The 144,179-nt window shown below is 38.5% G+C and overlaps 5 protein-coding genes and 2 long non-coding RNA genes across 22 annotated transcripts; 5 read left to right on the top strand and 2 right to left on the bottom strand.

The window, feature by feature from the left end:
* Positions 1 to 23,884: 23,884 nt before the first annotated feature.
* On the top strand, positions 23,885 to 27,393 carry LOC110735107. 3 transcript variants are annotated; one of them, XR_002514000.1, is made up of 4 exons: positions 23,885 to 24,148; positions 24,283 to 24,404; positions 24,833 to 24,901; positions 26,816 to 27,393. It is a non-coding gene; the product is annotated as an uncharacterized LOC110735107 (long non-coding RNA). The 3 variants fall into 3 exon arrangements; XR_002513998.1 differs by having other exon boundaries at positions 24,283 to 24,901; XR_002513999.1 differs by having other exon boundaries at positions 23,885 to 24,171; positions 24,283 to 24,901.
* Positions 27,394 to 45,148: 17,755 nt separating this feature from the next.
* Positions 45,149 to 48,217, top strand: LOC110735106 (exocyst complex component EXO70E2-like). The gene is made up of 2 exons (XM_021915258.1): positions 45,149 to 45,594; positions 46,005 to 48,217. Exon 2 carries the CDS (start codon positions 46,065 to 46,067, stop codon positions 48,024 to 48,026), a length of 1,962 nt encoding a protein of 653 aa, XP_021770950.1. The 5' UTR covers positions 45,149 to 45,594; positions 46,005 to 46,064; the 3' UTR covers positions 48,027 to 48,217.
* A 12,069-nt stretch (positions 48,218 to 60,286) lies between these two features.
* LOC110735105 lies at positions 60,287 to 65,915 on the bottom strand. Of its 8 annotated transcripts, XR_002513997.1 has the most exons (13): positions 65,588 to 65,886; positions 65,173 to 65,258; positions 64,578 to 64,667; positions 64,394 to 64,464; positions 64,164 to 64,237; positions 63,981 to 64,068; positions 63,839 to 63,884; positions 63,488 to 63,548; positions 63,269 to 63,334; positions 62,283 to 62,556; positions 62,008 to 62,184; positions 61,412 to 61,612; positions 60,287 to 60,468 (listed from the first exon to the last, which is right to left on the bottom strand). It is a non-coding gene; the product is annotated as an uncharacterized LOC110735105 (long non-coding RNA). The 8 variants fall into 8 exon arrangements; XR_002513996.1 differs by adding an exon at positions 60,550 to 60,767 and having other exon boundaries at positions 63,488 to 64,068; positions 65,588 to 65,915; XR_002513995.1 differs by having other exon boundaries at positions 63,488 to 63,884; positions 65,588 to 65,902.
* A 3,792-nt stretch (positions 65,916 to 69,707) lies between these two features.
* On the top strand, positions 69,708 to 78,226 carry LOC110735104 (glycine-rich RNA-binding protein 2, mitochondrial-like). The gene is made up of 5 exons (XM_021915256.1): positions 69,708 to 69,921; positions 71,382 to 71,518; positions 71,686 to 71,754; positions 73,483 to 73,589; positions 77,155 to 78,226. Exons 2-5 carry the CDS (start codon positions 71,383 to 71,385, stop codon positions 77,722 to 77,724), a joined length of 882 nt encoding a protein of 293 aa, XP_021770948.1. The 5' UTR covers positions 69,708 to 69,921; position 71,382; the 3' UTR covers positions 77,725 to 78,226.
* A 500-nt stretch (positions 78,227 to 78,726) lies between these two features.
* On the bottom strand, positions 78,727 to 94,677 carry LOC110735103 (protein RIK-like). 5 transcript variants are annotated; one of them, XM_021915251.1, is made up of 12 exons: positions 94,507 to 94,675; positions 92,706 to 92,925; positions 92,153 to 92,254; positions 91,914 to 91,948; positions 91,737 to 91,812; positions 87,382 to 87,453; positions 87,180 to 87,266; positions 84,889 to 84,982; positions 84,607 to 84,724; positions 83,797 to 84,271; positions 79,532 to 79,808; positions 78,727 to 79,348 (listed from the first exon to the last, which is right to left on the bottom strand). In XM_021915251.1, exons 1-12 carry the CDS (start codon positions 94,635 to 94,637, stop codon positions 79,218 to 79,220), a joined length of 1,818 nt encoding a protein of 605 aa, XP_021770943.1. In that variant the 5' UTR covers positions 94,638 to 94,675; the 3' UTR covers positions 78,727 to 79,217. The 5 variants fall into 5 exon arrangements, with proteins under 5 accessions (XP_021770943.1, XP_021770944.1, XP_021770945.1 ...); XM_021915253.1 differs by lacking the exon at positions 78,727 to 79,348 and having other exon boundaries at positions 79,667 to 80,597; positions 94,507 to 94,677; XM_021915254.1 differs by lacking the exon at positions 78,727 to 79,348 and having other exon boundaries at positions 79,667 to 80,543; positions 94,507 to 94,677.
* A 14,362-nt stretch (positions 94,678 to 109,039) lies between these two features.
* LOC110734903 lies at positions 109,040 to 110,056 on the top strand. Its single transcript, XM_021915031.1, has one exon. It carries the CDS (start codon positions 109,040 to 109,042, stop codon positions 110,054 to 110,056), a length of 1,017 nt encoding a protein of 338 aa, XP_021770723.1.
* Positions 110,057 to 136,322: 26,266 nt separating this feature from the next.
* LOC110735101 (alanine--glyoxylate aminotransferase 2 homolog 1, mitochondrial-like) lies at positions 136,323 to 139,788 on the top strand. Of its 3 annotated transcripts, XR_002513988.1 has the most exons (5): positions 136,323 to 136,876; positions 137,475 to 137,705; positions 138,459 to 138,629; positions 139,285 to 139,369; positions 139,458 to 139,788. XR_002513988.1 is itself a non-coding variant. In XM_021915250.1 (4 exons), exons 1-3 carry the CDS (start codon positions 137,688 to 137,690, stop codon positions 139,345 to 139,347), a joined length of 252 nt encoding a protein of 83 aa, XP_021770942.1. In that variant the 5' UTR covers positions 137,334 to 137,687; the 3' UTR covers positions 139,348 to 139,369; positions 139,458 to 139,788. The 3 variants fall into 3 exon arrangements, 1 of the variants encoding a protein (XP_021770942.1); XR_002513989.1 differs by lacking the exon at positions 139,285 to 139,369; XM_021915250.1 differs by lacking the exon at positions 136,323 to 136,876 and having other exon boundaries at positions 137,334 to 137,705.
* The last annotated feature ends 4,391 nt before the right edge of the window (positions 139,789 to 144,179 follow it).

Genomic DNA, 144,179 nt, shown 5'->3' with positions numbered 1-144,179 from the left:
AGAACGGTGACAAACCCACAAAAACGCCATTAACGAATGAATTTTGGTTTGCCGGAGTGATGAATTTTCACCATTTAGTTTAGGTTGGGGTATTAAGGTGAGGCTGTATAGGTGGTGCTCAGGGGTAGGGAGCAGTGGCAGGGAAGGAGGGTGAGGGGCGGCTGGTGTAAGGAGAAGGAGAGAGAAAGAGGGTTAGGGAGGATGTAGGCACCGGAAAAGGGGAGGGATATGGCGGTGGCTGGCTGGTGGAGATGGTGGTGTGGATGATGGTTATGGTTGTTAATTTTTCTAAATGTTTTTCTGTTTTTCTTTAAAAAAAAAAACTAACCATAGTTAATTTTAATTGACTATTTTATGTTAAAACACCATCATTAATGTCATCTTTAGGAGAAAAAAAGAACAGTAGTGTCATTTCGTATAATCCAAAAAAGGGGGGGTTACCGTTGGTGCGTAGCAATTGTAGGGGATTACCATTAAGAATATCCCCTTATTTTTTTTACAAATTTCGAGCTCAATTTGGTTCCTTAAGTCCTAAACCGACCCTCAAAACCTTACCCCAAACATTTTATCGCGGTTAAAGTGATTAATAGTTAATGACAGGCAAATCGATACATTTACACACAAAACGATGCATCAACATTATTTTTTTTAAGCCAATTCTGAGCTCAATTTGGACCCTTAAGAACTAAACCGACCTCCAAAACCTTAATGGAACATTTTTCGACACAAAAAACAAGAAAAAAAATTTAATTAGCTGACCGGTAGGCCCCATAATTGTTTCTTTGACAAAATCTGTAAGTAGATACCAAAATCTATACTGTTAAATTTTGTAAGGTAGTAAAATAAAAAAAAAATATTGGATAGGTACCAAAAATCAGAGTAGGGTCTTTTAGTTGTACCAAAAGTCAAATTTTCCTAAATATATTTATAATATTTATGGCATAAAACTTACACGAAATTTCAAATAATGAAGTTAATTTACCAAAATACCCTTTTGAAATAAATGTTATAAAATAATTAGGGAACTAATTACCAAAATTACAAAATACTAACTCCATAAGAAAAACCCTAGCCTCCTCTCTCTCTTCTCTCTCCTAAACTCTAGCCTCCATTGTCAATTTTTAAGGGGTTTCCATCGGATTTCACCGGTGGTAAGCCCAATCTTTATTTTCTTTTACGCTTTTTGTTTCTTAGGCTATAATAACGTCTCCCTCGAAATAAAGGGTTTATCTCCTTTGAAAGACAAAGTTTTTTCAATATCCTTTGAAAGACAAGGTTTTTCGGATTCCTTCAAAAGACAAGGTTCTATTTGTGTTTAATTTGGTCTCCGGTTGTGCGGTACTACGATTGATTATGGCTCAAATTCGGGTTACGAATTCAGCACAAGAATTTATCTTTTCACAAAATTGCGAAGCGTCGACAGATCCACTAAAAAATTTGTATGAGGCACGAATCAAGAATGTGCCGAATTGTTATATTTATGTATTTGGATTCTTACCCCTTCCCCGATTAATTCTTGTTTGATTTTGTTAAATTCTTTTTCATTATCATTAATTGTCAATTGTAGATGTCGTATGGCTTTAATTAATGAAATTTAGTGTCCTTTAGGACTTCTTAAAAAAAAAAACCAAAAAATTACGAAATACTACAAATCTCATCGTTCATCGAAAAATCAGTAAATGCGAATGGTTAGATAATCCTAATTTAGCAAGTTAGATCTACCCTGTCTTCACCGCATACGCTCCATCTTTTAGAATTTTCCAAAAAAGTTTGTCTTTCAGCAGCTAAGAACTAGATAAAGGATTTGCCAAAACTAAGGAAATTTCATCATCTAGGAAGTTTTTTTTCTTTATCTTTTCAACATCCCAGGCCACTCCTCTTTCTCTAAATTTGTTTTTTCAACCTCCCACTAGAAGATCCATGTCGCTCGCATGTAACGGGGAGGGCCTGATAGTTTTTCCTTTCTTTAGTAACCATGAGTCAGCTCATACATTAATTTTTGTCTCATTCTCCACACTACAAACCATTCATTAATAAAGACTTTGCTCCCTAAATACTCCTCTAAGAATAGCTTAAATCGATCATAACCTATATAAGTGTTGATAACACTCAAATGTTTGAAATATCGGGCTTTAAGAAACTTACAAACAAGTGTGTCACCTACATTATATTGTAAGTTGCCACACCTATTTTGTGGGAAATTTTGTCAAGAACGAGCTACCCTAAAGATAGGCTATTTTGTGAATGACTATCCATTTTTTTTTTATATTTTTGAGCAACTAACCCTAAGATACCTAAAGTTTGTGTAGCACTACCCACTAACGGATTCTGTCAAATTAAGCTGTTTGTAGGGGCCACACCTACGTTTTCTCACCCAAATAACTCCATTCCCAACTACCTCTGTCCTCTTTCAATAACTTTTCCTCCATTTTTCCATCTCTTCTAACCTTTCACCATTTTTATCTGACCTAAGAGAATCTTAAAGAAGGAAATTTTTTCCCCTTCTCTTTCCTCTCATGGGTTGTCTCTCTCTTTCCTAGTTATTGATTAAAATATAATTTAATTCAAACTCCAAAATCCTAAAAAAAGCAAAACCCCTAATTCAATTCAAACCCTAAAACCTAAAAATTTAAATCCCCAAACTTAATTGAAGCCATAAAGGCCAAATTGAATCCCTAATTATGATAATTGAAGTTAATTAAAACCCCTAAACCAATTAAATATGCCATGATTACAACAATAGCTTAAAACATTACTTAATTTGGTGAGAAATTGTGTTCAATTGCTCGAATTTTTGAATGTTGGATGAGTTTGGGGGTAAGAACAACAGTTTGACTTTAAATAAGTGGGAAGAAAGTTAATTGGGTGGGAAAACATAGGTTTGGGTCCTATAAACGGCTCAATTGGATGAAAACCGTTAGTGGGTAGTTCTAGACAAATTTTATGCATCTTAGGGGTATTTGTTCACAAATAATTAAAAAATAAAATAAAATAAAACAGGTAGTTGTTCACAAAACTACATATCTTTGGTTTTTTTCTGACAAATTTTCCTATTTTGTGAGCAAAACTTGGTTAAATTAAAGCATTTTAGATCCTGCAAACCAAGTGCACCCTTCACCTTAGGTATACATAGGTTATCCTAGCTATACTAATGAAGCTTACTATGTAGACTTGAACCCCACCAAAAGAGTATGAATTTCATGAAACTTTCGAAAGTTGAAAATCACTCATCACATATTCAGGATTAATTTGTGCCACCGTCTGTGAGGAGGGTAGCCCGTCGTTGGGGATCCTATTTCCTCTATGCCCATGGTCATTTAAAAGACTAGGACTTTACACTTTTTAAGGTGTGTTAGGATTTGAATTCCTGACTGTTTGGGGGACCTTGATTTAGAATTGATTCCATCATTACGCTTTTTGGTAAGAAACTAATAGGGAGTCGCCAATGAGTTTTAGGAAAACTCATGAACCTCGTTCATGCCTTTCTTCCAATTAGAGTTCAAGGGATATTTAGCACGAATCATAAGTTTACCCAAGCCCAAATTGGTCTACTTGTACAAGAAATGAGTTTGGGAGCGAGGGTACTAAAATAACGTTCCCTTTAGGGGGGAATCGCTATCCTAGCCCAAGAATAACAATCTCATCACCAAACAATATTTGCAATGCGATTCCTAAAAACAAATTTAGTTTATTTTATTTAAAAACATTAAAAACAAAAGGTCTACATTGCAACGATTGTCATTATTCTTTTTTTTAATCAAGTTCGTGAAAGGAACAAGAAATAAACAATATTCGCCTTGACTTAAGTGATAAAACAACAATTAATTATTCAATTCTAATCTTTAATTAACACAAGAATACTATGTGAAATTAATTAATTAAAGTTTATTTAAAGTGACCAAAAAACACTAATTAATTGATTGAATTTATTTAAACAAGAAAAGAAAAGTGATTTATCTAAGTGCTCAGGAAACTAACTATTCTCCTTTGCTTGCTTAGATATCTGATTTATATGTTTATGGACCTTCTTTCTTCTTCGTACCTCCAAGTACTTCAAATGGATGGATTAGGGTTGAAGAGTATTTAGGAAGAAAGGAGAAAAGTAGTATGATAGTAAGAAAATATGAGAGATTAGGGTTTTAGAATTCTAGGGTTTTTTAATTCTGATTTTCTGTTGTCATTAGGGCTGACGAAGACCCCTATTTATAGGTGTAGGAATCTAGGTTTAGGGTTTTAGAGCTGCGATGTCAGGTGGCGCGCGTAACTCTCAGAGTTGCGATGGAGTGCCAAGCGCAACTCTAAGACTTGCGCACGGCAAGCGCGCACAACTTAGAGAGTTGCGCGCGGTGCTGTTTGCCTTATACGAAAACGCGTTTTTAAAACTTCTATAACTTTTGATTGCAAAGTTAGATTAAGGAAAATAAGATATCATTGGAAAGCTTTGAATTTCTACTTTCCCATTCCGTAAGAATTAGGTTACAATATGTTATGGATCAAAAGATATGGCCATTTGAGTGAAAGGGTATCGGTTTTAAGGCCCGGTTTAGTATTTTGATGATAACTTGTTCATTTTAACTCGGAATTGGGCTTATAATATACCGTTGGAATGCTCTTTGAAAGGAATATCTATCTTTATAGGTCGTCCACGGAAATTAGATACTTGGTTTATCTTTTTGGCTCGGTTTTTTAACAATGTAAGATCCATTTGATCCAATCATTAAATTTAACGCATTAAGGTCCGTTATTAATCAAGATTAAGCATGTATGAACATGTTTTAGGCCTAATAAGTAATCGAAAAAGGATCTATGATAAATCGGTCCCAAATACGGGTTCAACTTACTTCATAATGCATTTCGGTGTCCATAAACACTTCAACTTTAATCTACCATAAGAACGAGTTTTTGTAACATTAACGCACTTTCCATCAGGACAGAAGGCCAAAAGTAGGTGTCTATAGTTAGCCCCCACTTTGATCGAGTCTATAGTAGAAGAGGATCAAAGTAGTCAAGGATACAAATCCGAGACTCATTCTACGAAGTTCCTTAGAGATAAGGAATCTTTTAGTAGTGTTGAGAATGTCGAAACAATTCTTGATTCACTTAATGTTCAAGACAAGTAGCTACTAAGATCAAGGTAATTTGAAATTAGCGCGCTAAAGAATCTAGGTTGACCTTTTGCAAGTATAGAACGCTTTTACAAGTAAAGGTTGTCGTGGGTAATGTCATGTTATGAGAAGGTACCAAGTTTAAGAAGATGAAAAGGGGATGATACCCTCTCAATATGTCATTGGCGGTCTAAAGTCCCTCGATTTGTCATTGGAAGTCTAGTCCATGATTTTAAGAAAGTAAAAGATAATAAATGGGGGGTGTTTCGGCCTTCGTAGCCCAACACTTGAATAAAAGATTGACATACGCTGCCAAATCAAATACTCGATGTCCATAAGATAGAAATACATGTCTCAGGACTGGAGGCACATATCCAAATCCAACGAGAGAGAAGAAAATCGGTAACTCTCTCAGCAGTTTTGTCCACGAGATGAAAACATGCGTCTCAGGACTGGGGGCACGTATTTAAATGGATGCGGCTTCAGTAGGGGCCGCTCTTTATACAGGGGGTGAACGGACACCCTAACTGTCCGGTAAAGCTAGATTGCTTCCTAGCTAACCGTATTTGCTTCCAACAAAGGGCGTCTAACCCCGATAGTTCGGTGTGCCAGTCGACTCGTTTAAGCTAACGCCTTAACAGATGCAGATGTTCTACTATTTTTGACGGGAGGCAGATCACGTTGCTAGTGCAATTTTACGCAACACATACGCTGTACAATTTTACGATGTACGATACGCGATATTTTTGTTATGGACGCCAAAAATACGAAAAACGTGACATTTCTAAAAGGGCGGTACAGGAAAATGCCAAACTTTTTTAAGAAAGCTCTTACGTGAAGCACCACTACGGGATATTTTTAGACGCTTCACGAAAAACATCCAAAACGTATGCTTGGGGCAGGCACAAAGCACGGTGTGCATGCAGGATGATGCAAAAAACTATCAAAGAAGAAAAGAAACTTCTCGATGCAAAGCAATAAAAGGTTTTTGAAGGTTTTAAAAACTTTGCGAGAAAGCTTGTCGAGGCGCGAATTCAACGAGCTAAAACGTTTGGTTTGGAAGAAAAAACAAAAACCAGAAAAATGGTCATTTTGACTGACCAATATCCGCGCGCAACTTTGGGGGTTGTGCAAGGGTGTCGCGCGCAATATTCGAAGTTGCGCGCAGTTATCTCATGCAACTTTGTGATGCGTGCAGAACTTAAACAACGAACAATTCAGAAGAAACATGATTTGTGGCTCATGCTCTTCTTCGTCATTCGCCATTTTCGATCTCTTTCTCTAGAGCTCTATTTTTTCTATCGTTTGAAACTAAGGAAAGTAAATCTTGCTCCTTGTTCATTGTACCAAATTTTGAATTTGGTCAACAAAATGGGGAAAATCGAAAGAAGAACCCTAACTTTTTAAATTGGGGGTATTCGATTCAACTTGTTTTCATGAATTTGTTTATTCTATGTCGATGTGACATGTTTAAGGAATATATTGCAACAAATATCATGTGAAGTGGTCAAGTATTGAGTCGTGTATGAGCATACACAAGCATATATGTTTTTTTCTTCATTTGATTTTCGAATTTGTGCTTGAACTTATTTCTCTTTTTTTTTTCTTTGCTCATATGGACTATACTTGTCAGTTTTAATGTAAATTGAAGTGTAAGAATGACAATTACGCACTAAAATCGGGATCGAAATTTCGAACTTTGATAATGGCATGAAATTGTTCTTGCGGCTCTTGTTTAATTTTGCCATGCGTAAGTTGCAAAATAGGTTTTATCAATGATAACAATAATCGATGGTTATTATTATTCACTTATAAAACTATGATTTCAAGATTTGCGTAAAACTAGTTAGATTAGGAAATTCTTGAAGACATCATCGAACTGGTGTAATTTGGTTATATTTCGAGCTTTTGAGCCCCCATTTTATATTTTCGAGTATCGTAGCCCCCAATATTGGGTGGCTTCGATGACTTGTTTGTTTTTAAGAATTAGACCCTTTCATGTTGCTCGAAATGGGTCTAGAAATACCGTGTTTCGTCTTATTATGATAACAAATATGATCTTTGAAACGATTAAACAAGTGTTTTTAAAATAGTTTTAACAAAGGAAATTTTCTATGTCTAGTAAAATTGGTCGTGCGTTAGAACAAGTAAGAGGAAAAATGAAATGTTGTTCAACTTCTTTCTCTATTCTCGCTACTTTCGAATTCTGTCTTTTAAGCTCAAATTTTGTTACTGATTGAAGCTCGAGAAAGTAGATATTATCCTCTTCGCGAAATTCCAATGTTTTCAATTTTTCATTCGTGCAACAATAGAGAATTTAAAATGAAGACCCCTTAATTTTGAACCTAGGAGTCTTTTATTTACGTTTTTAACTCATGATATTGTTTGTCTTATGTTAATAAAGTGTCTTAATACAATTTTTGTGATGAATGATTGAGTATTAAACTTTCGTATGAGCAGGCATGTTGTATGCATTTGAATTCTATTTTGATACTCATGATTTTGTTTCTTTCTCTCTATACTAGTCATACTCTATAATCTTTAGAGTAAAGTGAAGTATTGAAACAACAATTATGCACTAAGATTAGTTATTGAAATTGAACTTGAAAATGGCTCAAATATGTGATATGTTCATGTTTGTAACTTGTTCTATGGCCAAGTTCAGTTGCAAGCTTAGTTTTCAAATAAACATAATGATTATTGAATCATTGTGATGCATTTGAAAATTTTGAGGCTCGAGATCTACGTAAACTATTTATAGTTTAGGTGATTCTCGAAAGTAGCTCGAATGGCATGAATATCTCATTTTGTTTATTATGGATATTGGAGCCCCCCATGTGTCGGGTTATGCGCATTCTTGCTATTTCTCAAGTCTTGGAGCCCCCAATTTGGGGTAGTTCTAATGACTTGCTATAATTTAGGCCATTCATATCATCATGATGTGGGAATGGACCTACGTATCCCACATTTTGTGTTTTGAGAATATTTTAGGATAATGACCTGGCTTACACATTTTTAGCTAAAGTCATGTTTAAGGAAGCAAGTTAGTTCTTTGCTTGTTTATAAACCAAAAACAATTGTAGTTAAGGTTTAATAATCTTTACCTAATGTCAAAACGTTCGTAGAGATCATTGCGGTGATATTATTTTCGAAGTTGATTTAGAACATCAAATATTTTCTTCGTTCTTATCTATCTTGGATTTTGGTCTTGTAGGTGGTTCGTTTACTATCCCTAAGCCAATATTCGCAGGATGACTATGCGAGAACAAGTTCGAGTTAAGAAGAAGTCAAATCTTAATTCATTCCTTTTGGAAATATTTATGTATATGCATGTATTGTCCAAAAGGTTATGGAAAATCTGAATATTTATTTATTTTGAGAAAATGAAACAAAATTCAAAAAGGGAATTTTGAAAACTATTTTTTGAGAGAGTAGGAAACATGTTATTTCGAACTAGAATTCAAAATTTTGAGAGGGTCCAATAAACTTAATGAAAATTTGTTTTGAAAATAAAGTGAAGCTACTATGTCTAGTACGCAAAATACATAAACATGTTATTTTCGAAACTGGACCCAAAAATAGAAAGAAAGCCTAGCTCGTAATTGAGTGTGACTTTTTTGTCCAAAATTGATGAAGGTAAGTTGTAATTTGCAACTTATTTCAAAAATGATATGAAAATGTGAGCAAAATCTTGTATTTTCAATCTTGTTGTCTCTTTTTTCATATTTGTCATCATTGTCATATTTTTCTAATTGAAAGTGAAGCTCTCTCAATTAAGTATGTAGGCACCGTAGTTTGAAAATGAATATTACCAAACTTAGGTTTGATGGAGTGTTAGAATAATTTGTAAAATCATTCGAATCACTTTTCAAAATATGGTCTTAATTCAAAACAAAAGTTAGGGTAGGGCTATATTTTTGTAGCCCCCAAGTGTAGACTTAGGTGGCTTTTGGAATTCATGTATACATATGCTAGGGAATGTTTCTCATGTTCGAAGCCCCAGGATTTTGTATTTCCAATTTTTGGGATTTTGCATATGCTTATCATGAATGGTTTGATAAGTAGGAAGTAATGTTCTTCCCCTTGTCATTAAAAGTTATTAAGATGGTTCGTAATAAGCTTTGCATGACATTGATTTTGTAACATAATCAGCATGTTCAAATCTATAAATAGAGAAAAGTGGGGATGTCTCAGCTTTTTTGAGCCCCCATTTTGAGGCAAAGAGCAAAATATTTTTACCATTTTTGGAGTTTTTAGTTGCCAATGGGAGGGATCATCCCGACTTACCCCCCAAAAAAGAAATAAACAAAAAAGACAGATTTGCATAAAAAAGGAAGGGGAATCCAACTTTCCCATAGAAGAATAAAGAAAGAGAATTAGACATGTTTTCGAAAGGAGAGGATTATTAACTTAATAGTTGGAATCATCGTGATGATTTGGCAGTGAAGTATATGTGTAATAGTGATAACGATCATTTTTTCATGTAACGATCATGTTCAATCAATGTTCCTTGCTTAGAGAGGATGAATATATCCCACACTGGCGGCCATATAAATTGATCTAAATGGGATGGCTAATACTCAAGAAGTGTAAGTGACACCTAAAGTTGACGTCGAGGCTGTCAATATATCAAATCAATTAACTGTATTCACTCGTCTTTTTTCTAGGCAACATATATAGAACTTGAATCACCTTGGTAATAAATAGCCCTATTATATTAAAAGAAAATAAGATGATTGTTTTTGGAAGTGTTGATCACCTTATTTTTCTTGGCAAAAGATATGGAAAACATCGAATTTAATTTGATTCGATTGCTCTACAAAAATGATGTAATCAAGCCAATGGTTATCAAATCATCCAAATTATTTGATTTTATAATCATTTCTCAACACTTTATGCACTTTTTGGATGGCATAACTATTCAATAGTATGTCCATATATGCAAAGGCCTAAGGTGAGCCATATTTTTGTAAAATGATGATTTTTGTGGTACATGGTTATGGTCTATGATATGTTCATTTTATACAGTATTTTATCCCCGTCCCTTGGTCATAGTTAGGAGTATTTTTGGCTCTTTAGAGCCACTTTTATCACTAATATGCGTTTTCTAGTGTTTTCGTAGTTGTGGTATTATTTTACAGGAAATTGCAGGTTTAGAGCATTTTCCTCGGACTTATTTGAGCCACTACGAGCGTTGGAGTAGGAGCGTACTACTATGACCACATTCCGAAGCCCAAGGCCGCGTTAGAGAAATCAAACCGGTGATTAAGGGCTCAGTGAAGAAAAGAAGAGCTTGAGGCAATGGACCGTGTTTCAAGACTTAAGAGGAAATTCGTTCGGGCCAAGAAAATAGCCCAAAAGAATAGCCCAAGTGAAGGTTCCATTCGCCCGAAGGCTCGCCCGACCGGGAAAGCCCTCGCCCTGAGGCGCGCCCGGCCGGGCGAGGCATATAGGAGAAAAAGAAGCTTCGCCCTGACACACGCCCGACCGGGCGCGAATGAAGCAAAAAGGGTCAAAAAGGCGAGCCCGGCCGAGCGAAGCTCCACCCGATCGGGCGTGTGTTTCTGAAAGAGTTTTATGATTTTTATTTGTTTTATCTTTTTAGCCTAAGTATAAATACGATTTATTTTAGGAAGTTTAGGATTTTTTTACACTATTTTACTTAGTTTTCGGATTTAGTTTAAGCTTTTGTTAATTATCTTACTTTCTCTCTCTACACTCTTGAGATTTATACAATTCACCATTTCCGTTTATTTTGGTAACGATTTCTTCCCTTTTATTTTCAGTAATTTTATTGCTTAGATTAATTATGTCTTGCTTAATTGCTTTGATTAGTTTAGATTTAATCATGTGTGAGTAGTTTAATTCTAGGGTTATGGGGATCCATAAATAATATGAATGGGTAATTTATTATTGTTGATCGTTAATGCTTTGCTAGATTTCCTATTGATTGGATTAATACTATGAAATTAGATTAGGCCTGGTTTAATTGAATGAGTTATGCAATATTGATTCGAGATTCGAGAGATGAGAATTGATGTTTAGGCTTAGTTTCAATAGGCAGGTTAATTTATAAATGGTTAAATCAAGATTCGAGAGATGCGATTTAATACCGGTAGATTAATGCTGTGATTGTAATACGTAGCGAAAGCCCTTTATAATCTGATTAACTGATGCATTGGTAATTGATTGTTGTGTTTTACCCTGGAATATTATTTATTGGTGAACCTATACCCTAGGCCTTTTATTATTGATTTCCTCCCTTAATTTAATTATTTTCCATTAGTTTAATTCTCATTCAAAATAATTTGGTCACTTGATAATTTAGATTATATTAATTGATTAGGAATAAAAAAAACTTGTTTCCCTGTGGATTCGACCCTACTTCCCTATCTATTTTAGTTAGTGGTTTTAGGAATTACTTTTGATTAGGTGATACGACTTTAGCCTGTCAGTCTACCACAAGGAGGGCCTTTCCAAGGTTGTAACGTGGCTACGCTCGGGGTTATATAAAAAAAAATGGATGGCTCAAGTATACTCCCTTAATCCCTTACTTTTGGTTCTTGTCTAATTAAAACCTTTCTAGTTCGTTTCACAACTCCTACATTTGATGCTTTTTTCCTTGCCCTCTCTTTTTTCTTTTTTTTTTCTTTTTTTTTTAAACTTTTGCATTGGATTTTTCCTTTTTGGGTTTAGACTAACTTTGTGTTCCCCTCTTATGTTTCATTCCCCCAATTTTTCATTTGTATCTTTTTGCACCATTCCCATCCCAAGGTTTGGAATAATGTAGGTTGAATAAGTAAGGCTCAATTGATGAGCCTCAAAAGAGTTGCCAAAAATATGGATTTGTTCTAAGGTTAAAAACATGGGATCATCTTCGTAGAGTTTCAAGTTTCCTCCTGTGTTGGTGTAATCATCATATCCCTTCTCAGTAGGCCAAAAGACGGGCCTCCTTTCATTCGATAAATCTTGTAAGCCAAAGCTCATCAAGATTCTTAAAGTGTTGAGCACATACGTATGCCTTTTTTGATATTGCCTGTTTGTATGTATATTTCATTTAATTCGAGCTAATAACAACAAAGTGATTGAAAAGAGAAATAAATAGACGTACTTGAAAATATAAATTTTTATTCATTAATTAATGAGAGTACATAATAAGTAGATTCGACAGCATGAATCTCTTAGTCTATCATAGAGAAATAAAAAGGAAAGAATCAAAACAAGACCTAGGGTGCTACATCTTGAATTGTTGACAACTTCTTGAGATTGCGTCTTCGAGCTTTGTCCGTTTCCAACGTAGGTGAGATCCTCTCTAAAAATCTAGTCCATCTATATATTTCATGGTTTCATTTATCAATTCCCTTTCAATTAATGTTCCCACAGTGTAGACTTTACGAAATGTGTCTAAACCAAGGTATTGTAAATGGCAATTGTATGGTGGAGACATATTGTCTATGAACTTTGGAACAAGTTCATGATCCGGAGGTCTTTGTGAAAGAAGAGCAACCTTTGATCGCCACCTGGAAAATAAGTCAATGAAGCCTTCTTCATCCCCTTGCTTGAGTAATTCAAGATCACGCAAGGTAGTTGTGAGCTCGATGTTATCTCCATATTGGGCTAGAAACGCTTTTATAACGTCCTCCCAAGTGGAAGTTTGTTTTGCATCGAGGTTAAAAAACCATGATCTAGTAGTTGGGTCTAATGAAAGAGGAAAAGTACATGCATATAAGCTATGCTCAACCCCTTTCAATGCCATAATTCTAAATCTCATTAAGTGAGTCTTAGGATTGTCTGTAACCTTAAAGGTTGGTAAATCCATGGTCAAGAACTTTTCTGGGAGATTCTTTCCACTAGGAGGTGGTGCAAGCTCATAATTGAAGAAATTAGTCCCTTAGCTAGCTCGAAGGACAAGTTTCTCCAAGGCCTCTACTCTTTCGGCTCTTGTTTTTTCTAGCAGAATTTTTTCTTTTTCTTTTTCTGCTTATATTTTAGCTTTTTCTGCTTTTCTATGAGCCTTAATTTGGGCTTCTTCTTCTCGTAGGGCCTTTAGGTTTGAGAGTTTCTCTCTAAGTTTCTCCAATGCTGCTTTGTCACCCATGATTGGACTATTATGCAAATGTGGAATATGATCTAGTAATGTGTATCACGAGATATTGAGCACGTTCACTTAAAACCTTTTTTGCCAAGCATTCAAATAATGAACAAAAGCCAAAAATGTTTTTTTTATCCTTCTAATACGATATCACTTTAAGCAAGTTTGTTGATGGAAAATGTCAATAAATTCACGAACAATTATTAATGGAATGTCATGATTTGTGCTGACTTCAACAAGGTAATCATCTAAAGATTTTACTTTAGGTGATCTGTTTTCGAAAAAGGTAGAAGAGAAAGAAAAGGAAAGTTGGATTGAAAATGCTCATCAAATTTTTAGAAATATTAACCAACCTTAATACACTCCTCAAAATGATCAATATACTAGAATGTGGTATTTGTTGATCATTTAGATTACATTAAAGATCTTTATTTTTTAGATTCTCATATTTCTCATATGTAAAGGATAATTACTAAAAGTTTAAATAAAATGGTTGCCTTTAAACGTTAAACTTAAGAAATAATTAAATCATTTTTCTCGGATTTATCATTCGTTATTCTCTCTCTCTCTCTCTCTCTTTTCGGTTATTGAGAATTATAATTTTTTATTAGTTTCTCTTTTTGTATCATACTCTTTTTTTTTTTGAACGATTTCTTGATTTTTTTTTTCGCACTATTTCTCATTTTTTTGTGAGGCAATCATCCTAAGTAAGGTTCTCGGGATTTTCTTTTTAAACCATAGAAGAGGTAAATAAATTATACTCTTAAATCAAGGCTGATTAATTACAACTAAAAGATGACGACCACGAAAATAGGCACGTTTAAGAATAGGAATATTGATGACATCCTATTAAGGGATGCGAACTTCTAATGACGAACCTTATAAAAAGTAATGTCATTAGTTCGATTAAAAAGTACGTATACGAATCATCATAATCGAAAACAGTATCGCGCGCAATTTTCTGTCTTGCACTAACATGGAGAGTGCAACTTCGAGAGTAACGCCTGCCAAATGCGTTTTTTTTTTTTTTTTTTAGAAACACAAAAATAAAAGAACGATAAAAGACATGTTTTTTGGATTTTTCTTTTAAAAAAAAAGACGAACAAAGTAAAAGCAACTAAGTTAGACAACCTTGTTAGCCAAAGAGATATTATTAGCACCTACTTAACGATTAACCTTGAAGCGGTAATATCGTTCTCTCCGTATAACATTGCTCATAATGAGTCAAAATTAACATTGAACAGTGGGCGCGCTCAAGAACCAGAGTTGCGCGGAAGAGCCGCACGCAACGTCTGGACTTGTGCTTGGAGGGCGCGCACAACTTTGACAGTTTGCGCGCGCCACCGGGCAAGTTCGACATTTTAATTTATTTTTTTTTTGTGTTTTTTTTTTCAATCGAAAACGATTTCTTATTTTTTATCAAAATGATTATCTTTTCTTTTTTTTTTTTTTTTTTTTTGTCAAACCACATTTTTTTGAATTTTTTAATATCTCTAGGTAACAAGTTGGAATTAATTAGATTAGACGCAAAGCATATAAGCACATTTTCATGTAGTCACATAAGCACATAAAAGGGATCGTCAAAGCATACAATGCCATTCTATGGTCAAGGCTTGGGTGTCCAAAGGTACCATATCTTAAGAACGATGCACGAATCAATCACTTAACGTGTTGACCCATGTCATGATTCTCCCAACATTTTGTTGGCGATATGGGTGTGGGATGATTTTTATTGATTTCGAGATAAAACCTTAGTGTTCGCGACCCCTAGTCAACGAGCCAATCCCCAATGGTTAAAGTGTGCTATGATTATGCATGATGCAATGTTGCTTATTTAACTTTTACTCTTGTAAAAAGGAAGATATTATGCGTTCAAGTCTCGCTCTTTAACTAGAGATTATCCAAGTTAGCCTTTGTTACAACTCATAGGTAACCTAAGTTGGAAACCTTGAACCGTAACCAAAAAGCTAATCTTGTAACCTCTAAGTCCCCAATTGAGTCGCCACTGTGAGGAGGGTAGCCCGTCATTGGGGATCCCATTTCCTCTATGACCATGGCCCTTTAAAAGCCTAGGAATTTACACTTTTGAAGGTGTGTTAGGATTTGAATTCCTGACTGTTCGGGGGACCTTGAATTAGAATTGATTCTATCATTACGCTTTTTTGTAAGAAACTAATAGGGAGTCGCCAATGATTTTTAGGAAAACTCATAAACCTCGTTCATGCCTTTCTCCCAATTAGAGTTTAAGGGACATTTAACACGAATCATAAGTTTACTCATTCCCAAATTGGTCTACTTGTACCATAAATGAGTTTGCGAGCGAGGGTACTAAAATAATATTCCCTTTAAGGGGGAATCGCTATCGATCCTAGACCAAATGCGGCCTCTACTAGCTCTTCCTTTTTCACAATCTCATCACCAAAAAATATATGTAATGAGATTCCTAATAACTAAGTTAGTTGATTTTATTAACAAACAATAATCACAAAAAGTCTACATTGCAACAATGTCGTTATTCTTTTTTTTAAAATCAAGTTCGTGAAAGGAAAACAATATTCGCCTTGACTTAAGTGATAAAACAACAATTAATTATTCAATTCTAGTCTTTAATTAACGCAAGAATACTATGTGAAATTAATTAATTAAAGTTTATTTAAAGTGATCAAACAACTCTAATTAATTGATTGAATTTATTTAAACAAGAAAAGAAAAGTGATTTATCTAAGTGCTTAGGAAACTAACTATTCTCCTTTTCTTGCTTAGATCTCAATTTTATATGTTTATGGACCTTCTTTCTTCTTTGTACCTCCAAGGACATCAAATGGATGGATTAGGGTTGAAGAGTATTTAGGAAGAAAGGAAAAAAGTAGTATGATAGTAAGAGAATTTGAGAGATTAGGGTTTTAGAATTCTAGGGTTTTTTAATTCTGATTTTCAGTTGTCATTAGGGATAACAAAGACCCCTATTTATAAGCGTAGGAATCTAGGCTTAGGGTTTGAGAGCCGCGGCGTCAGGTGGCGTGGCAACTCTCAGAGTCACGCTGGAGTGCCGAGCGTAATTCTAAGACTTGCGCGCGGTGCGGTTTGCCTTATACGAAACGCGTTTTTATAACTTCCATAACTTTTGATTGCAAAGTTCAATTAAGGAAAATAAGATATCATTGGAAAGCTCCAAATGTCTACTCTCTAATTTTGTTAGAATTAGGTTAAAGTCTATTATGGATCAAAAGATATGAACGTTTGAGTGCAATGGTGTTGGTTTTAAGGCTCGGTTTAGTATTTTGATGATAACTTCTTTGTTTTAACTCGAAATTGGGCTTATAATATACGGTTGAAAATCTCTTTAAATGGATATCTCTATGTATAGTCCTTTCATGGAAATTGGATAGTTGTTTTATCTTTTTGGCTCGGTTTTTCAACAATGTGAGATCCATTTGATCCAATCATTACATTTGACGCATTTAGGTCCGTTATTAATCAAGATTAAGCATGTATGAACATGTTTTAGGCCTAATTAGTAATCGAAAAAGGCTCTAAGATAAATTGGTCTCAAATACAGGTTTATCTTACTTCATAATGTATTTAGGAGTCCATAAACACTTCAACTTTGATCTAGCATGAAGAACGAGTTTTTGTAACATCATCGCACTTCCCATCGGGACAAGAGGCCAAAAGTAGGTGTCTACACCGTCTTAATGAGTACTTCTTTTCTAGAAATTGAGAGAAATTTCTCTTTCCATCCATTAAGATACTTCCATATCCTCTTCTTCAAACTTGCAATAATTGTCTTTTAAAACTTTTCAATGATAGTCAGAAGGCCTATATTCTTCTTGTAATAATCGTAGCACTTTATCTTTTTGATAAGTACTAATTTATACACATTTTAGGTGCATATCTACTATGAATTTCTTATAGATTTAGAGGTCTTATGTGCATATTTACATTATCAATTTGCTTAGGTTGTGCTCTACTACTCTCTGTTTGTGTGTTTTGATGAATTTCAGATGATTTAGATACAAATGTTGTGGCTTTCTAATCTTTTGTATAATAATCATGGAGTATGAAGAAAGATTGCTCAAGGATCTCAACTCATGTCTTTGAGGCGAAATTGGGATAGAATGAAAGACTTGACGAATATGAGTCACGTCCACTATTTTGATAATAACTTTTGATGTACAAATGATAATTGAGTGATTCTAATTGCATTGGAAATTAGACTTCAAGATATTTCCAATGATATATTACAACCCCAAACAGGATCTCAAGGTATGACTGTTTAAGAAGAGCTACGCACACAACAACAAAGCACGGACATGTCTCATGCTAGCACGTCCATGCCCCGACGAGTGAACTAAGGCACGTCCGTGGATTTAGCCCTTAATTATCCTAATATTATAGATTTATTATAAATACTCCTTGGCTTTATTATTTCATTAACAATCAGTTTAGAAACCTAGTTTTCTCTCTAGTTTTATTTTATTCAATTCAATTATTATATTTTCTTCTTCTCTTTCTTTTATGTTTGTTTTATTTTATTTTATTATGTTAGAGTAGATTGTTATTCTAGGGTTAGGTAAGTTGAACCCTAGCCATGATTGATGCTTGAATTATTCTTTTAAATCAATTAATTATTTATATTGGTCATGCTTAATTGATTGTGCTTATTCCAATACTAGGTTAGAGATAATTAGTATGGTTATTATTCCTTTGTTTTAATCGCAACGAGAGTTAGGTTTTAACAGATTTAAATAAATCAATTAAGTGTTTGAAGTTCATCACAAGAGTAGTTGAATGGATGATTAGGAATTTAGAGTAATGTGCTTAATGTCTTTAATTTGCATGATTCCACGAGAGTAGGCTTGATTGTGATTAGGGAATCCATTGATAACTCGACAAAGACTTTTGGTACTATCTAAGTATTACTTTTCCTTGTGAACATATAATTGATTGATTAGGGTAGGAATCTGTCTTGTATTGATTACGCTAGTGGTGATACTTAACTCTAGATGTTTTTATTATTTTAATTTCTTTCGCTTATAGTATAATAACTTCAACCCCTTGTCAAAAAAAATAATAAAAATAAAATAAATAACTTCAACCCTATTTTTTATTGCCTCAACTTGTTATAATTCATAGCCACCTGATATTGATACTACCTTCTCTGTAGGATCGACCCTAACTTACTCTATTACATATTAGGAGGATTAATTAGCTTTGTACTATTTTTTTAAGGTGTGCGACCACTTATCACTTTTACATCCGTTTCATAATAATTACAATATTTCCTAATTTGGTAAGGATCCAAGACTACTTTATTATATTTCTTTCTCATTAACCCCACTTGCATAAAAATTTTATTATTTCTCTATTCTAACCCCATTTAAGGTGAGTATGATGGAAGTGGGTTGGTTGAAAAAATAAAAAATTATGAAAAAACAAAAGTGAGTATAAGTAAGGAGGAGAGAGAATATGAAAAATGTTAAAAATTGATATGAGGGGACCATTAGTGAGGAGGAATTCGAAAATAGTAAAAATTGTTAAAAGTTTTCAAAAAAGGAAATGTAGCAAGTAATAAAATACGGTCGAAGAGGGAAAGTGGAGCAAGTAATAAAATATAGAGGGAGTATTGAGTATCCCTAAAACAATGACAGAGTAACTCCTACAACATTAACAAAGTAACCTCTATATTATTAATCAAGTAGCCCTTATAACTCTAACTGAGTAATCCTATGGTGGTTGACCATACCATCGTGTGGCCAATTACATATAAAAGTTAGTGATTCTCATTTCCCAAGGAATTTCCACTTCCTACTTTTTTACTTTTATTTAAATGTTAATCAAACAACTACTGTACATACAAGTACATTTCGCATGAATATGTAGTTCTGCCTTTATTGAAGTGCAACCAAACAAGGTCCTTTATATTATAAAATTCATCCTATGTTTCCTACATTATAAATTTTCTAAAATTTATTGCAAGACCTACTATATTTTTTTTTAAAGTAAAGGAGAAGGACCAACCTTCACGAGTTTTTTTGTTCAGTATTAGCGAGTCAGACACTTTGAAAGCGAAGGGAAAAAGGGTAAGGGATCCCCACCCTCAAAGTGTCTCTGATGGGAATTGACCCATAACCTCAAGGTTGGAAGGTACTTCCTTCGTATTTTATCACTTGCTCCTTGTTCCTTTAGCGACTGTATTTTATTACTTACTTCATTTCCTTTTTTGGAAACTTTTCACAATATTTTACTAATTTATTCTCTCCTAGTGGACCCCCCCCCAACTATCATACTTTAATATTGAGTAAAGTAAAATACAAGATGTTTTGGGTTTTTTGGAGCCCCTCAGGAGAGTTACAATTCCAAGAATGGTTGTCGACCGTCTGTACCTGCAAAACCACGTAAACTCCGGTTGGGTGGAGTTCCGCCTCCGACGATCAAGTTAGAACGTGTCCAGATGTATAAAAGTGCGGAGGGTAAAGGTTTTTCTCTCAGATTCCGAGAGAATTCTGTAATTAATATTGCTCGGGTTTTTTGTGTATATTTCTGAATGTTGCAATAAATGAGGATTTTCCTCTATTTATAGTGTTTGGGGATCAGTTCCCCTTTCATGGATTAAAGTGCCACGTGTCGCCATACCAGAACCCTTCTGAGGCTGACACGAGTCAGCATGCTATTGGGCCACTTGGACCAGGTATTTTTACCTTAAACATTTGCCCCTCACAGGTGTGACATGGCTTGCCACGTGGCACCTATGACAGGCGTCATGATCTGAGAAGGTGACGTTTTGCCTCTTTCTCTCTCTTTCTTTCTTTTTTTTTCTTTTTTTTTTGAATTTGAATTTGGAAGGTGACGGTTCGCCTTCTGGGGTTCTTCTCTATAAGTAGAGGTCCCCCCCTTCATTTTCAACACTTATTCCTTTTGAGAATTTTTTCTGAGAAACGAGCTTTGAGACCGGCTGCTATTTCTTGCATAACCTTCTCTTTTCTTCACTCAACCAGCTACCGTCTGAGTGCTTTTCATTCAAAACTGATTAAAACCGCCTGAGGGTCTTTTGACATTCTCCTAGCTTTCAATACACCCACAGCCAGTGAACCGTCTAGGGTATCTTCAAGCAAAACTTCAGAGAAACGTCTGAGCTTTTCAACAACTTTCCATTGATCTTCAAGAGGGTACATCCGGGCAACCGTCTGGGTATCCAGCAAGCAACAAAGAGATTTTCGGCTGCTGATCCAGATAGCTAACCTCCCCCATACTCAAAACATCTTCGAGGTACCGTCTCTACCCCTTGCAACTTTTTTGAGTTTTTCCAGTTTTATAGCCTGTAAAAAATAATGGACTCGCCCAATACACATACACGGCACAGCCTAAGACAGTTGTTAGCCGGTCACCGGATAAGGCTGCGTCTAGGACTGGGGATGCCGTCTGGGGGTGTTTGGACCACCCTTACTCTTCCACAAATCCGACCGTCACTGTTCATGTGTAGGACAGAATGGCTCGGACGAGACGGATGGTTGTAGACCCCAACTACCGATCAGACGGCTCAGCCAAAGCTCCGGATGACCTTGTACATTATGACCATCCGGGTGTACCTAGCACACCTAATAATGACATTTTAGAAGAGTCCGAGGATATAGGCGGTGAGGAGACCGTCTAACAGTCAGACTCTAAAGAGTCTTCCTTAGAACCGTATGCCCCCCAAGGGGATGAGGAGGAGTATAAATGGCCCTCAATCAATAATCCAACAGAGGCGCACATGTCCGCCAGGGATGTTGTCACTCTGAACGCCACCTTCCCCGGATTTATAAAGAAGTGCCCGGTTATGGATGGATGGGAGATTGTAGTACCGCCTGTGAAGGCAACCGTTGTCTGGGATGACGACCTTGATCATGTCAACGACTATTTCGGCTTCTATGAGGCGGCATTCAAAGCCGGCCTCCGGTTCCCCCTCCACAATGCAATAAAAGGCCTCTTAAAAGGCTACGACCTTGGCGTTTGGCAGTTAACACCCAACTCCTAGGTCAACATATTAGGATATATAGCCGCTTGCGAGATGTAGGACATAACGCCTAGCTGGGAGGCGTTTGCCCATATGCACTACCTTAGTCGTGCCCCCGGCGGCTAGAATGCGTGGTATACATTGACCACGCACCCGGAGTACATGATGACGTTGGAGAAGCCGTCTAAATGGAGTAGCTGGAAAAGCAAGTTTTACTTGGTTTCTTCTCCATCTTTGCGTCTGAACCACCGGCTGCGTCGATACAATAAGAACCCAGCTCTCCTTGAGAAGAAATGCGCCCTTCCCCGCGTCCCGGAAGAGTCCTGGATGCAAATAATGGAGACGGGATTCTTCAAGAGAACCTCCATGCCTTTGGATGATGGGACTAAAATCATTGTCCCCAAGAACTGGGTCCATCATCCGGACTGGCTAAAGGCAAGGCGTTCCTTTCCGCCTATGGCCTTAGCACAATGTTTAGCAGACGTATGTTGACTAATAACCGGCACTTTATGCCGTCTATATCATTCTTGAATGGCATTTGACTTTGATTTTCTTTTTTGCAGAGAAAGGATTAGAAATGGTGCCTCCAGAGAAGACACTTGCTAAATCTGCTGCTCATTTCTGGAAGGATCAGTTAGAGAAAAAAAGGCCCAACTGGTGGCCAAAGACGGCGGGGTAAGCTCCGGCTGTAACTTTTATTACCGTATGTATTGCTTTGATGTGTATTTTTTTTCCCCGTACGTAGGTTCGGCTGACAATCATTTGGCTATTAGCCACTTTTTATGAATTTTACCGGTTGGGTTGATTTTGCTTTTATTTGATATTTGTTTTAATTTTTGCAATTTTTTAGTATGCTCGTACAAATCTTTTTCTTTTTGCCAAGTGACTCATCACATGCGGTATGTTGGATGCATTGGCTTATTTGCCCCTGGACGGTTGTTTGCTTGGTAGTTACCCCACCCTAAGCGGGCAGCCGTCCAATCAAGCATCCGGAAGTGTAACAGACGGTCATTGACCATATTTAAAGAAGTATAATTATTCTCTAAGTTGGATTAGCAGACGGTGCCGGCTAGGGCAAACCTAGATTATTCGCTTAATCGGCTGCGAGTTACCCTTTGGGTAACTGTCGTCGCCGTTTGTTAGGAAGCAGGCGGCCATTGGTCAGGTGTTGGTATCATAACCAGGTTATGAATTAGCTGCTAGGGTTTTAACCTTGCTTAATTTTTACTTGTAATCGGCTGTAGTGCCTTTGGGCAAAGACCGGTTATATCTTATCAAGACATCAGTTACCGTCTGCGTTGCTTTGGAACAACGACCGGCTGTATCTAGATCTCTATTGATTAATCAAACGGCCGTGAGTTATCTTTAACCTAGTCAGTTGGTTAAAGCCACTTGAGTTATGATTTATAGAATAATGTACCACCTAAATGGGAGATACTCTCTTCGACGAATTCACCCAAATGGGCGTCGCCGATTGCTTGCCCATGTTGGAGTAGGTGGTTGGTTGTATAAATGAAATCCAGCCATTAGCCTCAAAAATAGCCCGATTGTGCATTGCACAGGCGGGACTTTGTACATAGATCAATGATTGTGAAAATAAAGCATCATTTGATTAACATACTCTATTTACAAAGATTTACAAGCCTTTAGAAGAAGTACTTCTTCAAGTTATCTACATTCCAAGTTCTGGCTAGCTGCCTGCCATCTAGAGTTTCCAGACGGTAGGTGCCGCCTCTAACTTCTTCAAAAATCAGGTAAGGGCCTTCCCAATTAGGGGTCAGCTTCCCTTGCTCATTGACCCTACCGGTTGCCTCCATCTTTCGTAACACAAAATCCCCCACTTTTAAGGGTCGTTTGTGCACTCTTCTATTGTAGGCTCTCGTCATTCTCATACGGTAAATCTCATGACGCAAGGCGGCATTGCCCCTGCGCTTCGGGAGTGAATCCAATGCTAGATGCATGGCCTCCCAATTAGCCTCTTCATCATAGAGCATGATTCGAAGAGTTGGCTCATAATGTTCTATAGGCCAGACGGCTTCAGTGCCATATGTCATGAGAAACGGGGTTTTACCTGTTGCCCCCTTTTCAGTTGTTCTGATGGCCCATAAGACATGAGGCAACTCATCTGCCCATAGAACTCCAACCCTCTTAATTTTCTTTTCGATGTCGTTTGAGATGAGTTTGTTGAAGGCTTCAACTTGGCCGTTTGCTTGAGGACGGCCGACTGATGCAATACAATGTGAGATCCCTTGATCTCCTAACCAGCTCTTGAGAGTAGGCATCTCAAAATGATGGCAATTGTCAAAGACCATAGACATAGGTACCCCAAACCGGGTGATAATGTTCCTTCAAATGAAGGAGATGACATCCTTTGTTTTTATGCCCTTCACCGCCTCTGCCTCAACCCATTTGGTGGAGTAATCTACAACAACTAGGATGTACCTCCGTTTGCCTATAGTAGGCGTATATGGACCCAGAATATCCATGCCCCATTTTGCAAATGGAACCGGGCTGTAGATAACCGTCAGATCAGTGGCCGGACGGTGTATGAGTTTGCCAAATTTTTGACACTTAACACACTTCTTCACCATTTCCATGGAGTGTGCCTCAAGAGTGGGCCAAAAGTAGCCTGCCTTAAGAGTGGGCCAAGTTTTGAGATTCTTCCTCAGATGTGAACAGGTTAGTTTTACATTGAAATTTGTTGCTTTCCTTTTGGTGTACTTGTTCAGTTTTGACTTGGTCTATTGATATTCTTGTCTTTTTGCATGAGCAACTTATGTTTTTCTTAAGTGCTTTTTTGTTAAAGCTGTGTGAAAGGCCTATGATGACTAGTGGTATTTTTGAGCTCTTGTCAATATGTGCCTATGAAAAAACTATTATCCCAGTTCTGAGGCCTCATCCCAGCTTTTGTGTTTTCTTGAAACCTTGCCATGGGCGTAGGTTCAGCTGTGCTGTGTAAGGATACTAATACATTAGAGGTTTTTATACTTGTAAATATAAAATGCGCATTTCCATTCCCATGTATTTTATTAGAGCTTCAGTCACTGGTTTGAGAGAAACTTATTACAATATCCCTCTCTATTTCCCAGATTGAATCCTGATCCATGTGCGGACCTTTCTGTACTTGGATATTTGCTACTCTTTCTCTTAAGCGTGCTAAGGATGGCAGCGCTTTCTCTCGCTGGTTTTTTCTCCCTATATCTAAACCTAGGTTTTACTTTTTTTTTATTTTTAATTCATGTTTTTCTGCTATTAGTGTTGTTTAACCCTAATTTTTTTCAGGCTTGTGTATTCGATACATCGCTGTTTGATTTCGTTGTAGACTTCTGATTTTTAGTTGTTTATTTTTGTTTTGTGATTATAACCAGAGTATTCCTCACGTTTTATTATGTAGATTTGTATTTTGCTTGCTTAAACCTGTTTGATTTTCTTCCTGCTTTAAGAATGGTGAATTTATTCTTGCTTCTAAGCTGAATGAGCGATTGTTGAATGTTTAGTGGTGTTTATTTAGCTATGACTGATAATATTTGGTGGTAAGTTGGTAATTATTGAAAAGTTAATGATTATAATTGGCAATGAGGAATAGATATGGTGTTAATTTTATGTGAAAAGTTAATGTTTTGATCTTGATTAATTTAGGACATTGAGACATTGGTGGATGAGGTTCAGGAAGCTAGACGAATCAGATTGAATCATCAGCTATGCAAGGTGTGTCAATACATAATTTTATTGTACTTTTAGTAAAAGTCTTTCGGTAAAAGATCATGGTTATATCACCTTATATTTATAAAAACTTCAAGGACACCTCAAATTATCTTTTGATTTATCTTATTGGTCTGTCAAAAGCACTGTGTTTGTAATTTGCAAGTGACATAGCTCATGCAGATGTTTTGCCTTAATATTTCCTGAATCTTCCTTTCCTGATCTCTTCTTTCCCTATATTTAGCTCCTGACCTTGTATATTAATGAGTGCTTTTCATCCAAAGGTTATGGACATGGAACATGAACTTCGAGCTCTTAGGCTTCAACTTAGAGAGAAATCTATATTCCCGGCTAATCTTCAAAAGAGGTTTATTTATGTTATAACTTTACGTTGAATCTGAATATGGATTATAATACAATTGATTTAATAGATTGAACAAGGAATTCCCTTTCTTCAGCTTAAGAGCTTTGCAACGAGTGGTCTTATAAGCAATTCAAATGATTAGAGAGGAAGGTGAAAATTAGCATTTAAGGTAGTAAGACAAAGCCTTTTCTATTCAATGTGATAACATAGTGAGCAATTATTTCAACTTGGAAGCAAAATCTCAAAAGTGTAGCACAGAGTAACCATCTGTTTGGGTATAATTAGTAAGAATGGTCAGCCTATAGTTACCTTGTGCTCAATATTGGGAAGATTTGGACTTGACTGACCACAATTATCTGATGCTCTGTTGAGAATTGCAAGTAAAGAGGGGTTCCATGGGACGTTGGAGTAGTTATGACAACATACAACATGACAGTGTAATTTGTTCCTAATTTTAATGCTTGTTGTTTTGTTTTTGTACTATTGGCTTTCTATTTAATTGTGAAATTGTTGTGTTGCTCTTTTCTCTTTGGTTATATATAGAGTGGTTTGGTTTTGGAGAGTCTTATTCTCTTCTCTTCATTTTCTTTTGGCTGTAAGTATATGGTGTTTCAGAGGCTACTTTTTTTTCATTATACAGTGTACTTTAACAAATGAACCTTGATTACTGAACCTATATAAAGCTAAATCTGCTAATTCTAGACACCAAAAACTGAATAGATTTCAAACTACCCTACTATGATGCTAGACTTTATAATCATATTGGATTGTACAGTGATACTCAGAATGATGCTTGCTAATGATAATTTAGTTTGAAAAATTCAGACTTTACTATATTTGTTGGTTAGAATGGTTTTTGTTTGGTGCATTTTATATGATTTGACTACTCAAATTACAAATTAGGTTTGTTATTGTTTGTATAGTATGGCATTGAATAGGAAAATCTAATTTGAGTACTGTGTTATCAGGGGGGTTCGTTTTATTAAGCTTTTGTGATGATTTGTTCCTTTGGTTGTTTTTCCGGTTTGGTTTGCTTAGATTCCTTTATTTTTCTGAGACATTAAACTATCCATTCAAATTTCAGAGGAAATAGTTCCCTATTAAGCTTAGTTTTGCCATGACTATAAATAATGCCGAAGGCCAATCTCTATCCCAGGTTGCCCTATATTTAAACACCCCTTGTTTTTCACATGGACGGCTTTATGTTGGTCTATGATTAGAGTTGGCTGCAGGTATGCTTAATAATTTACCTTTGCTTACAGTTCCTACTCTTTTCCCTCTCCCTTCTACTATTAAAAAAGCTGTTTTCTTCAGCCTTAGTTTTCTATATATAACTATATACATTCTCTTTGTGAACACTATACAAATGCTCTCAACTTCAATTCTAGATTGAAGAATCCTCTAATTTTGTAAGCCTTGCTAGCTATTTCTTTGCAATGATTACCCTGATAATATAAAGAGGTCCAATTACTGATGTCATCTATTAAAAGCTAATCTTAGATGTATTTTAAAAAAGATATGTTGCCACTAACACATGCTTTCTTTCCTTCTTACAGAAATAGAGAAAATCGATTTATAAATGATGGATTTAGGAGGGAGTTAGCAAGATTGACGATATAGTGAATTAAAATGCAAAACACGTGACTTATAGGTGCTGTAATACAGAAGTTCATAGGTGAACTTTTAATCAAGTAGACAGATTATTATTCATTCAGATTGGACCATTAGATCACATGTTCTTACAAAGCAAGGATTTCTAACATGGGTTTACAAAGCAAAGCAAGCAGTAGCAGAATAGCAATAGCTGAACAGAAAGCATAACACAAAGTAGCAGAAGCAGAACAATAGTAGTAGAAGCAGTAGCAGAACAGCAATAGCAGTAGCAGAAGCAGAACAGCAGTAGTTATGATATCCTGGCTGTGATAGTTCTTGGAGTTATCGGAGGTGTTCTAGGCAGCTTTTATAATTATCTTGTTGACATGCACTATCGTTCACAACGTTGTTTAATCCCTATTTTGATTATGCTTGTGAATGTAACAGCACCAGGCCCAACAAAACAGCTATATGTTTTTTTTTTCAGTTTTTTAAAGTGTAATATTACAAGTTATTGAACAAAATATATGTGTTTTATGTATATTAGTATTATATATAAGTATTTGGTACAATTTAAGTGAAAAAATTGATAAAAAAAAAATAAAAAAAATTTTATTTTTTTGAAGCACTTTTGGCACCGGTTTTGGAAAAGAACCGGTGCTAAAAGATTTTTTAAAATATTTTTGGAGACTTTTGGCACCGTTTCTAAGATAAAACCGGTGCGAAAAGTTCAGTTTTTGGCACCGGTGCTCCCCCAGAATCGGTGCGAAATGTATGGGATTTTAGCACCCCCAAATCCCCACCGGTTCAAAATCGGTGCTAAATGGGGGGTTTGAACCGGTGGGGATTACGTATTTTCGCCTAGTGAAGCACCAATAGCTGATAAGGTCAGACGAGCTCCCGGTATCAATGAGGATCCGGCCCACTCGTTGGTTGGAAACCTTGCATTCGATGACTATGGGGTTATCATGAGGCCGCCTGACCTTGCCCCGGTCCTTCTCAGAGATGATTACCTCAGGGAAGAAGTCTTTGGATGCCTGGCCCTCATCCACTGAGTTGACCTCCAGCTTCCTGATGTTTTCCTTGGTACCCCGGATGGTAGGACCCCCTCCCACGAAACCGCTTGCTATAGTAAAGATTTGCTCTTCATTAGTGTCAGAGCTTATAGCAAGGTTGTCAGGCTTCTTGGACGGCAGTCCACTGTTTGTTCTGGGGTTACCCTTGGACTTCAAAATGTAGGAGTTCAAAACCCCCTCGCCAGTTAGACGATCTAGTAACCGCCTGAGGCTATAACAGCCATTGGTGTCATGGCCTATATCCTCATGGAAATGGCAGTACTTGCTCTTGTCCCGGCTTTTGTTGGGACTTTTCATTGCAGCCGGTTTCTCAATGGTCAACTGGTCTTTAATCTCCATGAGGATGGAGGAGCAGTCCTTGTTGAACTCGTACTTGGGGACGTACGGCTCCAACTCTTTCTTTTTCTTCTGGGACGGCTGACCAGAATTGTCCGCCACCTAGACTTCTTTTCTTTTCTTGCTCTCTTCTTTTTTAGCCGGCTGAGAAGACCGGCTCTCCTTTTTGTCGGACTTTTTAGGGTCCGACAGCTGCTTGATGGCACAGAGCTCCGTTGCCTGTATGTAGGCTTCGGCTAGCCACCCTTTTTTTGACCAAGTCGACCCGTCTTTCAGACCCTTGAAGAAGTCTGTGTAGGCGACTTCGTCAGACAGCCCCTGAATCTGAATTCTCATCAGATTGAACCGCCTGACATAGGACCTTAGCCCTTCTCTATCTCCCTGCTGGATAGTTCCCAAGTCAAGACTTGTCTTTTTGGCGGGGATATTCATAGAGAAGTTGGACGCGAACAATTATGCAAGCGTCTTGAAATTATTGATGCAACCGGCTGGCAGATTGCCAAACCATCGTTGGGCTATGCCCTTCAACGTCGCCGGGAAGCATCGACACCAGGCGACGTCATCCAACCCCTGTAAGTACATGAGGTTGGTGTAAGCCATTAGGTGGTCTTTCGGGTTGGTGGTACCGTCATAGATACCAACCAACACATTCTTAACCTTGGCCGGCTGAGCCGCCTCGGTTATCTCCCTGGAGAACGCCGACGGCTGTTCCCCAAGGTTTAGTAGCCGGAGCTGTGACAGGATCTAGTCGTATCACCTAATCAAAAGTAATTACCTAAGTCCTCTAACTAAAGTAGATAGGGAAGTAGGGTCGAATCCACAGGGAAACAGTGTTCTTCTATTCCTAATCAACAATTATAATCTAAATTATCAGGTAACCAATTTGTATTTGTATGAATTGAACTAATAATAAAACTAAGAAAATTAATCGAAGGAATAATCAATAATAAAAAGTTCTAGGGTATAGGTTCACCAATAAATAATACTCCAGGGTAAAACATACGATCAATTATCAATGCATAAATTAACCAGATTATAAAGGGTTGTCGCTATGTATTGTAATTACAAAATTAATCTACTGGTATTAAATCTCATCTCTCGAATATCGACCTAACCATTAATAAATTAACATGTCTATTGAAACTAAGCCTAAACATCAATTCTCATCTGTCGAATCTCGAATCAATATTGCAAAACTCATACAATTAAACCAGGCCTAATCTAATTGCATAGCATTAAATCAATCAATAGGAAATTAATCAAACATCAATAATAAAAAATAATAAATTACCCCTTCATATTATTCATGGATCCCCACAACCCTAGAATAGAAATCTACTCTGACATAAATAAATCTAAACTAGACATGATAATCAAAGAATGCATTTAAATAACAAATTAATTAAATTGCGGAAAATAAAGTAAGTAAGAAATCGTACCAAGAATTAACAGAAAATATGGAATTTATTGATCAAAAGGTTTAGAGAGAGAAAGTACTCAAGAACAATAAAAAGCTGAAAATCTAATCTTGGAGAAAATAATACTAGCTAATACTACTGAAAACGTAAAAAGCGTGCTTAATCATTCACTAAAAACCGTATTTATACTCCTACTAAAATAATCTAAACATAAAAATTACAAAAAAGAATAAATAAAAATTCCCTTCGGAAACACGCGCCCGGTCAAGCAAAGGGCCGCCCGGCCGGGCGCGCCTTTTGTGTGTCCTGAAGCTTCCTCGCGCCCGGTCGGGCGCGTATCCGGGCGAAGCGTGCCCGGACCTTCTCCTCTCGCCCGGCCGGGCGCGCCTCAGGGCGAGCGCGCCTTAGGGCGAGGGCACTGCCCACTCGGGCGGATGCTTGGGCTTACTCTTCTTCGTCCTTTGGGCCTTGTTACCTTAGCCCAATTCGTCATCCTTCTGGGATCGAATTGTCCAAGCTCCAAATCTCCTCATTGAGCCCTTAATCACCGGATTAAATCATCAATTACGGTCTTGGGCTTTGAAACACGATCATATAAATACGTTTCAACTCCAATGCTCGCGGTGGCTCCACTAAATGCCGAGAAATGCACCAAATCTGCAATTTCCTGTAAAATAATGCCACAACTACGAAAACACTAGAAAACGCGTATTAGTAATAAAATTGGCTCTAAAGAGCCAAAAATACTCCTAAATATGATCACGGACGGGGATAAAATAACATATAAAATGAATACATCAAGCTGCCAGTCCGTTGGCTGGACCCCCAAAGAAGGTCGGCTGCATGTAGGGTGATCCATATGGGATGTATGGTTGTTGGAGCATATATGGAGCCGGTTGGATGATCTGAGGGCCAGTACGTGCGGACGAGCCGCGTGACTGGCTCTCTCGGTTTGTTTCTGAATACTTCATCGAAGTATTTTGGAAACTGTCTGGGTAAGTCGACGTTGAAGCCGACTCAGACAATTGTTGACTTCTCTTCTGCTGGATTAACATCCGGATATCTAAGTAAGTCTTTTTTTAATATATCCATCTGGATGAACTTGCCGGATGACCTTCCTTTTCCCTGATTCAGGGAAATGGAGCTTTGATAGATCAATCATGGGTCCATCCGTCCCTTTTGGTTTAGGGTGAAGAGTAGGCACACGATCCTTCATGTGCTTCTTCCCTGAGGGAGAAGGCTTATTGGCCGACTGACCCATGTTGGTGCCAGTCGACTTGTTTATTAGGTCCTTGATTTCCCCTTTGAAACTCTTCATGAATTTCAGGAGTTCGTTTCTAGTAACGGGGGCAGAACCCTCCGCCGCCTAGGGTTTCCCAGTCGGCTTGACGGTTGGGTTGCTTGGACCAACTTTGTCTTCACCCCGTTCCCTTGTTTCCTTGGAACGGATGCGTCTTGTTCTAAGTGACCCATCTAGGGCCACATAGGTGTCGACATCGAATTCGTCACCACTATCTTGTTCTGTAAGACCTCTACTCTGGCCAAAAGCTGGTTCTCATTAGCAGGCGATACAAACTGCTGTGAAGCCATCTTAGAAGTACTCTCCCCACACACGGCGCCAAATGTTTCGGGGTTTTTGGAATCCCTCGAGAGAGTTACAATTCCAAGAATAGATGTCAACCGTCTATACCAGCAAAACCACGAAAACTCCAGTTGGGTAGAGTTCTACCTCCGACGATCAAGTTAGAACGTGTCCGGATGTATAAAAGTGCGAAATGTAAAGGTTTTTCTCTCAGATTCCAAGAGAATTTTGCAATTAATATTGTTTCGGGGTTTCTGGAGCCCCTTGGGAGAGTTACAATCCTGAGTATGCGCACCTGACGTCCCTACCTGCAAAACCACAAAACTCTAATTGGGTGGAGTTCCGCCTCCGACGATCAAGTTAGTATGATCCCGAATGGTTAAAAGTGCGGAAAGTAAATGGATTTTTCTCCCTAATTTAGAGAGATTCCGCAATTAATATTGCTCAGTTTCTGGTATATGGATGTTTGTGAATGACCAATAAATGACGAGTTTCCTCTATTTATAGCAGATGAAGATCTGCTCCCCCATTAGGGTTACAATGCCACGTGTCAGCATCCGATTGGATCCCAATGGGCCTTTAAAGGGCTGCCACGTGTCAGCACGATATTAGACCATGTGGCATAAGCGATTTTTACCCGAAACATTTTCCCCTCACAGGTGTGACATGGCTTGCCACATGGCGCCTGTGACACGTGTCACATTCCGGGAAGGTGACGATTTATCTCCTTCCCTCCATTTTTTATTTTTTGAATTCAAATTTTGGATACAAATTTGAATTGGAGGGGGAGGTGACGATTCGCCTTCTGCCCCCCTCCTATAAATTGGAGACCTCCTCTTCTCATTTGATACTTTGCGAATTTTCACAAAAAATACTTGAGAGAAAAATGCTCTGACACCAGCCGCTCATTAGTGCAACTAGCTTCTTCTTCCAGACGCATCCGGTTACTGGTTGAGTACTTCATTGACCCTTTCTAAGGTACCGTCTAACTTGATCAATTTCTTGATTTCAGTAGAGCCACAGCCGATCTTACACCATCTGGAGCACTTTTAAGCGATTTATTTCACCAATTGCATATAATAGACCCACAGCCGATCTTACACCGTCTGGGGCACTTTTAAGAAATTTATTTCACAAATTGCATTCCATAAACCCACAGCCGGAAATATTCCGTCTGAGGGATCTTCAAACAATTGCCTTCGAAAACTTGCATTCAACAGACCCACAGCCGAAAATATTCCACCTGGGTCATCTTCAAACAATTGTCTTCAAAACTTGCATTTCATAGACCCTCAACCGGAAATATTCCGTTTGGGGTATCTTCAGACAACTGTCTACAAAAACTTACATTGCATACACCCTTAGCCGGATATATTCCGTCTAGGGTATCTTCAAACAATTGTCTTCATAAATTGCATTAAATGGACTCACAGCCGGAAATATTCCGCCTAGGTTATTTCTGAGCAATCTTCATAATTTGATTTCTATAGACCCACAGCCGGCCTTGTGCCGTCTGGGGCATCTTCAAACAATTTTTTCTTTTTAGATCTGCAATCATAGGACCCTCAGTCGGGCTTGTGCCGTCTGGGGTATTTTTGTGCAATTTTCCTTCAAATACTACACCTTATGGATCCTCAGCCGGTCGTATACCGTCTGGGGTAACTTGGAGCAATTTTCAAAAAATGCACCCCACGGCTACCGTTTGGGTTATCTTGGAGCAATTTTTCAAAAAGGCACTGGGGTATCTCTGAGTCATCTTTAAAAACTGCTTTCTATAGATACCGCCTAGGGTATCCTTGAGCAATCTTCAAAAATTGCATTTTATTTGATACCGTCTAAAGTATCTTTGAATGATTTTCTACGCAAACGCATAATTGTTTGCTTTGTATTTCAGCTTTCAGAACACAAGCAATCGGAATCTTTCCGTCTGTGGCATCTGCAAGCCACATCTTTACATAACAGTCTTCTACAAACTTCTTCGACACTTCAAGGTACCATCTCTGCCCTTCGTAACTTTGAGTTTTTCCCGGTTGCATAGGTTAGATTAAAATGAACATGCCGATAATTACTTCGGATGCTACAAGGCGGCATCCAAAGCCGACCTCCCGTTTCCCCTCCACAAAACAATCAAAGCCATTCTAAGGGGTTATGACCTTGGCGTCTGGCAGCTCACACCCAACTCTTGGGTGAACATCATTGGAGACGCCTAGCTGGGAGGCGTTCGCGCACATGCACTACCTGAGCCGTGCCCCAAACAGCTGGAATGCGTGGTATACACTGACCACGCATCCGGAATACATGATGACATTGGAGAAGCCCTCCAAATGGACAAGCTGGAAGAGCAAATTTTACTTTGTCTCTTCCCCATCTACAGCTGCAAATCACCGGCAGCGTCATTACAACAAGAACCCAACTCTGTTGGGAAAGAAATGTGCCCTCCCAAGAGTGCCGGCTGAGGCTTGGGATGCCATTATGAGCCGGGACTGTTTAAGAAAACTACACAGCCACTGGATGATGGGACACAAATCATTGTCCCTAAATTCTGGGTCCCTCATCTGGACTAGTTCAGAGACGAGGCGTTCCTTTCCGCCTGTGGTCTCAACACCTTTTGGGACAAAGGTTTACAGCTTACCCAGCGATTTATGACGCTTGTATGGTGTTTGAATGCTCTTAACATTTTTCTTTCTTTACTATTTTGTAGAGAAAGGACTTGAGATGACTCCACCAGAGAAAACGCTGGCTAAGTCAGCCTCCAAAATAAGGAAGGAGCAGCTCGAGCAAAAACGGGCCCAACTTGCAGCCAGAGGCGGTGGGGTAAGCACCGGCGGATATTTAACCGTCTGTATGTCTTGCAAACAGTCTTGATTCTAACTTGTTTCTTTGCTATCTTTTGCAGACGGGGAGCCAGAACGTTCCTCGCTCCTTAAGGCAGATGGTGAGGAGGCCGGAGGAGGAACTCCCTCAGCCGGCTTCACAGAGGCGAAGGGTCTCAAGCGGCCTTGCACCAACATCAGCCGGTATAACACCGGCTCCTGAAAGGCCCACAATCGCAGGCAAAAGTCTGCAAAGCCTAAGTTTAAGCTCGGGGCCGGCTGAGGCCGGATCTAAGGAGCCTGCGGCTCCCACAGGCCGGGTGCTTACTGTTGCATCCGGCTTAAATGCGACTGGGGGTGGTCTCACCCCTCAGCTAGAAAACAAAGGTACGGATTTCCCTTTTGACCCCCCCTGGCCACTTGGGCCTGTTCGAGTCAAGTCCCAAACTTCTCAGTCGAGGGATTCTTCCGGATGCCGGCTGAATATAAGAGTCGCTTATGCCCAACACTTAATAAATATATCTCATGATGCAGATACTGCTTCTCGTTTGCCGGATATGCAAAATTATTCCAAGAGAATGCTAAGGACCCTCACCTGGTTTGAGAAGGTCGCGGTACCGGGTGTCAACCAAGTCAACCTTGACCGCATCACCTCACTGGTGGCTGAGGTAATAATACCAGTTGGGGTACTTTTGGGCAATTTTGCTAATTGCCAAATGTATTATTTTGGGCAATTTCTCTAATTGCCGGTTGTTATATAACTTAACTGACTTCTTTTCCGCCTGACGTTGCAGGTAATGTTGAGGGTTGACAGGATGAAAGCTCCCTTGCGGAAGAAGCAAGAGGAGGTAAGGGATGCCCAGAGACGGGCAGCCGAATTAATTGATGTCTGTCAATATAACTCCCTAATGCTTGAAATCCAAACTAAAACCCAGGAGATGAAACTGGAGGAACTCATTCGGGAGCTTACGTCTGCTGCTGATACAGCCAACCAAAATGCTGCCGACTGGAAACTCCAAGTTGACAAACTCAAGGATGACGTCAAGGCCTTGGGGGAGGCTAACAAGGAGAATGCTGAGCTGAAAAACGAGGTCACCCGGCTGAAAGACGAGCTGGTTAAGACCAAGAAGGAGCATTTAGACCAGCTGTCGGCTGAACAGAACTGGCTGGTCACCGAGAATGAGTGTGACTGTGAAGCACGCATGAAGATGGCATGGTCCATGATCCACCCGGACACCGACTATGCTTTCTTCGACTTGAGGTACAACGCAACAGAGGTATTTGATGCTCAAGTACTCGGGCTTCAGTAGCCGGCGCCCTTCGAGGAGTGGGCCGACATAGGGGATGAGAAAGCAGAGGAAGAAGTGTCGGGTGGGGCAAAAGAAGCCCAACCCTAGCAGACCCAAGATGCCCCTAATGTCGGTCAGGGCCAGCTTCCGGAACAACAGCAGCAGTAGCTCAATTTTTTTAAACTCTTACTTTCATCCGGCCTCCAAGCCGTGTAGTTTTGTATCTCTTCTTCCGGACAAGGTTCCGGCTAACATTTTAACTTGAAATTTTTATATATATATATATACAGACTTTGTCGGTTCACTTTGCTATTTTGTTTAAATTATCGATTTTCTGCAATTTTGCCTAGAATGGATTTTTTTTATGTTGCAATTTGTATTGGTATATGCCGGATGCGTTAGCCCTGTCTGCCCCTGGATGGTTGTTTACTTAAATAGTTACCAACTTGAAGCAAGAAGCCGTCTATGAGCATCTAGATGAACATACAGACGGTGTGTGACCGTTTCAAAACAGAATTGAACCCAAGTCGAATCGGCCGCTGTGCCGGATAAGTCAAACTTAGGATACGCGCTTAACTACTGTACCGCTGTGCCGGTTGGATGACATGCAGGCGGCTTGTGACCGGACGTATGCATATGAAACCAATTTGGATAAATGATAATGTTAATGGAAATGGAAGCTGGTTGTATTGCTTTTTGGCAAAAGCCGGCTGAATACCAATATTAAAATTCACCACCTGTATTGCGTTGGGGTAATAACCGGGTGTATCTTGATTTTGATAGGTCATTCAAACGGCCATGGGTTATCTTTAACCTAACCGGTTAAAGTCGTTTAAGTCTATGACTTGTAAAACAATGTACCACCCGGAAGGGAGATGTTCTCTTCGACGAATTCTCCCAAATGAGCGTTGCCGGATGCCTGCTCATGGTTAAAGCAGGCGGTTTAAAATATGTTGGCCTTTGGCCTTTTGAATAACTAAGTTAGGTACTTAGCCTTCTACTTATTTCGAGCAAACAGGTGCCCGGATGTGCATTGCACATGTGGGACTTTGAAGATGCCCGAGTGTGCATTGCACATGGGACTTAGAAATTGCCCGGTTGTGCATTGCACATGGGACTTCATACAAAAAACAATTGAAATAAAGTACTCTTTTATTAATATACTCTGTTTATAAAACATTTACAAATCCTTAGAAGTAGTACTTTTTCAAGTTGTCTAAATTCCAGGTTCTGGCTAGCTGCCTGTCGTCTGGTGTTTCCAGGCGGTAGGTGTCGCCTCTAACTTCTTCAAAAATCAAGTAGGGGCCCTCCTAATTAGGGGTTAGCTTCCCTTGCTCATTTTCCCTACCAGTTGCCTCCATCTTTCATAGCACAAAGTCCCCCACTTTAAGGGGTCGTTTGTGTACTCTTTTGTTGTAGGCCCTCGTCTTTCTTCGTCATGACGCAAGGCGGCATTGCCCCTGCGCTCCGGGAGTGAGTCCAATGCAAGACGCATGGCCTCCCAATTGCCTCTTCATTATAGATCATGACTCGAAGTGTTGGCTCATAAAGTTCAATTGGCAGGACGGCTTCAGTGCCGTATGTCATGAGAAACGGGGTTCCAACGGTTGCCCCTTTTTCAGTTGTTCTAATGGCCCAAAGGACGTGAGGTAACTCATCCGCCCAAAGACCTCCCGCTCTTTCAATATTCTTTTTTATGTCGTCTGAGATGAGCTTGTTAAAGGCTTCAACTTGACCGTTTGCCTGGGGGCGGCCAACGAATGCAAAACAATATGAGATACCCTGATCTCCCAACCAACTCTTGAGGGTAGGCGTTTCAAACTGAGGACCATTGTCAAAGACCATAGACATAGGAACCCCAAACCGGGTGATGATGTTTCTCCAAATAAAGGAGATGACATCCTTTGTCTTAATGCCCTTAACCGCCTCTCCCTCTACCCACTTGGTGAAGTAATCTACAGCCACTAGAATGTATCTTCTTCCGCCCGATGCAGGCGTATAAGGACCTAAGATGTCCATGCCCGATTTTGCAAATAGAACCGGGCTGTAGATAACCGTCAGATCTGTTGCCGGACGGTGTATGAGCCGGCCAAACCTCTAGCACTTGTCACATTTCTTCACCAATTCCATGGCATCTGCCTCAAGGGTGGGCCAAAAGTAGCCTTGCCGCCTGGCCCTCTTTGCTAGAGTCCTGCCACCTATATGTGATGCACAAAAGCCCGCATGCAGATCCTCTGGCACTTCTTTTCCCCTTTCAGGGGTAACACACTTCAGCAACGGCTGGAGGTAACCCTTTCTGAAGAGTTCCCCCTTATACATTTCGAAGCTTAGGGCTCGCTTTTTCAGTGCTGGCACTTCTGAAGGGGAATCTGTCAAAGTGTCGTCTACCAAATAATCCCGGATGGGATCCATCCAGGTAGAGCTTCGGTCAAGAAATCCAATGGGATTATGTTCAATGCTTCTTTTTTCCATGACTTCCCAAAAGACTGACCTAAGCGTATTTTCTAACCAGTTTAGACAAAGCATCCGCCTGGTTATTTTCTGACCGGGGCAACTGAATTAGATGGAATTCATCAAGTGTCCCAGCCTCATCTTTGACCGCCTGCAGATACTTGATCATTGTCGGATGGGTGGCCTCGTAGTCACCATTGAATTAGCTAACAGTCAATTGAGAATCCAAGCAGGCGTCAACTTTCCTCGCCCCTGCCGCCTTACACATGTGTATACCGGCTAGCAGGGCCTCATAATCAGCTTCATTGTTTGAAGCCTGAAACTTGAATCGTAGTGCATATTTAAATGTATCCCCTTTCGGAGATTTGCAAATTACGCCTGGACCACAGCCGTTCATAGTAGAACTTCCATCTACGAATAACTTCCAAACCTGATCAATATACTCAAGCTGTGCCGGCCTAGTCATTTCAACAATGAAGTCGACAAACGCCTGACCTTTCACTGCCCGCCTAGGTTCGAAAGTTATCTTCAGGCTTTGCATTTCAACGCTTGAGTGGCTGATCAATATAGACAATCATCGGATGAGGCAAAAAGTAGGGTTTCAACCGCTTGATTGCCTTGTAAAGGGCCAGCCCAAAATTTTCAATCATTGGGTACCGGAGCTCAGCATTTCTGAGTATATGGCTGATGAAATACACCGGGAGCCGTTTGTCGTCTCTCTCAGCAAGGAGAACAACATTAAGGGAGTGATCTGAGACGGCTAGGTACATGTAGAGAACCTCCTGAGGGAGGGAACTCACTAACCTTGGCAAAGAGTGCAAGTGTTGCTTTAACCTCTAAAATGCCGCCTCAGCTTCCTCTCCCCATTCAAATCTAGACCTCTTCATGATTGCTTGGAAGAAGTGGAGGCACTTGTCGCCTGACCGGCTAAGGAATCTTCCTAATGCCGCCAGGCAACCGGTAAGTTTCTGGGCTTCCTTGACGGTGCGGGGTGACTTCGTGTCAATCACCACCTGTACTTTTTCCGGATTGGCCTCTATGCCTCTTTGATCAATCAGAAATCCGAGAAACTTCCCAGAATCAACACCAAAGACACACTTTTTGGGATTAAGCATGACCTTGTACCGCCTGAGGGTGGTGAAGGTTTCTCGGAGGTCAGTTAGGTGATCCGCCTGTAGCTTGGATTTTACTATCATGTCATCAATATACGCCTCTAAATTCCTTCCGATTTGATTGATGAAAACAGTGTTAATCATTCGTTGGAAGGTAGCAGGCGCATTCTTCAACCCAAACGGCATCACCGTGTAGCAGTGCAACCCCTAATCAGTGACGAAGGCCATCTTCTCCTGATCCTTCTTCCATAGAGGGATATGATGGAAGCTTGAGTAGGCGTCCATGAAACTCATCAAAGCATGGTCGGCTGTAGAGTCGACTAGTCTGTCGATCTTAGGAAGTGTATAGCTATCCTTCGAACATGCCTTGTTCAGATCTGTGTAATCTACACACATCCGCCAGGGACCATTCGGCTTCTTGACCAGGAAAAAATTTGCTACCCAATTCAGGTAGTGGCATTGCCGAATGAACCCGGCATCCAGGAGCTTTTTGACCTCGGCGGCTGCCGCTTGAGATCTCTCCTCGCCATGATCCCTCTTCTTTTTCCTAACCAGCTTCTTTTTGGGATCCACAGCGAGTTTGTGGACGGCTAGATCCTGGCTGACGCCTGACATCTCCTCTACTTCAAAGGCAAAAATGTCTTTGAACTCCTTCAGAAGTTGGAGCAAGTCTGCTCCTAACTTTTCAAAAGTAACCGTCTCAACTTTGACGGTTTTGTCGGGGCGGCTGTCGTCCAGGACGACATCAATGCTCTCACAAGCCGGCAGGGGTCGGGAATCGTTTGACCTTTCCTCGGTCAGTGATTGTTATTTCTCTTTTTTGGCGGGGGCCAATTGGTCCGCCTGTCTCTTTTTGTCGGCTGCTTTGGGAGCAGGCGCGGCTTCCTTGTCATCAAGGTCAACGGGCTCCTCAGTATGGTCGGCTGCTACAGCAATCGGCTTGACGTCTGAGAGGTAGCACTCCCTAGTCGTCTTCTGGTCCCCACACAGGGCACCGACTGACCTGTTATCCCTCTCAAACTTAATCATCATGAGGGATGGGATGATGACTGACTTGGACTCGTTGAGGGTAGGACGGCCCAGAATGAGATTGTAGGCGGTCAATTCCTCGGCCACCAAGAATTTGACGACCATGTGCCGCTCTTCCCCCTTCTCTCCTAGCCGGATGGGTAGGTCAATCCTCCCCACCGGATGCACTACTCCTCCCCCAAAGCCGACTAGGGGGTGAGGAGCCTTGTGCATGTTGCTAGGCTTGTACTTGAGCTTTGCCTAGCACTAGTAGCTGATTAGGTCAGACGAGCTCCCAGTATCAATTAAGATCCGGCCAACTCGTTGATTGCAACCTTGCATTCGATGACGATGGGGTCATCATGGGGCCGCCTGACCGTACCCCGATCCTTCTCAGAGATGAAGACCTCAGGGAAGATGTCTTTCGACGCCTGGCCCTCATCCTCTGGGTTGGGTAGTTTCCGGATGTTATCCTTGGTACCGCGGATGGTAGGACCTCCGCCTGCGAAGCCGCCTGCTATGGTGAAGATGGGCTCTTCATCAGTATCAGAACTCACAGCCAGCTTCTTTGACGATTGTCCATTGTTGGGTTTGGGGTTACCCTTGGACTTCACCAAGTAGGACTTCAAAGCCCCCTCGTCGGCCAGACGGTCCAATAGCCACCTAAGGCTGTAGCAACCATTGGTGTCATGGCCAACGTCCTCATGGAAGTGACAATACTTACTCTTGTCACGATTGTTGATAGAACTCTTCATAGCAGCCGGTTTTTCAAGATTTAACCGGTCTTTGATCTCCATGAGGATGGAGGAGCAGTCCTTGTTGAACTCGTACTTGGGGACGTATGGTTCCACTTTCTCTGTTTCTTCTGGGACAGCTGACCAGAGCGATCCGCCGCCCAGACTTCTTTTCTTTTCTTGCCCTCTTCTTTTTTGGCCGGCTGGGTAGGCCGGATGTCTCTCTTGTCGGACCGTCTGGGCTCCAACGATTGCTTGATGGCACAGAGTTCCGTCGCCTGTATGTAGGCTTCGGCTTCCATCAAGGCCTCTTTGAGGGTAGCCACCCTCTTGCGGATCAGGTCGAACTTGAAGGTCGACCCATCCTTCAGACCCTTGAAGAAGTCTATATATGCAACTTCATCAGACAGCCCTTGAATCTGAATTCTCATCAGATTGAACCGCTTGACATAGGACCGTAGTCCCTCCTTGTCTCCTTGCTGAATAGCCCCTAGGTCGAGACTTGTCTTTTTGGCAGGGATGTTCATGGAGAAGTTGGACGCAAACAAGTATGCAAGCGTCTTGAAGCTATTAATGCACCCGGCTAGTAGGTTGTCAAACCATCGTTGGGCTATGCCTTTCAATGTAGCCGGGAAGCATTGGCACCAGGCAGCATCATCCAACCCCTGTAGGTACATGAGGTTGGTGTATGCCATTAGGTGGTCTTCCGGGTTGGTGGTACCGTCGTAGGTACCAACCAACACATTTTTAACCTTGGCCGGCTGTGCCGCCTCATTTATTTCTCGGGAGAAAGCCAAAGGATGTTCCCCAAGGTTGAGCAGCCGGAGCTGCCAGTCCATGGACTGGACCTGATGAGCCGCCTGACCCCCAAAGGGGGACGGCTGCATGTATGGTGATCCATACGGCATGTATGGTTGTTGGGGCACATACGGAACCGGCTGGATGATATGAGGGCCAGTACTGCGGACATGCCGCGTGACTGACTCCCTTGATGTGTCTCCGAATGCTTCATTGAAGTATTGCGGAAACTGTCTGGGTAAGTCGACGTCGAGGCCAACCCAGACATTTGCTGACTTCTCTTCTCCTGGATGAACATCCGGGCGTCAGAGAAAGTCTTTTTTGACCCATCCGGCTGAACTTGTCGGATGGCCTTCCTTTGCCCTGGTTCAAGGAAACGAAGTTTTGAGAGGTCGATCAGGGGCCCATCTGTCCCCTTGGGTTTGGGGTGAGGAGTAGGCACCCGGTCTTTGATTTGCTTCTTCCCGGAGGAAGAAAGCTTCTTTGCCGACTAACCCTTGTTTGAGCCAGTTGACTTCTTGATTATGTCCTTTATTTCCCCTTTGAAACTCGTCATGAATTTCATGAGCTCGTCTCTGATGACGGAGGTTGTACCCTCTGCCGCCTGGGGTTGCCCAGCGTGCTTACCGCCTGGGTTGCTGGGACCAACTTTGTCTTAGCCCCGTTCCCTTGTTTCTTTGGAACGGACGCGCCTTGTTCGAAGTGACCCGTCTAGGGCCACATAGTTGTCGACCTCTTAGTCGTCACCACTATCATGGTCCGTATGGACCTCAGGTTCAACCGTAGGCCGGCTGCCTTCTACAGGCGGTACAGTGTCGGATGCCATCTCAGAAGTACTCTCTCCACAGACGGCGCCAAATGTTTCGGGGTTTTTGAAGTCCCTCGGGAGAGTTACAATCCTGAGTATGCGCGCCTAACATTCGTACCTGCAAAACCACGAAACTCCGATTGGGTGGAGTTCCACCTTCGACGATCAAGTTAGTATGATTCCGGATGGGTAAAAGTGCGGAAAGTAAATGGGTATTTCTCCCTGATTTAGAGAGATTCCGCAATTAATATTGCTCGGTTTTTGGTGTATGTGTTTATGGATGTTTGTGAATGACCAATAAATGAGGAGTTTCTTCTATTTACAGCAGATGAAGATCTGCTCCCCTATTAGGGTTACAATGCCACATGTCAGCATCCAATTGGATCCCAATGGGCCTTTAAAGGGCTGCCACGTGTCAGCACGGTATTGGACCACGTGGCGTAGGGGGGTTTTTTTACCCCAAACAAATATTGCTCGAGTTTATTGTGTATATTTCTGAATGTGCAATAAATGAGGATTTTCCTCTATTTATAGTGTTTGGGGATCAGTTCCCCTTTCACGGGTTGAAGTGCCACGTGTCACCCGAGGGTTGGTTCAAGAACCCTGTGAGGCTGACACGTGTCAACATGCTATTGGGCCACTTGGACCGGGTATTTTTACCCTAAACACAAGGTACTAATCTTTGACAAAAGTTGCAATTAGATTACTGAAGTTTCAGAAGTTGCAATTAAGACACTCAAACCTTGGTTGGAGGTAAAAATTCCGGTGGTGACCTACATCAACCGGTTAACTCATTTTTTTACTTTAAAAAAAATAAAAAATAAATAAATGCTGAGTTGTTGCCTCGAAAAAGAAAAAGCCATCATTGCGTACTGACAATGGCACAATTAATTAAAAATAATTAAAAATTCAAAACCACCACCAGCCCCAACCCCAGTCACCTCCCGGCACCACCATCGGCCCAGGCTGGCCGCCAGCAGAGTCGCGCCCAAACCGCAGCTCCCCCGTGCCTGTCCGCAGGTGTGCGAGGTTTTGAGGTGCAATGAAGAAGACGAAGCAGTTGAAGAAGTAACTGCTGCTTCAAATGCCACTTGAATGGCTATCAATTCTTCATTTGTAAAGGGTTTGTTCCAATCTTCCATAACTGTCCGCAGATTAGGGGATCCCACTGCTCTTGCAATTTGCAAAGAGAAAGAGAAGAGAGTGAATTGGTTAAGATGAAATCATATATCACAAAAGAGCAACAACTACAAATTAATCAATTATCCAAGTTCCAACAATAAATCAGCCACTGCAATTCAATTAAATGTCGAAATATTCCAACCTTAATGGATTGAACAAAACCTAACTTATGTAATTAGCCACTTTTATCCAATTATTATTATCAATTGCTCGTATGTAGATAAAGCCTGTAATTTATATGTATTTAAACAAAATTGTGCAGTTTTCTAACCTAATTGAGTAGCATAAGTAAAAGTAATAGCTTTTTGAAAATACCGTGAACTGGGTTGCTACCGTCCAACGTCGTCAACAACTCAACAAGACCGAATGACGGAGAAGTGAAAGAACATTAAGAAGGTGAGAATCACCCATGTCTGGCCAAGCAAAAAACTTAAAATACTCATCCACCATCGCAACCGCTGTTAAAACTTAAAATGCATATGAGGATTGAGGAGTAAAGGTACGGCGGTCGGCGCATTTAAGGGGAGGGATATAGCGGTCGGAGCAGCAAGGTGCAGCGCTCCGAAGCTGAGGGCCGGCAGACGGCCAGGCTGGTGGGAGTGGGCTGCCGTGATAGGTGGTTAGGCTGATGGGGTGGTTTTTTAATATTATATTTTTTTCAATCAATATGTTGAAAATCACCAAACATTAGTACCTTCTATTTATTGTGTCAGCAATTTAATTTTTTTTTTTTTTTTTTTTGCAAATGGTAACCTGTTGTAGTGTGTGAATTTTGATTTGAATACTCTATCTGCAACTTTTGAAACTTTAATATTCTATCTGCAACTTTTGACAATCATTAGTACTCCTTTTTAGTTTACTTCTTTAATATTTCTAATCATATTTTATTCTTCTACCAACCCTACTTTTTATATTTTATTACTACGTATCTTCTATTATTTTTCCTAAAATTGCGCATATGAAGAAATATAACAAGTAATAATTAAAATACGAAGGGAGTATAATTTTTTTGAGGAACTAAGGGAGTATAATTTTATTTAACGGTTTAACGAATAAATCTAGGGAAATTTTACATGGTGGCCTCATGGTTTTGAGTATTTTACGTGGAAGACGAAGTTTTTTTCAGCTCTCTTTAGTGGCACCAAGGTTTAGAAAAAATGATCATAGTGACCTTTTTTAGGTTTATGGCTAACTTTTTTAGTTAAAATGGTTAACCTTTGATTTTTTTTATTAAAAAATTATTTAAATTATATTTTAAAATAATAAAATTTAAAAAATAAACAAAAAAAAAAATTTCCCAAAAATTCCCAGCCACCCCGCAAACCCTAACCTTGCCGGAATCCAGCCACCCCCGACCACCGAAACCACCTTCCAGCCCTACCCCCAACCACAAAACCACCAAAACTGGTCGGTCGGCCTTCCACAACCCGGTGGTTGGCCGGTTTTCGGCGAGGCTAGGGGTGGGGTTAGCGTTTGACGGCGGGGATAGATGGCTTGGAAATTTTTTGGTTTTTTTTTTTATTTTTTTTTTAAATTTTATTATTTTAAAATAAAATTAAAATAATTTTTAATAAAATAAATCAAAGGTTAACCATTTTAACTAAAAAGGTTAGCTATAAACCTAAAAAAATGTCACTATCGTCAATTTTTCTAAACCTTAGTGCCACTAAACAGAGTTGAAAAAAACTTCATCTTCCATATAAAAAACTCAAAACCACGAGGCAACGGTATAGAATTTCCCCTAAATCTACACCCCACCAAAAGCAAGATAAACAAGAACAAAAACAGACGTCTACATTGGTGTCAGAAATAGACCATATCAGTCAACATCTTGAAGGATGTAGCTACCCCAATCTCAATTTCTCAGTATTCTAATACTCTACCCTCTACATTCCCCCACCATACTACTCCGTATACTTCATTATTTAATCTCTGAAAAATCTCCACATTTCTTTCTTTCTTTCTTTGACAAAGACTGATTATTCATTATACAAACACTACTTTCACTTTAAATTTTCCATTAATAATCATCTGTTCCACTTTTTTTTTCCCCAGATTTCAGTATATTCACACTACAATTTCTTTGAACTTATCCAACTTTCAGTTGTCCTAGGCTATTTTCATAGATCTTCAAGGTCAGTTTCTTCCATTTCTCTATCAAATACTTCATTTTAGTATGGTAATTATTATATTAAATTAAGTAATTAAATAAACTATCTTTTATTTTCTTTAAATATTACATAATTTTGTATAAAATCAGCTTAATTTTCTTGCACTTTTTGTGGGTTTAAGCTTTGTTCATATCTACTTTACTAATCAACCTTCTTGATGTTTTTAATATTATATTAAATAAAAAAAAGTATAGTTAAGTATTTTAATTTAAGTGTACTTTGTGTTGCTAATAAGTATTTTAATTTTGTATTTTAATTTAAGTGTACTTTGTGTTGCTATTATCTGATGTTTATTTCAAATTAGTTATCTGGGTTTTGTAGATTAAGTTAATTTTGTTTTGAATTTCATGCTTTTGAGGGTTTTACTGTTTCAGAAGTTCAAAAACATTAGTCTTTTATTTCTGGGGTTTTAGAGAAGTGAACATTGACCTATAATGGGGGGCTATGAATCTGAGCTTCCTGCAAGAAATGCAGAAGGTGACCTTGTTGCTGCTGCACAGCATATTGTTGCAGCATTAGGGACTAAAAAGATTTTGTCTCAGGATGAGAGGAAAATCTTGGTTGATCTTCGAACCCGATTGACTGCAATGTCTATGGTTGATGATTCAAAGGTTATTGAGTCTCCAACTAAGGGGGTTAGTGAGACTGAAGAGTATCTTAATATAGTCTCGGAGAAGATAACGAATCGTGTATCGGATGAGACGATGATATGGGATATGGGTCCGGAGGATGCTTCTGAGTACCTAAAGGCGGTTGATGAGGCGCGTGTTTTGACTGAAAATTTGGAGAATTTGTGTTTGAATAAGGATGATGAGGAAGTGGAGCTATTAAGGAAAGCTCATGATGTGCTTCAGACTGCAATGGCTAGACTTGAAGAAGAGTTTGGGCATATAATTGTGCAGCATAGCCAACCTTTTGAACCGGAGCACAAGTCTTTCCGCTCTAGTGAGAGGGGTGATTTGGTTGGTAGCCCGATTTCCTTGGAGGATGATCCACTAGAGGATTCACTTCAAAGAGAGTCTGTTGGCAAAAACTTGGAGGATTACATTGTTGATTTAGTGCACCCAGATGTGATTCCGGACCTAAAGTGTATTGCAAACATGATGTTTATTTCTAATTATGACCATGAGTGCTCCCAGGCTTATGTTAATGCAAGAAAACATGCCCTTAGTAGATGTCTCTTTGTTCTTGAAGTCGAGCCACTAAGCATTGATGATGTACTTAAGATGGAGTGGGGCAGCTTGGATTCTCAAATCAAGAGATGGGTTTGGGCCTTGAAAATCTTTGTAAGGGGATATCTTGCAAGTGAGAAAAGGTTATGCGACGACATCTTTGGGGAGTTTGGCTCGTTGAGCTCTCTGTGCTTCACCGACTCATCTAAAGCTTCAGTTATGCAGCTACTAAGTTTTGGGGATGCTGTGGCTGTGAGCCCAAGGCAACCTGAGAAATTGTTTCGTATCCTTGATATGTACGAGGTTCTAGCAGAACTGCATCCTGATATTAATTCTTTGTATGCGGATCAGGCTATTAGGGATGAGTTCTGTGAAGTTTTGAGGAGATTAGGTGATGCAGTGAGGGCGACTTTTCTTGAATTTAGGAATGCTATTGCTAACAATGCATCAGTCAATCCTTTTGCCGGGGGTGGGACTCACCATCTTACCAGGTACGTCATGAACTACCTGAGGCTCCTCACTGATTACAAAGACACTCTAAATCAAATTCTTGAAGATGCTGAAAGAGAGGAATCTCTTTCTCCCATGGCTGATTCTGTTGCATTTGGAGATGAGGTGAACCAATTCGATAGCACTTGCAATGCTACTCCGATGGCTTTCCATTTCCGATCCCTCACTTCAGCCCTCATAGCTAATATAGATGAAAAGTCAAAATTGTACAAGGATCCTGCTTTACAGCATTTCTTTCTCATGAACAATATTTATTACATTGCACAAAAAGTGAAACATTCTGAGCTTAGAGATATATTTGGGGATGACTGGATCAAAAGGCATAATGGGAAATTTCAGCAGCAAGCTATGAATTATGAAAGAGCTACCTGGAGCTTCATCCTCTCCCTTCTCAAAGATGATGGAAGTGAGAACTCTGGATCGAATTCAAGCATAAAAAATGTTCTGAAAGAAAGGTTGAGGAGCTTCTATGCTTCCTTTGAGGAGGTCTATAGGAATCAAACTGGATGGCTGGTCAGGGATCCCCAGCTTCAGGAAGATTTGCGCATTTCAACATCGCTTAAGGTAATCCAAGCATACCGAACCTTTGTGGGACGACACAGCAACGAAATCAGTGACAAGTACATAAAGTACACTGCTGATGATTTGGAAAATTATATACTAGATTTGTTCAGTGGATCTCAAAGGTCATTGAATAATATCTGTAGAAGATGATCTGTTCGCTATTTAGAACGGAGCATCAGTAAGCTGTAATATTCGCTTTTCTGATTTTGTTTTCAAGTTCTCTACATATATAATGGTTGAATCTCGTTTTTTCACGTCTCTGTATTCAAACTTTGTACAATATGTGGCAATTATGTAAAGCAGATGGTTTTGGTATGGCAAATGTCAAGAATTGAGATATACTTTGTATTTCACATATTTTTTATTTTAGTAGTTTGGATGTTTATGGTACATAAGACTGCATTTCTTCTTAGATCTTTTGAGATTAGATGAAAATAGAACTGCATTTGCATTCGAAACAGTGAGACAGTGTAACAGGTTCTTGCATTTCATGTAGTTGCTTCTAGTTTTTCATTACATGGTATAAAAGCTTTTTCAGTACCGACTGCCAAAGAAAGCATTACAAGAAGAGCAAAATATACTTCCATCTTCGTCTTCTGAGATGAAGATGTCACCGAGCTAAGGAATGAGAAGAAGAAAAACAGGAAATAGGATAAAATGTTTTCATCTATACACTACTTTTTTTGCTCTGTTATAAATTATCTCTGTCATAATGCGAAGTACAGAGTTTAATAATATGTTAGAATGGTTTAAATTGGCAATTTAATTAATTCAATTTTATTTTTTATTTTTTTTTGTAGGTAAGATGAGGAGTCCTACCTGGTCGGAACCCCTCATGAGTCAACCCGGCCCAGGTTAGCGGGCAAGACAATTTGGGACAATAGATCGAGCTTAGGCTAGATTTGATAATGTTTGGCTGTGCTAAAGCAACTATGAGATATCGTATAGAACTTACTATTAGTACAAAATATGAAATATGGGCCAAACCGGGTTGAATTCGGGTGGTTTGGTTTTGGTTTAAATTAGGTACGGTTTTCTCACAATAACCTTTGGTTATCAGGTTGGGTTAGGATTTAGGAATTGCATGAACAACCTACATAAAATTAGCTCGGCATATTTGCATCCTTTGCCATGACCTATATGACTATAAAGATAACAGTTAACTTTCCCCTAATTCAACAGATAATCATAATTCTAACATTGTCTTTAATAAAGTGAACTACGTGTTGTTCTATCTTAATCAGCTCCATAAAGACTTAATGATTGCTCTCATTCTATAATGTATCAAGCTTTGAAGTCCTCGATGAAAAGCCTAAAGAAATTTTTCTTTTCATCTCTTTGTCATGTGGATATATTGTACGGAGTACTTAATTACCATGGCTAGCATACACCTGAACTTGCTCTGGTGCACTGTCCAGTTACTCGTATTGTATTGTACTCCCTGTCTCCCTATATCACTATATGTTTACCCTATTTAATTTTTTACCGTTTATAAACATAAACATATCCAAATATCCAATTATAATGAGAAAATAAACTCTCCCCACCATAATACCATCGGTTGATTTAGTTTGAATACAATATACTCAATTAACCATATTGGTATAAAAATTAACAACCTTGTGACATATTGGTATATAAATTATCGCCGGCGACATATTGGTATAAAAGTTAGCAATTTGCGACATGGTATAATAGTTAACCAAATGAAGACATATTGGTATAAAAGTTAACAAATGACGACATATTGGTATAAAAGTTAGTGAGTGATGACGTTTAACCCTTTTTCTAACTAAAATAATAAGCGCATATTGTACACATGATTTATTCTTATTCTTATAACTTTGTTCTATTGTTTTTTTGTACTGTTTTTTTGCTTTAAATATTCATTGAATAATTTTTAAATACTATTAAAAGCGAAAAAAAAGCTAAGCCAAAAAATAAAAAAGGAAGGAAAAAGGGGAGGAAATATGAGAATATAGAGGAATAATTAAGATTAAGCATTGAAATTAATCAAGAAAAATTACAAGATTAACCTTTGATTACATAATCCGAGATTACATTGAGCTTTCAATTTTTTTTGCAATATTCAGTATTATATGTACAAATAAATTTTCTCCCAACTTCTTAATTATTAAACTAACATGCCAATTTCAACTTTTGAGACGTTAAATCATAAGAATTTATATTCCTTTCATTTTTTGAGTTTTTTATTTGATCTTACAATTTTTTGTTATTATTTGCCGATAATCTTAGGTGCATGGGTGTGGAGGAGAGAATTATTTGTCGTAAATAATGAGTATTAACAACAAAAAAATTTCAATAATTAAAACTAAAATAATAATAATTAAGTACTTACTGCGGCAAGAAAAAAAGGGTTAAATGTCACATCTTGTTAACTTTTACACCAATATGTCACTGTTTGTTAACTTTTATACCAATTGTCGCCAGTGCTAATTTATATACTAATATGTCACCAAGGTGCTAACTTTTATACCAATATGGTCAATTGGCCATATACTCTAAAGCCCTATTCTTTTGAGCTGACAAAATAGAAGCACTCCCTCCGCTTTATTATGTTACACTTATTAAATACGACTTTTTTTTGTAAAGCGTTCCACTTCCATTTTTGGCATACAACTACATAATATTATTTCTTTTTCCTTTCATGGTCCCACTCAAACCCGAGAACCTTTTATATACACCCGGGTGCATATAGAGGTAGGTGCACCCAAAGGTGTATATTTGCTCATTTGATATAATTTTGCTCATTTTAGATTTTAAAATGAGAAAAAAATATATCAGATGAGCATAATACACTTGGGTGCACCTTACACCCTGGTGTATATAAAAATTTTCACTTAAACCCAAGACTACTTTTTTTTAATTTATTATATTAATATTATTGTTTTCACCCTCCCATCCCTTTCTTCCAATACAATATTAACTCCGAAATCTTATTGTATAATTTTATTAATACCCCAATCACTTTTTATTTCCTCCGTTTTTATTTACTTAGCATACCACTTTGGCACACATTTTAAGGGAGATATTAAACTAAGCAAACAAACAAATTAATTGACAAAGTTTACCACCAATAAGAAAAAAAAGTTACAAGTTACAACGATTAAATTTATAGCATAATTTGTCCATTTATATAGTTTAATCACTTGCTCAAATATCATGCCAAAAAAGCGTGTTACAAGTGTAAAAAACAAAAGAAAAAAAAAAAGAAAAATTGCATTAAAGTAAATTAGTGGGAGCTGATATTGCCAAGGCATCAAAATGTGTAACAATTGGAAAAAAAGAAAGGAGGGAGTAGAAAAATAAACTTTACTTATGAAGTGAAAATGAGCATGCCCCAATTACTCAACTTGAGTAACGAATTTTGTATCTCAAATGACAATATTGTAATTCCAAACAACTTTTTTTTTAATGTTTTACAACATCAAACTCCGTTTTTTTTTCCGGTATCCTTCCATCTTCTTCAACCTCCCTTCTTCCATTCTAATCATATGGTAGACAAACCCAAACAACCACAATAAACATTCAGCCTAACTCCATCAACACCCCAACGAACCCCAATACCACCGTTTCTAATGGCATCGCTGGCGTTATGAAAAATTCTGAGAAAATTATACAAATCTATGGCATGGTAAACCCCAAATAGAAGGTGTTTGCATTCCTCTGTTGATTTTGTCCACCTCCATTGAAGAATTCAAGCTCCAATGTTGAAGAATTTAAGCTCCAATGTTGAAGAATTCAAACTCCATTGACGAAGAGAGAGACAAAAACGTTCATTTAACGTCTTCCAAGCCAAACATAAGCAAAAGACATTTGTATTTCCATCAAAATGCACGAAAAGACTAAAATATCCCCTTGAGAAAAAAAAATTTGTTTCTCAAGTTCAGTTACTTAAATTTCTTAGTTAAAAAAAAAGGAGAAAATACGAGTTTATCACATTGATAAACATGAGTTTTTTATCACCATGATAAATATGAGTCATTTATCACTGTAGATACCTGATTGTGTCTCCCCAAAAACCAAACCCAGTGATGAGTATTTTTCACGTTTTGATTGACGAGTTCGGTAAGAGTTGAAGAGTCTCGCAAAGGTTCCTTAAGCCTTGACCATAAATCTAACCTTACCCAAAGTGTTTTTAATTAAAATCATTCATTTTGTGCCCAAATTATAAAAACGTCCAAACCTGTTTATTTTGGTCCATATTCCCAGTCCAATTATTGTTTAGTTGGATGGGGCTTAAAAAGAGATTTCCAACGATATATTATAAGCTCAAATCCAACTTATAACGAATGAGTTATGGCCAAAATACTTAACCGAGCTCAAACCGAGCCTAGGTCCACCTTTAGTACGACCCAACGATTATATGGGGCCCAAATACTTTATTTAGGCCCTATATGATCATACTTCCAATCCTAAATCAATTAAGAACTTCTAGAATCCTCTAGGAGGTTCTAATCTATCCTTCCCAAAAAGATAAAGATCGTAGAAATTTAGATCGAATAAAACTCTTCATATGATAGTCCATATCCTTTTCGAATTCAAAGACGTTCTGATATCTTTTTCATAGAAAACCCATCATAAACAAACTCTGTACAAACAATTTCTATCTTATGAACCATCACACATCGATGGGTTCATCGTGACGCGACAGAAACTGCCGCAAAATGACAATGTGTTGCAGTGCGACGAAATTCTTGGATAAAATCTGATTTTTTAATTTGTCGCGACGCGACACTCCCGTCGCAAAGCGACAAAGGTCGTCACGACGCGATAAGTCCGTCGCGACGCATCAAGCCCTGTCGCGACGCGTCAAAAAGTTTTATCTCAATCAGAACTTTTAATCTTTTTCCGATCGTTCGACTCTCTTTTTTCCTTATAAATAGAGGTCGTTTACCCCGTTTTGAAATCAGCTACAATCATCATTAACAATTAGCATCAACAATTACCTTTATACTATGATATTCTTAAACACCCATGTTCTTAGCTTTAGCCTAAACACATCCTTGATATTCCCTTAAGTCAGTCACCATAGTTTCTTAGGAAATTCAAATACTCCAAGCCAAACTCGACATTGTCTTCGACCTCGACGTGAAAGGTTGATAGTTCTGAGGGTTTGGTCCCAAATCTATATTTTAATTCTTAATTAATTTAATTTATTATTTACTTTATTGATTTCGCTTTCTTGAAGTTTAGTAACGTGTGTATTGTTTTAATAGCAAGAAGGTCGAGGCATCAAAGTAAGTAATTTAATTACTTAATTATTCTTTTGATTTTGGATTAGAAATCATGTTTAGGATGTTATATTTTTTATTTCTAGTATCATGTTTAGAATGTTATCTCGATTTCTAGTATCATGTATGTTTAGGATAACGCTTTGATTTTGTTATTAGTGACATGCATGCTAGGATTTGTTATTAATCTGTTTAGTATCATGCCTAGGATTATACCACTAACGATATTTTGATGATGATCGTTATATTGATCATATGTTTCCTGATTGTTCATGATTTATTGCTATTGCTTAGCCCTTTTTGCAGGTTTAAAGGGAATTTGTACTTGAAATCACGCCTAATAAGTTAATTAATAATAGATTTAGTTTTAACATGATTTTAATTTAAGTGATCGCCAATATTAGATTTGATTGTGCATTAATAATCAACCAACGTAAATTAAATAGGTTTTGGATTTATTTGATGTATGTATGTTGATCGAAAAGCACACATTAATATCATAAGAATTAAGTAGAGGCCTATTTTAGGGCGGGTTTGATCTCTTTGAGGTTGAATTTGTACCATCATCCCCGAACATCCAGTCATGGTTCCGGACCACTATGGAGTTAGCAATCTTTGTGATTGTGAATGGGGTACGGTGTAACCTTCATAATCATGAATGGTTTACAAGTTTCTAAAACTTGTTGGCGACTCTTTTTCTCTAGCTTATTTTCCTTAGACCACCGGCATGTTTAAAAACATGACCTACAGTAGGGCGAAGTGTGAAAAATTTCGTACAATCACAGTGGCAAATTTGTAAGTAAATAACAAAATAAAGTATTGTTTAAGGAGGAACTGCTAACACTGTTAGCGGTGTTAACATGAATAGTGATTGTTATGCCCAAATTATCACCATAGGTTCGTATGTTCGTAGGTTGCTAGGTTGCAGATTACAGGTTACCATGAAGTCAATAGTCCGACTCTAAGTAATCGAAGGAAGTCAAGTGAAGATCTTTCCAAAGAATATTCCAAGAGGATCTTAGTTGAAAGAGTTAAGGGAGTACGTATCATAAGAATCGGAACCACAAGCCGCAACTAACTGTTGATAAGAACAAGTCAAATCACAACGGATAAGTGCATGGAGAATATGGCATTAAACTCGGAACTAAACCTGGAAACTAACTCTGGATTCCACGAAATCAGGGAAGGAGCCGTTGAAGCATTTCATGAAGACTTATTTATTATAAATAGGAGAATAATCATTGTAAAAATCATCACAAAATATCCAAGCCTTACATTTCATAGCAATTAGCAATTATTAGCAACGTTATAGCCTTATTCTAAACCTACAGTGTACTTGTATCAAACATTTAACCTAGTGGATTGGTGGACTCATAGCCACCCGTAATTTTTACCCTTATTCCTAGGTTTTCTGCGTCATCATCTTGTGTCTCTTCCTCCCTTTCCCCTTTGTTCGTTTCTCATAGATCATTCATCTTTATTCCTTGAACCTGCATTGTCATTCGCATTATCATTAATCTAGCTGTTGTCTAATTGAGCCTGGTCTTATGTGGCGATCAAATTTTGACCTAAATAGTTTGGCGCCGTTTGTGGGGGACACAGTTTGATGACCCTATTCGTCTCGTTTGATTTATCATTCATCATAGTTGAGACTCATGTTAAAAGAGAAGCCTTATCTGGACCGCCAGCTTTGCCTCCGCCAAGCGTCGTAATTAGTGCCATAGCAAGAGGATCAAGCATAAGTGGTATAACCTATTCCAATGCAAAGAAGATAGCAATGGTCGGCACGTCAGCTTTAAATGTCCCTCAGACCTATCCCAGTAAAGAAGAAAAAGCATTGGACGAGATGAACATAGTGTTCGATGAAAGCAGATTCAATGAGCCGGAACATCATGATTGTTTGGTTATCTTCCCTCCATGTTAGCCATTGCCTTATGAAAAGAGTGCTTGTTGATAATGGCAGCTCAGCTAATATAATCTTGAAAGATGCCTTAGATCAAGCTAGAATCAAAGAGTCAGATCCTTGGGAGTGAAAGGAATGGTGTCCTTCCAACAAGTGTATGATTTTGATAGAGGGTTCAAAATTATTAAAGAGTTAATTCTTCAGTAAGGTCAAGTGATCAGAATGCCTAGGTGGAGGACGCTTTCGATCAGTAATATTAAGGTATAATTAATATTATAACTTAATCTTAACTGAACCCTTTGGGTCAAACCCAATCGAACAACCGATCTGAGAAGACGAATCAATCTGAAGGATATAATGAGTCGTCGGAGTTTTACGAACACAGACGTCGGATATTTCGAGCCTAGGGCGTCGAAACCGAGCGTCGCAAAATCACAAGCAACAAGTACAAGCATAGCCGTAGCATCACATTGGCCTAGCCATGTGAAGTTCTAGGCTAGGCTAGCTCATCGCAAGCCTAGGCGCACCATGTGTGTGCTAGGCGCGCCCTAGGTGCTATCGCAGCCCATCGCACAAGCACAACACTATCGCATGGCTAGGCCTATGCGTGTGTGCGTGTGCATGTGCCTAGGGCTGTCGCACCATCGCAGCACAAGCACAGCACTATCGCATAGCTAGGCCTATGCGTGTGTGCGTGTGCATGTACCTAGGGCTGTCGCACCATCACAGCACATAGCATAGCACCATCGCAGTGTTGGGCACTTGCGCGTGTGCGTGTGCGTGTGTGCCTAGCACTATCGCCAAGCATCAAGCCATCCAGCATGTGTGGCTCGCTAGCAGCACGCATGCTGGGCCTTGCGTGCATGTGCGGCATGGCTGGGTCTTGCGTGCATGTGCGCTATGGTTGGGCTTGCGTGTGCGTGTGCGATGGCTGGACAGCAGCGCCTAGCTAGCAGCACACAGCGCCTAGCAAGCAGCAGCAGCGTAGCCACTGCCCAGCACAGCCACATGCATCATGCTTGTGCTGGCTGGGCTGGTGCTAGCATGCTGGCATGCTGGCAGTGCTAGCTGGCATGCTAGCTGGCTGCCAGCCCAGTAGCCCACATGAGGCCGGTTTTGTGAGGGGTGGGGACCAACCCTTGGGCAAAGTCTTAGGGAGCAAGGCAATGGTCCCCCCCTTACTTTAGGTCCTCACCTAACTCTCTCTCCCCCCTTGACACTTGTTGCATTGTGATTGAGTTGATTATTTATTTAATTTAAAATTAAATAAATTGTCATATTTACCAACTCTCCCACATTGGTGGGAGATTGGAAATCAAGGGTTCATTTCCCTATAAATACCAAGGCTTGGGTATTTGGGAAAGAACACACTTGAGTGGAATTGTAAAGGAAACTCCATTGTTGAGTATACCTTGAATTCGTAAAACTCCAAATTTATATTTTGTCCGAGCCTCGACTAACCTTCGAGGCTTAGGACGATCGGGTGGGGTTCGAGGGTACGATCCCGTTGGAGGCCTCGCATTATCGAGGTTGAAGTAAGAGCTCGTTGTAAGAGCGAAGCACGCGTCGAGGGTATATTTCTTATCCTTACTCTTAATTGTGTTTTAATTATGTTTTGTTTGTATTAGTTGCATTAATTATGGGGGCGGGTCTTGGGGGATTTCATTCCACGTAGTGAGGGTCACTAAGAAACCCTACAGCGGTATCGGAGCCATGCTCCTTTTAATTTTTGCAATTATTTATTAATTAAGGTGTTTTAAAGAAGATTTATATTCTGGTTTTGCTTTTCTAATTGGATTAGAAGCTCGTTTTAATTAATTTTAAAACTCGTATTTTTCTCGTTTTGGCTATCAAACCTAGAATTTTGCTCAAAAATAGTGTTTTTTGGGTGGAATTGACATTCTGAATCAAATTCATCCTCTTTGAGACCTGTCCAGAAGCCAAATTCGAACCAGAAACCCATTTTTTTGTGGTTTTTTCGTTTTCAACGAAAGTTTTAAATCTTGTAAGCCTTGATTAATGCAAGCATTTCAAGGATAGATTAAATGCATTATTGCATCCCTAATCTACTGCCATTTTAAATATCCTTAAGCATAATTATGGACTTGTAATTAGTGCTTGAGTTGATATGCTCTTTTTTTCACACAAACTTGTTTCTTCACAATTATGCAAATAAATTGCATTAATGTGTGAATGTTTGATGTGAATGTGTAATTTTAAGTTCCTAAGTATGTTAAAGATCTAATCTTTAAATGTTTAAATGATTGGAACTTTAACCCTAAATTCCATGATTGAACTAAGTTTGGATTTTTTCATTTTTTGGTTGATTAAAATCCTTGAAGTTCAAATGCTTGTGAGTAATTATGATTAATCTTCATATTGGAGGATGTAATCTTGTTATTTTACACAAGTATGAAAGTTGGAAAATTTTATCATTAGATGATTAATTTATTTTTCCAACTCCCATTTGTCAAATCCATTATTAATTTGCATATTGGTTAAATTAATTATGGACATAGCTCTTTTTAATTTTAAGCATAAAGGAAGACCTAAATTATTTCAAAAGAAAATTTTGGATGATTTAGGCTTGTGCATCATTAAAATTGAATTTAATTAAGTTGGACTTATTTTATTTCATTTTTGCCCTAAATTAATTTTAAAATAAATTTAGATTAATTTTACGTCACACGTAAATCGGGATTAAAATCCCGAGAAATATGCACGCAAATCGAGGCAAAACCCCAAGCGTCACCAAGGCTAGTCGGGTTGCCCAGCAGCCCGCATGTAGGCTGCCTATGGTGCGCACAGGGGCTAAGCATCGAAGCGTGCTGTTGTGCGATGCTGTGTGGCGAGGGAAGCTTGGGGCTGATGTGCGTGGGGCAGTGGCTGGGAGCTGGCTTGCGAGGGGATGCTGCTGGGCAGCATGGCAGCAAGCGCCAGCCCAGCGCACCACTTGCTGGCAGGCACCAGCATGCTAGGCAGGCGGCTGGCGCTAGCAGCGTGGCATGCATGCTACGCTAGGCACTGCATGCTATCACCACGCACCAAAGCACAGGCCATGGGTTGCCTAACAGCCATGGTGCACAACCCACTAGGCATTGTGTGGGCTATTTTGCTTAATTTCGAGCTATGCATTTGTGAAAAATTTTCCGGTTTTAAAATATTTATGTAATTATTTTAACGAGGTCAAACCTCATTTTTCGACTTTTGCAAAATTTTGACAAATTATGGGTTAAGCCGACTTAATTAATCGGATTGATTAAGTATGGATGCGGAATTTAGTGGGAGCTTAGTTAATTACGTGAGCAATTTTGCACCTTAGAAATAATGGATTAAACAACTTTGACTAGTTTTGATTAGGCGCGTTAATCGGATTAACCACCTAAGTTAGTTACTGGTTTTGCGTGTTTAATGTGCATGGGCCATTCACAAATAGTGAATGGGTGAATGAAAGATTGTTTTCAAAACAGGTTTTGAGAAAATGGCAACTAGTGGGACCTGACTAGGATAGAAAATGCGGACTGCGTTCTGTTATGTATTTTTGTAAAATCTAAATATGGTCTGCGAACCGTTAAGTATTTTTATACTTTAGATTAATCTTAGTCGTAGTAGCTAGTTATTTTATTTTGGCAAAGATGTCTCAAGACGGCGTTTCGATGAAGACGGCCAAAATGAAGACCCTTGAAGATTTGAAGATTTCAAGGGGTCATGCTAGTTGCCAAATGCATCAAATTTATGTCTTATATATATTATTGTTATATATTTATATGAATGTTAGATACATGTCTAGGATTTCTTATGTTGCGACGATTAGTTAAGTTCACTTAAATCAACCAACATAGAAACCCTAGGTCCCTTAAAATATTGAGCCAAAATTTGTCGTTCCAAGAACAATACTTACCGAACTAATGCGCATATGTGATGGGCTACGCCAAAGCGAGTCATCACTACTTCCCTAGGAACGTAAGGTATACTAGGTATACAAGTTGTCTTGGTCAAGCTCAACGATATCAGTTGGAGTCCTTAGATGTCGTGGCAAAAGAGATAAAATGTCAAGAGTGCATTAGATGCGACATTTTATCAAACCGATAGTAGCTTGGAGCTATTAGCAATTGGATTGCTTACTTTAAGATATTTAATGTTAAGACAAGCCAAAGCATGCTTAACCATTTCTTGATCTTTAGGATCTCAGAATCATTTTATTCCCGCCTAAAAGGGACAAATTTATTAATGCGTGGATAAAATGCTCAATAAGATTGAAAATTTGCATGAACGCTTTTAAATTTTAAACTTATTGGTTATATGAATGGTTTTTCATTTCAAATTCTTTCAATTGTAGAACTATGTCTGCAAGTAACTCAAACAACAACTCTATGTGCCCGGAACTCCCCAACAAGTTGGCATTTTGCCTAAACTTGGTAAACTTCAAGGAGTAGGAGGAGGAACTCAGGAAAACTCTTCGGCATTGTTCCTTGGAGTACACTCTTAACACTCCCATTCCAAGCTTCTTCTCTAAGGGGATCATGACCGATGAGGCTCATGAAGAATGGTCTTCCAATTGCAAGAAAGTCTCACGACTCATGGCCAATTCCATACCGGAAGATTGGAAGGAAAGCCTTTCCTCCTACCTTCCGGACATGTTCCTCAAAGCACTTGAGGACGTTGTCAATGTAAGAGTCACCAAGAGTGACAATGGCAACTATAATGGACTCGTGTTTGATTTGACTAGGTCACTCTCAAACATGAAGATAAAGCCACCAAATGTGGGTTGTCTTGCTAAGGAAAGGCGTCGGCTTTGGACAAAGGTCTACAATGCCAAATTGAGACCCGGCATGCCCCTCCGACCTCATGTGCTTGGAATGACTAGGCTCTTCAAACACATGCAGCTTCTCGGAATCTCATTGGAGGATGAGATCACTAGGCGAAAACATGTAATCCGCACCAGTTCAAACCCCCATTTCGCACCGGTTTTGAACCGGTCTTGATTTGGGGGGTGCTAAAACCCCATGGATTTCGCACCGGTTCAAAACCGGTGTGAAATCAGACTTTTCGCACCGGTACTGGGTGAGAACCGGTGAAAAAAACCTCACTTTTCGCACTGGTTTTTGCTTTAAACCGGTGCCAAAAGTCCCAAAAAAATTTTAAAAAAACTTTTAGCGCCAGTTCTGTTCCAAAACCAGTGCCAAAAGTGCCCTAAAAAAATTTTTTTTTGCACTTTTTTCACTAAAATTGATATATAAACACTAAAATATATATAAAGTTACATATTTTCATTATAAAAGGCTGTAATATTACAATTTTCGTCAAAGAATAAATAACATACAATGTTACATAAGCACAAACAACATGGACACGCAAAAGGCTCTCAGGCAGACTAAGCTGGCATTAGAAGCATTCCGATCATAGCATTAGTCGAGTGCAATGACCTTTACTCCTGAAAAAGCAAAATCACCATTACAACTTTCATAAAAGTTTAAGCTGACCAAGAAGACAGATATATTGCTGAAAAACTCACATCTACATCAGACATGAAGAAAAACTTTCCAAAGCTATAATATTCGATGTACACAGTTAAGATGCCACTAAACTTCTGCCTCATAATATGAATTAAATTCAGAACTTGAGATGTCAATGTACAGTTGCTCACAAGAGAGCAAAAAGGAGAATGAATCCCAGAAGTCAGAACAAACCAATGAATCTCAAAGTCAGAACAAACCAGAAGTCAGAACCAGCCTGTAAACGAGTAATTAACTAAGTAAACATTAAAGAGGGATGACGGCAATACAAAATTAAGGAGATCATTCATCATTTATGTTTGAAAGCAATACAAAATTTGAGATAAAAAATTAAGCTCCCTTTAAGTCTGAAATGATCTCATGGACTATACACAATAGATAACTTTGGCTTTAATATGTAATCAAAACAAACACATTTTAGTATCTCACAATCTGATAGAAATTATAACTTTTACTTGAAAAAAAAAATCTTCGGCTTTTCAGATGTAACAGAGAACTATATATAGATGCTTAAATTAAAGACAATATACTAATACAAAGTATTCATCTATACCAGATTACCAAATAATTATACTACAATGAAAATGTCTTTAACTAGTTAGCAGCTAGCCTCAATGAGTTATAATCAAGCTAATTCTATAGACACACTTAAATAATCTTTCAATTTGTCGAATTAGTTGAGCAACCACCACCATTTCCAAAAAGAAAGACTGGAATTTCGCTCTCAAGACAATACAACTATACGTGTGCATATTCAGTTTAGTATTCCAGCAAGATGAGAAACCTCTTATCCATTGAAATGGTAAACAGAAATTATTCGGGAAAAAAAAAGAAAGAAAGATTGAATGTTGATTGACTTACATTGTATACGTTGAAAGTGGTCTTGGCTTTGGCTGTGCGGAAGTCTGCTCATTCCCTGCATCTTATGCTTCCATAGATTCAACTGGACCATTATTTGACAAGCTAGCTGTCTGAGATTCAGCACCATCCGAGGCCATGGAAGTGGCCAATGAATTAGGAGTTGTTGGGGTTAGCGAAGTAGGGGGCTTCAAGTCTTCATATCTGCAAGGAAAAGAGAAGATAACCAATTCTTTTATCAGCTATTTTCCCAAATAATTTATGAGTTGAAAAGGGAATCTCAAATTATGTGTAAAGATGAGAGCCAGCTACTGACTAGCTAAATGACTTGACTAAATTATGATCCATAGAATAAAAACTTCAAGTAAAAAGGTATTTCTATGTTGTGGTTAAATGAAGCCAAAATACAAAGGGCATCTTGACTGAATCAATTGAGTAAATGTGGGAGAATGATGCATGCATATGAGCAAATTACCTATGGTAATCTAGTTTATTCACTTGCTATTAAAACATACTACACTAGTACATTTCTACACATGTTTGGGATAATCACATGACTTCACCACCCTCAGGATATCAGCATGACTGCAAAGACTTACACAGGGAATGGTGAGTGGTAAAAAATCAATTCCTCTTGAACATCTTCTGCCAAGGATCCGTTTCCATCAATGAACTGTGGTACACCATCCACAGGTGTTGAAGTCTCCAAAGATTCTTCACGAGAGTTACCAGGAGAAGATGGGCTTGGAGAGCTGGGTGGCTTCAAATCCTCATAGCTGTTCATAAAAGACAGAAAAGTCAAGGGTATTTTTGCTAGCTCGAGCAAGATAAATTTGATTATATAACTTACGCAGTATAAGGAGAAAGAGGCTACAATTTATGTGATTCCACTGTAGCTGTTACGACATATAGGACAAGCCCTCAATGTGGAATTAACATTTATTCCATAGGTTGGTGAGCTGTTACGCCAAAATCTGATGCAAGTTATACAAAATGGGTGGTCACATTCTGATAGCAAACCAAACTTCCGTTCAGAGGCTGCTATCTTAGCGAGCACACGTTCTAAGCACATACTGCACTCTATCTCTTGACTGCGTTTCAGTGAAGGAACATAGGAGTTTGTCGCTAGGTATTTGACCCAAAAATCCCTAAAATCCAACATATTAACTTCGATAATACAACAATGAAACCCCAAAATCTAAAATAAATTCAATTATCTAATTAAAATTCAAAACCCTAAAATAAAAAAAAAAATTAATTAAACAATTCCCCACCCAGCCCGACAGCCATTCCCCAGCCCAGCCCCGATAGCCACCCCCTCCCCCTGCACCACCACCGTAACCACCCTCCTTCCAGAGCCACATGAGCGCAATAGACCCCCCGCCCCAGCCCTACCAACGAAACCGCCCAAAACTTGAATTCCCCAACCCGAAACCACCCTAACTCCCATCCCTTTCCCCACCCAAAACCCCCAACGTCATGGCATCATTATCCTAATTTCTAGCTCCTCCATTTTGTAAACTACGCAGATGTGACACTTCTTTCTACACCATGATAAATCAAATGAGTACAGACAAGGTTCATATAATTTAACTTCTTTATGATATCCAACACCAATCCAACAACAGCTTAACTATTTTCTTCAAAAAAATATTTGAAACATGAAGACAGAAATTATACTAATGTACTAAAAATAAAAAGATTAGTACAAATTCAAGAGAGAATTGAGATTGTTTGGCAACAAGACTTTTGCATTTTTACACAACCTATGAAATATGTGTGTATTAATATAATCTTATGCTTCTCTTAGAAGAAATTCTCTATTGTATTAGTTCTTGGGAAGATATAAGATAGAGATACCTTCAATTGCTGAATTTGCATTCTCATGGCAAGGACATCACCAAAAGCATCTTCGTTTACAACGGCCTGATAGGTTGAACAAATGGATATAAATATTATAATTAATGAACATGAAGCTAACCAGTTAATATTCTTTTAGAGAATGGTACTTAAAGGCAAATATCTAAAGAAAACCAACTTAGCCAAACACAAAGTAGTACAGATTTCCTGACAACATACATTGTTCTTTATAAATTTAGCACGCTGAAACTTCAGGGTACTAAGAGTCTCCAGTGAGCAGCTGCAAGAAGCCGAAAAGTTATATCAAGGAATAAAGTTCTAAACACAGAAAAATCTACCTTCTATATTTGGAACTCGAGATAAAGAAAAAATAGGAAATACTCTGTATCTGCTTAAGCAAAATTATAAACTCTGCCATCACCTCAAAATAGAAGAGAATTATTCGAGATTGCTAAATCAACACTACCATGTGTACGAGATACAAACTAAACACTTTGCCTGGTTTAGATTCCCATTGCATTATAGATGAAAGTGACGATTAAAAAGAAAAGGGATGTAGGAAGCACTAACCAGTTGGATGGACTAATATTAGCAATTATAGTAGTTTTTACATTCCCTCCAAGTGAGTTGAATTCCAAAGTACAGCTCAAGTCAGACTTGCAAATAAAATTCCTTGGCAGATTAATGAGCAAAAAATTGTGTTAGAAAATACCTAAAGCAAAAAGGTTAATTTTGAATCTCGATATGGCACGTGATGGGATTTTCCATTGGATATGCTCATGAGGTTCATTATCGCGAGTCTGAAGCATTATAAAAAAGTAAGGACAATCAAGAGATAAATTCTTTACTGTGAGCTACTGCTATATAGTTTTAATTGAAAGAAGGAAAAACAGACCTAAAGTTGACAATGACTTATTGATATTTGTGGCTTCTTTAAGACGGTCACCTTCTGCACCAGAACTCTTTTGCCTGTAATGATCATCTTGGAGAGGCTAAGACTTGAAATAGATAGCAGTAAAACACTCAACAAGAAGACTAGATTCTAGAACAATAATTTCTCTCTTTCTATTTTCTTTCTTTTGTATTAGTCTAGTACTAGCAACGAGTTGCAATTTATGATTTTACCTTTCAGAGCCAACTAAATCTACAAGATTTAGTCGAGCAAGGCGATTATGTGTTACACCTTGGGATTCCCACTGCAATTTTACCACCATTCATTAAGCACTTAAATTTCAAACTTTGAAAATTCTGCACTATATAAGAGCTGGTTTTTTTTTACACATACTAGACTTAGAGGGAAAATACTTACAGTACTCTCAATAACACAGGTGAATACACTGTGAGAACGACTACTTGCTCTATTCATGTTAGTGGCAGCCACCTTTCTGTTTGCAGCACCCTGACAACCATTAACATTCCTTCATTAGGCACTTGTATATAGAATTCGTAAAAAACAGGCATCGATTAAAATATCAGTCACCTTAGAGACTTTGAAACATATTCCGAGATTGTCATATTTACCATTCACGAGTTCATATTTGAAGATGACAAGTGGAATCAACACAGAATTTTACTAGTTGATACGTATTATTGCTAGTCATCCTAGAGGCTCCTAGTTAATTTGCAACCTTGTCACAAGATATTTGTAAAGTTTGTTGTTGTAACTCATTCAGGAGGCCCCTAGTAAAGAGGCATATTTTAAGAGGTCAAAGATCATGTCAAGGGTTGAGAATACTTGAGATTGGCTCCTTAACAAACCATGCTCTTACCAAAACCGAACCTAAACTTTAGACTTTAGCAAAGAACAAAAGATTATCTATCACCATGCAAACTTAATTATGCTTGTACAATCTAATCAAGGTCTTCTGTAGGTTGAGTATGTGTTTAGTTAGGTTGATCAATACCTGAAGAAGCTGTTGCATAACATCTCGAGCACTAGTGACCTCTAACTCTTAGGTTTTCAACATGAATGCCTTTCTTCAGGTCTTATCTGAAAAATGAGGAGCATAAGCTTTAGTCAAAACAAAACAACGAAATTCCAGAAAATTATAACATCAACAATTTAATGTTAGTCAAAACAGAACAAAGAAATTCCAGAAAATTAGAGGCTAATAAAAAATAATATTGAAAAATCTAAATTAACAAAACCCTAGAAAATGCCAATATATTTCAGAACTAATAACCTATAATAATTTGAAAACAACAACAATAATAATGAAATTGCCCCAATTTTGACCTAAAAACTGCAATCAAAATTGTAGCCCTAGCAAGAAGAAAACGAAATTGAGGTAAGAAGTTAAATATAAGTTAACAACAAACCTGGTGGCCAGCTGTTGGACGGTGGTGGTGGAGCACAAGGACGGTGGTGTGTGCGACCGGAGCAGGCAGAACCAGCAATGGTCGACGGTGGGCACTTGCTTTTGAGAGAGGGCCTCTCTTTTGCTTCACTTAAGAAATACCACCAAATTTTCAAATTTTTGCCCCACCTTTTACCCTAACCCAGATGTTACAACCAATAAAATACCTTTAGACTCTAGAGGAGTTGAGTCAAAATCCGTGGAGGGAGATAGATTTCAAGCCTATAGAGAGAGTGTGCATAGCTAAGACGTCAGGATAACCTTCTAATGCTTTTCATTTCTATATCTTTTTCCAGTTCCTTCGAGGAATCATGAGAAACTAGTTTGGGGGTTGATTTTGCTTTGTTGATTTCTTGTTAATCATGTTGTTGCTTGTTAATTTATTGATTAACCATGTTATTAGCATGATTAGTGAGTAGTTCCCCCATTAAGCAGATGGTTGTGGTGTAGTTGGATCTTGAGCATGTCCTAGGGTTTGGAGTTGATTTATTTGTGATTAAAATGCGTTGTTTTCCATGTCTACCGTACCAATTACTGCATTTGAGAGGCCTATCAATTGTTGTAGTTGGGTGGATTGAACTAGGTTATGGAGATAGCATGATCTAGGAATGTCCATTGAATGATTGGCTTGAATTGTACCCCGATTCACATGGCTTATGACGATAGTGTAAGCTAGGGATGAGTTAGGAAAGCGATTGACCCCGATAGGTGGTTAGATTTTTCTTTAAATCATTGACATGAGTTTCTTAGTTCGCATTTTGATTTACTTCCATGCTTTGTTTATGCTTGAGTGAATGCTACGCCTAACTATTTCCTTAGTGTTTTATCTTGTCTTAGTTTAGTCTACCTAGTAGGGGTTAGTTCTTGTTTCTTACCCCTTGTCGGTGTAGCTTAGTTGTTGGTGATGATTGTGGTGATTAGCCGTTCTCCGTGGATCGACCCTTGAATTGCCACTAGACTCTTGTTTAGTGTTAGGTTTAGGTATTATAAATCTTTGTTTGATTGATTTAGAACCCAACGACCTAAAATATCCTTTTGTCATTGCCACGAACAAAGTAAAACACAAGTTCAAAATACCAAACCAATGTTTTTAATGTCAAGAAAGCCTAAGTAAAGCAAAGAACTAAGCATTAGGTCCATCTTTTTCACCAACACCTGCAGCAGGGTGCTCCTCATCGTATCCTAAAGAAGATTCAGCAGTGGACTTCTCAGCTTCAAAATCATCGCCTTTAGGTTCCTCAGATACCAGATCCTTGATGTGGTCAATAGTTAGATAATCATCCACCTTCTGCTGTAGCCTTTCTCCTGCTTCACCTTCGTACCTCTTGAGAAGAAACCCATTAGCCATATGAGCCCTGATCTTCAAAGTCGCGTCAGCCTCAATATCCTTGTTCTCTTCTTCCATAATTACCACCTTGTCAGAGAGCTGCTTCATCTCCTCTTCTTTTTTCTTCATGCCTTCCTCAAATTCCTTCTTCTGCTGCTCCATAGCTGTAGTGAGGTCCTTCACCTTCTTGTCAGCCGCATCCCTCTGGGTTTGCAGGTCTTTTCTGGCATTCTCAACCCTCTTCAACCTCTTTGTAGTGTCTTCCATATAACCCTTGGAAGACATAAAGTTTTGAAGACCTTGTTTCATAGAAGGAATTCAAGTTAGTAGCATCAGCCAGAAAATCAGTTAGTAAGCTAACATCATAAGTGTGTGCTAAGAGAATTGGAGCAGTGAAGGCATTAGACCTAGTACGAGGAACCCTAGCAGGAATCTGTCTCTTTGTTAGTCACTACCTTGGGGGGCTCTCTTCATTAAGTTGAACTGAAGTTTCCCCTGATCTATCTTGAGACCTCCTCTTTCTCTTAGCACGATTAAGAACCTCCTGACGAGACATTAAATTTCCACTTTTACCTGACACACCAAAGCTCAATGAATCCTAGTTTCAATGCAAAGTTTCAAAGAAACACCTAAGTATTAGAAGTATACCTGAAGCCATAGAAGTACTAGCAGCTGAAGATGGAACAACTAAGTTGCTGAAGGTTCTGTCAACAACAGGAACCTAATATAAAGCCTTTACCTCTTCTGAACCGTCTTCGGGTTTAAGTGCATCCAAACACAAACTTGCGAAAGAGAGATTGAAACCCTTAGTTAATATACTTCCTTCATACAACCAACTCACGTAAGACTTAGTGGCTACCTTTATGCCAGCTGCTTCTCATCCATCTTCCAGATTCTCCCAAAGAGTCCTTTAAAACAAAGAAATACCTTGATTTCCATCCTCGATCAGTTGTCTCATACCCAATGATCGGAGGAGGATCAGCGGAACCCCTCTTGTAAATTATTACACTATCTAGATCCTTCTTTCTAAGTTCAAAACACCTAATGAAATCACCCACATTCACATTTTTCTTCCAACTAGCTATAACCTTATCTATCATACTAATCACCTTCCAAACCGCTGGCATCAATTGACCTGGGCTTAAGTCAAAGGTTTCCAAAATTTGTTTATCCAATGGAGAAAAGGGGTAATTAAAACCATTTTTGATGGGAAAATTGTGAAAAACGATATGGTCATCGTTGTAGCACTGCAGCCTGTCATCAGGTCCAGGTGCGAAAAATACAGCAATATCTGGGAACCCAACAACCTTTTTTAGTTCCTTCAACTCTGCCTCTGTTAACTTGCTGGGCTTATCCTCGTCAGCCTTCCCCATCTTAGTTTGATTCTCTCTCAAGTTCCTAATTAAATGTATATGACATTTTTTCTTAGCTACATGTTTGATTTTAACCATAATTAAACTAAATTTCGCAAGAAAAGGCAACGAAAACAATGAAATTAAAGCATAAAGGAAGCATTGGCATAATAGGGGATAACGAGTTTGCAAATCTTGACTCCACTACTGCGAAATCCCAGCTCAGATTGCGCTTTGCCGAAGAAGATCTGATTTCCCCAATTTTCGTAGCAAACCCTAGATTTTCTATTTTGAAATTGGTTTGAAAATTCTGACTTGAGAAGCCGCTAGACACCTATTTATAAGCGTGCATTTATTAGGCTTCAACGGAAAAGAGTTATATTCTCAATACATTTATCCTTTCTAACGGATCTAAGATTGAGACTATCTTTTGAAAATTCTATCTTTTCGTTAGTTTCCAATTTTATCTTTTTGAGTTAATGATTAAGCTTGCCTCATAGACGCACCTGGTACATCTAAGAGCCAAGCTGGGGGCAAACTGTTATGCCTAAATTATCACCATAGGTTCGTATGTTTGCAGGTTGCTAGGTTGCAGATTACAGGTTACCATGAAGTCAATCGAAGGAAGTCAAGTGAAGATCTTTCCAAAGAATATTCGAAGAGGATCTTAGTTGAAAGAGTTAAGGGGAGTACGTAACATAAGAATTGGAACCACAAGCCGCAACTAGCTGTTGATAAGAACAAGTTAAATCACAACGGATAAGTGCATGGAGAATATGGCATGAAACTCGGAACTAAAGCTGACAACTAACTCTGGATTCCACGGAATCAGGGAAAGAGCCGTTGAAGCATTTCAAGAAGACTTCTTTATTATAAATAGGAGATTAATCATTGTAAAAATCATCACAAAATATCCAAGCCTTGCATTTCATAGCAATTAGCAATTATTGGCATCGTAATAGCCTTATTCTAAACCTACAATGTACTTGTATCAAACATTTAACTTAGTGGATTGGTGGACTCATAGCCACCCGTAGTTTTACCCTTATTCTTGATCATCATCTTGTGTCTCTTCCTCCCTTTTCCCTTTGTTCGTTTCTCATAGATCATTCATCTTTATTCCTTGAACCTGCATTGTCATTCGCATTATCATTAATCTAGTTGTTGTCTAATTGTGCGTGGTCTTATCTGGCGATCAGTTTTGACCTAAATAGTGATTTTTTGCACTATTTTGGTAGAACTGTTAACACTATTAGAGGTTCTACTATGAAAAGTACAAAAAAAAAAAAAAAAAAAAAAAACTGTTCATGGTATAACCGCTAATGGTATTTATCAGTTTTACCATGAACAATGCTTTTATTTTCTTTTAATTACAAATTTGTCAAGGTAATAAACTAGGCAAACCTCAAAATAAATAAATTAATCCAAAAGAACCAAAACTTAACTTGGTTTAAACTTTAAACTCAATACCCAAATTCTAACTTTATTGTTTCTCCTGTCCGGTAGTCCTACTCGCTCGGCGGCACAACCTCCAGCATAAGAGGCAGATACAAACAACATTCTTCCAACTCTTTAAACCCTTCTCCATCTTCATCCCTTTAATCTTTCAATCATAGGGTATGTGCCAATTTCTGTTTTTTCACTAATATTTCACTAATATAACTAAAATTTATAGTTTAGTTTGTATAAATTGTATATCAATATTAATTAACCAATTGAGCTCAACATAGTAATGATTATGAATTTAAATGTGTCAAATATTATTGTTGTAATGTTGTTAGGAAACAATATAAGGTAATGTGAGATTTTTGGGTTCAAATACTTGTAGTTTCAAGACTCGGGAAGTGGAATGTGATTGTTTGGATGTAATTATATTATGCTATATTCATATTTTCATAAGCCAAATTTGCTCAACTATCAATTTTAAGGTATCCAAATTCATTTGAAATTTGAAACTTGTCGAAAAAGGCGCTGGCTTTTCAATCAAAACCTCACATAGTTGGCTATTTCACAATTTATTGTGCAAAGAGTGAGAAGATTTCCTTTTTTTAGTACACTTGACAATTTGTGCATAAACTTGTAAGGTGTAAATGCCTGGATGTTTATGCTTAATTTGAGGATGAAATATAGGTTCATGATTTCGGGTACGAGTAATAAGTGTATGATATGACAATTGCAATGCACTTGTATTAATTTGATGGGAAGTAATGGATTCAATTACTTGGATTCCTTTGGATATCTGCTTCATGGTTCTTCTTGGTATATACTATATAGCTAGCACATAAACTCTCGAAATGAAATAAGAAATTAAATTCTTGTAAAAGATAGTCTTATGAGTTTTATTTCCTTTTCCTATTACTGCTCAACCACTGTAAAACAAAGAAGCATCTACCATGTCCCTAAAATCCCCTGATGTGTTACGTCATTTGGGTTCAACCATGTTCTGAAGATTATGATATTAGCGATGTTACACAGATTCAATTAGGACTTGTCCAATGCATGTGTCTTAATATTACATTTCACTGCCTTCTGAAAAATGAATTGCGTTTTCTTGGCCCAAATTGGGATCTCTTCCACCTATTAGATTTCATAGCCATGTCATGCCACATCAGTAGTTTAGGAAATTTCTGGTCCATAGAAGTATAACATATGAACTTAAAATTATTGTTTAATTTCCTATTAATATTTGAAAGGAAAGCCTTTTTTTTGATAAACTTACAGGAAATGTTTAAACTCTGGTTCCACCAATGAGTTGTTGCTTTTTTTCCCCCTTTCCTAAGCAAAAGAAGAAATGTCTCAATGCCATGTCAACTTGACATGGAAATCTTGACCTTGATCTCATGTTAGTTTTGCACTTTTGCCACTTGCTTCTATGGGAACTAGAGAGTTTGGATGGATATTGAACTTTTCTTCTTCAAATTTCAATGCAGCAAATTCACCTATTATATCAATCAATACATAAATCAATCAAATTCACATATTATATATAAAAAAAAGGTCATATGCGTGATGTGTGGCCTTTTTGTTTAGCAAACATACATGTATTGTGGTCTCTCTGAATTCTACTTTATGTTCAGGATGACTTTTATCAACAAGGTTGGAAATATACTCAAGCAAACATCACACAAGCTGCAAAGTTTGGAGCCATCAGTTCTTAATGCATCATTTTACCAGGCTATTAGATGCTTTTCTTCCTCAAAGCTTTTCATTGGAGGTATTAAGTCTTTCATTTCTTCTCCAAATTGTTTTGAACCACCGGTATCAAAAATAGACATTGGTTTTAGACTTATAGTTATCTTGTGATTTCTGTCACATTATTCAGACAAGGTGGCTTGTTCAATATTGGTTTGTATACTTATATGACTGTCTATTTTGTTCCAGGTCTTTCATTTGCTACAGATGAGAATAGCTTAAGAGAAGCATTCCTACCTTATGGGGATGTCGTTGAAGGTGTGTTTATTCTACACTTTTTACCATTGATTTCTTTGCTAAAATTCTTTGGGATACTATGAGGGTATGAGATATTGATAATAGTTTTATCTCAATTGACTCATGGGCTACCACCTTTTTGGTCATCATGTCATTATTCAAGATGGATGCATCATTTCTCTAGATATGAACTTATATTTCTTACAAATATGTTATCAGATAAATTTAAGGGTATATGGTTTTCCAGTCAAAATTTTTGTAAAAATTTTGGTAAGATAAAGCTGACAAGCTGTGACTGTAAGCTTAGGACATGACAAATAACTCTAGTTTGTTTGTTGTTATCCTGATATGGATTCATAGCTTCCAGATTTTCTGAATCATTGCGAATGTACACCTATTTAGCTTAAGCACTGAACAGTGAGGCAGTGCCGAGTGCGATCTGGACATAGCCCCCCCCCCCCCCCCCTTAATTTTTTTTTTATTAGAATGTGGAAGACTTCTTATTTATGGCTTTTAAGTTTTAACTCCCCTTGAACATTCAATTTTTTTTATATTAATTGTCAACCGTACCAAGAAAAAACTAGCCCTGCCATCTTTAAAGGCACAAATATCTTGTTTACTATCATCAGAATCTGCAAAAGAAAATACCTGCTGCGTAGGGTTCTTCTAGAGAACTACGGCATATACTTTATCTTTACACAAATATATTGCAGAAATGGAAAACAAAAGCTCTGTACAGCCAAATTATAGGTCTCCTCAAAAAGAACAGAACTACTCTCTAGAGTCTTAAATAGTTAGCCGGTATGAAATTTTATAGTCCACGTGTAGATTCTTGAACTTTACCATATCCTTGATTTAAAGATTAACTAAGAATCCCAATTGAGAATTACCTTGTGACGTAGTGCATTCTACAGGCGGCCTCGAAGTCAAAGGGGAAGGAGGAAGAGGAAGAGCCTACCATATGATTGGGCATGGAGGATGTACTAACTCCCCTAGGTTGGGGGGTGCAGCCTCTACATCGGGAATGAAATCTCCTGGAATCAAGGTCTTAAAAGGAACCGCCCAAGTAGTAGCCCCCCCTTCCCCCCCCCCCCACCCCCACCGTTTGGGGCAAGGAGGAGAGGGAAGGTAGCAATGGTGCCTACCCTTCACCCTTCAACTATATATAGCAAGTCGGCTAGTCTCCTCGATGAAGGAGCAATTAATCATTGCCTCAATGTCTAAGGCACTAAAGCCGCCCACAGGAGTCATCAAGCTAAGATGGTTTTCAAAAATGAAAGCTTTAGCAATGATGTTTATCATCCCCCCACATTGGATACCCCCCCTCATTTCGGTCTTATACCTAAGTGGAAACTTTTTGAGAGCAGAACTGTTGAGCACCATAACAAGGTAGCAGTTCATCGCTGAAGTGGAAATTTTGTCCTGACAGTGAGTCTACATAGGAGTTTGCAGAGGAATTTGAACAAAGGTTTCCTGCTTTTGTTGTCTAAACTTGAGGACAAGTTTGTTGTCACCAGGGGCATTGTAACAGTAGCTTCATAGATTTAGTTACACTAATCAAGAAGTTGTTATAAAGTTGTTTCAGGTTTGTAACACTGTAGTGTGTTCAAAATATTTGGAGAGTGCATATTAAGAGTGTAAATGAAGTGTATTTAGCACTCATCTTGATTGAAGTTGTATCTTTGATATACTCTTTTTTGTTTTGTCAACCAAGGATGAATTTACAGCTTCTGTGTCTGTTTCTTGCAGCCAGGGTTATCTTTGATCGTGAGTCTGGAAGGTCAAGAGGCTTTGGCTTTGTCTCTTATGCATCTGCTGAAGAGGCATCTTCTGCCATCCAAGCTTTGGATGGAAGGGTAATGACTGACTATTTGCTCTTCTTTTATGGGCTATTTTTTTTTAAGCAGTTGGTTGCCTCACTATTTTAGTGGCTTAAGTGCAGCTCTGCCCTTTGCCACTTGCCAAAAGTAATGCAATAACATAAGGCGCAAACACACACACACACACACACAACTCCATGTTTGGATCCTCCAATTTCCTCTAGCGTTTGTTATTCTTGATTTTAATCCTTGATAATTTTGTTTTCTGATCCCCATTATCCTCTAGCGTTTGTATCCGTGATAATTTCGTTTTATTTTTTAATTTCTAGTACTCGTTCAACTTGTTAACTCCATGTTTGTGTGTGTGTGTGTGTGTGTGTGACTCTTGATTCATAGAAATTTCGTTTTGATTGATTGACTTGCATGCTAATCTGTGGAAATATGACCCTACTTGCCATTATACTTATTGTTGTGGTAGTTAAGTAATTTGATAGGGAGATTTATCTATACCCATTTTGTCTTGAATTTGAAGCCGCAACATGTTCGGGATTCATCCCTCCACAATAAGATATATCATGATTTGTACCACCGCAAATCTCACATGAGAAAGCATTGACTTGTGAAGTGTTTGAACTCGAACCACCATTTGAGTACAACTTGGCAAGCCCTTTATCAACAGCTCAATTTGATGTTGAAGTTGATTAACCTTTTTTAACTTATATCTTCCTCCTTCCTTAGCTTGAGTCCTCCTTCGACCTCCCCATGAATGATTCTTGGCCACTTCTTCAACAGTAGCTTCAACTTGGTTTTAAGGGACCTTGATCAATATTGGCCCCCGCATCTAAGTTTGCTCTTTATATTGGCTCCAAGCCATCATAGAAAAACCTCATAAGCAAAGATTGATTGAATTCATGATGGGGGCAAGCTCTTGTCAATTCCTTGAATCTCTCCCAAGCTTCTCATAGAGTTTCCTCCAAATTTTGCTCAAATGAAGCTATTTTTCTTCTCATATCGGCGGTTTTCTCTTCGGAGATGAACTTCTTGAGAAAAGCTTTGGCAACTTCCCTCCATGTGGTGAGAGAGTTTGGCCTCAAATGCTCGAGCCAATTCTTAGCTCTTTCAGTGAGAGATTGACAGGTGCATTCGGATGTACTCTTGGCTAACTTAATTATTTTGAATCATCGCGCATAGCTCAAGGAATTGGTCTAGGTGTTTAATGGGATCTTCACTTGAAGCTCCATAAAATTGCTCAGATTGAACCATCCTTGTGTATTGAGGATGGATTGTGAAATTTGTTTCTGGTGAGCTCATAACTTTCCGGATTTCCAAATTCTCGAAATGATGCATCATCCTCTTGCCTGACATTTCTTCGAATTGACTAGCAAAAGAAGAAGAATCACCTTCACTATCAACTATTACCCTAGGTGGTTCTTAAGACCTTCTTTGCATTCACCAAAGCTAAGCACACGATTAGTAATGACAAGCAAGATAGGACAAACAAAAATAAAAGAAAGCAAATAAAAATGACTAGCAATCACGAAAAGGTATGAAAAAAGAGCCGCTTCCCCGGTAACGACGCCAAAATTTGATAGGGATGGAGATACGTCGCTAAATAAATCTCCCTATCAAATTACCTAACTACCACAACAATAAGTATAATGGCAAGTAGGGTCATATTAGCCCATAGAAGCACTCAAGTCAATTAAACAAAACGAAATTTCTATGAATCAAGAGTAATATATATATTTTTTTTTTTTTGGGTGTTTTAAGTTAATGAGTACTAGAAATAAACAAAGAAAACGAAATTATCACAGATTAAATTCAAGAATAACAAACGCTAAAGGAGATTGTGGGATCCAAACATGGAGCACAACAACAACGAAATTCATGAAATAAATACCAAGGGAAACTAATCCTACCAAAACAATTCATTTCCATGCAATAATTCTAGCAAATTGATGAATATTATCTAGTCCTAATTAAGATTACTTCCATGCAACTAGATTAGGCAATGATCAAACTAGGGAATTAAAGAGCGCTACATAATCCCAAATAATAAATAAGCACATATTCATCAACTCAAGGCATAATATTTCAATCAATCCTTATCATCCAATCATTCATACTCCATGTTCTTCACCCCCTTCCCCTAGCTAGAAACCTAGCCTAGAGAAGGAAGGGAAGCCATGGAAACTAAGCTAGAAGAAACAACAAACTCAGCAAAACAAACCATCATTCTCAAACATGGATAACAAAATAGAGCAACAAATCCAAACTACAAACAAAGATAACAATCAAATATTAAAGCAATAAACAAAATCGAGAGAAAGAGGGAAAGAGATTACTCAACAAAAGCTTGGATTGAAATTAACTTGAAGGAAAACCAAGTGCTACAATGGAAGATTAAAGATTACACTACTTTCTCTCTCTAGAAACTTAGGCTAAAAACTCTCTAGATTAGGGCTAAAAATATGAATATCGAGTTAATAACATCCCAAAATGTAATTATCCCCCTCGCAAAAATCCTGTAGGCCAATAGAAAAGAAGGAAAATAAGTCGGTCATTAAGACCCATTGGTGCATCCGCTCCAACAGGCTGGAGCAAAGCGATCGCTCGAACTCTTCATTTTTTGTGGAGCGGCCACTCCTATTGGGTAGAGCGACCGCTCCATTGCTGCTGTATTGAAACTTTGGCTGCTTTCTTGCTATCCTTCGAGGCATATCTCCTAGCTTCTCAAGCCTTCAAGCAACTTAGGTACGGCTTGCAATCTTCATTCCTAAGTAACCTAAATCATGAACTCAAGCACACTTGTGAGAGGTTAGGGGAGAGGGGTAACATACATGCAACAAGATAGCTAGGAAAATTGACATAAAAGGCAAAAAAAAAAACGCAAATAAAGACCAACTACTAAGGAAAGCGAAGCTAAGAGAGAAAGTGGGTAAAACTACAATAAAATGAGCTAGAAGCCTAGAAGGTTGAGAAAGAGACTAAATAAAGGGGTTATGAGACATATAAGTGGTCTTTTAGACCACTTATCAAACACACACACACACACATAGAACAACAACACAAAAATAAAAATAAAAAATAGCGAGATCATCATGCAACTTAGCACCTCCTACATTTTTTAGTCTAACATACCAATTATTGTAGACTTGTAGTATGATGTTGGTGACTAATATGAATTCAATGAATGACTTGGATCATTCTTAATGACTGGATGATTTTATGGTAACATACTTCTTATATCATTATTGGACTAAATTTATAGAATTTTTTTTCTTAAACAATGGCAAAATTTCTACATTGGTCAACCAGAGCTTACAAAAATTGGGGCAGGGAGAAGCCATTTGCTGGATAGCCTCTTTTGGTTTTGGATAATGTTTGTGTACTTGAGAAATTTGTGAATTATGAAAGACAAACTCTCATTAGTATTTTGGACTTCTGGTTCTTTAGGAGACCATCATATTTGATTAAGAATTCAATTAGAATTGGTGGTGTTGTTATTTCACTTTGCTATATTACTGGGTGCAGATTTCCTTAATTCCAGTGCACTTTTCTTCTAGAAATTCTAATTCACTGTTCAATTTATAACTTCCAGGACCTTCATGGCCGATTTCTAAGAGTAGCTTATGCTGCTGACCAGAGGCGTACTAGTCCTGGTCCAAGTTTTTCTGGTGCTTCTGGTTATGGTGACAGCTTTAGAGGAAATTATAGTTGTGGAACTGTTACCAGTCACACTGGTGGCAAGTTCAGTGGCGGAGACAGTAACAACGCAAATGGAGGTAGTTATAATTCCCTTAGTAACACAGGATTTGGAAACACTGGAGAATACAGTGATGGAAACTGCAGCAGGCCTAATGCCGGCATATATGAGGGCTTTTCTGCCGATGGAAATGGAGCAGCTAATTACACTGCCAGTCCTGATATCTTCAAGACCCATGTCTCAAATGGATCTGGTGGTGGGCACTATTTACAAAATGCAGGTAAGGACTTTGGAGGCAATCCTGGGGGTGCTTATGGTGCTGCATTTGGTGGATGTAGTTTCGAAAATGGTAGTCATGGGCCCACTGGCAACTATAGCAGGAGCGGTGATGGCAATGGAATTGCTGATAGCTACAACGGAGTTAACAGCTTTAGCGGCAAAACACTTTATAATACCATGAGATAAGACAATGGTAATTGGCAAGGTCATAAGTCGGACACCAGCAATAACTGTAATAATCAGGATGAGACAAGAGGCAACATATATGACAATGGCTATGTCAATTCCAGGTTTGGTTGATTGGAAAATATTACCGGATGATTGAACCATCTAATTGATTCATCATGATTCACGGGAACATGTCTTTTTTTTTCGTTCCTTGCTTATATCGGTTTTTTCCTTTTCTCTATTTTTTCTTTTTGACAGGAATATTGATGGGTTTTTAATGTAGGATTTGAGGGTCATTTTTAAGGAATTCTCACAAAGTAATACTTGGTCTGGTGGAATTCTGGAATTGTAAAAGGTTGATGTTTTGGAATTGTCAATCAAATTACAATTGCAACATTTGGAATTTCACTTTTGTCAATGTATATCATTAAACGTAGATTTGGAGTTGTGCGCTTGAGAATGCTTGAAATTAAATGTTTTGATTGTGAATTTTGTAATAATATTCAAAATTATTGCTTTATAGTATTAATTTTTAATAATTATAGGTTTCATATGCCTTATACAGTTATACTTTACTTTCCAAATAAAAATTATAAATAAATAATAATTCCAATTTAAAAAAAAAAAAATCAATTGAGCAGATAAAAGACCTTGCGAGAAATCATCACTCCTCCAATTGAAGGATTCAAACTCGGAAGTCCAAAAAAAAAAAAATCATTGCTAAACTCCCAAATTATTACATAAAAGCTTTATGGTTTTCGAAATCATAACTACACCAGACTCGCGTAAAACCAAACTCAGACTAAACCCAATCTCCAAAACCTAGACCAATTTCACCAACAAACGCATACCCTGCATGTCCTGCACCCAACTATAATCGAAGAAAGAATCAGAGATACATGAGCACAATTCAAAACCGCCAGAGTCAATTGGCCACCAAAGGCGAGATAAGCTTGCAAGCAAAGGGCGCCAAAAGGTGAAAATAGCAGATTCTTAGAGGGTGTTTTCACATTAATCCTCTTCAATAAAATAACCTTTCCAATACTTTATATTTTATCCGTACATCTTTATCAAAATTCCATTGCATCAATACCCACTAACCATAAAAACAGACAATATGCTGCAGTAGCAATACTGGAAGCTAGCTCACATTTCATTAAAAAATTTGACATTACAATCTGCATAGTTTCTTTTCTTCCAATCCATTAATGCTGAAAGGGGAAGAAAGAGATTTCTAATGGTATTATAGCATCAACCAAAACTAATTGATACAAGCATATAACATACAGCAACAGCATACATTAAAACTAGCAAAGCAGAGTGACCTTCTCAACTCTGAAATCCACAATGATCCTGGAATCTCATTTTGGTTCTTTGTTATTTAGACAAGTACCGCGAGTCCATTATCTGCAAACCGTCACCGGAGCTTGTCTTTGATTCACGTGGCCTGGATAGACGAATTCTTCGATGCAAAGTACATATCATTCAGTTCCGTTGCATCAGATGTCATTTCACACTGCCCAGAATGGTTTCAAAGAGGCAACTTGATTGGCGCTGTTCTTACATGATTCTTTCTCACCTTCCTCGACATCATCATCATCATCATCATCGTCCCCATATTCCATTAGCTTCACTAAAGTATCTGAAACGATAAAAAACTTTCAGATATTTGTTACAAAAGTTACCCGATGGAATTATATACAGTCGTCTGAGCATGCAAAATAAACATTATATTTTATGGTTTTTCTCTAATTTAACAGTCACGGAAGGGATTTTCTTCCCCCAGGTGGTAATTCTTGAAAAAACAATTAAGCTCTGCAGCTACCTGGGACAATGGGTGGATTTAATTTAGAAATGGTGTCCCTGTCGTTCACTTTACTGACAGAGACCGGTGAATCAAACTTAGGCAAAGGTTTATGCATGCTCTTTGATGAAGGTGGTGGTGGCAGCATGCTCTTTGGTGGATTTTGTGACAGAGGCATGCTTCTTGAATCCAGGAAAGGTGTAGAACTATTCCTTGGAGGAGGAGGAGGAAGCATGCTCTTCAAAGAGGGAGGTGGAAGACTCGTGTCTTTTTTACATGGGTCCTGGAGATCTGATTCCTGTAACAAAGTGAAAATCACAACAAATTTGTTTACGAGTATACGATGGCAAAAATGCAATAAACAAGGCTAAAATTGAGCTTAAATGATGTCATTGCTCTGTAAAAGTGTATCCATGCTTCACTTAATAAGGCAAAATATTTTAATACTAAAGTCAGGAAGGCAGGAAGAGATAGTCTGAACTTGCAAGAAATTGAAGAAGAGTAGCAAGCAGAGGTCAACGAATATAGTTAAAATAAGAGATGGAGATGCAAGGGAGAAAATATTTCAGCAAAAAGAAAATAGCTTGGGATTTGTTTGTTTATCGCCTTTTGTTGCATATAGGATCAGCAAAAAGAGAATAGTTTGTTGAGGATTCGTTTGTTTATCACCCTTTATTGCATATTCATAAGGGTGATCAACAAACATATTGTCAACAACCTATTCTCTTTTTAAAGAGCTACACATGTAGCAACAGCAGAAATGAGGAAAAGAAAAATATTATGGCAAACTTGAAGGCACTGGAAACTGAGCAATGACAAAATTGGTGCAGCTAGGCCTGCTACCAAAATGTTGTTCCAAAAGTGCAAATTAGAATGAGAGATGTCAAACTCTACGAATAGAGTCAAGAAGAATGAAAATAGAAAAAAAAACATATATTAAAAAGCCAACAATCAAAACGACTGATCCAATAGAACAAGGAGCAGAAGCACTTGAAGCCCTCATTGGATTTGCTCCCAACTGAAGCTGTAAATCCTGTGAAAACAGTCCATATCGGCCTATTAGCTGCATAGAAATCAGAGAAAATACCTGGAATAATCAGTAGAAAAGGTTAGCCATCATGGAAAAGAAATAACTTTTCTAAATTAAAAATAATTGTGTGTGTGTGTGTGTGTGTGTGTGTGCAATTTGGATAGCTTAATTAAGGAATTATTACTACCTTTGTCACAACTTCACTGCCACATTGATAAACATGCATATTAAGGGGAACCAAAAATGACCACTAGGAAATAATTACTACATTTGTCACAATTTCACTGCCACATTGATAAAAACATACATACTTAACTGGAGTTATGCAATTATAATACAGAATAACAAAAATAAGAGAACATAAAATATTCCAAGTTGGAAAGAACAGTCAAGGTGAAACAAAGGGAGAGTCAAAGGAGTGTCAATATAATAGGACATAGTCCAGGACACATCACAGTATGAGCTAATCATGACTAACAAGTGTTTTTTTGAAGACTAACAAGTTATAGCAATGATGATACACAATCCACTCTAATAACCAAGAAAGCTATCTAGACTAAAATGATGCAAACTCAAACAATTGATGATAGTTAAGCTAAATGCATACAAGTATGAAATTCTATCACAAATTCTAGTAAGCAGTTTGTTATAACCCCAAGGTCCCCAACAAAGTCAACATATTCCAATAAGAAAAATGATGTTCATGGGTTATCTAATACTTCCTCAGTTTTATTAATATTGGAACAATGGACCTTTTGCACTATTATTCATCACTCTTGTTTGACCATATAATATGATTTATACGTTAAGCAAAATATAGTCATATGGGATCTTGTTGGATTCGTCTTATAAAATACTTTCACAATATCAACTTTTTATAATTTTTACTCTTACACAATTATAGATATTTAGCATATAAAATGTGCTTTGGGATGCGTAATTTCATCCTTGTTGCAATATTAATAGAACGGAGGAAGTAGAAATTAACTGCACAAAATTCTTATTCATGTTATATGAAGCATACAGAAGTAAAAAAATCACTTACAAAGGAAATTTAAGAGCATGAGAGAACTTGGATTATAAATACATCTGTGTGAGTACAAAAATAGAATATTTAATCAAAGAAGAACACTAGTCAAACTCCTTTTACAATGTGGCTTACTTTCTTTTTGACTTTCACCTAATTTTCATTCAGACACATTAGAAACTAAATATATGGGATTAACGCTTTGATTGATTGATTGATAAGAAACTAAAAAATATCTAAGAGCATCAGAAAAAATTTAAATTTGACAAATAATAACGAGCAGAGGAAGTTTAGATGCATGGATGTATAAGTATAATATGTTTTCCAAGCGTTGTTTATCAAAAAGGAGACGAGAAAATAATGACGAACTATTACAGCCATGTTTTCCAACAACATTTAAATTCATATGAGAAAGAACAGGACTAAGAGATATCAAAGAATTTTTACCACTGACGAAGGTGGGAAACAGGAATGTAGAAAAGAATGTTACCAAAGTGTATTACCATTATTATTAACAAGTAGTAATATAATAATAAATAATAATAATAATAATAATAATAATGCCTAGTCTGGTATGCTTGTTAATGATAATAAGAATGCACCAAAGTGTATTACCATTATTATTAACAAGTAGTAATAATAATAATAAATAATAATAATAATAATAATAATAATAATAATAAAACTGCAGCCCTAATTATAGTTTTTTCGAGAATAATTCATTAGATTCCTATTACAGCTAGACAATGAAAACTGATAAACCTTGTCATCAAAGCGTAGTTATGAGCCTATAGTACTTAAACTCTTCATTTCAGCTTGAGTATTTATGTTGCATAAATGACACTCCAGACACGTATAAACACTTTGACATTCAATATTTCAATTTTGTTCATAAAATATAAATTCCACTCAAGTATATGTGCATATGGACACTGCACTTGTATACTATTCCATATGACCATACCAAAACATCAATATTCATGAGTGTTCCTATATCATCATATAAAGAACTTTCCATGTCAGACTCTTGGATACATACTTAAGCTTTGACACCTTAATAAAAGTCTTTGCATCATAGAAGTGCTTCACTATTACTTGTATCATGTATGAAGCCTGGCTCTGGATTGCAGAGTGCTTAGGAAAATAGACACACAAAGTATATAGATAGTTCTCGGGATAAACACTACATCACTGACAACAACCCAATTTCTCCCTCTTAAAAGGTGAAACGTAAAACATCATTGTCACAAACATTAAATCACTAGTGAAGGTATGGTATGATCTTCCATGATCAAGGCAACGTAACAAATTCTTGTTAAAGTTAGACCAGAACAGAATTCTAGTCAGAGGAGATCTCTTTTACGTTTACTTACTACCAAATATGTTTAAGTTCGTATTATTAAACAAGATTAACAAGATCCCTCATGATAATGTCTTTTCTTACAAATTAGCATTAAAGTGTAGTCAAAGTTCAGTAAGAAAAAAAGATCGGACTAAAGCAGACTAGAAATATTCATACCAGGCCAGATCAAATTTGACAGATTCATACCAGACTTTTATAAATTCAAACCAGGTGAAGAGAGCATAAACACATGTGTCTAGTCCAGCTTCTTTGTGGGAATAAGTTGTAACTTTAGATATTCTTTCAGCCACCTCTTTAGGGATTCTGTGCGAATCTTGCACAATATTAACATCTGAACGCAACATTTTTCTCCGATTTATATCATTTGTGGACTTTAGCCCCATTGATCTCCTCATTCAGAAGAGTATCAATACCAAAAATTTAGGGCCAAGGACAAGAGTCAATTTTACACTTCAATGTCCTCTAGATTCAATTCATTCAAATCTATTGAATTCAACCATAACGAACAAAGCAGACAAAACATACCTTGGGGCTCTATATTCAGTGGGTGGGTCATATTTTCCTACATTTACGATTTTACAAAACAAAGCAGGTAAGATATGGAGAACACAGCTTTCTTCTCTATGTGAAAAATACGTTCCATTTAAAATGTTGATATACTTCTTATTCTTACCCTCAACTTAACTAGAAGTCCAGTCACTTTAACCCACTATAACTCAGGATAATAAGTTGTTCCTCAGCCCATACAAGAAAATTCATTGAGATACTTTTCTCAATCAATTAATTATAGTGAAAATTCTTTGCATACAAAACAAATTTAATAGAAAATATCTCACTCCAGCTGAACGAACCAAAAATTAAGGTACCTGTTGGGAGATAGCAACTCTATTTACAGCTGCAGGCAACTCTTGGAATTTCCGCTTACGCTTTTCTGACTCTGATAAGCTTTTTGACATCACCCTTGGAGTTGATGTAGCAGGATCAACTGTAGAGGAGACTGGACCTGACTGTCTAAGAGCTAATCCCACTTGCTGCAAAGGTGTGGCCTGCGGATATATTCCAGCATATGCACTGTAGCTAGTACAGGCAGTCAGTGGCTGGGAATAGGGAAGCCCATTTGTTTGGGCATGGCCAGGAGGAAGCAAGGCTCCATGTTGCACTACCTGCCCATAAGAAAAGGAAGTTGGAACCACTGCTCCAACAACCAAAGGAACAGCTACTCCTGGCATTGAAGTTGCAGCAGAACTCAGGTTTTGTTGCATTTCTGTCCCTGAACTCTGAACGCCAACCAACAATTGTTGTGGGGGTGGAACAGCACCATAAACTTTGCATGATGAGACCCTGTACCACAAAACTGTACTTAATACAATGTACAACACCAATTTTAATACCTAAAAAATAAATTAAACATATTGGAGTCCACTAGCAAACAGGGAAGGCTGATGATAAGTTGACATAGATTGGTCCAATACAAACAATTTAAATCAATGCAGCCACAAATAAACATTATATGCAACACAAAAGAGGAAAAAAACTGCGCCCGTCCTGCTAATATCATGTCTCAGAAAATGCATTTAAATTTAATGCTTATATAACGAAATTACTTTTCCAGTATTTCCATAAAGAATAGTCTAACACAAAACCATATCAAACATATATTCATACGTAAGAACTACCTATTTGCACCACACTCTCTACTGATTGTGTCCAAAAGATTTTCCGCTAAAAGTTTTGCATCTTCAAGGCTCTTTTGATTGCTACTGGACAACAGTAAATGTAAAGGTTGCTGTCCCTCTAGGAGCATGAAAAACAAACAAAGTGAGACTCGCTCTAAATTAATAAATAATGTCAGAAAAGACAAAGAGATGCCTCTGAACAGAATAAAGTTGGAAAATAAAAAATTAAAAAATAATTAGGCAGCTCCAAAAGGTTAAAAAAAAAAATGGAGGAATGGCTACCTTCACCCTGAATGTTCCCAAGATACCCTGAACCACGCCCACGTAGTACAACTGTTGCTCCTGTTTCATTTATAATGTGATTTATATATTGGTCCTGCAAGTACAAAAACCAACCACCACCAACCAAAAAAAAAAAAAAAAACATCTCTCCCAATGTATGGAGACATCAGAGAAAGCTCAGACATTAGAAACTCCTCGCATAAATCATGCATAACAAGAAAATTAGAATATAATGTATTCATCAGAAGGTTGAGAAAAAAGAAACTATATTATCAACCAGAACTCTCAGAATTCATCCAAAAGGAACCAAAATATTTTAGAATGATGGTTTGAGCCAATCTCAAAAAACATGAAACCACTGGTAGTGATATCACTATAAACATTTTCCAAAATGGCATGAAGTTGCAATGAATTAATAAATAAACTCATCTATAGATGAACTAGATGAAGCTCATGCGATGCACGGTTTATTTGTATTTTTTCAAATAAAATATTTTACTAAATATATATTTATCTAATAAACTTTATGATATTCGCTTGCTTACTACTTGAATTTATTATTATAAAATGAATTATTAACTTTGTTTCTCATATTTAGATAAAACTTGTAATATAAAAAGATAATATTTTATTTCACAAAGTTTCATACGTGGCTGGTCACACCGTGTGGTCGAGATTACTTAAGGTTAGGAGTTACTTGATTGATCAAGGTTACTCAATCGATCAGGGGTTACTCGGACGGTCAGCGGTTACTCGGTCATTGTTTGGGTGTATCTCAGCCAACCACATGATATGGCAAGCCACACAAAAAAACGCACTGATTTTATATTAATAATTAATATAAAATTTTTGATATAAAATAAATTGCAATTCTTTTTTTTCATTGGCTAAAATATAACATTTTTCTATGTGACGCTCTAAAATTAATCATACGTGGCATAATCCTATGGTACCGTTTTAAAATTATTAATCCTACATGGCGCTTTTTTATTATAATCCTATGTAGCGCTTTAGAAAAACTATTCTTACGTGGCATAATCCGATTGTAGCGTTTTAAAAATATTAATCCTAAGTGGTGCTTTTTTATAATAATCCTACGTAGCGCTTTAAAAAAAACTATTCTTACGTGGCATAATCCGATTGTAGCGTTTTTTAAAAATATTAATCCTAAGTGGCGCTCTAATAATTTTTTTAAAAATAAAATCCTATGTGGCGCTCTAAAAACTCGGAAAAAAACTCCCCTTAATATATATATATATATATATATATATATATATATATATATATTAGATTTATAATATTTTCGTTCAAAATGACCTATTAAATACGCACTTTTGGAAATTAATATTAAAATATCAACAAAATAAAAAAAAATCCAAAAAAAAAAAAAAAACACCACCCAAAATCAAAGTTTAGGTAACACTTCCCACTGACAATTTAAGGGGCCCACTAAATTATTTCCCTCCAAGGGCTCCAACTACCTATGAATTACTAAATCAAACCTCTCGTATTTAAAATGTCTTCCTTCTTCCCTTAGATTCAAAACACAAAACTAATTCAAGCTACCAAAAGCTTTAACGATTGATTGATTTCTTTAAAAATAGGCATGATTCTTCAATAATGTATCCATGAATATAGGGGTTAGGGTTTATATACAGTTGTGGTTCACCCAATTATAAAACTTAAAGATTTCAAGTAGGGGGATTAGAGTTCTTCAATAGACTTAGAGGTTTTCATTTTGGGGATTTAGAGTTACCAATTACCATTGAAAGGTTTTTCTTTGCTTAACAATAAAACAGTTTTGGAGAAAAGTTGTTCAAGAGATTCGATTTCACTTTCTTTATAAAAAAAAATGAAGTTGAAAATAAGGGAATTCAATAAGAAAGAAATGAGGACGTTGAGGGAGACAGAAATAAGAGGGGTAGAATTGACTTTTCACATGCCAAAAATCGAAAGAAAAAAAAAAAAAAAAAAAAAAAAAAAAGAAGGGCCCTAGTTGGAACCACTTGTAAATAGTGCAACCCAAACTTTTTGAGATTTTTGGGTAGCTTATCATTACAAAAAAATAATAATAATGATAATTAAAAGGTAGTTTATTACAAGTGTATAATTTAATTGATAGTTTCTACCAAAAGATCATGATTTTATTTGCACTACATTTCCTATTACAAGATAGGTGTAATCCACTATTGAATGTCAAATATAGGATGGAGAAGCAAAGATAGTTTAGGTTCTTTCAATATTAATGTACATTAGTAAGAAGGCAGGTGTAAGATGCGAAATTGACTCACATTTGGACCACGTATTCTTGCAACCATGTTGAGTGATGGATCTGCATCAAAGCCCAAATAGATACATGTGCTAAATGGCTGAGATACCTGATTACATTGTGATGAACAAAAACTTAGCTTTGGATAAAATTCAACAAAAAATTTGAAATTCTGGAACAGTTTATGCCTGCAATGATCTACAACTAGCAAGCAAGTTTCGAACCTGTTTCAGCATATCCTCAACCATGGCAGCTGCACGATCTACTGCAAGGATCCGTTCTGATGTCTCTTTCAACTGCAATAAAGTCCACACTTAAATTCTCGGATAACATAATTCTGTCATAACAGAGGCACTTTTTACAGATCCTTCCTTTAATTTCCACCCCCTTCCCCTATCCTCCTCCTCCTCTATAAAGCATTTAGAAAGTACTATATATAGAAGTGTGCCAGATGGATGTTATCTTTATAATGCACCAACTGATAAAATCTCTATTAAAAATAAAATAAAAAAATAAAAAAAATAAAAAACACATCAATGTGTTTTTCTTAATCAAATTAGAAAACAGAATATTGTAGATTTTCCATGGTTAGCAAATTACTAAGGATAACTTGTATCAGAATCATAAGAATCTGTGAACAAGATGCTTTCCTTAGTTGGTGATCAAATCTCAAAGGTATTCTTGTGCATTATGTACGACTGGCAAGATCAATTAACTTCTATTCTCCTTGTTCCAGAAATAGATAAATCAAATTTAACTTTTCAATTATTGAAATATAAAATATTTGCATCCACTGTGTGAGGCAGGATAAGTAAATTACAGCAACCAGAGTACTTGCATCAAAATCCTTACTTTTATCCGGCCCGACAATGAAACAGAAAAAAAAGACATAATATAGGTTATATATGTCTGTAATATAGGGAAGCTAAACCTTTAAGCTAAAGCTTGACCAAGGATAGACTCAGCTCAGCTAAACACATGATTGGTCACGCTCGACTTGATCTCAAAGCTAATCGAGCTGAAAATTTTAAGGTACGCTGATAGAATACTATTCATCAATAATTTATTACATACTTGCATGATATTGGATTGATTAAAAGGACTGTTTTTGTCGGGGGGAAATCAAGAAAAGGTAAAGGTAGTTCATCTAAGGGGGCATATAGTATAGGGTAATTAGAAAAGGGAAAGGGAATTAACAAGGCATATTCCCTTTGTTGTTGCTTGTAATGCCCACTTTAGTCACTCTCTTTACCCTCTCCATCCCCCAAAGTCCTCTAATTTGATTCCCCACTCCCCATGGTATTTCCATTCCCTTTCTTAAACAACCATACACTACCACACCATCAATACACCACCACTGCCTCTCACCACCACCGAATGCCATACCATGCCACTTTCACCCACGCCGTCCAACCATTGTCATCCTCACCGGCACCACCCCGCAACCACCACCTCTACCCACTCGATAATCATCCCGAAACCAATCCTCCCACCCACCCAAAACCACCCCACCATCCAAAACACATATTCCACCGTCCCAAAACCATACCCCACCACCCAAAAGCCACCCTCCCCTAAACCAACCCCCACCCAAAAAATAAAATAAAAATAAATAAATAATCATCTTACCTTGAAAACCCACTGATACCCACTCATAACCACCAACACCCATCCAAAACCCACACCCTAGAAATTCGAAAAGAGGTACCAAGATTATTAATGAAAACATACCTTCTGATATCATCCATTATGGTTTTAGATGGTCAAATTCGACCTTCAAAACCTTAGAATTTACAATCTAGTGTTTTCATGGTCGAATTTGACCTTAGAAACCTAAAAGATAACAATGGCGTGATAAAACAATTAAAAAATGAGGATGGAGAAGAAGAGCGGCAGCAACATGGTTGCAGGAAGGAGAGTGGCGACGACGGTGGTAAGGAGGGGAAGTGGTGTGGATGGAGGGTGGTGATGACTTCATGAGAGTGAGTGGAAAATGGTGTAGCAAGGATGAGAGAAGGAAGATATGAGATACCAAACAGCACCCTATATCAAGGTAAGTTACATTCTATTCTCCTTTCTCTTTCTTTAACTCATTCCCTTTCCCCTAAATGAACAAAACGACCATAAATCCCTTTCAAGCTGTTTTGTTAGCTATTTTTCAAATTTCCTTACCCCAATTTCCTACTTAAATTCTTGTCCGCATCAAGGCCCAAGGGTTATCCCATTATCCTCTACCCCCCTCATGTACTCCACCACCACCCAACCACCAGTCCACAAAACCTAAAACCTACTTTCACCCAACCCACATCCAACCGAGAATTCCTTAACCTAACCACCACCATCCATCAAAACCCGACCTCCACAATCACCTACACCAACACCCACCAAAATTTCCCACCAAAAACAAAGGTCAACCCACCATCAATAGTGAGCAACCAACATCTCCATTAGAACCTTGATTACTCCAACCAACCGCCAAAGTTGAAGGTCTAGGATTAGATCCACACATAACATGTGAGGATGACTAGAAAGAAGAATATTATTGTATTCCCTTCTTCTAAGAGCATAATAGTAGAGCATGTATATGTATTGCTTTCATATAAGGGATTTTCCATATGGTACCACTATACAATTGTCTTTTCCATATGGTACCCAAATTTTTCTTTCTTTCATACGGTACCACCGAAGATTAGTGTTAAGTGAAACAGTAACAGCTGTAACACTCCGTTAATTGGGACGTTAATTACACATTCCAAAGTAATTTAACATGTTTGTCCTTTCTAGGAAATTACATTTTTACCCTTAGCTAATTACACATTCCTCCTTTCTCCTTCATCTTTACTCAGTGTTCCTCACCTCATGTTCATTCTCCTTCTTCTCTCTCCTCCTTTTCAAATTCATTTTCTCTCTCTTCAATTCATGAAAATTTCTGCAATTTTTTTTATGCTTTGTTAATACTTAATAAGCTTCCTATATATTTTTTTGTATTTGATTTTTCGTTTGATGCTGATTTTGTTTGTGAAAATTACCTTTGAAATTAGTGAAATTTCGATTTTGTTCAGCTAGTTATGTCTTTGATTATGAATTAATGCTTGACTATAAGCGAGATTTGCGTTAATTTGGCTAAAATTTATGTACGAATTAGCTTTAAATTTGGTGGAAAAGTAGATTTGAGCTATAATTTTACTCCGTATTCTTTTTCGTCTTCCTCTGCGATTTGCAATAACATACGAGTATCAAATTGAAATTGTCAAAGTGAGATGATTCATGTTCACTCCTCACATGTTGATGAGATTGTTTGTTTAGTGGGTGGTAGTCTCGAGCGAAGCCAAGGATTGATAATTTTGTGTTCTTCATGATGTCCATTCAAACTTTGGAGTTTTTGGTCCAGAATCATGGGGGTGGAATCTTCAGATGCTCATCGTTGGCTAATCTAAGCTTCTTAGAGGGTGTTTAGTTCATTAAGTTGGAATGGATTGGTATGTAATCTCATACTTAAAAGATATGAATTCTAAAACCCATACTAGTCTAAAGTTGTTTGGTTTCATTGTTGGAATGGATTCTATCCTTCATAAATAGAATAAATTGTAAATCTTCGGGGGAGGGGTGGGTATGGGATTCCATGGGTATGGGGGAGAGTTAGAACCCCTTGGGTATGAGATTCCATTACTGAAAACCTCAACCAAACAAAAAACTAGATGGAATGGATTCTAACTCCATTCCAATCCATTCCAAATGTTCCAACCAAACGACCCCTTATTGGAGTTTGATAACAAATCATCAAGAAATGATTTTGATAGTGCACCACTCAGCTAAATAACATCTCATATAGCAGAGTGTTACTGTTTCAATTAATGCTAATCTTTGATGGTACCGTGTGGAAAGAAGAACAATTTTGAGTAGCATATGGAAAAGAATTGTATAGTGGTACCATATGGAAAATCCCTTAATATAATTACTTAATAAAGATTGGAATTTTACTACTTCCCTAAAATTGCTACATCAAATAAAATTATAATTTTCATGAATAATATTGTTACTTAATACTTAATAAAATTATAATGGAATCGTTTATGAATCAGCCTAACTCAATATCACCCCTACTTTCGACACACTACCAGTTTACATATATGAATTAATGAGCATGAAATGACATTTTCTATTTTATCTAGCCATTTCATTTCATTTCATTCCATTAAAAAAAAGTAAATAATACTCCCTCCGTCCCCGAAACTTCGACCCTTTTAGCCTAATTTTAGTCCCAAAATGTTCATCCCATTTGTATTTTAATACCCTTTAATTTGCAATAATATTTGTGCAAAATTAGCTTCCCCATGCAAATTTTGCTTTTTCTATATACTTTTATTACTTTCTCTCTCTACTTTTTTGCAATTTCAATGTAAATTTCCCTTTTCAATGTACTTTTCTTAGTTTCCCCATATACTCTTACACTTCCAATTTAACTTCTTAATACCCGCGAAATCAACCCAAAAGGGTCGAAATTTCGGGGACGGAGGGAGTACAAGGAAATACAATTAAAGGGGGAAAAAAGGGAGATAATCAGGGGCACGTAACATACATGAGCTCCAGCAGATACGTGAAGGTAAAGTGGTTTATCACCATCTGGTACTGCATTGGGTGGTCGATACTTGCCCCTGGAGAATATGTCATCATCACAAACAAGATATGAAAAGGAGAAGATATAACACGAACAACCATCAGTAAGGCTTTCAAGAGCCTCCAAGAACAGACTAACCTAGTTATTACGACTGCACCAGTACACTTTTGAATCTGCACTTGTAAACCAAACAGTGCATGAGTCTCCTCGTAAAGTAATAATACTTATATCAACTGATGTTTACATCAGCCAGCCTATGCTTCCAAGTTGGTACCCCTTACTTTAGGGTGTGGGTTTTTTGAAACAAAAAATACCAATATTTCCATCTGAAATGCGAATAAAAAATAAAATAATAGTATTGGTCTATGGGAATTCACCTCTTCCTGTGTCTGACGTTTTGTCAGCTTGTAACGCATAGCTGGATCTGCATCATTTATAACAATTTCTCTTGCTATTATGAGATCATCCTGAATCTTCGGCTGTAATGCCAGAATGATACTTATAGATAAGTAAATGAAATAAATCAAGAAAATCCTGAACTAGTATAAAACAATGGCAAATTGGTCAATGGACAACCACTTAACATAGGTATTATTATGCCCTCCAAAAAAAAAGAAAAAGGAGAAGCAGTTTCATTAAATACACGTGATGAACAAACACATTGCTCACCCAACAACCATGGATGCAGACACTCACATCAGATAACCCATCTTCTTTTCATTATGACAGCCAAAAGAAATCATCACCATTCACAGCCACACAAGGTAGATAAATCACAAAATTGTTGATATGCATACAGAGACTTTCACTCAAATAAGAAAAAATTCAGTAAGTATAACAGATTACAAGAGTTATATCAAGAACCACTATAACTAAAAATATAGAGGATAACATAAATCTATAATTCTAAGACAAGACAACACAGCTCACCTCAATTAGTTTTTGGACCACAGCAGCAGCTTGTTGTTGCACAGAGGCCTGAATACTGACATAAGAAGCTTTCGTGGAACTGGTTGAAGCAGCACACGAAGCTGAAACCGCTCCTGGAAGAGATATACCAGAGCATCCTACAGTGTTCATGGGTAGCATTCCAGGCAAAACTCCACAAGAGACAAAAGATTCGTCAGGCTGATCCCACCTCCTCTTCTTTCTGCAACAATAGTTGAACATTATTGCAAAAAATAAAAGAAAAAAGAAAAATTACAGTATAATGATATAAATAAAGTCTTAAAGTGATAAAGGTGTTACAGCAAGAGCAAACTTTTTACAATGATAAAACTTCATACACTAATCATTAGGGGTAAAAAGTGACAGCAGTAGCAGTCACAGTGTCGCAGAAACAGCACCTCATGAGTGTTAAATCAGTACTTGACTACTTGCAGCCATCAAAGTGTAAACTGAACTGCAAGTTTGTGATTCTAGGGTCTTGGGAAGATATATCTAAATCGTACAAGATTATCTACTTCCAAACACCTTTTGTTGTTATTTTAAGATGGGGGATAAAAATTGAAAGAGTATCTACCTTATAATAACAGATTATAACAACTAATGCAGTGACATCAATGAAGAGAGAAATTTGGATAATGGACCAAGTGTCAACAAACTTCAATCTCATTCTGCCTCTAGGATTATGAAGTACAACCATCCTCTTAACTACCTTCTCACCCATTGAATAGACCAAGGAGATAGGAGAGCTTGACCTCATTTGCAAAACTTTCTTAACTCCAAAAAAGAAAAACCTTTACTGATAATGTAGTGCCGAAACGGCAAAACCTAGCCCTGTTTGACAGCATCTTCTATAAGAACTTAGCAAATCAACATTAGGTGCATCCATGCATAATGAAGATGTATTCACTATCCAAAAAATCAGACTCATTCTCAGGAAGATGATCTCACTTAAAACAAAATAAACCATTAGACAACCTTTCACAAGTCATATACTCATATTGCTCATACCCTTAGCCAATTTCCATACTCCCTCCCTATTATGAATCTGGACAATATCTTTCCGGATAGTCAATATCGTTATGCCACGGAATGAAGCTATAGAATTACACTAGGTTTTTGGCAACTACCTACTTTGATTGACTACAATGTTAAATACTAAGAATTAAGCTATAGAATTACACTAGGTTTTTGGCAACTACCTACTTTGATTGACTACAATGTTAAATACTACAGAAGTATTCGATTCAATCAATTTAATTATGCTCTAGTAAGCCATGGTCAGAACTATAGTCGGACGCTATGTACTTGTACCCAACAACATACAATAGTTTATTATCAATACTTACAATGCTACTTTTGGGTCTATAACCCATAAAAGTAATAGCTCCCATTAAACCAACAATCACCCACAAAAATCACAATTTACGCCATGCGGTAGTTCCATAATACTTCGTAAAATTCACAGATTACACACCTTAATTTATAAAAATTGCAAAAACATAAATAAAATAAAAATAAAAAAAAAACATGGTCAAACACCCAATTGCAAGTTAATTACTTGGTATTCAACCACAATCCTCATCCAAAAAACATAGAAATCGAAAAAAAACAACATAGATCCAATTACGCAACAATAACAAGAAGAAAAGAGTTGGAATTAAAGAAGTTAAATTAGACAATAATTTGAGTTAGAATTCTTGAAATTGGAATTGGAAAACAAATTACGAGAATATTATGATTTGGTGAAAATTGGAAATTAAAGAATTTAGTGAGAAGAATGAACCTTTGCTTGGAGATTGAAGCTTGATTTTCTGCAACGTAATCCTGTGTCATAGTTTTTGGTTCGTTGATTATGGTCGCCGGTGAAGAACAAACGGTGGACTGAAGGAGAGGTGTTGAAGGGATGTTCGTCATTTTCTGTCTTCCAATCTTTTGTTTTTACCCTTTTGTCTTACAAGGGGTGTTTAAAAGGGATTTTTCACTAAATTGAGCTTTTTTGGAAAACTATTTATCAAATTGGTCTCGTGGCAAAAGTATTTCCCAAACTAAGCTTTTGGGGTAAAATGCTTTTACACCCAAAGTTTTTATAAAAAAATTCAAGAAATAAAACGCTATCTGAGACAGCGTTTTACTTGTTTGACTTTTTTTACCCAAACTTCGTATTTCTTAATTTATTGAAAAAAAAATACCTCAATACAGGAAAACGCTGCCTCACCTTTAGCATAAAACGCAGGAGGCAACGTTTATACCTTTAGCATAAAACGCAGCCTGTGGCAGCGTTTCTTGAGGGGCATAAGTTCAGTTTCTGGTGCGTTTTTCACATCATCACAAACACATTTTACACTCTTTCTCTCACTAAAGTAACCCTCATTCTCACAAACACCGAACCACCGCCGCTGCCACCGCCGCCCCTGCCGCCGCCCAAGTGAAGGGAAGCTATTGCCGGCATTGTCTCACTCACTCTCTAAATCCGGGTAAACCCTAAATTCGTAGTATAATTTGACATTGAATAGTTGGTAGTTTTTGTATGTTGTAGCAAATTGTGATGTAAATTGTACTAATTTGTTGCTAATTAGTAATGAAAATGTGATAAATTATTGATAATTATTGATGATAATGTGGTACATTGTTGAGGAAAATAATGTGGTTTATTTTTGATGAAATTGTTGATGGTAATGTGGTTTATTTTTGTGAAAATAATGATGAAATTGTTGATGGTAATGCGGTACTAGTATGTTGATAGTTGTATGCGGTACTAAGAATTAATGAATTTGGTGTTGATAGTGAGAATGAGCTTGTTTCATTGTTGCCATATTAGCTAGACATGTAGGTTCTTGAAATTTGATATGACTTTCCATTATCAAAGCTATGTATGTTATGTATTGTTAAATTAGGGTTTATTTACGTTGTTTTAGAATTCGATTATCCTTAAATGTGTTTTGGTTGTTATGTAGAATATGGCTACACAAAATGTAGTGTTGTTATGCCGGTGGGGAGGTGAAATTATGTTTGATGGATCAAATGTTGAGTATAGTGGAGGGAATATGGAACTTATAACACTTGAACCGAACATGACTGTGATTAATCTGATGAATGAGGTTCACAGTATTATCGGCTCAAACACAATGAATGTTGAACTGAACCTTAAAATGAGGTGTGAGACTGGCCATGGGGTTCAATTGTTACCTGTCTCTACAAACAAACATTTAAAAGCTTTGAGAAGCATTGTTGCAATGAAGGGTGTTCCTAATGAGATATATGTAGAAACGGTGCCTATATGTACCCAACAAAGTACTTGGGCAGAACAACATCCTACATATGTCTCCAATTACAACACCGCGTCCTTCCAAGGCCCTTCAAACCACATTTCATCGAATGAATATGGGATGGGAACTTTCAGTCACTTGCTGCATGACGATCAATTTCAGATGCCGTTTAGTACTCATATAGGTTCACCGGTTCATGCGGGGGGATGTGGGACAATGTTCAGCCAATCCGGTCCTTCGACATCAAACACCGTGGCTCCGTCACCGATGCGAGATGAGGTTCAAGCATCACCGTCTCAAGAAGAGCCAAGTCATTTTGATAATATTGTGAATAACGAATTGTCGGTGTACGATGTGTATGCGGATACAAATGATGAGGACGATAATGGGGAGGAGGATGATGGGCTTGATGACATGGGTCTTGAAGCTGGGCAGATGGAAATTGATGAGCCCTTGGTTAGAACTGCAGTACCCTGGTTTAGTCAAATAAATGAGAATTATGAAGTTGATGAGTATTGGGCCGATTCAGGGAGTCATACATCATTTAACTCCAACACATGAGTCCGGATAGTATTAGTTAGTTGATCTTTTTGTGGTACTCAGATATTTAACAATGTTGTATATAACGCTTACATTATTAATACAAGAAATGTTTTTTAAATGACTCTGTAACACCCCAATAATTCTCTCTTTAAAACCTGTATTAACCTGCAATCACCTGTAAATACTTTTAATAACCTGTGAGAGAATTACTGGCGTGTTACCGCCACGTGTTTCAAACGTTAAGGCTGGTTTTAGAAATCAGCAGCGGAAAACTAACTTAGTTTTAAAAATAATATAAGTTTCAAAACTAAAAGTCAAAACTCAATTTAGTCTTACAAGTTGGAACCATAACGGCCCTTATTCAAAACCCAATAAAATAGGAAGCGAGTAGAGTTAGAGTCAAAACGCGATTAAAACGTGATTAAGAAAATTTTCGAACGGAAATTCAGAAATTAGTTACGAAAAATTAAGAACTTGATGTTGAATTAAACATCATCATAGTCATAGAAAAATCACAACAAAATCATGCTCAAATTAAACAACTTTAGCAACACGTTTTTAAGCCCTAAAACCATGAAAATCAAGTTTTAAACCCTAATTTCACAAATTATGAAATCTGAAAATTAATTATATGCTTAACATATCATAAACTCGATAAATTTGCAATCTTTCACAACTCAAAAACATAATCAAACTATAATAATTGTTAATCAACAAAAAATTCATGTAAAGATTAAAGCTTTGAAGAATTTAAACAAGAAAAGAAAGGAAGATAGAAGAAAAGGGGGAAATGGAGGAAACCGACGGCGACAGCAAGGTTGAGGCAGCGGCGAGGGTCGCCGGCGGCACTACGGTGGTGGGTTACGGCTGAGGCGGCAGCAGCGCAACAGAGGAAGCAGCAAATTTTTTTGTTTTTTTTTTTTTTTTTGTTTGTGAGTCGTGAAAGGAGAAGAAGGGAGCAAGGGAAAGGGAGTAATAAGGGAAGTAGTAGAAGGCAATATACGAGGTTTTTGAGAAGGGGAAATAAGGAGCAAGTTTCCTTAATTATAAATGTGAATGAGGAAAAATAAGGGGTAAGTTTACTTAATTGAAATGGAAGTATGGGTTTAAAAATTCTTGTTTTTATTTTTGTGAAATCTTCCCAAAAATATTTTTGCATAAATATAAAATTATTAAAAATATTTGTATACATAAAAATATATAATTATTATTTACTAAGAAAAATATGGGGGATTACAGACTCTCTGTACAATTTGAAGTTTATTTCCCTTATTTGTCCGAATTTGACTTTTGTCAGTAGAACTATATCTTTCATCGCCGTTATATATATCAAACAACATATATTTGGTCTCCTGCACTTAAAGTGCTGTTTCACGATGGTTGTAGTGTTGTTGGGGTTGTTTCCAGTGTTTGGTGGTTGTCGGTGGTGGTGGAAAGGTTGGGGCTGGTGGTGGGAATGCTCTTGCATTGTTTAGGGTGTTTTGCATTGCATATGGGTGGTCGAGAGTGGCGGCCGGTGGTGGTTGGGGAGGTGGTTGATGGTGGTGGGGGTGGTGGTTGATGGTGGGGGAGGTGGTTAATGGTGGTGGGGGTGGTGGGAATGCTCTTGCATTGTTTAGGGTGTTTTGCATTGCATAAGGGTCGTCGAGAATGGCGGTCGGTGGTGGTGGGGGAGGTGGTTGATGGTGGTCGGGGTGGTGGTTGATGGTGGGGCTGAGGCTGAGGCTGCTGGGTGAGGATGATGTGTAGGGGAAGCAGCAGATGGACAGGAACAGCAGCAGATAGACAAGAACAGCAGCTGATGGATAGGAACAACAGCTGGTTGCTGGTGATGCAGTCAAGCAGAAAAACGCTGCCTTAGGCAGCGTTTTATTCTTTAACATTAAACGCTGCCTCAGGCAGCGTTTTAAAGCCCACATACATATTTCAGTAATATTTTGCCAAAATACATACCAGTATATTTTGCCAAAATACATACCAGTATATTTTGCCAAAATACATACCAACAAGTCAACATCATAAAACGCTGTCTGAGATAGCGTTTTATGTCTTGATTTTTTTTTTTAAAAAAACCCTAGGTATAAAACGCTGTCCGAGACAGCGTTTTACCCCAGAAGCTTAGTTTGGGAAATACTTTTGCCACGATACCAATTTGGTAAATACTTTGCAAAATTAGCTCAAATTCGTAAAAAATCCGTTTAAAAGTGCTCAACTGACTTAAATACTTCCTTCTTTTGTAATAATTGCAACACTAAATATTGTACAAAGTTTTAAGAAATTTAAAAGAAGGGGACCAAAAGAGAAATTTTATAATATAAAGTACACTTAGTAGAGATATATTTAATTGTTAGTGGGAGTAATAAAACAGTACTCTCTTTGTGTTTTAATAAGTGTTACACTTTGAGCGGCACATAAGTTTAAACAATTTTAATTGTCTTAAATAAAATAAAAAATAAGTGGGATAGTTGGACATAATCATAAAGTACAATTATATTGCGAAGAAAAGATAGCCTTAAAGCATTATACGATAGCATAATGTCCTCCTTCAATTTATTTGTGTTACCTATTTTATCTAGATGAAAAGGTCAAGATATCAGTGTTCACTATTTGAAATAATTTTGTTGGTAAATGATTTGTCTCGTCTAAAGAGATGATTTTTTTACACCGGTATAAAAGAAGGTAGCTCCCAGCAGACCGAGACTACCAAACTGACAAAGAGAAAGACTAGGGGAAAGTTTAACTCTCTTAACAGAACTAATACAAGAACATGATTGAGAGATGGGGGTACAATATTCAAACGTGTTAAGTAATACAAATGTGAGGGTTGACAAGCTTAATCACATATCATAGTCCTCAGATGCTCAAAACTTGTTCATTTGTGCTTCTTAGACTTGCAAAACCAATACCTGGAAAGAGTTTGCCTTTCTTGTTCTTCATTTTTGATTTGTGAGACCTTCCATACTTCCTTGTCATGGTAGAGAACTCAGTAGTGTGAGTGTGTACCAAATCAGAATCAAGATCCATGGGGTCATCTTCATACGAACCTACAGATTCCACTTCCATAGGGCTAGTAGGGTTAAAGTCTCTCGCAGGCACATCACTCCCATCCTCAATGCTCAAATCCTCATTACCGTTAGCAAATAGAGATGAAGGCAAAGACTCATCTAACATCTCTACAGCCTTAGTGTTCGGATTTCCATGTCCAACATCATGGTTGACCAATCCTGAGTCAGGGGGAGACTTGACCTTTTCCATTAGGTACTTTTTTTCATGGCTCCTCTCACCCAGACTCGCCAAACTAAAAGGCATCGACGAAACATAAAGACTTTTTGAATCAATAGCCTCGTAAATTTCAAGATGCCTCTCGTGAGTAGTCTTATCCTTTAGTCAAACAGTTATCCATGAACCAGCAGATTGGTTCAAGAAACTCAAAGTCTCCACTTGCTTGAGTTGAGAAAAAGACAAGGCAAATAATTTAAGACACTGGTTTCTTTTCATTCCATTAGAGAAGCAATGGATATTCTCAAGATCCTTTGCTTTTAAGTGCCTTGATTCTTGATTCATTATGGGGCATGAAAGGTCTTCTTCCTTATTGTCCAAAGGATCATAAGTGTTGTGGGTATTCTTGTTTTCAATTTATTTTTTCAAGTTGGTAAGAGGGTACTTGGTTACGAGTGAGGAGACGTTAGAATAATCACGTAGCCATGCCAATTTATTTTACTTCTGAACTTATATTATTTTTCCTAAAATTACTCTATTTTAAAATATTTTATAGTTTGGATGTAATGATTATATTTATTTTGCCACCACTTAGACCTAGCTTATTAAATTTTATTTTTGTTTTTGCTTTGCATTTATTTTCTACGGAAAATAAATGTAGCACTTCTACAAGGTTTGATAATTGGGTTTTGAAAGCTAAAAGGGTTGCTCTTATTGTTTAAAAAGACTTAAATTTTGGAGGTGTTATAAATTGATATGTTGCCAAGGTTTTTCAAAATTTAAGGACTATTATGAATTAAATTAAAGGCTTATGTTTAAAACTTGTTGATGAGTCTATTTTATATATATTTTATTCATCATCCCACGATTATATTTGTGCTTATTTGAGCTATACAAAACTATTTTTATTACTAATATACATTTTCTAGTATTTTTGTAGAATTGATATTATTTTGTAGGAACATGCAGATTTATTACAATTCTAGAACTTTTCGAGCCACTACAAAATATTAGAGTCGAAGAGTATTTTATGACCGAATATTAGAAGCTCAAGACCAAGCTAAATGGATTTAGTTTGGTGATTAATAGGGGCTCAATTAAGTGAAGAGGTATAAGTTAGTACCATGGATCAAGCAAGCTAAAGATTGGGCCCAAATAAGAAGCCCAATCCCAAGAAAAGATGCTCAAGCCCGCAAAAGAGGATCAGCTAATGGGCGAGTAAAAATAGTGGGCCCAATCGGGCGATTTTCTGTATTGTTAAGTCAATCTTCTTATTTTCTAGGTTAAATAAAGGAAATTTTGTCAAAAACTACCAATTAAAGTACGCGTATTGGAAACAATTACCTATTATTTATTTATTTATTTTCAAAATACTGTGTACCACAAAGTTGTAAAAACTTTAACTAACACTACCACTCTAACAATTCTGGCTAGAATCTCCGGCATGTAGGTCCCACAATTTACCTTTATGAAGGGTAATTAAGTCAATTCATATGGTTATTTTAGGAAGGAAAGGTAAAAAGTGGGACCCACATGTTGGAGATTCTAGCCGGAATTGTTAAAGTGGTAGTGTTAGAAACTTATTACAACTTTGTGGTAGTTTTTTGAAAAAATAAAATAAAATTAATAGGTAGTTGTTTCCAAAACACGTGTTTTAATCGATAGTTTTTGACAAAATTTCTTATATTAACCCATGATTTGGGGAACATTTCCGCAGCTTTCTTTAGCTTTTTAGTTAGGGAAATTTTCTTTGGCAATACTATATTTTATTAATTTTCTTAGTGGTAAATTGTAAAAATTCTTATTATAAGGTAGCATTGTATTATTATACTAATTTACTTATAACATTAATGATAATTATTTTTAAAATTTTTAACTATAGTTAAAAGTTTTATGGTTTTTTGTTTTTAATAATTAGATTATTAAAAAATAATTAAAAAAAATAAACCAACCCTCTCCCCCACCTATTCTAGCCACCAGCCTTCCCTTGCCGGTACGGTGGTACCCAGCTCCCCCCACCCCGGCAGCCGGTGCCCATCCCTTTTCCCTTAACTGGAAACCTCCACCTTCTCCCTTTCCCCCACCCTCGCAACACCCCCACCCCTTCACATTCTCCCATTTCTCCCACTGACAACCACCATACGACGACCTAGGATGAAATGGAGTATCCTCATGCGGCAGCGTAGATCTGAATCTCCTTTAAAGGCGACGACCTAGGTGATAATAGAGGCGACGACCCGACTTGATAATACTTAATATGGGTCCGACCCGTTTTAGCAATATGAGTCTAACAACTTCAAGCAATTGAAGCGTACCAATAGCCACAACAACAGAGATGAGCAACAATATTGTAAACTTCATCAGGTGTGATTTTATTGATCCACGACGATGAGAAGAGGTGGCAGTGAGATCGGCGTAGATTGTGCGGTTCGATGTAAATGTGCTTGATTATTTGGGTGTTGAAGTTTGAAGATCGTCGAATTAATCGTTTTGGGGTCGCCGATGGGGGAGGGGAGATGGGGCACCACCGGCCAGGGGTTGGCTTCTTTAAAAATAAAATAATTTGAAAATTAAAAAAAAAATAATTAACCATGAAGGAAAACAATTTTTTAAGGTTAACTAGGGCATGTAGTTGTAATTTAACGTCATTAATGTTACCATTGGATTATTATAGTTAATTAAAGTTTATCAAGATAATACGAATTTTTACTATTTATCACTAAGAAAATTAAAAAATTTAGTGTTACCAAATAGAATTTCACTTTTAGTTATAATTAGTTTAGAATTGAGTTGACTTTGAGTAATTGTTTTTAGAAAAATTTACAACAGTAATCTCACCTTATGCAAGCCTTCTCAAAATAGTCCGACTTTTCAAAATTTGGAAATAATCCCACTTGTTATGATTATCTTCTTAGAACATCTTTATTGGTGAACCCAAATAAATGGTTCATGGGTCACTATCACCATTTCTCTCTCATCCACATCAACTCAACAAACCATTTACAATATTCACTCTTAACAATGAACACTAAACAATGGTTCATCATCAATACTCTCTACCCCACCTTATTTTATTTTTGTAAATATAATCTTTTTTGTTTCATAATTATAATTTATTAACCCGATGTCAATGTAATTAATTGACGTATTTAATATTTTAATCGTGATTACTAATTAAGAAATTATCGCATTTTTTATCAGCTTTTTAAAAAACTAATTCTTGTGATTAATATTTTTTAAACAACAACGCAGCTAATTTTAATTAACAAAAAAAAAAGAGGTACAAATCGTGATTACAGTTCTACAACTATAATCTAGTACATTTTATTTAAAAAAAAACAACTACACATCGTTTTGTAAGATGTCCTTAGGGATAACCATTTGTTGTAAACCTAGTTGCCTAAGTTTTCGTTGTTACCAAATTTATTCCATATATGTTCGACCAAGTCGTTTTTTAGCTGCAAATGAGTCTGTTGATCCTCAATCTCTGTTCTACGAGACAAGTATAAGCCGATATCCACAATACGATCAGTACGGTACTCGGTAGTGTCCTCATTAGCGTTGCCTCCAGCATTCATAAACTCATTGGTATTAACGTTATTTTGATACGTCTCTCGTTCATCTTCAACGATCATATTATGTATTATGATGCAGGCGAGCATGATATTGTGGAGTATGTCGGTATCCCACGCCAAAGACGACTTTTTAATAATGGCAAAACGAGCTTGAAGGATCATATTTTGACCCAAATTTTTTTTCTTCTTTCTATTTGTTTTGGGGTTGGTATTAGCATCCATAATTATAATTTATATTTGGAAAAAATAAAAATTTAATAATAATAATAATAACGAAAATAATAATAAAAATAATAATAATAACGATAATAATAATAAAGGAAATAATAATAATAACGATAATAATAATAAAAATGATAATAATAACGATGATAATAATAATAATAATAATAATAATAATAATAATAATAATAATAATAATAATAATAATAATAATAATAATAATAATAATAATATTGGTAATTATAGAGGGGATTTTTGAAGAGAAAAATATAGTAGAAAGAAATGGATTTTCAAAGTTGAAGAAAGTATAGCAATATGGGTGTCTATTTATAGAGGGGAAAAAAATAGAGCCGTTGGTAATTTTTTTTTTTTTATTTGTGTTTTGTAAAATATATCTGTTGCAAAATTACAACGGATTTATTTAAAACAGTGACATGTGTCAAGCAGCGGCTGGGCCAAGTGGCGCGCTCCCAGCCGCTGCTTTCTATTTTTTTTCCTGAAAAAAAATAAAAATGGGTGGGGCCCACAATCCATAAATTCGTCCAAATGCTTGCAGCAGCAATCGATCCCACAACCATTCACTATGAACAATTATAGAGATCACCATTAAGCCACCCATTCACTTGTTCACTCATTGTGAACTATTTTTTTGTTCACCCTTAAGGCTGCCCTTAGATTGGACTTTAACTTGTTTGTGACCAATATAGCAGAACGTGACACGTGTTTCATCCTAATTAGTCTAACTTTTTTACAAAAATTTGATTTTAATTAAAATAACATCCTTTCCAACCCCTCCTATTCCTCCCTTTCCAAACCACCATTTAGCCTTCAACCCTAACCAAAACCAGGCCACCGCCTAGTCATTTCAATCTCACTAAAGCCACCAACTGCCCAAAATTCAAATAAACTTTTTTGTGGGCACTGAGAGGATACAAGGATTTCAAGCACGAGTACAATCATGGTCGTGAAACAATGGAAACAATTTCATTTTTGAGGTAGAAGGTGGAGTGCGGCCATGGTGTCGGGGTTGCGAGGGTGCGTTTTTGGGGTTGCTCAATTTTAAATTTTCACTTAATTTGCACGAAGTTGGTGAGCTCCTTGAGATCAAATGGTCATGATTGATGGGCCATGATGGCTAATGATTAATAATGATGATGGTAATCAATGGCGATGATCGAATTTAAAGAGCAGCCATGAAAATAAGAGGATGATCGATTGACAGTTTTGCTAGGATTTGTTTATTTTAATTTATTTTTTCGATGCTGCTGAGGTTGAGTGGGTTACAGTGGGGTTTTGGGATGTTACTCGTTAGTGGTGGTGAGATGGTGGGCTAGGTTTTATGGGGTTTCGGTCAGTTGGCTATAGGGCGCTAGAAGGGTGGGTGTTGGTGGGAGTGTTGGCAGAAGGTGGTAAAGGGTGGTGGCATGTGTGTTAGAGAGGATGGGTACGTGGTTTGGGGGTCAGGCAGGTGAATAGGAGAGAGAGAAGGGGAGAAGACGACTATATGAATAATAAAATTATTAAATAAAAAATTATCGGTTATTTAAGTTGTAAGTTAATTGGACCATTTTAAGAAGATAGTCATAAAAGGTGGGATTATTTTCAAATTTACGAAAAGTCAAACTATTTTGAGAAGACACACAAAAGGTGGGATTATTCTTTGTAAAAATTTTTCATTGTTTTTACGCAACTTTCCTTTAGTTTTTCTTAGTTTAGCTTTTTAAGTTTTTCCTGCTTTTCATTAGTGAAGTACTACGTGTTAAGTTTTGAAAATCTTTTCGTTTCGTTCCTTTTCTTGATTTTGTAGGTTTGTTATTACTTTAGTTTTGATTTAAATTTAGTATTAGTATTAGTATTAGTATTAATTTTAGTTTTAGATTTTAGTTATCGTTGATTTTGTGTTAATTGTTCTCTTTATGCTTAATTTAATTGTTTTGTTTAGTTTAGTTTTAATTATGTGTGAGTAGTTTAATTTTAAATTCTTGGGGATCCATGATTAATATGAAGGGATAAATTATTATGATTGATTGTTGATGCTGCGTATTGATTTCCTATTGAATTGTTTTAATTCTTTGCAATTAGATTATAAATTGAGCAGATGTAATTTGATTGTAATAATTTAGCAATATTGATTTTATACATCGAGCAGATGTAATTTAATTTCGATGTTAAAAACTATTTTCAATAGGAGTTTTAGATCTAATAAAAAGCGAGAGCCTGTTAATTTGATTATTTGCAATATTGATTATTGATTGTTATGTTTCTATCCCGGAGTATTAGTTCTTTGTGAACCTATGACCCTAGCTAGACTCTTTATTATTGATTATTTTTCTAGTTTAATTCTTACAACCCTACTCGTTTCTTGATAATTTAGATTATAATATTAGTTAGGAATAGAAAAACATTATTTTCCTGTGGATTAGACCCTACTTCCCTATTTATTTTAGTTAGTGGACTTTAGGAATTGTTTTTTTTATTAGGTGATACGACTTTATATAAGTTTTCTATATTGATTTAAGCTTAGGAAAGTCGTGAGTGTGGGAATTACGATAAGGGACTATGTGTTTTGTTGTATAGTACTTTAATTTTATCAAGTACTTATGATGTGGTTATTTATTATCCTTTCTTATACGATGGCACGAGAGCGTAATACTGCAAGAAAGGTGGTTGCTAGGAAGAGTACAAATGTATTACCCGATTCTCCCTATAGGTTTGTATGATGTGTACAACGAAGACATTCAACATTACGTCTATCATCTCAATCTTTGCATTGAACATTTTCATTACAATGTACTTGATGGCGAGTCTGACTACCTTACTTCGGAGAGACGATCTCAAATTCTTTTACTTATGCTACATGTGAGGGTACCCTTTGCTCAACTCAGGAAAAAGTATGCTGATTTATACATTGACGGTGACCAAATGATAAATACTATTATAATGGAAAATGGATCCCTACTTTGGGATACCTTGAGAAGGAGATAGATGATGGAAGCCAAGCGGGACTATGATTATAACTTAAATAATGTCAACAAGGATGAGCCCCAAGAAAATGAAGATCATGAATGTGAGGAGAAAAATGATGGTTGAAATTTTTTTGTGTTGTGTATAGCTTATTTAGTTAAAAGTTTTATATTACTTTTAAAAATAAAAGCCAGTTTTCTATGATTAGAAACTATAGTATAGTTTTGACTTATTTGTAACTAGTAGTTTGTTGAGTTAGCAATAGTTTGTTATTTTATAGATTATTTTCATTCTCTCTTAGTTTTCTAATAAAATAATTTTGGGTAAACATATATACACTTTGCTATTTTATGTTTATTAATTAATGTAAAGAAAGAAGTATCAATTTCAACTCATTCTGTTAATTCTTTCTGTTCCATTGTATTTTATATAAAAACAAAACTCTTATTTCCTTGTGCTTACTTTGGTCAAGTATAGTAATGATTTGGTTGGATTATATTACAAAAGTAACGCGTAAATTTATAACCTAATGCTAAGTTTGATTAGGGTAAAAATATCCTATGCCACGTGGCCCAATCCGAGTGTGACACGTGGCATCTTCAGAGTGGTTCATAAGGACCAATCTCCTTTGTACACGTGGCACATGCTTTCAGATCCTATAAATAGGAAGATGTTTCCCTATTGAAAAACATTCACAATTAATACAAACCAACTGAGCACATTAAGTGCAGATCATTTACTCTCACTCTCGTAATTCGAGAAGAGCATTTACTCCCGCATTTATTACACACTCCATCCCAGTTCTAACTTGATCGTTGGAGGCGGAACTCCCCCATCCGGAGTCTCCGTTGTTTTGCAGGTACAGACGCCCAGATTCTAGTCTTGGTGTTGTAACTCTCCCAAAGGATATAGAAAACCCCGAAACATTTGGCGCCGTCTGTGGGGAGAGTACTACTAAGATGGAATCCAAAGAGTTTGTACCACTTGCCGAAGGCAAGCGACCTACGGTCAAAACCGAGGTCCACACGAACCAAGATAGTGGTGGCGACCTTGAGGTCGACACCTACGTGGCCCCAAACGGGTTATTCAGGACAAGATGCACCCGTTCCAAAGAAACTAGGGAACGGGGCAAAGACAAGGCTGGCCCAAGCAATCCAGCAGGTATACTTGCTGGGCAACCCCACGCGGTGGAGGGTGACACTCCCGTCACCCGAGACGAGCTTATGAAATTCCTGACGAGTTTCAAGGGGGAAATCACGGACCTCTTAAACAAGAGGACTGGTGGCTCAAGCAGGGGTCTGACAGCTAAAAAGCCTTTTCCCATGGGGAAGAAGAAGCCAGTTCAGGACCGTGTCCCTACTCCTCACCCCAAACCAAAGGAGGGGAACCGGCCCTTTGACGACTTAACTAAGATCCGATTCCCTGAATCGGGGAAGAGGAAGGCCATTCGGCATGTTCAGCCGGATGGTTTAAAGAAGACGTTCTCGGATGCCCGGATGTTCATCCAGGAGAAGAGAAGTCAACGATTGTCTGAGTCGACTTCAACGTCGACCTACCTAGACAGTTTTTTGAATACCTCAATGAGGTGTTCAGAAACGAACCGAGTGAGACAGTCGCGTTGCTTGTCCGCATGTATTGGCCCTCAGATTATCCAACCGGCTCCGTATGTGCCGCAACAGCCATACATGCCTTATGGATCGCCTTACATGCAACCGACCTTCTTTGGAAGTCAACTCAGAATGTCCAGCCAATGGACTGGCAGCTTAGGCTGCTAAATCTTAGGGAACAACCTTCTGCGTTCTCCAAGGAGATAACCGAAGCAGCACAACCTGCTAAGGTTAAGAATGTGTTGGTGGGTGCCTATGATGGTACCACCAACCCAGAAGACCACCTGATGGCATACACCAACCTCATGTACTTACAGGGGTTGGATGATGCCACTTGGTGTAGATGCTTTCCGGCTACATTGAAGAGCATCGCCCAACGATGGTTTGGCAACTTGCCAACCGGGTGCATAAATGACTTCAAGACGCTTGCGTACTTGTTTGCCTCAAACTTCTCTATGAATATCCCTGCAAAGAAAACAAGTCTGGACTTGAGTGCCATATAGCAGGGAGATAGAGAAGGGCTTAGGTCTTACGTTAGGCAGTTCAATTTGATGAGAATACAGATTTAGGGACTGTCTGACGAAGTGGCTTACACAAACTTCTTTAAGGGTTTGAAAGACGGGTCAACCTTCGAGTTTGATCTCGTCCGAAAAAGGGTCGCTACCCTACAGGAGGTTTTCATGGAATTAGAAGCCTACATACAGGCTACTGAGCTGTGCGCCATCAAGTAGCCGCTGGACTCCAAAAAACCCAACAAAAAAGAGAGCCGGTCTGCTTAGCCGACAAAAAAGGAAGAGAGCAAGAAAAGAAAAGAAGTCTGGGTGGCGGACGATTCTAGTCAGCCATCCCAGAAGAAAAAGAAGGAGTTGAAACCATACACCCCCAAGAACGAGTTCAACAAAGACAGTTACTCCATCCTCATGGAGATCAAGGACCAGGTATCTATTGATAAACCGGATGCCATGAAGGGTTCCGTCAGAAATCGGAACAAGAACAAATATTGTCATTTCCATAAGGACATTGGCAACGACACCAATGACTGTTTTAGCCTCAAACGGCTGTTCGACTGTCTGGCTGATAAAGGAGTATTGAAGTCCAACATTTCTAAATCCAAGGTGACCCTCAAAGAAAACAATGGACAACCGTCTAAGAAGGCACCCCAATCTGCTAATAGTTCGGACACTGATGATGAAACGATCTATGCTATAGCAGGCGGCTTTACCGGTGGGGGTCCTACCATTCGAGGCACCAGGGATTACGTCCGGAGGCTGAACGTCAACACAGTGGATGAGGGCCAGGCTTCGAAAGACACCTTCCCTGACGTCCTCATCACTGAGAAAGATAGGGGCAAGGTCAGGCGGCCGCATGATGACCCCATTGTGATCGAGTGCAAGATAGCTAACCAGAAGGTTGGCCGGATCCTAATCAACACTGGGAGCTCATCCGACCTGATTAGTCACAAGTGCTTAGCTAAGCTCAAGTACAAGCCCAGTAGCATGACTTTAGTCTCTCACCCCTTAGTTAAATTTGGGGGAGGGGTTGTGCATCCGGTGGGAAGAATCGACATACCCATCCGGTTGGGAGAGAAAGGGGCAGAACGCCACACGGTGGTTCGGTTCCTTGTTGTAAAGGAGTTGACCGCCTATAACCTGATACTAGGCAGGCCAACGCTGAATGAGTCCAAAGCGGTCATCATTCCCTCCCTCATGCTCCTAAAATTCGAAAGAGGTGATGGGTCTGTAGGCTCCCTGAGCGGAGACCAGAAGACGGTGAGAGAATGCTATCTCTCATACGTCAAACCAACTGTGACTGTAGCCGATCAGGATAAGGAGCCTGTAGACCTTGATGAGGTCAAAGAAGCTGCGCCTGCTCCAAGAGCAGCCTGTAAAAAGAGAAAGGAAGACCAATTAGCAACCGTCAAGAAAGAGAAGCAATAACAATTACTGACCGGGGAAAGGTCAGACGAACTGCGTCCCCAGCCGGCTGGTGATCACATTGACATCGTTCTGGATGACACCCGTCCAGATTGAACCCTTAAGGTGGGGACGGCTGCTTTTGCTAAGTTGGGTGAAAACTTTCACACCCTCCTAAAGGAATTCAAAGACATTTTTGCCTTTGAAGTTGAGGAGATGCCAGGCTTTAGCCCGGATCTAGCTGTGCATAAACTCGTCGTGGATCCTAAAAAGAAGCCGGTTAGGTAAAAGAAGAGGAACCAGGTGAGGAAAGAAGCCAGGCGGCTGCTGCCGAGGTAAAGAAGCTCCTGGAGGCTGGGTTCATTCGGCAATGTCACATCCCGGATTGGTTTGCAAATGTTGTTTTGGTCAAGAAGCCGAATGGGACCTGGCGGATGTGTGTTGACTACATAAATTTGAACAAGGCATGTCCAAAGGATAGTTACCCTCTTCCAAAGATCGACAGTCTGGTCGACTCTACAACCGGCCATGCCTTGATGAGCTTCATGGACACCTACTCAGGCTTCCATCAGATACCCTTGTGGAAGAAAGATCAAGAGAAGACGACATTCGTCACTAATCAAGGGTTATTCTGCTATACAGTGATGCCGTTTGGGCTGAAATATGCGCCTGCTACCTTCCAACGTATGATTAATGTAGTCTTCATTAATCAAGTAGGAAGGAACGTAGAGGCGTATATAGATGACATGATAGTCAAATCCAAGCTACAGACGGATCACCTTGCTGACCTCTGAGAAACCTCCACCACCTTCAGGCGGCACGAGGTCATGCTTAATCCCAAGAAGTGTGTCTTTGGTGTTGAGTCTGGGAAGTTTCTCAGATTCTTGATTGATCAAAGGGGGATAGAGGCAAATCCAGAAAGGATATAGGCGGTTATTGACATGAAGTCACCTCGCACTGTAAGAGAAGTCCAGAAATTAACCGGTTGCCTGTCAGCATTGGGGAGATTCCTCAACCGGTCAGGTGACAAGTGCCTCTACTTCTTCCAGGACATCAAGAAGAAGACAAGATTTGAATGGGGGGATGATGCTGAGGCGGCACTTTAGAAATTGAAAGAGCACTTGCATTCGTTGCCAAGGCTAGTGAGTTCTCTGCCTAAGGAGGTTCTCTACATGTACCTAGCCGTCTCGGATCATGCCCTCAGTGCTATTCTCCTTGCTGAGAGAGACAACATTCAGCTTGCAGTGTATTTCATCAGCCACGTTCTTCGAAATGCTGAGCTCCGGTACCCCATGGTTGTAAATTTTGGGCTGGCTCCTTTCATGGCAGTTAGGAAGTTAAAACCATACTTCCTAGCACATCCGGTGGTGATCTACACAGATCAACCCCTCAAGCGGCCCATGACAACCATGGAGTCATCCGGCAGAATGCTAAAATGGACTATTGAAATGCAAAGTCTGGAAATCACTTTCAAATCTAGGAAGACGGTGAAAGGTCAGGCGCTTGCCGACTTCATCGTCGAAATGACGAGGCCGGCTGAGCTAGAGAATGTTGACCAGGTTTGGAAAGTGTATGTAGACGGGAGTTCTACCATGAACGGCTAGGTGCAGGCATAATATGTCAGTCTCCGGAAGGGGACAAATATGAATATGCGCTACAGTTCAAGTTCCAGGCCTCAAACAATGAGGCGGAGTATGAGGCTCTGCTAGCCGGTATCCGTATGTGTAAGGCAACAGGAGCAAGGAAAGTTGACGTTTACTCTGATTCTCAGTTGAACGTCAGCCAATACCATGGTGACTATAAGGCCACCCATCCGGCTATGATCAAATATCTACAGACGGTCAAAGATGAGGCTGGGACACTTGATGAATTTCATCTAAGTCAAGTGCCCAGGTCAGAAAATAATCAGGTGGATGCGCTATCTAAGCTGCATCATTCGCCTCCTGTGATACGCCTAGGTCAGTCTTTTGGGAAGTAATGGAAAAAAGAAGCATCGAACATGATCCCATTGGAGTTCTGGACCGAAGTTCGACCTGGATGGATGTCATCCGGGCCTATCTAACAGACGACACCTTGCCGGATGTCCCTTCAGAGGCGCTGCATTGAAAAAGCGAGCTTCAAGCTTTGAGATCCACAAGGGAGAACTCTTCAGAAAGGGTTATCTTCAACCGCTTCTGAAATGTGTCATCCCAGAAAGGGGGAAGGAAGTGCTAGAGGATCTGCACTCGGGCTTTTGCGCATCACATATAGGCGGCAGAACTCTAGGGAAAAGTGCCAGGCGACAAGGCTTCTTTTGGCCCACTCTTGAGGCAGACGCTATGGAAATGGTGAAGAAGTGCGATAAGTGTCAAAGGTTCGGTCGGCTCATACACCGTCCGAATACTGATTTGACGACAATCTACAGCACGGTTCCATTTGCAAAATGGGGCATGAACATCCTGGGTTCATACACGCCTTCTACAAGCGGAAAAAGATATATCTTGGTGGTTGTAGATTACTTCACCAAATGGGTTGAAGTAGAGGCGGTCAAGGGCATTAAGACAAAGGATGTCATCTCTTTCATCTAGAGGAACATCATCACCCAGTTTGGGGTACCTATGTCTATGGTCTTTGACAATGACCCTCATTTTGAAATGCCTACCCTCAAGAGTTGGTTGGGAGATTAATGAATCTCAATTTGTTTTGCATCAGTTGGCCGACCCCAAGCAAACGACCAAGTTGAAGCCTTCAACAAACTCATCTCAGACGGCATCAAGAAGAAAATTGAAAGGGCGGTCTATGGGCAGATGAATTGCCTCATGTCTTATGGGCCATCAGAACAACTGAAAAGGGGGTAACCGGCAAAACTCCGTTTCTCATGACATATTGCACTGAAGCCGTCCTGCCTAATGAACACTAAGAGCCAACACTCCGAGTCATGCTCTATGATGAATTAGCCAATTGGGAGGCCATGCGTCTAGCATTGGATTCGCTCCCTGAGCGCAGGGGCAATGCCGCCTTGCATCATGAGATATATCGTCTTAGAATGACCAAAGTCCACAAAAAAAGAGTGCACAAGCGGCCTCTAAAAGTGGGGGACTTTGTGTTGCGAAAAATGGAGGCAACTGGTAGGGCCAATGAGCAAGGAAAGTTGACTCCTAATTGGGAAGGCCCCTACCGGATCTATGAGGAAGTTAGAGGCGGCACCTACCGCCTGGAGACACCAGACGGTAGGCAGTTAGCCAGAACTTGGAATGTGGATAACTTGAAAAAGTACCACTTCTGAGATTTTGTGTAAATTATTGTAAATAAAGTATATCAATGAAAGTAACTTTGTTTGCAAACGTATTTACTTGCTTTCTGTATATGTGAACCGTCTGTGCAATTCGCAAACGGGTGTGTATAATTTTTTCTACATATGCTTCCACGTGAGCAATATTAAGCTAAGTCCAAGGACCAAGCGGCTAGATCGTTCCTTTTTTACCAAACTCAGGAGGCCAATGGCTAGATATTACAGATAAGTGCCTACTCCAACAGTAGGCACCCAGCGACACCCCATCCGGGTGAATTCGTCGAGGAGAGCATCTCCTATTTGGGTGGTACATTGCTCTATAAACGAAAATACAAGCGGCCAAACAGAGTGTCTAAATTAAGATAACTCAACCGTTTGAAAGATTAATTGAAGCCTTGGCAACTTGTCTCCCGCCTGTTTTAATTCAGCCAGAGACCGTTGACTTGGTTGGATTAAACCGTCTGTTGCCTAAAGGTACCACAGACGGCTAATATAATAATGTAAGCCTAACCTTAGCGGCCAAGTCGCTTTTTTTTAAAGTACCTATACACGGTCTATGCCCGTCTGTCTAATATTTAACTAACTGGCCAAAACTGGTTTACAAGGTAAATCAGAACCGGTATTTTTCATAATGATCCCGGATGTCTGGTAGACGGATGTCTGCTCAGTTTAAAATTCGACAATAATCAACCAAGCATACATCCGTCCAGGGGCAAGTATATCTAGGACATCCGGATGACCGCATGGAAACAACTACTTGGCAAAAATTAGCAAAAAATGCAACATGCGAAAATTCAACGGAATTGTAAAGAATTAGAAATAAACTCGCAAAACCGACATAGTTGGCAAATAATCATTAATCAAACCCGACCAGAAGCCCGGGAGAAAATTGTTAACCGGATGCACATCCGGGTGAAAAGAAAGAGTATTGTTTAGATTACAAAGATACACGACGCGCAGGTCGGATAAGGGAATAAAAATAAGAAAGCTTAAGCCTGAGGAGGCGGGCGAGGCGCGTCTGTGGCGGCTGGTTCTGAGGCAGGATTCTCCTGATTTTCAACTTGGTTCCCCTCATCCCCATCAGAGCCCGTATCGGCTTGCATGGCCTCAACCTCCTTCTTTGCCCACTACTCATACGGCTCGGGCTCCGGCTTGTTCTCCTCTTTGGCCAGAATGGCAAGATCTGCATATTTGTAGGCCAGCTCCCAGATGGCGTACTCTGTCTCTAGATGCACAAAGAACCAAGCAATTTTCATGCGGTTCTCACAGTCTTGCTCATTCTCCTCGATGAGCCGACTCTGCTCAGCATGAAGAGTGGTCTCAAAATTTTTGCTGGCAGTAGCCGCCTCCTTCTTCAAGCGTTCATTTTCAGCTTTGAGGGAGGGGCTCTCTTTCTTGGTGCCCTTCAATGATTCGAGAGCCTCCTCCGCCTTCTTAAGCTCATCTTCAAAAATTTTGTACGCCTCCTGAAGATTGAAGAGTTTGGCGTTGGTCTCATCGAGGGTCTGAAGCCGTTTGATGGAGTCCGCCTGTTGCATGATTTGACTTTTAGTTTCAAGTTCGTGCACTGTCATGGAATATTGAGCAACGTTATGGGTCTCAGACGCCTCTCTTTTGACCCGTCTTACCTCCTCTTGCTTCCTGGCATAGGCCCTTTTCAGCCCCTCCATGCGCAGCATTGATTGCATGACCACAACCGGGATTAGAAGTTAGTAAAAAAAAAAAAAAAAAAAAAAGGAGAGAGGAAATAGGTAAACTCATACCTCAGCCAGGCCAGCCAGGACCTGGTCGGCGTTAAAGACACCATCCTTGGGATCGCCTCCTTCTCCTCCTTGGGGATGGCCTTCAGCATGGCCCGGGAGTATTATTGTACGTCCGGCCACCGGGGGGAGAGATCTGCACCAGAAAGAGACGGTGAGAAAGCTACATACGCTCCTCCAATAGATTGCCGGATGCCAAAAGAATCTTTTGGCTGGAGCTGAGAGTGTGACTTAACCCGCATGGGTCTGCCAAGCACTAGAGAGTGGAAGGGATCTGCCGTACCTTGGGACACAATAGCTATAGGTGTCTCTACTCCCGTAGTTTTGGGAGCCTTAGAGGCATCCGGTTGCCAGGTGATGAGATCGAATCCCATGCCGGTGTTTTTGACGCTCTAGCCCCCAATAGTCACGCGGCTCGGGGCCGCTTGGGCAGACGCCTTTTGAGACTTGCTGGGGGCAGCAACTTCCCCCCGGCCTTGGCCTGATCAACTTTGTGAGCAATCGAGGCGCCTTGCTTCCATCCTGAGTAAAAATCAAGGTCTTTACAGTCATTCGGTGTAAATTAATATTGATGAGTGCCTGAAAAGAGTGAGACAGGCGTTTTTACCTGGTTTTTAGCCGCCTGTGCAGCTTTCTTCTTTTCTGCATTTTCTTTGCGGATGTCTGCGGCGGATCTTACGGGGGTTTTGCTTTCTGGCAACATCCTTAAAGCAAAAAGAAACCGCCTAATTAGACCATTATGCCAAAATTTCATAAGTGACAAAGGCGACATAAAATGTGCCGGATGCATTCGAAGCATACATTTCTTGAACTGGTGCTCAACCCACATGCGGATAAGAAGGCCTCATCACACAAAAACTCATGTTTGGGTACCCAATTCTTGGTTACGCTTATTAATTTGTCGGTTGAGAGGGCGATGGTAGTAAGTTAAAAAAACCCCGCCTCTATTATTCTTTCATAGTCCTCATCTTGGACTTGGGGCAATTTACACTTTTGCCCTAGCAGACTCGGCTTCCGGTTGTATACCCCAAGCTCGGAGTTCTGTTGCTTTGTTGAGGCAGAGACGAGGTAGAAGCGATTTTCCCAGTCTGACCACTTATAGGTACTTAGGGTAGGTAGTCAGGGTATACCATGCCCTCCACCCGCCTGGACTTTGGCTTAAGTAATGCATGTAGGCAAAGGCCTCCCAACTGGGATGGAGGCTCTGCATTTCACAGGCGATGATGTAGCCTAAGATGTTAACCCAAGAGTTGGGGGTTAACTGCCACACGCCTAGGCCATACCCTCTTAGGATGGCCTTTATTGTGTTTTGTAGAGGAAAGCGGAGACCAGCTAGAAAGGCCGCCTCATAGCAGCCAAAATATCCGTTCGCATTGCGCTGGTTGTCTTCCCAAGCTATGGTACGTGCTCATCTCTGGCGGTACCCGGATGGTATAACCCGGCCCTAAAGGCCGCTTGTAGATAAAGGTTGCCAGATGCTTTTCCATATTGGCCCTGTCTCTGGCTGAGACTTGAATCCTGAGGGGATCACCCCTATTATTCCAAGTTGGCCTCTCTTCTTCTTCGCTATCTAGAACCGGTGTAAGATAGCTGCTGCTACTGTTTTGCTCAGATCGAGACCTAGAGGCGACCTCACTGTTGTCTCCTTCGTTGGAGGGCTCTCCTTTCTCAGCTTTAGAGATAGAGGCGACTTCTTCACTGCCTCCGCTATCAAACCCCGGAATTCCATCGTTGGGAGTGCCAGGGGTACCTCCCGTAGATTCCCTTGTCATCTCAGTCTGATCCATCTCAGGCGGACCTTCTTCGGAGCTTTCTCCTCTATACTCCGGGTCTATAGCCGTCTTTTTAGTTCGAGCCATAGTGTCTTGCACAGACACGGAGATGGTCGGATTGGGAGATTGACAAGGGGAATCCCAGTACCCAAAGGCGGCTCCCCCAGTCCTAGACTCAGCCGTACCGGGGGACCGGTTGTCCTCTAAATCGTGGTGTGTCGTGTGTGTATTTAGTGAATCCATTTACGTGTGTATTTAGTGAATCCATTTACTTTTATACAAGAAAAAGAAGATAAGGCACAAACAAAAATGCATGAAAGAGCTGAGGGAGGTAGAGACGGTACCTTAGAAGTAAGCTGGAAGCAACAAAGTGTTGACCGGCTGAAGTAGCAGCTGGGAATCAGATGATGGCTTGCTAGGGGCTCAGGCGCTTGACCGGATGTACCTCTCTGAAAGCAACTGAATTTGCTTGGCTGTACTCAAGCGATTAATGAAGCTTGAGTTAAGTGATGCACAGATGGTATGTGCTTTTAGAAATAATGAAGAGATTGCTTGCAAACTCCTCAGGTGGTTTTCTAAGAAGCTGTGCTGTCTGCCAAATCAAAAATGTATTACCAGATGTGGTTAAATGTGAGAGCAGGCAGGGTTTTCACTCTAATTCTCTCTGGAAGCCGGCTGAGTCTCTCTCTTTCCGAACTTTGGAAAATGACGAAATGAGGGGGGGTGAACGGCTATATAAAGGAGGGTAATGTAAAGGGTCACCAAGGTAAACTACCCTAGAAGAAGAACGGTTATTGCCGTTAGCCAATGATTGAGTGACAAGTGTCATAGATGCCACGTGGCCTACCACGTCACATTTGTGAGGGGCAAATGATTAGGGTAAAAATACCCTATGCCACGTGGCCCAATCCGAGTGTGACACGTGGCATCTTCAGAGTGGTTCATAAGGACCAATCTCCTATGGACACGTGGCACATGCTTTCAGATCCTATAAATAGGAAGATGTTTCCCTATTGGAAATCATTCACAATTAATACCAACCAACTGAGCACATTAAGTGCAGATCATTTACTCTCACTCTCGTAATTCGAGAAGAGCATTTACTCCCGCATTTATTACAGAGTCCATCCCGGTTCTAACTTGATCGTTGGAGGCGGAACTCCCCCATCTGGAGTCTCCGTTGTTTTGCAGGTACAGACGTCCGGATTCCAGTCTTGGTGTTGTAACTCTCCCGAAGGACACAGAAAACCCCGAAACAAAGTTGATGTATTAATTAGTTGGTCTATGAATAGTCTTGATATTTGATAAATTATTTGATTCTTAATGTCTATATGTATTAATGATGTGTTACATGAAAGAATTGAATGTGGTTGTTAATTTTAATTGCAGATTTACACAATTTAAATAAATCGTGTTAAAATATGTATGGTGGTAACACCAGTGTTGAAATTATGCAGATTGTGTATGCAAAATTAGTAAAATAAAATACTACGTAAATTTAAAAGTATTTTATTAAAAAAACAGCGAAAAAGTCAAAAATGAATTTTGGAATGAAATTTGAAGAAAAAAGTTACTGCAAATAAAGTTAAGAAAATTTACCTTTAATTCCTCCCTAAAATTCAATATCACTATTGTTTCTTGAAGTTTATATAGATCTTGATCTAATAGTAATAATTTATGGGTTTTTCTGAGTTATGCTCTTCAAGTTATTTATTTTCTAAGGTGTGCCCATGCTTTTTTAAAGTTACAAGCTATGCCGTCCACCTCATGTTATTTTATCAACAATAACCTTTAACAGCTACAATAGTTAATAGATGTTAAGTGACGTTATTAATTTTGTTATAATTATTAATAAAATAAAATTATTATTATTATTATTATTATTATTATTATTATTATTTTCATTATTATAAATTAAAATCAAAGGCTTTACATAATAGTGGGAAGCCGAGAAACAATGTGGGCCCCCACTCCTTTAGCTATAGCAAAACTAATCCTAACAAAAATGTGGGTTGTTGCTCGAGCCCAAATATCTTAGGCCTTAGAAAACTTCTGAACCCGTTTAACCAAAGCAACGACATCCGTCTCTAATTCTCCCAATGAAGAAAAGGAGAAAGGAAGAAAACCATACCCAATTTCCTCACAATTAGCCTAATACTTAGCATGCTTACGACGAGCCGCATCTATCACCACCCGACCGGGTATAAAATTTGACATCGCAGACTGCGTCAAGGGCAATGATCCAGTTAGATCAACGCACACATCGAGCCCCCTATCCTAAGAGTAAAGAAACATACCCGTTGGATGGATTAGTTTGTCCGCCCCATCGCACAACCTATTATCAACCTATTTTCATGTAAAAATCCTAGAATGACGGTGTTTAATGCCTACATTACTAGCACAAGACACAACATGGTCTCTAAAGGCGGGCAACAGGCCGGGCCAGCCATGGCGGCGGGTTGTGCCGTGTCGGCACGCCAGCACAGTCCCGGCGTCCAGTGTCATGCCTCCATTTCCACCAAGCCAGCCCACGGCACGGAGGCCAGCTCACGTGGCTGGCACGTTTGAGCTTCGACTTTGTTCTTTTTTTTTTTTTTAAATGATTATATTATTTTTTTAAAAATAAATTAAGTTTAATATTTATATATATATTATATATATATATATATATATATATACGGGGCGTGCTCGAACGGGCTGTCACGCGGGCCAAGGGGCAGGCTTGTGCTGGAAAATTGCAACTGTTGTTCGTGGCACGGCCCACGGCACACTAGGCGACCACCGTGCCAGGCTAGGCCAGCTGACAGGCCGTGCCGTGCCTCGTCGAACTTTGTGCTGTGCCGGGCTGCCCACAGGACAACCCGACCCGTGCCCACCTTTAATGGTCTCCATAGATATCACCAACGAAAACCCTGGAGCAAGCAGAGCATGGCCTCGACGCAGTATACAAGGGGACACCCAACCGGTAACATAACACACACCAATAAGTTTTGTAGTTCGTAGTCTGACCTAAACCTGAAATTAGGACTGTCCTGAGCCAATCAGAAGTACGATCTCCCTGTTGAGATTTCCACAAAGCCATTTGTCGAGGAGATAATAAAAAAAAGGGGATTTAACATTTTTTTAGTAACGTGTGTGAAATATAAATCTGCCAATTTTTTCATGAGTTTAGGGCCAGCAATCTCATGAATATATATTATTATTATTATTATTATTATTATTATTATTATTATTATTATTTAATAAAAAAACCCACCCACACAGTCTTCACCTCCCCTTCCCCCCAATCCCGGCGGCAAGCCTCCCACAGTCCCACATTACCGGCCGAGCAACCTCCTCCCTTTCCCCCTTACCCCGACCCTCCCCCTTCCTCCATCGTGCCACCCAGCCAAACCCTAACCCCTGAAATTCCACCCTTCCCCTTCCCCCACTGCGAAACCAACCCATAAAACCTTACCTGAACAATATTCGCGGCAAAATACTTAATGACACATAAATTGATGCATTTTATGACACGCAAAGCGAGGCAATTACTTTGTATTTTTGCCGATTCCGTGCTCATTAAGGACTAAAATGACCCCCAAACCTCAACGGAACATTTTCCGACACGCAAAACGAGAAAAAAAATTAATTAACTGACTACTAATGGAAACCGTTAAGTGGTACCAAAAGCTATTATTTTAGAATTTGATTGGTAATAAAATAAAAATAAATTTTAGATAGGTACCAAAAATCAAAGTATGGTCTTTTCGTGATACCAATAGTCAAAATTTCCTTCACTGCTCTTTCAAAGTATGGTCCCTATTGTTGGCACATTCACTGCTCTTTGGACTTTGATGTTTCCGATATGAGTACTAATTTAAGACACTAGCTCTCAAACAATGCTCCTTCGACAACGTGAACTGCTCTTAAGATGCCGCATTTTCTGAACGTTGTTGATATTTCTTTGTATGAAAAAAAATGGTGTCACAATTGACAATGTAAAAGGTTTGAGCTCAACAAATTTATGGGTTTTGCTTCTTCGCCATTGATTTGTGCTTTTGGGCACATGAATTTAAGTGGACCCATTTGGGGGTTTTGTGACTTTTGTGTTGGTTGAAGTTTGAAAGAGAAATGTTATGACATTTAACTGTAAGGTTGTTTGATTAGTCGTCTAAAAATGAGGTTTGGTGTTGAAAAAGGAATTCAATAGGGTTTGTAGTTGCTTCCTCCATTGATATGCTCTTAGAAGTTCAAAAGTATAAAAGTTAAGTATAGGGTTACATAAGATAATCCCAAAAAAGTTTGGCTACTATTAAGAAAAAGCAAAAACAAAGGGTTACCATTGAGAATTTTCCCTTAAACAATAATGTTGTTGATATATTGTATTATTTATTCTACAATGGACTGTAAATGCAAAGCTTGTAGGAGATACCGTGGTTTGTTTTGTTCGATTAATGGATAACATGACATGTTTTAAGTTGCGCTTAATTGATTATTGTATTGTGTTTATATAACATGATTTAGGAATTAAATATGGCATAATTTCTCTATTCATTAATTATTGTATCGGTCTCCCAATATGGGCGTTAAATTATTGTGCATAGTGTTTGTATAATGTGTACGAGTTGTACTGTATTTTAGGATTAATTGTTTGTTTGGTGCATAATTTGTTTTTTTTTTTCATTTGTTTTGTAAAAGTGATATATTTGATTGTTAGGTTTTTTTCTTTATTGTTAGATGATCATATTGTATCATAAGTTGAAGCCAAGAATAAAAAGAAATAATGGAGGAAGGAGGCGTTGAAAAGAAAAGGAAACATGAAGCAGAGATAATAATCAACTATTTATGATTTGTAAGAATGTCAATATACTTCTTTTTTTTTTTTTGAATAGATGTCAATATACTTCATTATGGTGTATCAACTATCTATATATTAACGTGGTATTCAAAGTGTGTGATAACTAGAAATCATGTTAAGAAGTTGTCCTTAATATTTTCAATGATGATGATCTAAGCCTTAATAATAGAGGTAAAATATCTTGTAAATATCTTTGAATATTATGTAACTCAAATTTGCAAAAAGAAAATCACAAAAGCAGTTCCTTCTTACCCACTTTCCACTCTATCCTTTTAACATTCTTCTCAAAATTCTCTCCATCTCTTCTTCCCTCCTCATTTTCTTGTCTATCTTATATTTTTACTTTCTTGTTCCTACTTACCACCTCCTTCTAACACTTGTTTTATGGGTAGAACATTCGAGTAATTCTAATATGTCATACCTTCTTATTTACTTTGATAAGTGCTCGAAGGCAATCTCAAGACTCAAGAGGAAAAACATTGAACCCTTAAATTTATTTTTATGGTTTTACAAATTTTAGAATATCTTCATAAAATACTTTTTATCTTTGAAGATTCTTTTTTTAGCACTATAACATGTATTAAAGAGTTAGAATACCGTAACACCAAAAGGTATAGTAAAACAAATGATGAAAGCTTATCCATAAATAAGCAATGTAATTTTGTGTCAACATTGATAAAACAAATAACAAAAAAAAAAAAAGTCACTAGTTACACTTTCTTAAACTTAAAGTTTATCATTAATTTAATTGTCATTTTTAGAATATAATTTTTCTTACCTACTTATAATAAATTTAATTTATAATAAATTAATAACATGTTATAATAAAAATGGATCCCTCGAGATACTCATCTAACAATGAATGGTAGCATAAAAAAGTCTTGATTTAATGCAAGTGTTATTAATTTTATACTTATCCCTTGCTTTCTCTACTACCTTATTCCCTTTCCCTCAAACTGTTTCTACCACTCGGGCCTTTTACGATTTTTGCAAATTTAAAAGTCATTTCGTACGTCTCTCTATTTCTTCATCACTTTTGAATTGACCTCCTTTAGTGCTCTCTATCTGTTTCTCCCATCTTAACTAATACAATATCTCTATCTCCATCTACCCTTTCTGGTCCCTCATCCCGTCATCCGCTCTCTTTTCCTTACCCCTATTTCTCCTAGTTTTTCTCACCCTTTCACTTTTCTATTATGGTCATGAAATTTAGCTCATTCTACACTTCTTGCTCCCTCTCTCCCTCACACTTCATCATGACTTTTTTTTTTATTTTTATTTTTTTAACTACCTGTTATTTATCTTATATGGTCATATGTAATTGAGAAATTCGTTAATTAATAGTTTATTTTTTTGTCTTGTCATAAAAAAGATATTTAATTCTATAATGATCTTCAACAAGAGAGTATGGCTAATAATTTTCTTAATTTGTTTTTTTAATAAAATGTGAGAATTATTGTATTTAACTATGGCATTATTTTAAAATCTTTTGTTCTTAATTTGAGAAGTATCTTCTTCTAAATTTGTGAAATTAATTAGTTAGCTAATGATGATTTTCGTCTATACATGGTTAACAATTTGTTTTATTTTTGTAACAAGGGGCATATTAACATTTCATGTAAACATAATTTCTTCCTCTCCTTACTTATATAATATTCCTTAGAGATAATTGTTTAGTAAATAGGGGCGAGCAAAATTTCCAAGTACTTGGAGTTGAAAGCGGCTTGTTTGAAATCGGAATTACATTTGCTAGTTCCAATTCTGGGTAATTAAATTGAAAACTAGTTCCAACTAGTTTCAATTCTAGTTCCCAATTTTTCAGAATCGGAACCGATAGGGTAGCCAGTTACCCAAAAAATAATAATTTTAAATATGATCTAAATCACAAAAATGTGTTATAGTTAGTAAAAAAAAATCATTATTAAAGCTTTAAAAAATAAAGCTTAATGCATATAGAAATATAAGTAATAGAAGCTTAAATTAAAATTGAAATAAACCAAAACAAATATTATAATTTGTGTTACATTATACTACTGTTGTGTTGTCGAAGTGCACACAATTAAACCTTATTCACTTTAACAAATAGGTAGGGCAAGTAAGCGTCGATCCCACGAGGAAAGTAAGTCTAAAGTAACAAGTCACCAGATCCAAATTCTACGAAGAGTAACACGACTTTTTTTTTTGGGGGGGGTCGATATGAGAAATCTAATCTAAATTAACTAAAGGAACAATCAATAAAAGGAGTCTAACTAAAGAACAAACAATCAATGGAGAAAACACTCACTAAATAATCAGATTCTAATCATGTAACTTCATAGAAGTATTGACACATTAATTAATATTCAAGGAACAACTTGACTTATAGAACTAGTTCCTCTGTTTTCCCTTATTAATAGTTAGTTCCAGTATGATCTTCCCTAACCCTAATAACCAAAAAATAACCCCTATACTACCAACAAGGAATTTAACCTGATGATAAAATTAAGAACTAGAAAAACATCAAGTCAAGACAACCACAACACTTCGGAACTTAGGTGATTTAGCCTTGATCAGGAATTACTTTTTAATTAATAGAGTGGAATGTCCTCCTCTACAATTGGTTGATAATTCATTAATGTTCCCAAGCAATTACGGGCTAAGTAGTATTAATTAGCAAAAGAAATCAGACCCAAACAATAGTTGCGCACCTACTTATAAAAATTCATCATTCATGTGAACAAAACAATAATTCAAGAATTAATATTCCAAAATATTAACTAATTATCATTAAAACCAAACTAACTTGTATCGAATACTAGTTACATGGCCTCCTCTAACTAGTAATGAGCATAAAGAACTTCTCAATCATGTTAAAGAAGAAAAACTTTTGGAGAAAAACATGTCGAGTTCCTCTAGGCAGTTCCTTCTAAACGGGAGCACAAGTGAAAGATGAGAGATGAAGAATGGATAGAACGGATGCCTTGAACGTCGAATAACTCTGAGGTTTAATAGAGTTACGATAGAATTATTCCCCAAGTAAAATCCTTAAAAATATGGAAGATATTTCTAAGATAAAGAAAGTAGTTAGATAAAATCTAGGAAATTCTATCTTTTGCCAAATCTTTTCCTAAATGATAGATCTTCTTTTTATTAAATATATCTTCCTTCTAGCTGTAAATATTCAAGAATTATTCTCCAAGTAACCAAATATCATGTTGCAATGAATCTGGACAATTCTCGGAGTGCTAGTAAGTTCCTTTGCGTATGCGTTAGTCTTCTAGTTCCTCCAAAGGAGCTCATCATATGTTCATTTGTATTTGACATTAGCTCCTTTATTCGGTTCATCATTTCATCATCCAAAATGGCTTAATAACCTATAAAAACACATAATAAGGAAATAAATCATAAAATACCAAAAACATAAATAAAAGCACTAAAATGCTTAAGTAACTAACCTAAAATCTAAGGAACATGACTATAAAATAGTGTCATAAATGACACTCATCAACTACCTCCATTTTTTTAGTTGACACGTTTTGTCTTTAGCATTATTTATACAGCCCCTTTAACCGTATTTTGTGCTTTATACGTAATGAAAAATATAGTCACGTGGGATCTTGTTAGATTCGTCACGATATATATTTTCAAAAAATCTATTTTTCAATATTTTTTCTTATCATTAATTAAAAATATTAATGATTTAATTTGTGCATTAGCAAGCGTGACTAAAGAAATGTGTCAACAAAAAAGAAACGGAGGAAATATAACTTGACCCGACCGACTCGACCCGAAAACGAGTACAAGAACTGAAATATAATAAGAAAAACCCTTGTAAGGATTTTTTCAAGCATCATCCTCGAGGTCCTCCAACAACCATGTTTTGTAAGATGCAGTTGGAACATCATCTTCGAGAACCGGAAGTGCTGGGAGCATTCTTGCAAATTGCCATACACGCGATGATGCTATAAGAGCTTGCACATTACCAATAACATAGGTAGTGCAAGGTAACACTGGAAGCTCATGGAGTTCAAGGTCATTGAAGTTGGCCTACTTGCCTCAAACATCTCCAAGGAAGGTAGAAAGTGACGCGACACAATCCTGGAAGTTGAACCCCTCAACGCCTTCTAGTACTAATTGTTATGGAACTTATATTAAGAAATGAAGTAACCCATTCCACATATGCTTCGCAAAAAGATTTGACCATGCACCGTCATTACAACATTGACGGAATATAGGGAAAAAACCTCTCTCCCGAATGTGTCGGGTTTGGTAAGGAATTCAAGTAGGTGGCCTAGACAGCTTGAATTTCTCACATAGCCAAAGTTGAAGCACAATTAGACATCCTTTGACAAAATCCCTTGGGTTTTGCTTCAAATGGTCAAGCCCCATCATGAGCTCGCCCAGGATGAGAGGCCCTAAACGGTTCCCTAACTCAATTTGTGACAGCAAAGAAAGGCAACGAACATGGCAAGAAAATAATGATTCTTGAGTAAGACAAGGCCAAGCAATAAAAGGATACAAGCTCTCTCTTGACACCTTTGGAAATTTTCATTGGTAGTAAATCCCCAATGAGATAAAGAGAAAGTTTCAAGAAAATTCTCTAGCATCAAAATATCAAGCAGGCGATAATTGCTTACCAAGTTGCATGGTATGCCTAGTAAATCCCTCATAACTGCATCAGTTCCCCTTGGGTCAACAAGAGTAACCACACGGTCTCGTTTGGGAAGACCTAATAAACCCTCCACTTCTTCTAGGAGAGGGATCATTTCTGTCTCTCCGAAACAAAAACATGGCGTTCTTCATCCCAAAATTCAACAGCAGCATGAATCATATCATACGGAGGTTGAATAGATAGAAGAGGGGTGATGGTTTTGGTAAAGACACTAGTATAAGAAGAAAGACGAGGTGGAGAAATATTTTCTACCACCTCTTTCAATTGGAGCTTTCTAGCTCCACTTATTTCATTAATTTCTTGATACACTTCATTCATTTTTTTAGGAAAAAGATGAGGAAAGGAGTAAGAATAGGAAAGGAAGGAGAAAGATGGAGAAAGGATGGTATAGTGTGAAAGTGAATGAACCACACTTTATATAAGGGGGGTGGTGATAATGGTTCCAAAGAGAAGGAGCTGAAAGAGTTTGCTATTCCCAAACTCAGTACAAACTACCTGATATTTTTGCATCTAAAATCCATAGATTATGTTCTGTTCTTTCAAGAATAAATGTTTCTATTCTTCAACTTCATGCGACAAGGGATTTTGATCTTTGCCTTAGAGGATCCAATAAACATCCATCTAAATTTAGACATATGGGAGTTTTCTTCTAAAACCACTATTTAATTAGTACAAGGATAAGCCAGTTTTTCAACTGCACCCAAGCCAACATTTACGTTGCAATTGAGTGAGAATTTCACTCTCTTTTAAGCCAGTTTTTCAACTACACCCAAGCCAACATATATGTTTCAATTAAGTGAGAATTTCACTCTCTTTTTAAGCCATTTTTTCAACTGCACCTAAGCCAACATTTGTGTTGCAGTTGAGTGAGAATCTCTCTCTTTTTAAGCCAGTATTTCAACTACACCTAAGCCAACGTTTAAGTTGCATTAATTAAAAATAAAAATGAAAAACGTGCATTAAAATTTTGTGTCTTTTCTCTAACATTGGTTATCGTTTTATTTAAACTCAATCAATGTGGGGCAATCTGTAGACACCAAATTTTGATCCTACTATTGTGATTATTTATTATCATTATTATTAATATCATTAATATTATAGTTTATTATTTTTATTTTTATTATTGTTATTTTTTCACCAATAATTATTATTTGCTATCGTTTTTTAATTATGTGGTAATAACACAGTATATGCTAAATTTTTTTTATAAACTTAATGACAATATTTAAGCTATTTAAAAACGAAAAAAACACGAATAATAATAATAATTTCTATTCATAATTTTCGAAATTCATGTTACAATTTGTACTTCTAAACTACTAAATTACAAAATATTGAAGTACAGCTACACCACATACATTTTTACCCTGCTCCACCGAAGTAATTTTGGGCTTCACTTGTTAATTAATAAGTAAATTAATGCGGCTATTAGGAGGACCGCTAACCCCACAATGTATATAAAGTACACCCATATCATCCTCATGCCTTCTTCGAAGGTGAAGACAGGTTGATCTTCTTGGTTATTTTGGAATATGGTGGCCGAATTAATGGTGGTTTTGCTTGTTTTTTTTTCGGGTAAGGAGTGAGATAGAAGGAGATAAGAAATAAGTGGTGCGTGGAGATTTGGATAAGGGTAATCTTCTTTTTATAATAAAAAGTGTGTATATTATACCGTATTTTTATATGTATATGTATATGTATGACAATCGTATACTATAAAAGTATGACATTTTGTCTCGCCAAGGAAATGTGTTATTTTTTTATTGAACTATAAACAAGCATTGTTTAACCCTTTAGAGTATGATAAGTGTATTAGTATTTTCATTTAGAGTGTTAGAGTATTTTTTTATCTAGTAATTTTTATGACCTATGCACAATACTCAATTTTGATCCGCTTACCTATAAAGTCAACTACTCTAAAGACTAATGCCCAACAAAGGTAGGGAAATGACAAACATTTTTTTTCCTACAATAAAGATTGTCACACCTAAAAAAGTATTACACGTCATAGTGCTGAAAGGACCTCCATTGATGTACACTTTTTACCACTACAAGCCGCCGGCTAATATGATACTTTTTTTTTCGCGGTTAATATCGGATCCGATAAATATCAATTCGGATTGATTGTATCAATAACTGTGTATCACTGAGAAGCGTGCATGAGGATAGGAGTAAAAAGGGGTGATAAATGTATAAGTGTAGTACGTAGTGGAATAAAGAGCACAGTAGCTCATTTGTGGAGTTTGGAGTGCATAGTGGAATGAGAGCACAGTAGCTCATTTGTGGATTTTGTAACGAACTAATTCTGAACATCTTGCATGATGAATATATCCTTGAAGAGGCTTGTTTCATGGATCATGTCCCCTATTTGTGAGATATTTTCGTTTTTTCAGTTTTTACATATTGTTTTAATCTAGTTTTGTATCTCTTGTCAAATTTTTAATATATAATTGTCAATAGTGAAATAATATGACCGTGATAAATGTAAATTTATGTTTTATTAGAATATGACAGGATAAAAATTTACACTTTTAAGATTGTCCGATTAAGGAAATAATTTTTACCCTTGACCACGTCAACTTTATGTTGCATGACTTTACATATTATACTTTACCTTTAACCACGTTAACTTTATGTTGTATGACTTTACATAGTATACTTTACCCTTGACCACGTCAACTTTATGTTGTATGACTTTACATAGTATATATGTAAGGTAATTTACATTATTTTATACCCCACCTTTGTCAGAAAGGGTCATTATTTTTCATTGTTTACTTTTGCTTTATAAGATTTTTTGGTATGATTGGATGTCCTTATGTAAATTTATATGTACAATCTAATAAGGGTAAAAGTTAATACATGTCAAGGTATAAGCCCTAAAAATATTCTGTTTGGCCCTACTAGTATTGTAAATTTGTAACCTTATACCTTTGAGTAAATTTCAGAGCTGATTTCTTAGGGAGATGTTTTGTTTCAGTACCTTAGTGAGTGTAATGAATTATGAGGTTTATGAATAATCACTTAGGTAGTTTAGGTACTTTGTCATGTGCATACCACGTGAGTATTTTTTGAGTTTTGACATGACAAGGTTATGTATTTTTCTTTTTGTAATACCATGGCATTTTAGAACTTTCTTACTATATGATTATTAGAGTTTAATTTAGTTACGGTTTTCTTTATTTTATCAGTTTGAGTTTCTTAAATCAGATTAGTTAGTTTGTTACATATAAAATAAAAGAATTTAATAAAAAGATTTTCATTATTACCAAAATCTAGATATTTACAATTTAAACCCTTTATTTATCTTTTATTTATTTTTTTTATTTACAAATGAACCCTTTTATTTTCCTGTAAATACCCCCCCCCTAATTTTCTCATTTCAACACACCAAAAAAATCCTACAAAACCTCTCTCTAAAAATTCTCTCTAAAAATCCTTCTCTAATCTTTTGCTTTAGCTAAAATCTCCCTAATTTAGCTTTATTTTAAGTTATTAGTTTATAAAAAAGCATCATCTAGTTTTAACTACTATTTCTATTTTTATTTAAGTATTGTTATTACCTCTAATCCCTATAAAAAAAACCACAAAAAATATTTTTCTTTAAGTTTAAGTATTATTGTTATCTTTGTTTAAACAAAAAAAATTACTTTAATTGCTCAAGCATTCCTAGTCCATATTAAAAAACCAAAAAAAAAAAGGTTTAGTTCTCAAGATCTAGCTTTATTTTTCAAGAATTAATTCAAGTATCTTTTTCTTAACAAAAGATCCAAAAAAAAAGTTCATTAGCTTATTTTGACTTAATATCTCAAAAGCTCCAAGAAATATCACTTAGCCTTCTCTTAATTCACTTTAATTAAGGAGTTCTCATCTTTTAATCTTGGTAAGCCAAAGGTGTTATCAAAAAATAGCTACATCTAGCTCAAGGTATTGTTTTCCTTCCTTTCTTAATTTCCTTAATTATTGTTATTATGCTAACTTTTTGGGGTAAAAAAAACCCCCCTATGCCACGTGGACCAATAGTAAGCTGACACGTGTCAGCCCAAGAAAGGCCCAATGGAATCCAATCGGATGCTGACACGTGGCATTGAACCCTAATAGGGGAGCAGATCTTCATCTACTATAAATGTAGGAAACTCCTCATTTATTAGGCATTCATAAACACTCATAAATACAAAACACAAAAACCGAACAATATTAATTGCCGAATCTCTCTGAATCAGAGAGAAAACCCATTTACTTTCCGCACTTTTACACATCCAGAAACTTTCTAACTTGATCGTCGGAGGCGGAACTCTACCCAACCGGAATTTCGTGGTTTTGCAGGTACAGACGGTCGACGCGCATTCCTAGAATTGTAACTCTCCCGCAGGATACTAAAAAAACCCCGAAACATTTGGTGCCGTCTGTGGGATAGTACTTTTGAGATGGCATCCAATACTGTACCGCCTAGTGAGGGCAAATGGCCAACGGCCGAGCCTGAGGTCCATACGGACCAAGATAGTGGTGACGACTATGAGGTCGACACCTATGTGGCCCCAGACGGGTCATTTTGAATAAGGCGCACCCGTTCTAAAGAAACAAGGGAACGGGGCGAAGACAAAGCTAGTCCCAACAACCCAGCCGGCAAGCCTGCAGGGCAACCCCAGGCGGCAAGCCTGCTGGGCAACCCCAGGCGGGGGAGGGCACAACCCTCGTCACCAGAGACGAGCTCATGAAATTCATGACGAGTTTCAAGGGGGAAATCAAAGACATAATCAAGAAGTCAACTGGCTCAAACAAGGGTCAGTCGGCCAAGAAGCCTTCTCCCTCCGGGAAGAAGCACCTCAAATACCGGGTGCCTACTCCTCACCCTAAACCAAAGGGGACGGATGGGCCCCTGATTGACCTCTCCAAACTTCGTTTCCCTAAATAAGGGCAAAGGAAGGTCATCCGGCAAGTTTAGCCGAATGGGTCAAAAAAGACTTACATTGACGCCCGGATGTTCATCCAGGAGAAGAGAAGTCAACAAATGTCTGAGTCGGCCTCAACGTCAACGTATCAATGAAGTATTCGGAGACAAACCGAGAGAGTCAGTCACATGGCATGTCTGCACGTACTGGCCCTCAGATCATTCAGCCGGCTCCGTATGTGCCCCAACAGCCATACATGCCGTATGGATCACCACACATGCAACCGGCCCTCTTCAGGAGTCCGGCGGCACAGTAGGTCTAGCCTATGGAATGGCAGCTCCGGCTGGTAAACCTTGGGGAACAGCCGTTGGTGTTTTCTAGGGAGATAACCGAGGCGGCTCAGCCGGCCAAGGTTAAGAACGTGTTGGTCGGTACCTATGACGGTACCACCAACCCGGAAGATCACCTAATGGCTTACACCAACCTCATGTACCAACAGGGGTTGGAAGATGTCGCCTGGTGCCGATGCTTCCCAGCAACATTGAAGGGCATATCCCAACGACGGTTTGGAAATCTGCCAGCCGGGTGCATCAACAACTTTAAGATGCTTGCATACCTGTTCGCATCCAACTTCTCCATGAACATCCCTGTCAATCTGATGAGAATGTCTGACGAAGTTGCATACACAGACTTCTTCAAGGGTCTGAAGGACGGGTCGACCTTTAAGTTCGACCTGGTCCGCAAGAGGGTTGCTACCCTCCAAGAGGCGCTGATGGAAGCCGAAGCCTATATACAGGCGACGGAGCTCTGTGCCATCAAGCACTCGTCGGAACCCAGGAGGTCCGACCGGAAAGAAAGCCAGCCTGCTCAGCCGGCCAAAAAAGAAGAAAGCAAGAAAAGAAAAGAAGTCTGGGCGGCGGATCGTCCCAGAAGAAACAGAGAAAGTTGAAGTCGTACGTCCCCAAGTACGAGTTCAACCAGGACTGCTCCTCCATCCTCGTGGAGATTAAAGACCGATTAACAATTGAAAAACTGGCAGCAATGAAGAGTTCCATCAAGAACCGAGACAAGAGCAAGTACTGTCAGTTACGTGAGGATGTCGACCATGACACCAATGGTTGCTATAGCTTTAGGCGGTTGTTGGACCGTCTGGCTGATGAGGGAGCTTTGAAGTCATACCTGGTAAAGTCTTAGTGTACTCCCAAAACCAATAATGGACAACCGTCGAAGAAGCCGGTTGTGAGCTCTGACACTGATGAAGAGCACATCTTCACCATAGCAGGCGGCTTCGCGAGCGGTGGTCCTACCATCCGGGGTACCAAGGACAACATCCGGAAGCTATCCAACCCAGTGGATGAGGGCTAGGCGTCGAAAGACACCTTCCCTGAGGTCTTCATCTCTGAGAAGGATCGGGGCAGCCTCATAATGACCCAATTGTCATCGAATGCAAGGTTGCCAACCAACGGGTGGGCAGATCCTCATCGATACTGGGAGCTCGTCTGACCTGATCAGCTATCAGTGCTTGACAAAGCTTAAGTACAAGCCTAGCAGTATGTACAAGGCTTCTCACCCCGTAGTCGGTTTTGGGGGAGGAGTAGTGCATCTGGTGGGGAGGATTGACCTACCCATCCGGCTAGGAGAGAAGGGGGAAGGACGACAAATGGTCGTCAAGTTCTTGGTGGTTGAGGAATTGACCGCCTACAATCTCATTCTGGGCCGTCCAACCCTTAACGAGTCCAAGGCAGTCATCATTCCATTGCTCATGCCGATCAAGTTTAAGAGGGATGATGGGTCACTGGGTTCCCTGAACGGGGATCAAAAGACGACTAGGGAGTGCTACCTCTCAGACGTCAAGCCGATTGCGACCGCAGCCGGCCAAGGCGAGGAGCCCATTGACCTCGATGATTTCAAGGAAGTCGCGCCTGCTCCCAAAGCAGCCGACAAAAAGAGAAAGGCGGACCACCTGGTCGCCGTAAAAAAATAGAAGCAATAACAACCACTGATCAGGGAACGATCAGAGGATCTCCGTCTCCAGCCGGCTGGTGATACTATTGATATTATTCTAGATGACAGCCGTCGGAAAGAACCGTAAAAGTGGGGACGGTTGCTTTTGCAAAGTTGGGTGCAGACTTGCACCAACTGTTGAAGGAATTCAAAGACATCTTTGCCTTTGAAGTGGAAGAGATGTCAGGCGTCAGCCCGGATCTTGCTGTCCACAAACTTGTTGTGGATCCAAAAAAGAAGCCTGTTAGGCAAAAGAAAAGGAACCACGGTAAGGAAAGATCTTAGGCGGCAGCCGACGAGGTCAAGAAGCTACTGGATGCCAGGTTCATTCGACAATTCTACTACCCGGATTGGGTAGCCAATGTCGTCCTTGTCAAAAAGCCGAATGGGACCTGGCGGATGTGTGTCGATTACACAGTTCTGAACAAGGCATGTCCAAAGGATAGCTATCCATTTCCAAAGATCGACAGTCTAGTCGACTCTACAGCTGGTCATGCCTTGATGAGCTTCATGGATGCCTACTCAGGCTTCCATCAGATACCCTAGTGGAAAAAAGATCAAGAAAAGACGACATTCGTCACTGATCAAGGGTTGTTCTGCTATACGAAGATGCTGTTTGGGTTGAAGAATGCGCCTGCTACCTTCCAACGGATGATTAATACGATTTTCATTAATCAAATTGGGAGGAATGTAGAGGAGTACATTGATGACATGATAGTCAAATCCAAGCTGCAGACGGATCACCTTGCTGATCTCCAAGAAACCTTCACCACCCTTAGGCGGCATAAGGTCATGCTTAATCCCAAAAAGTGTGTCTTTGGTGTTGAGTCTGGGAAGTTTCTCGGATTCTTGATTGATCAAAGGGGAATATAGGCCAATCCGGAAAAAGTGCAGGTGGTTATTGACATGAAGTCACCCGGCACTGTCAAAGAAGTCCAAAAGCTCACCGGTTGTCTGGTGGCATTGGGGAGATTCCTCAGCCGGTCAGGTGACAAGTGCCTCTACTTCTTCTAGGCAATTAAGAAGAAGACTAGATTTGAATGGGGGGAGAATGCTGAGGCGGCATTCTAGAAATTGAAGGAGCACCTCCACTCTTTGCCACGGCTGGTCAGCCCTCTAGCAGGAGAGGTTCTCTACATGTATTTGGCCGTCTTAGATCATGCCCTTAGTGCCGTTCTCCTAGCTGAGAGAGACGACATTCAGCTCCCGGTCTATTTCATTAGCCATGTTCTCCGGAATGCTGAGCTGCGATACCCCTTGGTTGAAAAATTTGGCCTTGCTTTGTTCATGGCAGTCAAGAAGTTAAAGCCATACTTCTTGGCACATCCGGTGTGGTCTACACAGACTAACCACTCAAGCGGCTAATGACAACCTTGGAGTCATCCGGCAGAATGCTCAAGTGGGCTATTGAATTGCAAAGTCTGGAAATTTCTTTCGAACCTAGAAAGGCAGTGAAGGGTCAGGCGTTTGTCGACTTTATTGTTGAAATGACAAGACCGGCTCAGCCAGACAATGTTGATCAGGTTTGGAAGTTATATGTAGACGGTAGCTCTACTATGAATGACTGTGGTGTAGGCGTAATTTGCAAGTCTCCGGAAGGGGACAAATATAAATATGCAATACGGTTCAAGTTCCAAGCCTCAAATAATGAGGCGGAGCATGAGGCCCTGCTAGCCGATATACGCATGTGTAAGGCGGCAGGGGCAAGAAAAGTTGACGCTTGCTCAGATTCTCAACTGATCGTTAGCCAGTATCATGGTGACTATGAGGCCACCCATCCGGCAATGATCAAGTACTTGCAGGCGGTCAAAGATGAGGCCGGGACACTTGACGAATTTCATCTAAGTCAGGTGCCCAGGTCAGAGAAAAATTAGGCGGATGCCTTGTCCAAGATGGCATCATCTGCCACTTGTGATACGCCTATGTCAGTCTTTTGGGAAGTCATGGAAAAAAGAAGTATTGAACATGATCCCATTGGAGTTCTTGACCGAAGCTCTACCTGGATGGACCCCATCCTAGATTACTTGGTAGACGACACCTTGCCGGATGCTCCTTCAGAAGCGGCAGCATTGAAAAAGCGAGCTTTAAGCTTTGAGATCTACAAGGGGGAGCTCTTCAAAAAGGGTTACCTCCAGCCGTTGCTGAAGTGTGTTACCCTTAAAAGGGGCAAAGAGGTTCTAGAGGATTTGCACTCGGGCTTTTGTGTATCACATATAGGCGGCATAACTCTAGCAAAAAGGGCCAGACGATAGGGCTACTTTTGGCGTACTCTTGAGGCAGACGCCATGGAAATGGTGAAAAAGTGTGACAAGCGCCAGAGATTTGGTCGGCTCATACACCGTCCGGCTACAGACCTGACGGCTATCTACAGCCTGGTTCCATTTGCAAAATGGGGCATGGACATCTTAGGTCCATATACACCTGCCACAGGCGGGCGGAGGTACATCCTTGTGGCTGTAGATTACTTCACCAAATGGATTGAGGCAGAGGCGGTCAAGGGAATTAAGATAAAGGATGTCATTTCCTTCATCTGGAGAAGCATCATCACCCGGTTTGGGGTTCCTATGTCTATGGTGTTTGACAATGGCCCTCAGTTTGAAACGCTTACCCTCAAGAGATGGTTGGGAGATCAAGGGATCTCACATTACTTTGCATCCGTTGGCCGCCCCCAAGCAAACGGCCAAGTCGAAGCCTTCAACAAGCTCATCTTAGACGGCATAAAGAGGAAAATTGAAAGGGTTGGCGGTCTATGGGAAGATGAGTTGCCTCATGTCCTATTGGCTATCAGAACAACTGAAAAAGGGGCAACCGGTGAAACCCCGTTTCTCATGACATACGACACTGAAGCCGTCTTGCCAATTGAACTTTATGAGCCAACACTCCGAGTCATGCTGTATGATGAAGAGGCAAATTGGGAGGCCATGCGTCTAGCATCGAATTCACTCTCGGAGCGCAGGGGCAATGCCGCCTTGCGTCATGAGATATACCGTCTGAGAATGACGAGGGCCTACAACAAAAGAGTACACAAACGGTCCTTCAAAGTGGGGGACTTTGTGCTACGAAAAATGGAGGCAACCGGTAGGGCAAATGAACACTAGTAGAAAAATTGAAATAGGCACCCCCCCTTTAGCACCGGTTCGTGAAAACCGGTGCCAAAACAAATGGGCGGGATTGAAAAATTCAGTGTTAGCACCGGTTCCAACCAAACCGATGCCAAATCATATAATTAGCACCGTTTCAAACCGGTGCCAATTTAAAAAAAAGAAAATAAAAAAAAAGTATGGAATAGAGTTGGCACCGGTTCGCCTTAAACCGGTGCCAACTATGATATTTAGCACTGGTTTAAACCGGTGTCATTTAAAAAACAAAAAACCGGGCGAAATAAAAAAAAAAAAAATCGGGTATTCATTTCTCTGCTTCTTCTTCTTTTTTCTTTCCCCCCTGCATTTCATTTTCGTTAACCCTAACTCTCGTTTTCGCCCTTCTCTTAGCTTCGACCACCTTTCTCCATATTTCTCCTCCATTACGTGTGCTCGTAGTTCTCCATTGAAGCGCATTCTGAGCTTTGTCCATATCACTCCTCCGCTACGCGTACTATTAATTCTCCATTGAAGCGGATTCGAGCTTTCTCACCTTCATTGAAGCAGCTTCGAGGTAAAAATTTGTTTTTGTCCTTTTTAGATTATCGATTTCAGTTTTCGCAATCTAGGGTTTGTCGTTTATTTGATTTTCGAATATAGGGTTAGTTCTTGTAAAGTAGGGTTAGTTTACTACTGCAACCCTCTTAATTTCGATTTGGGTTCTCTAGGTTTTTGTTGTTGAAGAAGTGTTAATCAAATACTCCTATGTGTCGGGTTTAATAGTCATGTTGATAGTGTAATTTGAATTAGGCATATGATTATTGAATCCCAAATGAGGGAGTTTATTTAATGGAAGAACTTGTATATGTTTTTGCTTTCAGTTGGCTTCAATGTCGGCCGAGCTATGTTCAAAGCAATGACCCTACTTAACTCTAAAGATTAAACTTCATATTAAATTTTAAACCTTTTAGTTTCATGTAAAATGCTGTTACATGTCATTGTTAGATTGTTCTGAACGGCTTAATATTAAAATACATAACATTGGTATATTAAAATTAAAAGTTAAAAATTGACGCCTTAATTTTGAATTACATTACTGTATATATTTAGCTTTGCCACTGATGTTTTATACCTCTATATTGGTACTTAACTCTATGCTCATGGTTGTTCAGCTGAATATTGTGGAGGGTAAGATGTAGTATTTGTTTGATGAGACGGGTAGACGCTATCTTGATGCATTTTTCGGGATTGTGATTGTGTCTTGTGGCCACTGCCACCCTGATATATTGAATGCTGTAATAGAGCAAAGTAAACTTCTTCAGCATGCGACAACTATATATTTGCACCATGCCATAGCTCACTTTGCAGAGGCTTTGGCATCGAAAATGCCTGGAAATCTAAAGGTTGCTTCTCATAACCTATATTGTCCCACTTTAACCCTTGCAAAGTTATGTTGCTTATTGTTTTAATTTGACATGTCTCACTAATCTGATCATCATCTCTCATTACTTGCACTCTAGGCAGTTTGTAGTTAGTTGTTAATTTTGTTATAGATATTATTTACTAGTACTATGTAGCATCTGACTCATAATTTTACTAGTTGATATCAAGGTTTTCCTCAAAATTGATGAACCGAATCCTATGTTTTAGTATATGACTTGATTGTTAATGTACAATATGCTTTCAATTCTTACAAATTTTGTTAACAATGCCTTCTGCATTCATTATTAACAAGAAAAAATCAGCTGAACAATTTGTTCATGGCTTAGAAAACCTTTTTATCAATAGAAAAAAAAAGAAAAATTGTTCATGGCTCAGGAAACATATCCTAAATTTTATGAAGCTGTTTCTCCATAGTTGTGCATGACTTTTCACAACATAGCCTTTAACATCAACTTGATTTGAGATTTCATATATCAGTTATTCAAATTTTTTATTTACTTTAATTTCTCATTTGGTTTAGAATATAAAGTTATGTTCTTCAATTCGTTGCTTCATTATTGTGTTGTAATGTTCCAAGATATATCATGATCCCCTACACAGGTCTACATACCATCTTCCCCTTTACTGTTTTTAGATATTAAACTCTCAAGTGAGCAAGAACTTGAAGTGAGGGTATGGCATTTCTGGCTCATCAATGTAAACTTTAAATGCAGGATGTCTATTTCGTCAATTCTGGGACAGAAGCAAATGAATTGGCTACGCTGATGACAAAGCTTTATACTGGTAATCATGGCATGATTTCATTGAGAAATGCCTACCATGGTGGAAGTAGTAATACCATTGGATTGACGGCTTTAAATACATGGAAATACTCAATACCACAGGTTCTTTTCCATGATAATCCTATAAGTACTCATTCTTATTATCGTAATATTATATCATGTGAGGTCTCATCAAGGTTTTTGGTTCATAGTTAATTGGTTTCATAGTTGGGTATGATCTTCTGTTTCCTGCTATAGAGTAACTTTAGATTGCATGTGATGCATTGACAAATCTACTAAGGATTTTAAAATCCTGCTTTAGTGATTGGTATACATTTCAAAATTGTCTGCCCCTCCTTGCCTTCTTTGGCCATGTGTAGACTAAAGCCAAAGTCCTTATTGCTTCATTTTCTGGTTTTCTTCCTGATTATCTTGGACCTAAAGTTTATTTCTTCTAAGACTGAGATTTGACAAAATGTAACCTATCATCTAGCTTCTAATCGTGTACACTAGTCTGATTTTTCTAATGACATAAAGGGCCAGGTTTCTTGTTATATTCATAAACATATGGAATTATCTAGCTTTATTAGTAACTTTTATGCCTATATATGGACATCGTATGATGTGTTTTGTTTTGATTTTTTTTTTTTTTTTTTTTTTTATTGGACATCGAATGATAGTTGATAAGGCTTTTTTGGTAAGATATGTTACAGTCTAGGATATTGAATCTATGGAATGTCTAGGATATTGAATCTATTGAATGTCTGTGCATATGCAGGGTGATATTCATCATGTGATCAATCCAGATCCCTACCGTGGTGTTTTTCGTTCAGATTATTGATAACAAAATAATTGATTATAAGGTCATAAATTATGATGATTAAGAATGTCTTGACTTTTGAGATTAATATACATGGCTTGATATTAATCAAACGTCTGACTTTGAAATAGGTCTTTCTGCTACAATGGAAGTCCGCATAGTCTACTTTGATATCATGAGACCATGAGACCAGCAGAACAGCAGTAGCAGTGCAGAACCAGGACAACAGTACTAGTGCAGACAGAAGACACACAGCAGCCAGAAACCTTGGACACTTCAAATTTTTTTTTGGACGAAAATTGTAGTATTTTAGCCTTTTTTAATGAAAAAAATGTAACTTTATATATATGTTAATGTTTCTATAACAATTTAAGTGGAAAAAATGCAAAAAAAAAAAAAAATTTATTTTTTTCGGGTATTTCTGGCATCGGTTTGGACCAGAACCGGTGCCAAAAGTTTTTTAATTTTTTTTTGAGACTATAGGCACCGGTTTAAAGCAATAACCGGTGCCTAAAGTGGGGTTTTTTTGCACCGGTTCTAACTCAAAACCGATGCCAATAGTATTGAAAATAGAAATAAAATTGGCGCCATGTAGTTGACTATAGGCATCGGTTTTAAGCATGTAGTTGGCACCGGTTAACCGGTGCCAAAGCATGTAGTTGGCACCGGTTAACCGGTGCCAAATCATGTAGTTAGCACCGGTTAACCGGTGCTAAATGCTTTAGTTGGCACCGGTTTTGAACCGGTGCCAAATTTTCATGGATTTGGCATCTCCCAAACGGTTCAAAACCAGTGCTAGAGGGGGGGTTTGAACCAGTGCCTTTTTACCATTTTCGTCTAGTGGAAGAAGTCAGAGGTGGCACCTACCGCATGAAAACACCAGACGGCAGGCAGCTAGCCAGAACCTGGAATGTAGATAACTTGAAAAGGTACTACTTCTAAGGATTTGTAAATATTTTGTAAATAGAGTTTATTAATGAAAGAGTACTTTATTTTCAATTATCTTTTGTATAAAGTCCCGTATGTGCAATGCACAGCCGGACAACTACCAAGTCCCATATGTGCAATGCACAACCGGGCAACCGTTTGCTCTAATTGAGTAGAAGGCTTAGTACCGAACTTAGTTATTCAAAAGGCCAATGGCCAACATGTTTTAAACCGCCTACTCTATCATGAATAGGCATCCGGCGACGCCCATTTTGGTGAATTCGCCGAAGAGAACATCTCCCTTCCGGGTAGTACATTGTTCTACAGGTCATAAACTCAAACGGCTTTAACCGGTTAGGTTAAAGATAACCCATGGCCGTTCGAATGACCTATCGAAATCAAGATACACCCGGTCATTGCCTCAAGGCAATACAGACGGTGAATTAAATCTTGGTCTGCAGCCGGCTTTTGCCAAAAAGCAGTACAACCGGCTTCTATTTCCATAAGCAAGGTCAAAACCTTGTCGCTTAATCCGCAATTGGTTGAAATGCATACGTCAGGCCACAAGCCGCCTGCATACCAACCAACGGCATTGACGGATACCCAAGGGGTAATCCGCAGCCAGTTAAACGAGTATCCTAGGTTGTGTTTAGTCGGCACAACCGGCAGATACAACTTAGAAATGATTCTGTTTTGTAAGCAGTCAAGGACCGCCTATTTATTCATCCGGATGCTTATATGGACGGTTGCTTGCTTAGAGTTGGATTAACTACAAGCAAACAACCATCCAGGGGCAGACATAACCATTGCATCCTGGCTACCACATGTATTAATTCAAATTGCGAAAATTGCAAAATTGCAAAAAAATTGGAGCAAATAGTAGCAAAGCAAAACCGACACAGTCGGCACACACACACACACACACACATATAAATTCAGATTCAAATATCAGCCGGACCCTTGTCATGGGAAAAATATACAAAAGTACGCGACACACATGTGGGATGAAAGCAGGAGTAAAAAATGATAAGCTACTGCTGTTGCTGTTCTGACGGCTGGTCCTGACCGGCAAGAGGGGCTTTTTGAGTTTGCTGGGTTTGGGCTTCTCCTGCCTCACTCGGCGCATTCTCTTCCGCGTGCTCCCCCTCCTTGATGCCGACCCACTCTTCGAAGGGCGTCGGCTTCTTAGTCTTGAGAACTTGAGCGTCAAATACCTTGGTAGCGTATTTGTACCTCAAGTCGAAGAAAGCACAGTCGGTGTCCGGGTGGATCATGGACCATGCCACCTACATGCGCGCTTCGCAGTCGCGCTCGTTCTCGGTAACCGTCGGTCCTGCTCAGACGACACCTGGTCCACGTGCTCCTTCTTGGTCTTAACCAGCTCATCCTTCAGCCGGGTGACCGCAGCCTTCAGCCCCGTGTTCTCCTTGTCAGCTTTTCCCAAGGCTTTGGCGTCAGCCTTGAGTTGGTTAACTTGGAGTTCACAGTCGGCAACTTTTTTGTTGGTTGTATCAGCAGCAGCCGTGAGCTCCCGGATCAGCTCCTCCTGTTTCATCTCCCGGGCTTTAGTTTAGATTCAAGCATAAGGGAGTTATATTGACACACATCTATTAATTCGGTTGCCCGTCTCTGGGCATCCCTTACCTCCTCTTGCTTCTTATGCAAGGGAGTTTTCATCCCATCAACCCTCAACATCACCTGCAAAGTCAGTCGGAAAAGAAGAAATTACAACCGGTATATTAGGAAAATTGCACAAAAGTACCCCAACCGGTATATTAGCATAATTGCACAAAATTACCCTAACCGGTGTATTACCTCAGCCAGCAGTGAGTTGATGCGGTCAATGTTGACCTGGTTGATACCCGGTACCGCCTCCTTCTCGGACCGGGTGAGAGTCCTCAACATTCTCTTGGCATAATTTTGCATATCCGGCCAACGAGAAGAGGCATTTGCATCATGAGATATATTCGTTAAGTGTTGGGCATAAGCAGCGCCTATATTCAGCCGGCTGCCTGAAGAATCCCCTAACTAAGAAGCTTGGGACTTGACTCGAATAGGCCCAAGCGGCCGGGGGGGGGGGGGTCAAAGGTGAGATCCGTACCTTGGTTTTCAGGCTGAGGGGTGACACCACCCCCTGCCGCATTAGAGGTGGATGCAACATCAAGCACCAGGCTAGAGGGAACCTCAGGCTCCCTAGCTCCGGCCTCATCCGGTCCTGAGCCTAAGCCTAGATCACGCAGACTTTTGCCTGTGGACGTAGGCCTTTTAGGAGCCGGCTGTCTTCCGGTAGAGGCCCAGGTAGGGGCAGGCGGAACCCTCCGCCTTTTTGAAGATGGTTGGGTAGGCTCCTCTCCCGGTCTCTTCATTATGTTCCTTAGAGACCGAGGGACGTTTTGGCTCCCCGACTGAAAAACAAAGCAAAGCAACCGGTTAGTACTAAGATGGGTTCCAAGACATACATACGGTAAAAAGGTCAACCAATGCTTACCCCATCGCCTTTGGCCGCTAGTTAGGCCTTCTTTTTCTCAAGCTGCTCCTTCCTAATTTCAGCGGCTGACTTAGCCGACGTTTTTTTGGGAGGAGTCATCTTGAGTCCTTTCTCTGCAAAGAAAAAAAATGTGTTCGAGATCATTCAAACACCATACAAGCGGCATAATGCACCGGTTAAGCAATAAACCTACGTTGGCTCCCAAAGGTGCTAAGACCACAGGCGGAAAGGAACGCCTCGTCTTTGAACCAGTCCGGATGAGGGACCCAAAACTTGGGGACAATAACTTGTGTCCCATCATCCAGTGGAATAGCAGTCTTCTTAAAAAGGCCTAACTCCATTATTTGGTCTCAAGATCTCTCCGGTATCTTGGGGAGGGCGCATTTCTTTCCCAGTAGAGCCGAGTGCTTATTGTAACGGCGTAGCCGGTGGTTCACAGCCGGAGATGGGGAAGAGACCATATAAAACTTGCTCTTCCAGCTGGTCCATTTAGATGGCTTCTCCAAAGTCATCATGTACTCCGGATGCGTGGTCAATGTGTACCACGCATTCCAGCCACCTGGGGCACGGCTCAGATAGTGCATGTGCGCAAATGCCTCCAAGCTAGGCGTCACGTCCTGCATTTCGCAGGCGGCTATGAACCCCAAAATGTTCACCCAAGAGTTGGGTGTGAGCTGCCAGAAGCCAAGGTCGTAACCCCTTAGAATGGCTTTAATGGTGTTATGGAGGGGAAACCGAGGCCGACTTTGAATGCCGCCTCATAGCAGCCGAAGTAATTATCGGTGTGATCCAAGTCGTCATCCCAGACGACGGATGCATTTACAGGTGGAACGACGACCTCCCATCCAGCCCCTACCGGACGCTTCTCCAAAAATGCCGGGAGGGTCGCATTTAATGTCACAACGTCCCGGGCGCTCATGTGCGCCTCTGTTGGGTTATTTGCTAAAGGCCAGTTATATGCCTCCTCATCCTCTTGAGGGGCATCCGACTCCATTGTCGACTTTGTGGAGTCGAGGATTGTTGGACGGTTTCTTCACCGTCTAAGCTTCCGGACTCTTCAAGAATCCCATCTCCGGGCGTGCTAGGTACGCCCGGTTGGTCTAAAGGAGCATCATCAACCGGAGTTCCGGCTGAATCATCGGACTGGTACTCGGGGTCAAAAACTGTTTTCCTTGTCCGAGCCATTATATCTTGCACATGAATAGAGACGGTCGGATTCGTAGAAGAATAAGGGTGGTCCAAACACCCCCAGATGGGATCCCCAGTCTTAGACTCAGCCGTATCCGGTGAACGGTTGAAAACTGCCCTAGGCTGTGCCGTGTGTGTGTTGGGTGAGTCCATTATTCTCTAACATCCTATACAGTCGGGAAAAGCTCAAAAAAGTTGCAAGAGGTAGAGACGGTACCTTGAAGTTGTGAAGAAGCTTGCTAGTAGACGG

This window comes from Chenopodium quinoa, unplaced genomic scaffold, assembly GCF_001683475.1.
Source record: "Chenopodium quinoa cultivar QQ74 unplaced genomic scaffold, ASM168347v1, whole genome shotgun sequence".
Classification (NCBI taxonomy): Eukaryota; Viridiplantae; Streptophyta; class Magnoliopsida; order Caryophyllales; family Amaranthaceae; genus Chenopodium; species Chenopodium quinoa.
Note: the sequence above shows the minus strand (reverse complement) of the source record. Positions and strands in the feature narration are given on the sequence as shown.

Coding starts and splice junctions, on each gene's coding strand:
- LOC110735106 (XM_021915258.1), top strand. CDS start 46,065: ATGGGGGGCTATGAATCTGAGCTTCCTGCAAGAAATGCAGAAGGTGAC.
- LOC110735104 (XM_021915256.1), top strand. CDS start 71,383: ATGACTTTTATCAACAAGGTTGGAAATATACTCAAGCAAACATCACAC. Junction 71,755..73,482: donor TTATGGGGATGTCGTTGAAG/GTGTGTTTATTC, acceptor TGTTTCTTGCAG/CCAGGGTTATCTTTGATCGT. Junction 73,590..77,154: donor TCCAAGCTTTGGATGGAAGG/GTAATGACTGAC, acceptor TATAACTTCCAG/GACCTTCATGGCCGATTTCT.
- LOC110735103 (XM_021915251.1), bottom strand. CDS start 94,637: ATGACGAACATCCCTTCAACACCTCTCCTTCAGTCCACCGTTTGTTCT. Junction 84,725..84,888: donor TGGGAACATTCAGGGTGAAG/GTAGCCATTCCT, acceptor TCATGCTCCTAG/AGGGACAGCAACCTTTACAT. Junction 79,809..83,796: donor GAGTTGCTATCTCCCAACAG/GTACCTTAATTT, acceptor ACTTTGTTACAG/GAATCAGATCTCCAGGACCC.
- LOC110734903 (XM_021915031.1), top strand. CDS start 109,040: ATGGAGATCAAGGACCAGGTATCTATTGATAAACCGGATGCCATGAAG.
- LOC110735101 (XM_021915250.1), top strand. Junction 138,630..139,284: donor GGAAATACTCAATACCACAG/GTTCTTTTCCAT, acceptor GTGCATATGCAG/GGTGATATTCATCATGTGAT.